The following is a 144,179-nucleotide window of genomic DNA, read 5'->3' as shown; positions in this document are numbered from 1 at the left end:
CCATTATACATGTACTTTTTTTGCATTACAGTTCTTAATACACGTATATACCACAATTTTTCATATCTCTGTTTGCATATAAGGTATGTTGACACCCAATTCAAGTCTTCATACATGTACTTTGTATAATGATGACCATCACTTTTCACCATCCTTGCTAATCCCCTTCCGGTCCCTTTCCCTCCCACCCCTCTTTCCTATCTGGAATTAATCTAATCCTCCCATGCTCTCTCTCCCTACCCCACTATGAGTCATTCCTCTTATATCAGAGAAAATATTTCAGCATTTGTTTTTTGAGATTGGCTGACTTCACTTAGCATTATCTTCTCCAATGCCGTCCATTTACCTGCAAATGCCATGATTTTGTTCTTTTTTAATGCTAAGTAATATTCCATTGTGTATAAGTGCCACATTTTTTTTATCCATTCATCCATTGAAGGACATCTAGTTTGGCTCCACAGTTTAGCTATTGTGAATTGTGCTGCCATAAACATTGATGTGGCTGTGTCCCTATAGTATGCTGTTTTTTAAGTCAATTGGGTATAGTCCCAGAAGAGGAATAGCTGGGTCAAATGGTGGTTCCATTCCCATATTTCCAAGGAATCTCCATACTGCTTTCCAAATTGGCTGCACCAATTTGCAGTCCCACCAGCAATGTATGAGTGTACCATTTTCTCCACATCCTTGCCAACACTTGTTATTTGTCTTCATAATAGCTGCCATTCTGACTGGAGGGAGATGATATGTTTTAGGCATGTAAACTAAACAAAATATTGATCGTTTTTTTTGTTTTTAAAATTTTATAGCTTATATTGAGGTCACGCAATGAGATAGAAGAAAATAAGCCACTTTTTTTTTTTTCATGAGATCATTGGCCTTAAAGTCATCCCAGTTGTTTAAAATGCAGCCCAAAGGGGAATTAACCTCAATAGACAAGGTGTTACTCAGAGAGATCAGTGATGAGAGTGTTTCTCTGGTTTGAAGATGTAGTAAGAGAGAAGAGAGAGGGAGGGAGGGAGGGAGAGAGAGAGAAAAGAGAAGAGAAGAGAAAAGAAGAGAATGAAGAGAGAATGAGAGAGTGAAAACACTGGGTATGAACTTACGTATTCCTAAATAGTGTCTTCACTTCCAGCTCACTGCTTCTGGGTATCCCCAGAGTCCCAGGATCCTTTGAGCTTCCTGAGGTCCCACTTAAGAGAGGAGAAACACATTCGGAAAGCTGAGAGTGCAGTCAATGATGGGAAAAAATATTCTGCTCGCCTTTTATCATCTCAAGTACTCCTGTTTAAAACTAGATCAGAGCATATCCCTGTAGGCTATCCCAAACCTTTGGGGTAGAATTTCTAAACTAAAACCAGAATAATTCCTCAAGGGCATACGTTTTGTAAACAAAAAACAAATGGCACTCAGGCATCTGCCAATAAGGGGCAAGGTGACTAGGAACTGTGTAAAAGGTGGTAGAAAAGAGGCTAGGGGAGCCTTAGAAGGGGAGGGGTTCTTGCTGATCATGTTTGTCCAAATCTCAGAATATCTTTTTACTGGGGGGGCAGAGAGGACAATGAATAAGGAGTGGAGAGAGGAAGCAGCAGTGGGAGAAGGGTAGCAGCTTGCCTGTGTAGAAAGCTCACTTGTATTTAAAAATAAATACAGTAGTTGTGATTATGACAGAAGAAGATGAGCACAAGAATATCAGTGTTAGAAGAGAGGTCTGCCTGCCAGCCCCTTAGTATCTATGGGCACTAATATCTACTTTTAATCATTGCATGTGCTAGTTTTGGAAGCTACATTCAAAGGTTTCAACCCAAGACTGGTTTTCTCCACCAGGCCTTAGATGTAACCTGCAAACGTGGTATTGCTCAAGACACGGGGTGATCAGCTCTTCTTTTTGTCATCCATGATGAACTTGTTAAAGTTTATCTGACCCAGTGAATATGCCGGACAGTCAGGGAATAAGATGTAGGCAGATGCTTAAGGCATCCGGCCCCCCAAAAGACTTCTTTTTTCTTTTTTGCTTTGAGGGACTGAACCCAGGCTTAAGCGCTGAGCCACATCCGCAGACCTTTTTATTTTTTATTTTGACACAGGATCTTCAGGGTCTCACCAAGATGCTGAGGGGCTCACTAAATTGCTGAGGCTGGACTTGAATTTGTAATCCTCCTGCCTCAACTCCCAAGTCACTGGGATTATAGGTGTGTGCCACCATGCCCATCCTCCAAAGACTTCTAAGAAGAGATGGGAAGGATGAACAGGGCAGACTGCTCCATAGAAATTGATTGCTCTGTAGAAAGATTCCAAACATTCCAACCACCAGCAGCTTAAGGCCAAACAATTCAATTTAACTATACTAATTGCACTTTGTTCACATGCTCCAGTTTTTGATTGCTGAAGGACAGGCACCTGGTTTGTGTTGCTCATTTGGCATCATGCATGCTTCACATAAAGTGGAGGATATAGTTGTACTCCGCAAACATCCATAAAGTGAGTGACTCCTAGTTAAAATTTGGAAGCATAGTTTTGTCTCCTTAGCAATCATTTTCAGTAGAAGGTATGTGTCTGACAATACAGAGAAATTCTGATATTCCCAATTTTCAATAAGCTAACAATGTTTATGAAATTACGAGTTAAAAACTTTACCACTATTCCAGTGTGTGACGATCCTAAATTTAACCAACAAACCTAAATTCAATATTGTTCAACTGAATGACCATTTCAAAGGGCATTTCAATGCCCTCTCAGAGCCGAGCGTACCTTTATTTCCTGAGGATTGAGAGATGAGTTAAATACAATCTTGGGAGCTCACAGTCCATTTACAGTGAAATGTTTATGAATTAATTCTAAGTATTCAGTTCCACAGAAAGTGGTACAACAACACACAGAAGGAAATAAAATTAGCAATGGAGTTGAATAAGCTCAGTGAATTTATGAGAAAGGTGGTATTAGAGCTGTATCTTAAAAGATAAGTGTTGAGCCCACAATGCCAAGAAAAGACTACTGACTGCAATTTAAACCAAATTAAAGCAAGCTTATACTGTGTACACAAGAGAGCTGACCATGGACTGCCTCACCTGAAAGCCAGGCCAGAGAACAGCGACAGCTCCCAGAGAAGGAAGGTTTTTATAGCACAAAAAGTTACGAAGTCTTGGGAACTTACAGCAAAAGAGTTTTGGCAGGCATAATATAAGGGCAGATAGCAGGTTAATGATCTACATGGCTTAACATTTCAAGGTAGAGAATAAATTGAGATTCCAACCTCAGAATTTATGAGGAACCGCTGAGGTTTTAGGGAGGGTTGCTATCTGGTCAAGGAGAGCCAGAATTTATGAGGGACCACTAAGGTTTTAGGAAGGGTTGTTATCTGGCCAAGGAGAGCCAGGCATGGGTGAGTTCAGAGCATGGGCAGGAATTCCAAACAAGTTTAAACATCAGAGTGTGGTCAGGCCAATTAGAAATCTTAGTATTTTATAGTAAAACAGAAATGAACTTTTCATGACTTTGTGACAAGATGGATCCCAATCCTAAGAAGAGTAAGGCTGGATTCATCAACAAGCAGAGTGGCTTTGTAGTAGAGTGCTGGTCCAGCACCTATGAGGCACTGGGTTTGATACTCAGCACCACATGAAAATAAATAAATAAAGGTATTGTGTCCATCTACTACGAAAAATATTAAAAAAACACACACACAAGCAGGAGTTCACTATCTGGACAATTTAAAAAAGGTATCTAGTTCCTATAAACAACATATTTAAAGAATAAAACCAAAGAAAGATCAGGTAAAACTTAAAAATAGGCTTTTGGTTTGCTTTGGTTAGCTTTGGCTGTTTGTGGGACAGACTCAGGGTGAGCAAAGACAGTGCACGCATTGATTATGGGGAATGATGTTTCTGTTTTATTCAGTAGGTCAATAGAAAATGACATGCAGTTTGAAAGTTACTTCATTTTTTTTCTGGAGCTGTAGTTTCCTGAATCATTATGGTTTTGAATTATGGAAAAGCATCATTCAAAATAGAATGTAAAAGGGGCTGAGAGTTCAAGTGACAACTGAACTCTTCAACCATGTATATAGGACTTGGATTTGGCTTATAGATCAATTCAAACTACCACACTATTTTGAGGTCTATATTCTTATGTAGGATTAAGCAGGCCAGAATCAGGAATGCTGAGTCAGGATTATAACTGAACTATCAATATCTCATCTTGACAAAATCCATATCTACCCACTTTTATTCTACTTCAGACATTAGCATTCTCTGTGGAGTATGAAAATTTGTTGCACACATATAGAGTGAATTAAATATAAAAAGTAACATGAGGCTACCCATTCAAGATAAATGGTATATAAATCCAGATATGAAATGAAGTATTTCACTGGAAAATGATGAAGTATTATACATTGTTCCTCTCTTGATGTATAAGAAATTGATTAGCTAACTTTCAAATTTATAAGGCAACCAACTAATACTCATTTTGCATAATTTCCAAAAGGATGTTCAAATGCTGACATAATCCTAACTCAAATTGTAATTTTTTGCCTGTATATTTACATGTAAATAATGAGAGTGCAAGAATTATGGGTAAGCAGTAAGAACACTTAAAAGCCATTACTGTCCTATTAATGATTTGCTCATTTTCAATGACATTCCCATTCTATTAACACACTTTATAAGCAATGCGGGCATAAAAAGTCAGAAATTTTCTTAACATGTTATTTTGTAAGATATATATGTTAACTATTGGGTCATGGGATAATCTGTTATTCTCTAAGAGTTCTCCATAGGTAAAATGATGATTCTAGAGTTAGTCCTACAGAACAGGGGCTTGGAAACCTATGGTGGATATGTAGGGAACCAGGGATCTCCTTACTCTTCTCTCTATACCTATTACTAGGTAAGGGAATTTGAATTAATTGATTGAACTACATTATTTCCAAGTTTCTTGTGAAATGAGTTAAAAAAATGAAGTAAACATGGATACATTCGTACCATTAGAGAAGGATTTCAGATATCAAAAAATATGATTCAAGCTCAGGATCTTAGTGCTAAGTGGTAACCCCCTACATTATATAACATAGAGCAAAACTATATAGATAGGAAACTAAGAGTCCTCTGGTGGATCTGCATTCACAGGAAAAAACACAAAGAAACAACTGGAAGCTGCAGGAGCTTAGAATAATGGGAGATTTGGGGGCAATAAACCAAAGGTAACTTGAATAACTTGAACAGTCCCTAACTGTACCACACCACCAACAAAACAAAGTAGGTTGGCATAAATAACAATTATTCTTTAAAGATAAATAAGTAGGTACATAAGCCTTTTAGATTGTTATAGCCAATTGTTCAAGAAGTTTTAAGTAATAACAGTAGTTGCTCAAGTAACTAAGGCATAGTTTGTACCCTCCAATTGTGTGTGCCTCTACCCCCAACTTGCCCTATGTTCTACATAACCACCTGGAATAACTACAGATCAGCTACATAAAACCATAGTAAATACCAGCCCTACCATTTTCCATTTACAATTCAGCAAACTGCATAAAAGCAACAAACACATAACACAGTTAAGAAGTAAAAGAGAAAATCTTATTAAGATTGAATAAGACTTTGCATTTTCGGAATAGAAATAACAAAATCAGTCAAAAATTGCAGAGATTAAAACCACGTGACTAAATGGGAGCTCATATCCCACTTGAATCAAAGTGTGAAATATGATATATCAAGAACTATGTAATGTTTTGAACAACCTACAATAAAAATTAATTTAAAAAAAAAAAACACGTGACTAAAATTTTGAAACAAGAAGAGTTATAAACAAGAAGAAACTGAAAGCATGCTTAGGGAAGCCCTGTGTATTACATCCTCCCTTCTTTACTTTCTTTAGATGTCATTTTCAATATTACCTCACCTTCCAGAACTTTCCTCCATGAACTTTCATTCTACTTTTAATCTTCTCTGTGTTTTCTTCTTGTCACTCTATAACATGTGATAGACCCAACCTGATCTTTTATTAAAATTGGGAGCCATCTTGCCACAAAGCCATGAAAAGATAATTTCGGCTTTACTATAAATTACTGCAATTCTGAACCTGCTTGGAATGCCTGCCTGTGCCTTGAACTCACCCATGCCTGGCTCTCTGACCAGATAGCAGCCCTCTCTGAAGCTTTAGTGACCCCTCATAAGTATTGGCCTTCCCTGGCCAGACAGCGACCCTCTCTGAGGCTCTAATGGTCCTCATAAATTCTGATGTTGGGGCCAGCAAAAAAAAAAAAAAAATGTAAACTACCATTAGTGTGATGCTTGTCAGAGTTCTGTTATCTGTAACCCCCTTTTTTGTGTAACTTTCTGGGCTATAAAGCTGGGCTGTAGGAAAGGTGAGGTTGCTGTCTTGTTCCCACCGTTTTGGGAGGGAGAGGCAGCCCGGCCCGTCGAAATAATAAGCTTGCTTTAATTTGATTTTAATTGGAGTCAGTGATCTTTTCTTGCGTCCTGGTCTAACACATGCAACATATGTTTTAGTGTCTTACTTGCTTTATTGTTTGTCTTCTTCCAAAAAAGGAAGAAATTTTTTGAATTGTTCTTTTTTTATTTTTTACTCCATTATCAGAGTCATCCATCACCACATTGAGACTGCTCAAAAAATTATCTATAGGAGAAAGGGCTGAAAGTTAGTGAGAGCATCTTTGACCACAGAGACATTCTAACTAAAACCATTGCACCAGCAAAGGGGTTACCCCTTCTTTAATAAATGAAACAACTGCATTTTTTGAAGTATGTTTCAAGAAAGACTAGCTTTAAATAGTACTCATCTATCTTACCTCAGTTATTTAGAAATCATATTTCATGTTAAGTTATCTTGAGCCTCTTAAGCAAAATCACATATGCTCCACTGAGTTTCTGTGCATAGAGCCACAAACTTCAAGTCCCACGGTGCCTTTAAAATTGCTTTTAGAATCCTTGCAATGGTAATCTTTATCCTAAATGCACATGAGAATCACTTATGAATAACTGATGAAATTACAAAGGCCCAGGTCTTCCTTACATAAACTAAAAACAAACTTACAAAGTAAGAGCTAACTATTTGTAATTTTTAAGAGTTTCCTTGGAGATCCTGATATGAAATTTATGTTGGAACCCATTGCTTTATCACTTTCTCCCCCTTGCAAAACTGCTAAAGTTTCTTTGTATTATCCATGAGAAATGCTTAATCTCCATTTTCTTGTACAGATATTAGTTTTCTAACATGAGTGCTTTGAGGCAATAGAAAATATGATTGGGTGTACCTTAAGGATGTTATGTTCATAAAACATCTGGTTTATACAGAGAGGCATTTTAAACAATTTCTGACCTTGCTACATAAGTCAGAGTCATTTAATGCACTTTAGTCTGCTTGCTACATAGCAGCAATTAACAATTCTCTTATACCAGGTCAAGTGCTCAGTGGTCTTCAAAAGCTTACAAACAGGCTTAGGGTTTTAGTGGAGCTGACATCTCAGGCTAGGTCCAGATGACCAACAAACAAGAGAAGAGAAATCTCATTTCCATGTATACTAAAGATACATGACTGTGATGTCAGAGGGAGGCAAAGTAATACCACTATTCACCTGGAAGCCATGTAGGGAATGAAGTCCCTCCAGTGAGGAGTCACTCTGTTAGTAGATGAGCTCTATCCCTTTGTGCGACCTTTCTTACAGCCAATGCATTTTATTCCACTGAAGTCTCATGAGGCTGCCATAGGTAATCATGTCTAAAACATTTTTTTTTTTTTAGTATTTCTCCCCCATTTTCTCTTCAGAACCCTTACATGTTCTCTTGAATATAAATGAGTCCTTCATTCATTGTACTTGATGACAAAACATGGCTTTGGGAATGCCTCAGTTCCAGACACACAAACATTATGTTTAATTTATCCCTGGGAGAAAAAAGGGAGAAGGGAGAAAAGTTTGGTAACCTCATTTTAATTTTGATAAGCCACCTGAGTTACCATGATAAATTCTCAGTCAGCCACTCCACCAGTTAAGCTTTGAAAACTGTTTTAATCAGCCTTTGAGCACATCATGAGGGAAGGGCACAGCAGAGGAAAGCTGCTCAGCTTCAGGAAAGGTCTGGAAGCAGAGAGAGGGAGGGAAGAAGGGGCCAAAGATTAGGAATGCCCCCAGAGACAAATTTCCTCCAACAAAGTCCTATTTGCCTACAATTAACACCCAGTCAGTCCATTCAAACTAGGCTGGACTGATTAGGTCACAGCTTTCATACTCTAATCATTTCACCTCTGAATATTTCTGCATTAACATGGGGTTTTTGGGGGAGGTTACTTTATATCCAATCATAACAGGAACTATAACCTGCTACATGTCTAATAATGAATATTGTTATTCAGTCCTATATTGGCTTACACATTTTGTTTCTCAAGGAGGAATATGCCAATGGGGAAATCCATGTATGCTCTCTGAATCGCCCAGGATGCCTGCTACAGTGTAGATTGTTGGCCATGAAATTCAGACGAATTGGAATCTACAGGGGTAGAGGATAAGAATTTTAACCTCTATGGATTCCTGTCATATGAGCTTAATTGAACTAAGGAAGCACACAACAGGGACATCATAGTGTATGTACATAATTAAGTGCATTTGAAAACAATGCCTATTCCATAATCCTTGGCAGAAATGGCTCACTTGGGGACTGACCGTAGTGCAAAATGAAAATGCAGTGCCACTTGCTTGTGAATTATTAAGGATTTTAAAACTGTGATAGAATAGCATTAAAACAAGTACAAAGCCCTCCTAAGTGTGGGGCAATGTGACTGCATGGGTGGCATGGCCACCAAGCTGACTCCCAACGTTGAATGATGTGTCCCACATTTCACTTAGGTCAACTTCAGTTGTCTTCTATGAAAATTGTCTTATGTGTTACTTAATATGTAATACCCACACTATATTTATTGTTGCTTGTTTTATCACTCACTATGAGATACATGCTAAAGCCTTCTGTGAGGATTACTGATTTGCCAATTATAGCATTTAATTCACCAATCCATTATTTATACCCTTAGAGATTATTTTATTAGGTACAAACAACTTCAGAATTACTCTAACTTTCTTATGTATTGACTCTTTCATTATTATGAAATGTCCCTCTTTGTCTCTCATGCATTTTACATTTCACACTGGTTTTAATTTTGGCAATATTTTCATGAGAAGTGTTTTCCATTATTTTGTTTCAACAATTCTACCTCCTTAAAGTGTGTCTTGTTTAGATACATAGATACACACACACACACACACACACACACACACACACACACACACACAGATACATGTGTCAGTCTGACAGTATTTTTTCTTAACTGGAAGTTTTAGTTTATCAACATTAAATGTAACCATTAATATAGTTGGTTTGAAATCTAAGAGTTTACTTGTTTTATATTGATCTTACAATTTCTATAATCCTTTTCCTATTCTCTTGCTTCTGATTAGATCAACGAAGAAGAATTATTTTCATTTCTTTCATCTTTGGGCCTGCCAATTTGCTATATTTTATTGTTACTTAGTGCTTCAGCAACCCCCACTTATTAAGAGCTGTAATTTTTCCTGTCATTTCTCCTTCCCATCTAACATTGTTAACTGGCAGAGGTTTCCTCAGTTCTTCTCTTCCTAAAAGCAAGATTTCATTCGAGAGACACATAGAACAAGCAGGAAGGGTTTATTTAGTGAAAAAGGAGAGCATGGAGGGGACCAGCTCCAAGAGAGGAAAGGGCCTGTTGTCTTCTCCATTGTGGAATTTTATGGCCTGCTTAGAATCCTTCTATCCCATGAATGATCCATTTGGAATGGTTATAGCCATTTCCTGTCATGGTTTAGTATGCCTGTACTAATTTTCCCATGCTATTTTTTTTTTTTTCCAGCATAGAAAGTATCTGTTTGCTCCAGATTGAGCTCTCGGACCACAAGAAGGTGGACCCTGGGCTGTTGAACAGGTAGTTAAATGCCGCACAGGGACTGAGCCTGAATTTCCTTTCCCCACCTCCCTTACCCACTGTAACAACTCTAATATATGAGTATCACAGAAGGCCTTTTTTTCCCTCTCATGATTTGCAAGCAGAGAGGACTTTGTCTTCAGCACACCTGTGTCCTATCAATCTTTACTGGCTCTTTCTTACAAAAGTGTTCTATATGCTCACTCTGCCCTATCTCTCATTGTTTTATTTGGATGAATAATTTGCCATGCCTGATTCATCAGTCATTATTCTTCATGGGAGTGGGGCCTTCCCACCAAACACAAGTCTCCTCTCATCCTCCAGACCTTAATTTGTCCAGGAGACCAACATCATGTAGGGGAAAGCCTGCCCAGTAATCAATAGAATGCTTACTGAGTAAATATGATTCCATGAAATTATATTTAATATGGTTTTTTACATAATCCATTTGGTCCAGCTTTCGAAGGCATAGTGAAAATAGAAGAAAATGAACACAACTTTGAGATTATGAAGTCTGATTATAGTGCTGCTTGATCATACCATCAGGGAGAGCAGCTAACTGGGAACTTAAATTCCCAGGAGGGTAGTGGTGATTCCACATGATGTTATTGTCTCTTGTTAAATTAAGGCCTTGCTTATATGGAAAGAAAAGCGTTTCTCCTGCCAAACCAGATGAGTAGTGCAGTGAATATTTCTTGGGTTGTGTTTTTAGACTGCTCATTATTCCTTCATGGATGGCTCATCTTGGTCATATGACCGCCATACGGTTCTTTATGGACATTAGCCTTTATCTAACTACATATTTCTAAATGTTGAAAAGACAGAGCAACTCTCAGGTTTTTGAGAATTAAGCTACTACAGATGCTACAGGGGAAAATGCACAAATTCCAAATGTTGGAATCCTTATTCTAATTGTCCTTGAGTTTTTTTTCTTCTTCTTCTCTGCATTTGCATTATAATATTTTCTAATGCATTACCCTTTTCTGTTTTTCCTAGTATAGTTCAGGTTAATAACCAATATTACAGAAATATTGGAGGATTCTACTTTATCCTCTCTCATTTTCCAGCTATTAAAAAAACATACAAACACACTCTACCAACCATAGTGTGCGTATGTTTGTGTGTGTGTGTATAGTCATTTTTAGTTTTTTAGATATGAGATGTCTCCCAAATACTCACAAGTGAGAAAAATGCAAGAATTTTCAGAGGTGAAATGATCAGATTGTAAGAGCTTTAACCTAATCAGTGGATTAATCAGTGGATTAATCCACCAATATGGATTAAGTGACTGGAACTATAGGCAGGTAGAGTGTTGCTGGAAGAGGTGGGTCACTGTTAGTATGTCCTTTTGGGTTTATATTTTGTCCCTGGTGAGTGGATCTTTCTCTTTCCTTCCTGATGGCCATATTCTGAACTGTTTTCCTCTACTGGACCCTCTGCCATGATGTTCTGCTTCACCTTTGGGCCTGAGCTATGGAGTTGGCCATCTATGGACTGAATTTCTGAAACACTGAGCCAAAACATAATTGTCTGCCTCCATGTTGTTCTTGTCAGGTCTTTTGGTCACAGAAATGAAAAAGCTGATTTAAAAAAGCATTAACTTAGGAGAAATCGGAAATTTATAAACACTGTCTAGAACTCTAAATCATCTGATTTTATTCTTTCTTTTTTCAAACATAGAAAATTTGAAATTCTCTCTGTGGGTGTATAAATAAATAAAGGGGAGGAAGGCATATATTCAAGAATATTAAGCTTTATATTTTTTAATTCAATGGATTTAGTGAATTTATTGATTTAGCTAAACTAATGATTTCCAACTGATGAACATTTAAGTACACACTTGTCTTTTAGTATGCATCTATCTTTATGTGTATTAAACATATGTGTTTTTGTGTATACTAAATAAGAGTGAATGTGGGACACAAAGGAATATTAAATGAAATCCAGATTCTCTATATTGGCATTTTGCAAGTGTGTGTGTGCATGGAAAAAGGAGCAAACTTTAGGCACTTGGCATCATGAGATACACATCATGAGGTACACATGGCATCATGAGATAGATGCTGGCATTAATTGTTTAAATAATGGGAGTTACTTTTCTAGATCCTGAATTATATATTTACAGATCCTGAAAATAGATGAAGACAAGTAATTAACAGCACTCTGATAGCTTTAATGATAGAAACAGATGTTCACATTTAAGGCATCAAATCTGAGTGGTTATCATTGAACTGCTGCTTGTGAGGGTATTATGGTCCTCTTTTTCATAGGAAAGAATATTGTAATGCAGATTATTGTGATTGTCTGAAAATATCTCCATGGCTGACAATACTCTTTTTTCTTTTTCTACTCTCTTATTTGATAGTTAAATGAAGACTGCATTTAACAAGCACAATTATGTCTTCTCTTGCCTATTATGCTGCATTTAATCACAATTTCTGGAAGAAAGCCTACAGAGGCACCTTCAAGCTGAAGTTTCTCATTTCTACCAAAACCAAAGGAAGATATTCTACACATTGTGATTCTTAATATTTCATTACTAAAAAGTGAGATAAGTGATAATGATAATAAGATTAGGACTGAGTTTTTTTTTTAATAGACTAAGAACTTAATTTGAAAATTCTGACTCAGGCTTAGTTTATTTTCATAGAAAAATAAAATTTTCACTTTATAGTATGGCTTATTTTTATTTTATTTTTTTAATATTTACTTTTTAGTTTTAGATGGACACAATATCTTTTATTTTTTTATGTCACGCTAAGAATCAAACCCAGTGCCTCACGCATGTTAAGTGAATGCGCTACCACTTGAGCCACATCCCCAGCCCTATAGTATGGCTTATTTTTAGAGAATAATAATTCTGCTTTTGTACTGTGGTACTGGGGATCAGACCCAGGGTCTCATACCTACTAGGCAAATGCTTTACCACTGAGCCACATTCTAGCCCAATGATAATTCTGCTATATACAATCTTATTTATTTTCAATTTTTACCTGGAAAGAGTAGTTCTTGCCTAAGTGATTGAAGACTTTCTTTTCATTTCTGAGTTCATATGTCTTATTGAAGTAATAAAGACTTCAAAAATGAGGAAAATCTATTATGTAATACTTTTGTTTTAATCATTGAGTTTAAATATAATATATATGTATATATATATACACATTTATATATGTATATATATTATATATACACATTTAGAAATGCATAAAATAAAGGCATATAATAAATGCACTCAAAATAAAACTTGTTTTTCCACTTGAATTATTCACCAACAACCTATTTGTTAAAATTTCATATTATATCTTTAAAAGCATGATAAAATTTAGTTAGCCACTCTATTCCTCACTGAACATTTAGTTTGTTCCAGATCTTTATTATAAAGCACACTAGGATTTGGTTTTATGTAACATTTCTTTAACCTTGATTAGTTTTTCAGAGGGGACTATTAGCATTGTATTTAGAGGAGTAAATATTATTGACTCTAAAAATTTTCTGAAGTATACTAGCTAATTGTATATGAAGAGAAGGAAGAGAAAAACAGGAGGTGAGCCAAGGATTGGAAGAGTCTCCCAAATGGGAGAGGAAACGGCAATTTACAAGATGGGAATGAAACATTAATATTTAAATTTACATTTCTATTGAACACACTTAATATATTAGTTAGCCATTTGAATTTTCTCTGAATTACTATTCCTCCCCCTTTTATTCTTTGGACTGTTTACTCTTTCCTATTATTGGTTTTACAAAGAATGGTGACACTTGGGACTATTACATGTATGCAAATATTTTTCACAGGTAATAGTTTGCCTTTTTGTTTTACCTTAGCATGTTTATTAGTATAAATATGTATGGATATTTTTAATTTTTGCTTAAACAATTCTATTGCATTTTCTCATGGGTTTTTGTTATTAGATATTCATATTTTTACTGTTTTCATGGAAACGTTTACATATTAACACTGTATTCATTAAAAATTTTATAATTGGGCCAAAAATTCTGTTTTCTCCTTAAACTTAATAAAATCAAAGCCTTCATAATAAAAATGCAAATACTATTACCATACCATGACTTTGGCAATTTTGCAAAATACCACTAATAACATTTCTACATAGAATAAAGGTGAATTTTTAAAATGTCATCATTAAATATGTCCTTTCACAACTTTTAATAGTAAAGATAATTTTGTAAATATCAGGGTTTTTATTTTAATAGTAAAATGCAATTTTGTTTCCTGTTTATTTAGATTTGGAAACAGATGTTAATTTCTTGTGTGAAAAACAAATGCAGCAGATAATAAGTTTTTATTCTGGTTATTGCAATAGGGCGAATGTTCACCAATGAGTAACATGAACAGGGTCCTGGGAATTTACAGAAGCAAATACATAAGGGAATTACTCACCATTCTCGTAAAAGTCATAAGAAAAGATGGAAACAAGTTGTAGTTTGTAATATCCTAGGACTAGCTAGTCCTTTGCAGTGAATTACTACTGGCTCCTAAGCACAGAAGGTTGGGAAGGGCAGTATTTCTTATTTGTTCCTTTTCCAAGCCCATGGATCTCAGGTAAAACCCATCATTGTCACTTAGTATGTGATGTTGTGTGGAACAAAGACACATTTAAATGTGAATTGTTGGATTCTGTGATCATTTGCTATGGTGAAAGAACTGATCCTTAAACTACAAGCAGTGAAATCTGTTATCTCCTGAGTCAGAACATTCACTAAAATTTTCTATCTACAAAGCAATAGCTTAAAGAAAGTGTTTAAAACTGGAGTATCGCTATGTAGAAAACATTTTAAAACTTTCATGAGTCACGGAATTATTTCCCTTGCTGCTGTCCAAGAGATTCCCTAGGGTACTCAAAGCACTTTCTTGAAGCACCCAAGTGAAGAAAAAGTATGTTCAGAAGGCAGGCTCATTAGTAGGCAAATTGTAAAAGGAGACGCTATCACACATTTTTTGTTTGTTTGTTTGTTTCTCATGACAATGAAATTGTGCCTGAAAAATAGAGCCAAGTGACTAATTATGGCTGAAATTGGGCAATTACTCCTCAAATTAGCCAAATGCAGGTGTAATTGTTATTTTAATAATACCAATTTCTCAGTGGTAATTTGCAAGGAGGAGGCAGTACTTGGTAGAGAAACAAGAACTTCAGTCATTTGACATGTAGCAAATATAGTTTGATATAAAAAATGAATTAAATTAAATATATTAACGTATATTTAATTTAAATGATATACACGTATTTAATTTATAATATATAAATTGAACCAATGCACACACACATATATGAGTGTGTGTGTGTATGTGTTGTGTGTGTATATATATATCTATATATAGAGATATATATGGGAAGATTAACCACTAACATTACATTAAATTTTCTATGAAAAAGTCCATGGAAATTGTCAAATAGGGAACTTATTCTAGATTCTGAAATTGGAAAATATTCAGTGTATATGAGAATCTAAATAGATTTTTGAAAGCAAAAATCCAAACATCTTTCTATGCCCACTACACTGATTATTTTACCTAAAATAAAAACATTTCTATAATAACTTGTATCCCATATCAATAAACAACGCTTTCCTTTTTCTTCATAAGACTTAAAAGAATCTGTAACATTTATTTGTTTCTTATTTGCACACCATACTTGATGTATGTTTGAAAGCTGAATAGAGAGATTTGACCAGTTGTTTCCATTGCTATATTTCTATTTACCGTAACCAAGTCTAGAGTATTGGAAATTTGCAACATGTAATTATTGAAGATTAAATATATTAATTAATTAAATGTGACCCGTACTATATATGTTTAATGTCCTGAAGTTGAAAAAGAGAAGTCAGACTTTTGTGTTGAGCAGAACTACAACGTCCAAAGAAGTTGTGTGAATTAAGGTTAAAGAAACTTTCTCAAAGAATAGTCACAGGGGCAGCCAAAAGGCACAATATGAAGCTCCACATTAGCATTAATTTTCAACCCATGGATCCAAAGTGATATACAAATAAAGAACGGGGATCATTTATTTACCTAACAGTAAAAGCAAGACATGGAGAAGGAATGATATAAATAGAAAATTGCTATTATAATAAACAGTAAATAATTAAGTAAGGCAAAGTGACCAATGAATATGATAATATTAGATTAGAAATCTAGTAAAGAGCACTATAATGCTGACATATCATCTGTAGCTGTCCAATGAAAAGGCATGTCAATTGTCACCTTTAGCAAGTCATTAAATTTAGCATTAGTACTTAAGAGGCAGCTAGACATTATATGCTTCTTGATACAATGAAACATGAAAATTTACATAGTGCCCATGATACACAAGATAAGTCAATATCCACCTCTGGGGGAGGAATTCTGCTGCCTGAGAAGTTAGCCAATAGCATTACTAAGTCTGTCATGGTTTACAGATGTTGCACTCATCAAAAAAGGCCTGGCCCATGTAAGAACTGTATGGAACAATACCATTCACTTGAAGCAAAGAAAGAGCAAAGTCAGCTTTCATTGTGAATGTCTGTCTGCCATGTCCAGAAAGTCTTGTCCTGCAGTGCAGCAGCCCAAGTAGGGAGATAGTCTGTATATGCTCCTCTTGAGCTGAAGGTGAAGAACCCTGTTCCCTCATAACTGAGATGATATACAGCAGTAGGTGCCCTATGATGTACATGTTTAAGCAAAAAATGTCTACATCAAATTCCGAACAACAAAGTATTCCAAGCAGTAATAACTAGCATAGATTGGAAAGGCTCTTTACTTGTACAAAGGTCTAAAGACTAAACATGTGAAGAACTTCCAATAGTCAACACCTTCTAGAGCCTCTGGACCACCTCCTCATGAACTGGAAACACAGAGGCTAGAGAAACATTCACCAACTGGAAAAAACAAACAAACAAACAAACAAACAAAACCCCAGAATCTGGGACATTCTACCAGGAAACTGGCTGGGCTTATTATTTCTAACTTTAGTGACTTTATTTATATCCAAATCTCCTATGTCCTCCTAAAATGCTCCAGTTAACTGGCTCTTATTCTTGTTATTACATTAAAAAAAAATGTTTCTTTCCTCTAAATACTATATAAATTAAATCAACTTTAAATAGACATTAAATGTTTTGATTAATGCATACCATATTGTTTTTTTGTAAATAGAAATAATTCTGTTAAACAACAAATTACATTTCCATGGTCCCAGGAAAATACAGAGAGTTCTTGCTAGAGAAAGTGTTTACGTTTATTTATTTTTTGTTATTGTTTTGCTCTTTTTGTTGAAAGTGTTCACACTAGAAGCAAAGCCCATAGAGGACACATTTCTGCTTTGAAGACCCTCTAATATATATCTTTAGATTGGAGGCTAGCAAATTTAAAGGCCTTTAATGACTGCCAACGCTAATTGTAGGAAATATTCTAAACTTAAAGTAACTCATAAGATTACTGTTGATCTGGCCTCTGCCTATTTTGCAGCTTCCACTTTTGCTACTCTCTGCCTTTTGCTTTCAGTTTGGGTGATACAGAACTGCTTTCATTTTATACTCTCCAGCCTTCTCCCATTATACCATCAGTATATGCCCAGCAAGCTAAATATCTGTAAATAAAGTTTGATTGAAAAAATGGTCATGCTTGCTCATTTACATATTGTCTATGGTTGGTTTTGAGTTACTACAACAGAGTGGAGGAGTTGCTGCTGAGATTACATGAACCACAAAGTCTGAAATATTTACTATCTGGCCCTTTGCAGGAAAAATAAAAAATCCCAATTCTTCTTTAAGTTGGAGAGCAAGGGACCTCAGAGACAAGTCAACACATCATATAAGTGATGGCAACTTGTCTATGATTCAGCATCTGTAGCACTTGTTGTCCCAGGTATTTTGTAAATGTTTCACATATATTATTCCATTCAAACTTGGTGTCAACCTTTTGAAATAAATATAATCATTTTTATTTTAGAAATGATGGAACCAAGTTTTAGAAAGATGGAATAACTTGAGGTCTACCCCAGTGTCGAATCAAGCTTTGATTAAAGCCCTTGACATTGACACTTAAGAAAATATTTTTGGCTCTGTTGGCTTTTTAGATATTTGTTTTGAAATAATTGTAGATTCACAGGACTTGGCTAATGAAAGTACAGGGAAGTCCCATGCACTTTGACCCATCAACCCTAGGTAATTTTGAAGCCTAAGACTATACAACTGGGGAAATTCAAGATGGTGATTGAAAGGAAGGCTGCATTCCTAGTTGCTCCCTGGCTCAAGACCAGCAGCGGAAGTACTTCTCCTCAGTGAGGTGGGTGAAAGAGGGGATTTCAGGAAGAGTCAATATTGAACAGAGTGTCTTAGAGACTCAGAAAATTGAGCACATTAAATAAAGACAAAATAGTACGGTGGAGCTGAGCCCCTTATGGCAGTAGCAGCTGTAGTGGAGCTAGTTCACCACAAAGGGAGGAAGGACACAGAGAGTAATGTAGATTTGGTACTGGAAAAACCCAAGACCAGAAAGAGGCCTGAAATTAGCTGATCCAGGGGGTGCACTTTAACTGTTGCTTGAAAAGTGCTCTGTGTTTCCCAATGGGACACGGAGACCAGAGGCAGAGCCATCTTGAGTCACCCATGCTGCAGCTCCTGTAATGGAGCCAATCACAGCGAACCCTGCCACACTGTCCCCGCAAGCACTTGCCATGTGGCCTAGGGTGTACTCAGCAGAACAGGAATGAAACAGGCACAGAGAAAATTGTACCCAGGAGGATTCAAGTCAGAAAAGTGAAGGGGAATCCAGTCTGCTTCTCCTTTGTGTCTGGTGGCTCTGGTGATCAGCTGAAGCAGGTTGGGAATTGGAAAAGGTGAGTGTGAATACTCTCAGGAACTAAGTCTGGGAAGACTGTGTTCCCAGGCAGCACAGCATGTGGAGGACTGGCTTCCCTCCCCCATGAGAAAAATTTTGGGAAGGCTCCAATGATCCGAACCCCTGACAGAGATGAGCAACTGCCAGGCTACAAGGGTGTGTTGCTCTAACCACTCCAGAGTAGGTACCACCAACAAAGCCACAGAGGCCTGGTTAGCCCTAAGCCCCACCCACCAGAACCCCACTCAGAAATCTGCAGCATCCTGACCCTGGGAGGGCACTGATCTGGTCTGTGCTGAGGAAACTCTAACTGAAAGACCATTCCACTGCATCCCACCTCATGCTGGTGAGAAGGGAAGCTGAGAATTATTTAAAATAACTCTAAATGGCAGCTCAGAGTGCATCACAAAAAGAGAAGGAGATTAACAATCCCAGCCCTCAGTGCACAGTTCAAGAAGAAAACAAAAGAAAGACAGTTGGGCATAGACAATGACCATCTATTCTCATTGACTCTTTTGAACACATCAGTGGAGATGATTCCATCTTTTTTCCTTAAGAACCTTTTTCATTTCATTTTTTTAAAAAAAGTTTTGAATGTGTATTTGTGTGTGAGTTTTTGATGTGATTGATGATTGTCTCGTTCAGGGATATATATACATATTCATATTTGTTTTTTAAATGTAGTTATTTTTAAACTGTAGTTATTTTTCTTTGCCTTGTCTTTTGAGGGTTAGGTTTTGGTTAGTAAATTTTATATTTGTTTTGTATTGTTTTCATTTATTTGTTTCTTTTTCTCTCTTCTCTTGCTAACAGACACATTTTATTGTTCTCTCTTTCCCTCTCCCTTTACTTTGTTTCTCCTATTTTTTCTCTTCCTTCGAACCATCACCTGCTTCATCTCTTCTGCATTCTTTCCAGTCACTTTTTGGAATTGTGAAACTCTTTTCTGTCTTCTTAGCACATTTTCTTTTCTCTTAATTAATTGTATTTTTACCATCATTTAGTTTATATAATCCCTGCCCCTACCATTAGTGCTGACAAAATTATTACCTCATTGAATGCCACAGATTACACTTCCTGTTTGCTTTAAAGTCAGATATAGTTCATGATTATTCTTTTCATAGTTGACAATTGTTGACCTTATCATTCCTGTTTATTTTAGTAATTAATATTGTAGATGTCATAGTAGAAACTGGTGTTTATTGTAATGCTATATACTGTTTGCTTCAGTTCGTTTTACCATATTCTCTGAGGTGCTGGGGAATCTACAGAAAGACTACAAGTTCACAGAAAAGAGACTCTTCTGTTGAACTAACTCAGTCAAAAGACAGTGCACCTTACTCCACACACAAATTAATGGTACTCAGCCTTCAGCTATACTTTAATACAAAGAATGGAAGAGACAAAAACACAAACTAATAACCAGGCCCTAATAGAAACAGATTGGGGTGGGCCACCAGATCCCAACTATGAACAACCACTACTAAGCAAAAACTGAGAATTAACACAAAGGCTCTGGATACCACACATGCAAGGGGGTTCTCAATCCAGATAACTCTAGGATACATTGAGAAGTGAAGACTGTGCCCTAAAAAGGACCAGACATAAGAGCAGAAGAGAAATACTTCCCAACAGTTGCATAAAACTCAACACATAAACACAAGAAATATGAAAAAGCAAGGTAATACAACAACTCATAATTTTATAATTCACCAGGAACTAACCCCAAAGATATCAAAATGAATGAAATAGAAGATAAAGCATTTAAAAGAATTATTATAAAAATGATAAATGAATTCCAAGAGAACCCAAAGAAAAAACTAAATTCAGGAAGTCAGTACAGGATATGAATAAAAATTCAATAAGGAAATAGAAATATTGAGGAATAATCAAACAAACAAATCTTGAAAATGAAAGACACAGTAATCAAAATTCAAGTGAAATTCTAATAGAGCAAACCATGCTGAAGACAGAACTTCAGAGCTGGAAGACAAAGTGGCCAGTGTTGAACATTCAGACAAATATGATATGCCAAAACTTAATCAAGGGTATGTAGAATACTTAAATAGACTAATAACTAGCAATGAGATAGGAGCGGTAATAAAAAGCCTTCTAAAAAAGAAAAGCCCAGGACCAGATGATTATCAACTGAATTCTACCAAACTTTTAAAAAAGAACTAATGCCAATACTCCTCAATTATTCCATGAAATAAAAAGGATGTAACACTTCCAAATTCATTCTGTGAAGTCAGTATCACATTCATACCAAAACCAGATCAGAGCACATTAAGGAAAGAAAACTATATACAAATACCCCTAATCACATAGATACAAAATCCTTAATAAAATATTACCAAATAGTGTTCAACAACATATTAAGATGATCACACACTGCAACCAAGTTGGTTTTATTCTTTATTCTTTTCTGCTTCAGTTAGTGTGACAATGAGACTTTTTTATTTGGCCCTGTGTGGGAAAGTGTGTGGTGGGGGATGGGTATCAACAACACCTTTTATTAGTTTATTTGTTTATTTTTGGTACTGGGATCTGAACCCAAGAGCACTCTACTTTTGAACTACATCCTCTTTTTCTAAAAAGTTTTTATTTTGAGACAGGGGACAGGGACTTGCTAAATTGATGAGGCTGGTTCCTAATTTGCAATCCCATTGTCTCAACCTCCAGAGTCACCAGGATTATAGGCATGTGCCACCATACCTGACTTACTGTGCCTTGTTGTAATGGTGAAGTACATTATTGAATATAGAGATAGTCTTGCATTTTTGGAATAAATGATCCAATGTATTTATAGTATATTAATGTTTTTATAGGTTATTATATTCAATTTGCTAAAATTTTGGAGGGGTTTCATTTTTAAGTTAATAAGAAAAACTGGTTTTAATTTTGGTGTTAAGATAATACTGGCCTCATAAAATGAGTTACAAAGTATTCTTTCTTTTTTGTTTAGAAAAGTTGTGTAAAATTAGTACTAATTTCTTTCCTAAAATGTCTAGTAAAATTATCCTTTGAAATTATCTTGACATGGAGATTTTCTTTTTTTAGAGCTTTTAATTAAAAATTCAATTGCTCTAATAGTTATAGGACTATTCAATTTATTACATTTTAGCTGACTTTTGATATCATGGCTTTTTTAAGTTTAATTCTTCTAAGTTATAGTATTTTAAAATGTAATTTTGTATGTAGAATTTCTTCATCACTTTTTAAAAATATATATATATATATATTTTAGTTGTAGATGGACACAATACCTTTACTTTATTTGTTTTATTTTATGTGATGCAGGGGATCTAACCCAGTGCCTCATGCATGCTAGGCAAGCCCTTTACCACTGAACCACAACCCCAAACCCATTTATCACCTTTTTAATGGTTGAAAGAACTGTTTTGACATTCTCTGAGTCATTACTCATATTGTTGAATTGTATCTTACCTATTTTTATTGTTGGCATTTTTAGATTTTATGAGGGGCCTGATACAAGAAGGAAGCTAGTGTGAGTGGTAAAATCACTTGAACCAAGTCTTGTATTAAACTGGATTTTGGTCTTTTGTGAAGAGTGCTTGTGTAATCCTTCTAGTATCCTCTCTAAATGGATATATGCATATACCATCGTGTATGTATTTTGGTTGTTTGCATGAAGTTCTTTTTTCTCTGTAGTTTTCTGTTTGAATTATTTTATATAAACTAATGAATACATGTTAATATTAGAAATGAAATAATGTTTCTTAAAAACAATAGGCACTTTTTATTGCTTTCAATTGGCATATAGTCAGAACTTTTAAAATAAAATGTTCTAAAATAAGGGCTTTAAAAATGTTGACTGCATTTTATTTTTAAAGTTGGCATAGAGTTTTCAATTTTAAAAAGTTGCTGACTAACATTTGGGACCAATTAGCAATCAGGCAGCATGTAATTTGGAAGTGAAATCCTGCTGTGTTAAATTCTGATCCTTTTAATAAGATGCATCTAGATGAGCTTGATTGTACACTACCAAAAAGGTCAGTATTTATTTTGTAAAATAAATATGAAATATGGTTTGAGGAAGCCAAAAGGTCAACCTGACCAAAATTCTGTTTTTCCCATCAAAACTTTAAATCCTCAACATTAGAGTCCTTCTGAAGATGTAAAAAATTTCTACTCAATAAGATGGCTTTAGGTAAAGTGTGAATAAACGATGTTAATTAAATAACAAATCATCTCCATGGCATTCATTGGCATTATCTAACACAAGATTTAAGCTCCATTCATTACTGCCCAGGATAGCATATAAGGTTTGTTCATTACCTCCGAGGATACACTAAGCTCACAATTGATATCTCTTTGGGCATTAAATAGCAAATATTTGCCAAAGTTCTTCTGGGTCTTTAAAATGCTCAAAATCATCAAAAATTATATGTGCTGTTATCCTTTCAAGACTTCTTCAGGAATCTCAATATTGAACTGTTATCTAAATATGTCAAATGATATTGGGAGTCACATATTTCAACTATGTAATAGTTTCCTGGTAGGATAAACTAAATACCTTTGTCACAATTTTTCCTTACCACAGTTAGACTTTTATGTAACACAACAGCCTTAATAATAAAGGGTCATTATTAAATTTTATTTTTTTTTCATAGTAACATATCCCAAATTAACTTTTTCTTTCTTTTTTTGGCAAAGATGGGTGGTATAAGTTTTAGCATATTTGTATATATATGCAACAATCAGTACAATTAGAATAGAATTTTTCCATCACTCAAAACTATATCTTGGGGCTGGGATTGTGGCTCAGCGGTAGAGCGCTCGCCCAGCATGGGCGGGACCTGGGTTTGATCCTCAGCACCACATAAAAATAAAGGCATTGTGTTGTGTCCATCTACACCTAAAAAATAAGCATTAAAAAAACCCCAAAACTATATCTTGGGCTGGGGATGTGGCTCAAGCGGTAATGCGCTCGCCTGGCATGCATGGGGTGCTGGGTTGGATCCTCAGCACCACATAAAAATAAAGATGTGTGTCCACCGAAAACTAAAAAATAAATATTAAAAAACTTCTCTCTGACTCTCTCTCTCTCTAAAAAAAAAAAAAAAAAAAAAAAAAAAGCTATATCTTGTGAGAATCCTTTTATAAAGGATCTTCCTTCCCCAAACTTCTGGTAAACACTCATCTGTATTTTTTTTTTTTTTTAAGTCATAGAAATGGAATCATACTGGGTATAACCTTTTCATACTGGTTTCTTTCACTCAGTAAAATGCATTTGAGAATTTTTTTTTCCGAGTCCCTTAGTATCGCTGTAACAAAATACCTGGGAGTGAATAACTTATCATGATAGAAATTCAATTTTCATTGTTTTGGAGGATGGAAAGTCTAACTTCAAGGCACTGCCAGGATGTGTCTAGAGAGGGCTGTTCTCTGCTTCTGTCATGGCACCTTGTGGCTGCATCCTCCTGAGGAAGAATGCTATGTTTCCACATGGCAGCCAGTAAGAAAGGCAAAAAGGGTGAAAGCTTGTCTCCTCTGACCCTTTTATAAGGCACTTATCCTTTCATGAGGATAAAACCCTGGTGACTTACTCACGTCCCAAAAGGCCACACTTCTGGATAACCCCAAAATTAAATTTCAACATACAAGGGATGTACATGAACACTTTAGCAGGATTCATCCCAGTGGTTGAGTATATCAATTTTTCATTGTGTTTATTGTTGAATAGTGTTCTACTGTATGGCTGTGCCAAGTTCATTTATCCTTTAAACCATTGAAGGACTTTTGGATGATAAACAATTTTTGATAACTATTGAGATATTTATTATTTTCTAAACTTTTCAACTTTGTGGCCAAATTTTTATTTATTGTTTTCTTACTATTGCATTTTAACAGTTCTTTATATCTGAAATATTTATTTAAATATCAAATATTGACATTCATCAGATGTGCATGTGTATATACACATACATACATATGAATAAACTGAAAACAGATTCTTTGTCACACATATGATTTAAAAATATGTTCCCTCAGTCTGCAGCCTAGGTTTTTCATTTTCTTAACATGTGTCTATTGTGAAATGCCAGTGAAATCAAATTTATCACTCCTTATGGATTTTTCGTTTGGTGTCATGTCTGATAGTTCTTGGCTTAATCCTAACTCACAAAGCTTTTATTCTGTTTTCTTGTATGACTTTTGCAGTTTTATGCTTTGCACTTATATTCAGATCCATTTTGAGTTAATATTTCATAAAGAGGGAGATGCATATCTATTTTTTTTTGCTTCTTGCATGCAGATGCCAAGTTTACTATGACATTTCTCAAAAAGAAAGCTGATGTCACCCAATTGTCTTTGAAACTTTATAAAAAAAATTAGCCATTTTTGTGTGAGTTTGTTTTTGTAATTTATATTCTATTCTATTATCTTCTGTTTTCTAGAAATGTAAAAAAAAATCTAAATATTCTGTTTTCTAGAAGATGTTTCATAAAATGTTTCATAATTATTCTATTAATCCATGTGTCTTTCATATCACTAAAATCATGCTATTTTTTTAAAGAGAGAGAGAGAATTTTTTTAATATTTATTTTTTTAGTTTTCAGTGGACACACATCTTTATTTTATTTTTATGAGGCGCTGAGGATCAAACCCAATGCCCTGCGCATGCCAGGTGAGTATGCTACTGCTTCAGCCACATCCCCAGCCCCCGAAAATCATGCTATCTTGATTACTGCAGCCTTATAATAAATGTGAGTTCTTCAACTTTATTCATTTTTTCAAAAATTCTTTGGGTACTTTAGTTATTTTGTTTTTCTATACAAATCATGTTTTCCATGTCTGCAAACAATTCTGCTTCTATTTTGATTGATCTTTGTTGAATATACAGATACACCTGAGGAGAATTAGTGTATATACTATATTATCTTTCAAATGATGAACATAGTGTATCACTTCATTTATTTATCTTTTAAAAAAATCTTAGTAATGCATTCCACTGTTGTTGTGTATTTAAAAAAAGAATAAAATCAATAAAAAAATCTTACAAATATATTATATATCCTATACATGTTTCAGTAGATTTACACCTAAATAATTGTCTTTTTTAGCACTTTTGCAAACTATATTTTTTCTTAGATTCCATTTGTAATTTTTTATTGCTAATATACATAAGCTTGATGAATTTTTATGTGTTCTCTTTGCATTGCTAAACTCGCTTCTTAGTGCAATTATTCTCTTTGCAAATACAGATTTTTTTTGATCCATATGTTAGTTTTTTTTCCTTTCCATAATTGTACTGGTTCCACTTCCCAATACAACACTGAATTGGAGTATGGAGAGTGGCACCCTTGCTTTTGTTCCATGTCTTAGGATCAGAATATTCTATTTTCATCATTAAGTATGATATTAGCTTTAGATTATTTTAGATACTCTTTTCTTCTGGTTAAGCAAGTTGTCCTTTCTTCCTAGTTTGCTAGTAATTTTATTGATTGGGCATTGAATCTACCAATTTTTTTTCTGAGATAATAGACATGATTACAGGGTTTTTTCCTTCTTTATACCATTATTATGGCCAAATGTATTGATTGGTTTTCAAATATAGAATCAGTCTTAGATTCCCAGAATAATCTCTGCTTGGTCTTTTTTGATAGAATTAATTTTTCTTATACAGTTTTTGCTTGATTTTGCTATAAGTAATGCTAGCCTCATAAATGAGTTGGGAAATATTTTATCTTCTGTTTTCTAGAAAATGTTTCATAAATTTTATTATTTCTTATGGGCAAGACAAATTTTACTGGCCCATAAGAAATAATAGTTTTATTAAAACTATTTGAAATAGTTTTACTGAAAATTCAATTTCTTTAAGAGTTGGGGAATGGTTCCGTTTATTTATTCTATCATGTATGAGTCAAGGTAGTTTTGGTTTCCAAGAAATGGTTCTTTTCATTGAAGTTGTTGAAATGTTTCTTAGGATTAACTGGTTTGTTTTCTTATTATACTTCAACATTTGCAAAGTGTATAGTGATGTCCTCTCTTTCAATCCTAACATATATTTAAGAATTTAAAGTCCACTTTCACTGATAGCTATTCTTAGATTATAATATTTCCATAATTTGAAGGAAATAAATATGATTTTTTTTGTATTCTAAAATGAATAGGTCAAGGCGGCATTGCTTTCCAAAATTCTCCTATGATTCCTGGTCCAGTGACTTTGATTATTAAATGTCTTTTAGTTCTATTTGATTCTATAATGAGAGAAAATGCTTTACTAAAATTTTAGTTGGTTTGTTGTCTGGATTTTCTGTAAAAATATTCCTTTAAGAGTTCAGAAATAACTTCACCCTGTAAATATTAAATAGAACTTAGCCAAATGCTGTAAACCACACTTTGGGTGAATATCACCAAAACTAATGTTTTTCTAAAATAGCTCAGCCTAGAAACCCATGCCAATCCAAAACATCATTAATGGCATACATATCATCAATGTAGAAACTAGAAAATGCATTTAAAACATTATAATTTGACAATATTTTTTTATTTTGAATAAACTTTGGAAACAAGGCTTTATTTCAATTTTAATAATTTTCTGTATTTTATAAAAACATCCATTTGAGCCAAAATATGTTTATAAGAACAAAACTGTCTTTCACTATATATGGTATGAGATGACCATTCCTGATAAACTTCCCACAAATCTATCAGTACCTTTCATTTAAAAAACACTACAATGAATATGTTTTCTCTTGTTCATTCTTCTTCTAGGGAACTATTTCCATAGTTAAAATAGAAATGCCATCTCTCAGCATGTATATTTTATTTGATTTTTTTCTTTCTTTCAAAAGTGGACTCCAAATACATCCATTCCTGGCTTACCACTTTTCTGTATCAGATATTGCTCTAGTTTGAGCTTCCTCTGTCCTTTTCGATTATTGATTTTTAGTAACTGGATTTAAGTTCAGTCATTCTTTTAATATTCTTTTAATCATGTCACATTATATCTATGAAACCTTCTTTGTATTATTTCTAGGTCAATGATGTCAATTTCAACCTTTGTAAGTACTAGTGTTGATACTTCAGTCCTATTTAATTTTTTTAATTAAAATCTGAAGTGTGAAAGTTTGATATCTCTAAAAACTTTACCACTTCAACTACTCCATATATAATTTTCTAATAGTCTAATAGCATATTTTCTAATAGTGTGTGATAATTTCCAAATATGAAATACCTTTGTTTTCTTGTGTTGTTTTCTAAAAAGTTGAAACTCATGGACCATGAGAGATTAGACCATGGGAGTAGCCTGACCAAACAAAATAACTTCCAATTTAGAAAAGCTTTATAATGTAATGAAACAAGGAAAATAATCAAATATATTAAGCAAATTGAGGATTTTTTTTTCTTGAAGAGACTACATATGATCAATGGTTCATAGGTGGGTGATTATCTCCATGACTGGGAACACTTGGCAACATTTGGAGAAAGTTTTGTCAAAACTGGTATGATGCTACTGAACTCTAGTTGGAGAAGTTTGGGATGATCATGAAGATCCTATAATGTCCAGGACATCTGCCCCCAGTAAAGATTTATCCAGCCTATAATGTCAATTATGCTAATATCAAGAAATCCTGTTCTATATAAAGGGCATCTGGGTGATTGCTTGACTATATGGACTAATCCCTCTGCCCACTTTCATTAGGTAATAAATCTGAGGCACAAATAATTATTATATTAGGACTAACATTTGGTTCTTTTTCAATATTATATAATATGTAGAAAATGTTAAATAATTTGTTCAAATGTTTAATTTATATCTACCCCATATGATTGGTTAGAAGATTAAATTATTTTATTTACAAAACACTAGAATAATAGCTGGTATGAGGCACCATCTCAAAGTATAAGGCTAAAAAGAGGGGTGGTTTATTGTTCTTCCATGACTTTCTCCTTGTATAGTATATATAAATACTAGTACTTTTACATTCCTTTCTGCAAATGAGGAAGATGCAGAGAGCTTACCTAGACTGACCAAGTTCACAGAGGTTATAAATGATAAAACTGGACAATCTGACTACCAAATCCATGTCTTAAATACTATATTACAATTGTCTCTCCTATGAAAGCTATGAAAGGAAAAAGAGGTCTCACAAATGTGGTACATTTCACTTAAGTTTTCCTCTCTGTATCATCTAATTATACTGTCAACTGCCCTTGGCGGCTCAACATTAATGAGAGATATATTATGCAGAAATTCAACTGATTATAGGAAGGATCTATAATATATCCAAGCTTCACATGGGGTGATGACAAATAGCCAGAATAAACAGAAAATGAGATATCAAAATCTTGTATTTCCTGTAGAGGATTCCCTAAGCAAAATAAGTAAATATTCTGAGATGTGGTTCACCTGCTGAGACTGCTCAGTTACCTGGCTGCTGGATAAGTGACTAAGTAATTGAAATGTACAGAAAACATCCCTGCAATTGAATATCTGAGAAAAGTTTTCTGATGGGTTCCATCTTAAGAGTGAAAATAAATAAAAATAATATATATTCATTGATTTTGGGTAAAAATACTATTCTAGCATAAATCTATATTCAATAAAATGCATAAGGAGATAAATCACTAAAGAGATAGGAAATACAGAGGGTAGATAGTGTGTGTGTGTGTGTGTGTGAGAGAGAGAGAGAGAGAGAGAGAGAGAGAGAGAGAGAATGAATAATCAGTATGAATGTCTCTATTCTTTTAGCTCAATATATATGATCAATCCTTTAGGGTAGGAAGAGGAAAACTAATACAGGATTTATCAATCACAACTTAGAAATAATGAGTTCATGGGATGGATAGCTGATGGAAAAAATGCACTACCACAGCCTTGGCATGTTAAAAAACAGACATGATGATCACATTAAGGTTGTTGACTTAGACCTATTTGACCTATTTTACCTGCAAGCAGCTATCTTGCCAGTTATGTAGTAAAAGTCTACATTCACTTATTTATTCATTTAATGAACACATTTTGAATGATAAGTTTTTGCTATATACTCCTATAGTTCTAGGGAATGTTAAAATAAATAAAACAGATGAAATCTATACCCCTTACTAACTTTCTAGTAGGGGAAAGAGATAATAAATAACTACATAATTTGAGGTCAGTTTGAGATAAATATTGTTTTTCTAAACTAAATGGAAGATGGAATATAAATTGGGGCAAAGTAGCTTGGAAAGCATAATCAGGGAAAGATTTCCTGAAGAAAAGACATCTGAGAAAATATATAAACAAAATAAGAGAGTAAGCAAGAAAAACATCTGGGGAAAGGCAGAAGGAATTATGGATGTAAAAACTTGAAATAAAGGATTTACATTTTTGTAGATGAGAAAGATGAAAGTATGGTTGAAGTGGAACAAATAAGAATATTTATGGAAAATGAGGTTGCAGAGATAGTCAGGGACAAGATCATGTATGGCTTTTTAAAGTAAATAATGACTTCCAATATGATTGTGATAGAAGGCCATATAATGATTTTGCTGAATGAGTGATGTGATGAGATGTATGGTTGTGCACAGGGCAAAAGTTCTTATATATAAGAGTTTCATGTTAAGAGGATAAGAAAGACTACAGGAGAAAGATGTTGAAAATTGTATCTAGGGTGGTGGCAGAGAATGGTGATAATACAATGAATACACGTGGTAAAAACAGAGATGATAGAATGTGGCAGAAAAAAATTAAAGGGAAGCAATGATAGATCAGAAAAGTAAAACAAAAGTAATAATGTGGTGTGTTTAATTAAAACTAAATCAATAACCACACTAAAGATCAATGGCCCAAACACCTAATTTAAAAGGCAAATATCAGCTTGCTATATATGTTATTTATATAATAATATGGAGGCACCATGTAAATGAATGCTAAAAGTATACTATGCCAACAAAAAATAAAAGATTGATGGACTGGCTACATTCATATAAGACAAAGTAAATTTCAGAGCCAAAATATTGCCAGTAAAATATTAGTCATTTTTTAAATAATAAAAAATTCACTTAAGGAGTGGTCATAAAAATCCTAAATCTTGGATAACCTACTCTTTGGTTCCCTGACTGTTGTTTTTCTTCTTATTTAAATAAATCATAATCCTTTCACTGTCACAAAACAAAACAACCTTAAAACTCTATGAATATAAATACAAAGTATACATTAGGAAAACACTAGTAAATGAAAAGGAGAAATAGAAAATTTCAATATTATACAATAAAGTATAAATACTGCCAACATTCTAAATACCTCCTAGACAAAATAAATAAATAAATAAATTAGAACATAGAATACTTTAACAAAAATATCAACCAATATTTGCAAAACACTTTTCATAACAAAAACAGAAAATACATTCTTCTCAAGTGCATGATGAAAAGAGGTAACATAAAGTCTATCAAACATATGCCAATAAACATCAATACAGTTACATCACATAGAAAATATTTTTGAGCACAATAGAATAAATTAAAAAATCATTAAATCACTAAATCATTGTTAATGTCATCAAATCACCATCGTCTTTAATATTTTGTAAATTCAGTGGGAAACTGTATGCTTTTAAAATCTGATGGAATGATAAAATTTGCTATATATTCATCATTAACCCAGTATCTTACTTAATGCACAAACACTGCAGTTACTTATATAATGATCAGAAACAATGCAAAGACATCTACTGTCTGCCACTCTTCAACATTTTACCAATGGTAATAGTCAATGCAATTAGACAAGAAAAATTGGATACATAATAATGATAAACAATGAATAAAGCAAACTATATTACCCTGAAAATCCTAAATAAACCATAAGAAAGTTTAAGTGATAAAAGCAGTGTGTAAGATTGCAGGATATAAAAACACTATCAAAAATAAATGACTACAGATCAATTTCCTGCACGACAGGGTGAAGAGCTCTACTGACTACTCCCTACTAAAACTGATAAAAATTATCTTAAAGTAAACAGAAGCCTCTGAAAATGGCCCTTTGGGCAAATAGCAAAGAAACATCTAATCATGAAGATTTAGAAAATTTGGAAGAAAGTGAGTTTGTGGCATTTGAACCAAGACCTCTCCTTCCCATCCCTATCCTTGTTCAGTAAGACAGAAAATCAACTTCAGATTGGTATGACATAGAACACTGAACACTTTCTACTCATGGGTCTCAATCAGAGGACTTTATTTTATTCTTCCATTTTTAGGTTCTTTTTGGTTTAAGATGACAGTAATCCATCTTGACATAATTATACAAGCATGGAATATATCTTGTTCTAACTCAGACAGAAGTACCTCTCCTTCTCTATCCTTCTCCCAATCTACTGCTCCCATCCCTCTATTGATCTTTCTGCCATTGACCCATTTAAAAAAAATCAATTTCTTATGAATGTACATGATGGTGAGATACACTGTGGTATATTTATATATGTACATAGGTCTTTTTTTTTCTTCTTTTGGCATCAGAAATTGATCCCAGAGGTGCTTAACTGAGGCACATCCACAGCCATTTTTAATGTTTCATTTCAAAACAGTGTCTTGCTAAGTTGTTTAGGCCTTTACTATGTTGCTGAGGCTGGCTTTAAACTTATGATCCTTTAAACTTACCTCAGTCTTTAAAATTGATGGGATTACAGGCATGTGCCACCATGCCTGACCAGAGGATTTCCTTACTTCGATGAGTTGTTCTTAAGCGTTTCTCACCTTGACCCTTTTCTTAGGTTAACTCCTAGGAATGTGTGGTCAATAATTGGTAGGTTACTTTGGCCCAGTCTACTTCCATGTCTACTCTTTCTTGATATTGGCCCACTGAAAATACTGGAACCACAAAGGCCTTCCTACAGTTCCATGCCAAGAGAATCTAGCCAAGAACACCCTACCACTAAGTTATTAGAATGGAGTGCCACTCCAAGAGAAAGGTGCCATTGTCCTCATACCTACTCCCTAGGCGAGAACCCTGGTCAGTGACTTTTCCTCAGGGAGAAAGAAGCAGGCTGTAAGACAGATAGTTCTTTAAGAACTAACTTAAAGAAGAGATTTCATTTGACAGAAAGTGTAGAACATTATAATGCTAAAAAAAAAAACTGGCAAAAAGTTGGAGCTTATGATGTAGAAAATTGGAAGGAAATTCATGGATTTAATGAACACACAACCCTAAGTAAACTAAAGATATACCTCCTTAAGGAACAACATTAGAGACACAGCACTGGGGAAGGAAATACTTTCATTAAAATAATCCAGCCAGTCTCTAAAAACTTAAAGATCACATAACAACAACAAGCCCTGTTTGAGAGGAATATCCAGAGATGCTATGATACAGTGTTTATAATGTTCAAACACCCACAATGAGGCATGCACATTTGAACAAACATGGTCCATGCACCGGAGTAGGCAACAGAAATTGCCTTGAAGAACAGATGTTGGTTTTTAACAGGAAAACATTTCAAAAGAGCTGTTAAATTGTATTTACAGAACAAAAGGAAAGATTGATTAAAGAAGTAAAGTATCACTATAATGTCATGTTGAATGGAGAATACAATAGATAGGAAAAAATGTAATGAATAAAGAAAAATAAATACCAGAGTGACTGAAGAGTAGATGAACTAGAAAATGAAGAATTAGAATTCTTGAATATAGATTAAAACATATTATGCAAACTGAAGATACAGGGAAAAATAAAGAAAATGAAGACAACCTGAGAGGAACATGGGGGATGTAGATACCATCAAACACACCAGCATACACATAATGAGAATACCAGGGGAGTAGAGAGAAAGCACAAAAAATATTGAAAGAAATAACTGAAAATCTCTCAAATTTATTGAGAAATAACAAATTTGTGTACATGGTATATAATATAATTAAATATAGGAATCTTGATAAACTTCAAAGAGACCCATAGACATGCCGAAGTGAAACCAATAAAAATAACAATGAAAATTAAAGATAAGGAGAAAATCTTGAAAACAAGAGAAAAGTCATGTTTCATTTACAAGGAAATCCCAATAAGATTAATATCTAACTTCTCCATAGAAACAGTGCATGCCAAAAGTAACAGTACAGCATATTTAAGTGCTCAAAAAGAAAAGTATAATCAAGAACTCCGTGTCAAACAAAGCTATTGTTCACAATAAAGAGACAATGAAGATTTTCCCAGAATTAAATTGAGAGAATTCTAGTAGGCCTGACTTACTAAAAAAAAAAAAAAAAAAAAAAAAGTGAAGGGATTTTTTAAGGCTGAAAACAAGTGACAACAGAGGATCATTTGAATCCACATGAAAGCAAAAACATTGATAAAGCTAATTAAATTGGAGAGTATACAGGATTCATGCTACATTGGTAAATTTTAGTTCTTAAAAACTAATAAGCAACATCAGAAAGGTAGCTATGTGAAATGATGGGTATGTTCATTTGCTTCACTATAGTAACTTTTTTATTTGCTGTATACCTAACATCTTTCACAATGATATTTATTTTTTAAAATATTCAATCTAATAGGAAGATAAAACAACTATAAACACATATGAACTCAATAACACAAACCCCAAATCCATAGAACATTCTAACAGAAATTAAGGGAGAAATAGACAAGTCATGAGGTTGAGGCTTTGATATGTCAGTTTCAATAATGAGTTAAAAAAAAAAAAACAGAAGAGTTTCAAAGTAGAGGGCTATCTACTATCAATCAGTGCACATTCTCTGTGATGGAACATTTACTAACACATAAAACAAACTTCAATGAATTAAAATATAGCTAGAATGTTGCTGTGGTATTGCTCAGGCACTGGGTTCAGACGGAGAGGGAAGAGGAGAAACGCTAACATCCCTGAGCAAAGGCAGGAATGGGTTGGACCCAAAGCTGACTCTTCAGCCTCAATAAATTATACCCAGGATGGTAGCCCAGGCTTTAAGCAGGGTCCAGCAGGGGTGCGGGGTAACTGGGTAAGATGACAACAAACAGCGGCCACAGAAGTACTATGATATTACTTCTATCAGTTTAGAAGCCCCCAAGGAGACTGACTGCATTCTTACACAGAAACTACCTTGAGGTTTTTTAAGACAAGAAAGGGCTGCAGCACAGAATTTCAATTTTGGGGTAAATTAAAGAAGCTGGTGAAAGAGTAAGAGAGATCAGTGAAATAAAGTTATTTTGAAATAAGAAAAAGTGAACTGAGTTTATTGATTTTTAATCTTCTGTGATCTGTAAATAAAAATGTTGGAGGAAAAAAACGTTTAGCTTTGTATCCTACAGATTAGGAGTACATACAAAAGATGCTGATATTGATACATTGTGTGTTGCACCAAAACATCTTAATTGGAGTGGTTTTATTTTCACCCCATTCTATGATAAATTAAAATTACTGGAAGAAGCCAAAGATTTAAGAGCTATGAAAGAAACATTTCTACCAGTTATTAAACTCTGTTTCAATGGGATAGAGATTAATATTTTATTTACAAGATTATCCCTGCAGACAATTCCAGAAGACATGGACCTGTGAGATGACAGTCTGCTTAAAAATTATAGATATACTATGGATATGGAGTCTTAATGGTTGCAGGTAACTGATGAAATTTAACTCTAGTACCAGATATTGACAGCTTCAGGTTAGTTCTGAGAGCTATCAAACTATGGGCCAAATGCAACAATATATATATATATATATATCCTTGGTGGTATTTTCTGGGCTGTACTAGAAGCAAGAACTTGCCAGCTTCATCTAAATGTACTAGCATCAACTGTTGCACAAAAACATTTTCCTGGTATTTCCTAAAGTGGAATGTCTAAATCCAGTGCTATTCAAAATGCCTGAAGAATGCAATCTTAAATTTGCCTGTATGGGACTCAAGGGTAAACCCCAGTAATAGGTACCATCTTATGTCTATAATTACACCAGCTACTCACAACAAAGCTTCACATGCAATGTGTCCATTTCAACATGGTGGATCACAGTTGAGAATTTTAAAAAATGCCTTTCTGTCACAGATGAAATTGTATATGTTAGAGAGTAGTCCAAACTATTTGAAGCTCCAAATGTCTTTCAAAATTACAAGCATTATACTTTATTTTTAGCAAATGCACCAACAGAAAAAAAATACCTAGAATTGGTGAGCTTGGTTGAATAAAAAAATCTAAATCCTGGTTTGAAGTTTGGAGAAGAATGCATTTATTACACTTGGCTCATGTGAATCCCCAGTCATCTCCAGCACCCACAGAAAATCCTGACAAGGATAAATTTCCCATTATGTGAGTAATTGGGTTAGGGTTTAAAAAAAATAGAAAATTCTAAAAGTCTCACTTTCATCTCACCTATGATATTCAGTCTTTCACAGACACAATTTATAGGTAAACAATAAACAGCATGAAGTTTGAAGTGGACATGAAAACTGCTGAAATACATGCAATAAATTGCAATTTTATGTGTTTTTTATTAGAAAGTATAACTATTTTTAGATTTTGAGCTTGATTTTTTTCCTAAAGGATTTCCATTATCATTAATTATTAAAATGGACACTCTTGTGTAGTGGTATACTATTACACTTCAGAGAAATGACAAGAGTACATCTAGTTTGGCTCCTAAGAGGTAGCAGTAACTCTAAAAAATGAAAGTGAAATGTCAACTCTAGGGTATACATTTGATATTGAAAAAATAATTAGAAAATGCTTGTTTTTAATGGGGTTATGATTAAGAAGTGACATATTGATTTTATTTATAGTATTGTTTTATAGCATGTATTAATCAGTGATTAGCCAGCAAATATATTTCTTTGAGTTTATTGAAGCTCCATATTTTTACCTTCAATATATTGTCTTCAAAACAAATTTTAAAAGCTTGTAAAGGTTCCCCTAATTTCCTATTAACTTGTATGCACAAAATTGAACTTATTTCACAAAAACCAAAATTACAGAATTTTCTTAAGCCATGGTGTGAAACCAATGACCCTATTACTACATGGCACAGAACACTAAAGTTTGGTTCCAACGTTAAAACTTTAGGGTGATTAAAACATAATGCTTGTGGAACATGACATCCATCTTGGATGACCATTTGATCTTTAAATAAAAGGAATTCATACACTCCACAGAACTTCTCTTCCTGTCTATAGTAAATTGATTTTCAGTTTTAAATGTGGGCAAAAAAGCATTGTCTTCAAGATTTTTATTTTTAAATGTTTTACCAAAATTTGTCAGTAAATTTAACATACAGAAATATTTTGAAGAACATGTCTAGCAAGCAATTAACATCTAATCAATCAGTTTTCTACACAGTTATTTATTTTGTTTTATTACATCAAAAAATTATGAATTTCTTATAATTTCTTATAATTATAATTTTTTATAATTGAGTGGCAGAAAATCCATCTTTATGAAGTATGAAGGATGTCAGATGGTCATAAACTTACTATTTCTTAATCTGGACAAAGTAAAGCCAACAAATTTTTATGATGAGCATTGCTAGTCTTCTGTGCCACAGGTCATTTTCAGTTACCCTTCTACCTCCCAGCTACTCACTGCCTCTGTCATTAATATTCACTTCTCCTCAGTCTAAATTCCTGGACCTCCTTTCCATTGTGTATTATCCATACAAATTCATCCACAGTGAAGGAGTGCTCTGCTCTTCTACCTGATTCTCTCCGTACCACCAGTTTGTAGGAGCCCTGAATGGGCACTGATGAGAAGGGAAAGGAGAGAAAATTTTACAAATTCTCCATTGTACTCCATTCTGTCACATGTGTATCATTCATGTTGAACTGTAATTACTTAAACTCTTCCACTATCCATCTAAATTAATTTTCTGAAGAAATTGAACTGTAGTCTTTCCCCTTTAGGCTATGCATTAATTGAGGTTTTCTTTCTACCATGACTTTTTAATGTCTAGTGCACACTATTTCTACTTTCCACATCCTTGCTCTGCACAATCACCTTCTTCCTACCACCTAAGAAAACATGTTCAACTAACCAGTGAAGTGCACAAGGTGTCCATGTGTTTTGTATACCTTCAATATTAAAATTGCCAAGCACAGACCTAATCTTGTCATTTTGTTTACACACTGGGGGAAAATTTTTAGTTTATAAAGCATTTCATGTAAGCATCCAGGTTTTTCCAGGCTGGAAACCTGGACCTTTTCCGTGTAATGGCTCTCTAATTCTGGTTTTTATAACCTGAAATCAAACTGTTGCCATCACATGATGTATGTAGTACATCTCATGATTGGAGTTGGCTTTGATTTTTAGTATATGTAATCATATTTTTCAAGAGCTATTTTGTAAACAGATGATGCAATTCTCCAATAAAAAACACAATAAAATTTTTAGAAAACAGCAAAATTATTTAAAAATATGGAAACAATGCAACATATATTTTGTAGCTACAATGGCATAAAATTAAGATCTCATAGAAGATGAATTGAGACGTTTATAAAAATGTGAAAATTAAACAAAACACTCTTAAATAATCAACAAGTCAAAGAAAAAGTCAGGAACTTTGAATTATTCTTGAGACTAATAAAAATTGAGACATGATATCAAAACTTATGGGATACAGCAAAAGCAGTGTTTAGGGGAAGATTCATCGCTATAAATGCTTAGTTAACAAAGAGATCAATAAATTTACCTTCTATATTAGGTAGTGGATAAAGAAGGGGGAACTAATCCTAAAGGAATCAAAATGAAGGAAATTGATAAAGATTAGACTGGTTGTTAATAAAATAGATAACAGAAAATTAAAAGATTAGTTTAAAAACTCAATCACATTTACAAGTCTTTACCTTCATCACAAGAAAACAAAGTAGAAGATTCAGATTAATAGAATGCTTTTACAATAAAAACACTGAAGAAACTAGGAAAAGAAGATATTTTAATTGTAATTTCCCAGAAAAATAAAAACAATGGAATATTCATATACACACATACAGTGTGTATATAAAATATGCACATATATAAAATCACATTATATATATTCACATAAATATATAATAAATATTTTATATTATATAAAATATAACCATATATATAAATATATTAAGACCACAAAAGGTCATCTTTTCAAAAAAGGTTGTTGTGACAATTAGTTGTTCACATGCAAAAGAATGAAGTTAAATCCCCACCTCATACCATGCCATATGTAATAATTAACTACAATGGATTAAATATAAAATATAAAACTATAAAATCTTAGAAGAGAGCATGAGGTAAATCCTTGGATTTGGCAAAGGATTCTCAGATATAACATGTCATGCATAGAAAACAAAAACAACTGATAAACTCTACTTCAGCAAAATTAAAAATGTACTTCAAAGGACACCATTAAGAGCATGAAAAGACAAATCATAGAATGGGATAAAATATTTGTGAATCATGTTTCTAATAAAATATTTGTTTCTAGAATAGAAAACATTTACAGCTCAATAATAAAAACATGAAATGCCTAGTTTAAAATGGTCAAACTATCCTAATGGAAGTTTTCCAAAAACTATACATATGGTCAAGAGAATTGAAAATATATATGTGCACACAAATTTATACATAAATATTATAGCAGTAAAATTCACAAGTGCCAAAATGTGGAAACCAACCAAATGTCCATCACTGAAAATATGCATAAACAAAATATGGTGCATTCATACAATTAAATATGTGGCCATATCAGGGATGAAATACTGAACATTTTATAACATGAATGAATGAAACTTAAAAACATGTTAAATAAATACTATTCAGCTACAGAAGACCACAAATTATATATGATTTCTTTTTTGGTGGAATATGACTCTGCTATACTACTCCTTGGTATCTATCCAAAAGAATTCAAGTCTACACACTGTAGTGATTCATGTATATTCATGTTTATAGCAGCAACATTCACGATAGCCAAATGTGGAATCAACTTAGGTGTCAGTCAGTGGATTGATGGATACAGAAAATGTGCTATATATACAAAGTGGAGTTTTATTCAGCCATAAGGAAGAATGAATTTATGTCAGTATAGGAAAATGGATGGAACTTAAGAAGATTATGTTAAGTAATAAACGTAACAAAACTCAGAAAGTCAAGGTCCCTGTGTTTTCTCTCATGTGTGGAAACTATAGAGGAAAAAGGAAACGAAAGATTAGGGAGAATCTTATGAAAATCAAAAGGAGGTCAGAAGAGTAGAGGAAAGGGACCAAGAGAAAGGAGGCTGGGAGGAAAAGGAGAATTGAGGAATGATATTGGCCAAATTTGATTATTATACTGTGTCCATGTATGAATATTACAATAAATCTGACCACTATGTAGCATTATAATGCACCAATAAAAATGCATGGACAATGCAGTTGATGAAATGTCAAGGAAGAAGTTCAGAAGGTTCATAATTAAAATGATATCTGAATTAAAGAGTGACCTAAATGAGCAAATACAGGCAAAAATTGATCACTCCAACAAAGAGATAAGTGAGCAAATACAGCCAACCATTGATGACATCAATTAAGAGATAAGGGAACACATACAGGTAGCCAAATATTACTTCAAGAAAGAGATATTCTGAAAAAATCAGAAATCCTTGAAATGAAGGAAATAAACTAATAAAAGGTGAAACTAAGTCAAGTTAAATTAAAAAAAAACTCAATAGAAAGCAACAGATTAGATCACTTGGAAGACAGAACATCAGATAATGAAGACAAAGTATATAATCTAGAAAATAAAGTTTACCACACAGTGAAGATGGTAAGAAACCATGATCAGAACATCCAAGAATTATGAGATAGCATTAAAAGATCAAGAATTATTGGAATAGAGGAAGGCATAGAGTTTCAAACCAAAGGAATGCACAATATTTTCAATGAGATAATATCAGAAAATTTCCCAAATATAAAGAATAGGAAAATCAAATACAAGAGGCTTATAGGACAGCAAATGTACAAAATTATAAATGATCTACACCAAGGCACATTATAATGAAAATGCCTAGCATATCGAATAAAGATAGAATCGTAAGGCTGCAAGAGAGAGGAATCAGATCACATACAGATGGAGACCAATTTGTATCTCAGCAGAGTTTTCAATACAGATCCTCAAAGTCAAGAGATCCTGGAACAACAATCAGGAATCTCATATCCAGCTAAATTAAGCTGGATTAATTTAAATTTGATGATGAAATAAAAACCTTCCACGATAAGCAAAAGTTAAAAAAAAATTACCACTAGAAAACCTGCACTAGAGAACATCCTTGGCAAAATATTCCATGAAGAAAAATGAAAAACAACAGTGAAAATCATCAGAGGGAGGTATTACACTAAAGGATAAATTAATCAAAGGAGAAACCAAGTCACATTAAATACCGAAAGTGAAAAAAAATGGCTGGGAACAAATCATGTTTCAATAATAACCCTGAATGTTAATGGACTAAACTCACCATCAAAACACATAGACTGGCAGATTGGATTAAAAAAGAAGACCGAACAATATGTTGTCTGTAAGAAACTCATCTCATAGGAAAAGACATCCACAGACTGAAGTGAAAGGTTAGAAAAATCATACCACTCACATGGACTGCAGAAGCAAGCAGGGGTTTCCATCCTCACATCAAATAAAGTAGACTTCAAGCTAAAGTTAATCAAAAGGGATAAAGAAGGACACTACATACTGCTAAAGGTAACTATACACCAACAACACATAACAATTATAAATATATATTCCCCAAACAATTGAGCATCTATGTTCATTAAACAAATTCTTCCCAAGTTCAAGAGTCAAATAGGCCACAAAACAATAATTCTGGATGACTTTAACATACCTCTTTCATGACTGGATAGATATTCCAAACAAAAGTTGAACAAAGAAACTATAGAACTCAATAATACAATTAATAACTTAACTGACATATAGAGAATAATTCATCCTTCAATGAACAAATACACTTTCTTCTCAGCAGCACATGGCTCCTTCTCTAAAATAGACCATATATTATGTCACAAAGCAACTCTTAGCAAATATAAAAAAGTACGGATACTAGCCTGCCTTCTATCAGAGCATAATGGAATGAAATTTGAAACCAATGGTAAAGTAAAAAATAAAAGCTACTCCAACACTTGGAGACTAAATAATATGCTACTGAAAGAACAATGGGCTGCAGAAGACATCAAGGAGGAGACTCAAATTTTTAGAGTTGAATGAGAACACAGATACAACATAGCAAAATCTCTGGGACACTATAAAAGCAATTCTAAGAGGAAAGTTCATTATATGGAATTCATTCCTTAAAAGAAGAAAAAGTCAACCAAATAAATGACTTAACATTACATCTCAAAGCCCTAGAAAAAGAACAAATCAACATCAAAAGCAGTACAAGACAGGAAAAAATTAAAATCAAAGCTGAAATCAATGAAATTGCAACAAAAGAAACAATTTAAAAAATTGACAAAACAAAAAGTTGCTTCTTTGAAAAAATAAATAAAATTGAAAGACCATTATCCATGCTAAAAAAAAAAAAGAGGACAGAGAGAACTAAAATTTCTAACATAAGTGATGAAAAAAGAAATATCACAATGGACACTACAGAAATACAGAAGATAATTAGAAATTATTTTGAAAATTTGTATTTCAATAAAATAGAAAATATCAAAGGCATTGACAGATTTCTAGAGTCATATGATTTACCCAAATTGAATCAGGATGATATGTACAATTTAAACAGATCAATTTCACATGATGAAATAGAAGACACCATCAGAAGCTACCAACTAAGAAAAGCCCAGGACAGGATGAATACACAGCTGAGTTCTACAAGAACTTTAAAGAAGAAATAATACCAATATTCTTCAAATTATTTTGTGAAATAGAAAAAGAGGGAGCACTTTCAAACTCATTCCCTGATTCCAAAACTAGACAAAGACACATCAAAGAAAAAAAATTTCAGACCAATATATCTAATGAACATCAATGCAAAAATTCTCCATAAAATTCTGGAAAATCAAATACAAAAGTATATCAAAAAGATAGTGTGCCACAAAAAAGTAGGGTTCATCCCAGGGATGCAAGTATGGTTCAACATACAGAAATCAATAAATGTAATTCATCACATCAATAGACTTAAAGATAAGAACCATATGATCATCTCAATGGATGCATAAAAAATCATTTAACAAAATACAGTACCCCTTCATGTTCAAAACACTATAAAAACTAGGGATAACAGAAACATATCAATATCCTAAAAGCTATCTATGCTAAGCCCCAGGCCAACATCATTCTAAATGGAGAAAAATTGAAAGCATCCTCTGTAAAAACTTGAACAAGACAGGGATGCCCTCTTTCAACATTTCAATTTAACATAGCTCTTGAAACACTAGCCAGAGCAATTAGATGAAAGAAATTATACTGATATGGACAATGGAATATTACTCAGCAATAAAAGAAAATAAAATCATGGCATTTGCAGGTAAATGGATGCCGGTGGAGAAGATAATTCTAAGTGAAGTTTGCCAATCCCCCCCCCCCAAAAAAAAAAAGGAGAATGTTTTCTCTGATATAAGGTGACTGACTCTTAGTTGGGTAGGGAGAGGGAACATGGGAGGAATTGACAAACTCTAGGTAGGGCTTAGGGGTGGGAGGGGAAAGGAGGGGGCATGGGGTTAGCAATGGTGGAGGAATGTGATGGACATCATTATCCAATGTACATGTATAAAGACATGAATTGGTGTGAACATACTTTATATACAACACAGAGGTACAAAAAATTGTGTTCTATATGTGTAATAAGAATTGTGATGTATTTGACTGTCATGTATTTAAAAATAAAAGCATTTAAAAAAAGAAATTATAGTGATATGGATAGGAAAAGAACTCAAATTAGCACAAGTTGCCAACAATATGATTCAACACCTACAAGATCCAAAAAAATTCACCAGAAATTTTCTAGAACTAATAAATAAATTCAGCAAAGTAGCAGGATATGAAATCAGCACCCATAATCAAAGGCATTTCTGTGTATCAGTGACAAATTCTGTGAAAGGGAAATGAGGGAAACTACCCATTTAAATAGCATAAAAAAATAAATACTTGAGAATCAATGAAAGAGGTGAAAGATCTCTACAATGAAAACTACAGAATGCTAAAGAAAGAAATTAAAGAAGACCTTAGGAGATGTAAAGATCTCCCTTGTTATTGGATAGGCAGAATTAATATTGTCAAAATGAGTATACTCCCAAAAGTACTATACAGATTTAATGCAATTCCAATCAAAATCACAATAACATTCTTCATAGAAATAGAAAAAGCAGTCATTAAATTCATTGGGGAAAATAAGAGGACTAGAATAGCTAAAGCAATCCTTAGCAAGAAGAATGAAGCAAGTGGCATCACTATACCAGACCTTAGTCTACACTACAGAGAAATTGTAACAAAAACAGTACGTTATTGGCACCAAAAGAGACTTGTAGACCAATGGCACAGAATAGAGGACACAGAGAACCCACAAAACTACAATTATCTTATATTTGACAAAGGCACCAAAAACATACATTGTAGAAAAGAGAGCCTCTTCAACAAATGGTGCTGGGAAAACTGAAAATCCATATGCAACAAAATGAAATTAAGTCCCTATTTCTCACCATGCACAAAACTCAACTCAACATGGATCAAAGTCCTAGGAATTAAACCAGAGACCTTGTGCATAATAGAAGTAAAAGTAGGCCCAAATCTCCATCATATAGAATTAGGCCCCTGATTCCTTAATAAGTGTAATATAGCACAAGAATGAAAATCAAGAATCAATAAATCAAACTAAAATGCTTCTTCTCAGCAAGAGAAACAATCAGTGAGGTGAATAGAAAGCCTGCATTTTGGGAGCAAATTTTTACTACATGCACATCAGATAGAGCTCTAATCTCAAAGATATATAAAGAACTCAAAAATATTAACACCAGAAAACCAAATAACCCAATCAATAAATGGAACAAGGAACTGAACAGACAATTTTCAGAAGACGATAGTAAATCAATGAACAAATATATGAAAAAATGTTCAACATGTCTAGCAATTAGATAAATGCCAATCAAAACTACTCTAAGATTCCATCTCTCTCAATTCAGAATGACAGTTATTAAGAATACAAACAACAATGTTTTGGCGAGGGTGTAAAGAAAAGGTACTCTCATACATTGTTGGTGGGATTGCAAATTGGAGCAACCAATATGGAAAGCAGTATGGAGATATCTTGGAAAACTGGGACTGGGACCACCATTTGACCCAGCTATCCCACTCCTCAGTCTATACCCAAGGGACTTAAAAATAGCATACTACAGGGACACAGCCACATCAAAGTTTATAGCAGCACAATTCCCAATAGATAACTGTGGAACCAACCTTGATGCTCTTCAGTAGATGAATGTATAAAGAAACTGTGGTATATATACAAAATGGAATACTCTTCAGCATTAAAAGAGAATAAAATCATGGCATTTGCAGGTAAATGGACGGAGTTGGAGAATATGATGCTAAGTGAAGTTAGCCAATCCCACAAAACAAAATGCTGAAAGTTTTCTCTGACTTAAGGATGCTTAATAAAAATGGGGATGGGAGGGATGGGAGAATTAGATTAAATCTAGATAGGGCAAAGGGGAGGGAGGGGAAAGGAGGGGGGCACGAGGGTAGGAAACATGGTGTAATGAGATGGACATCATTACCCTAAGTACATGTATGAAGATAGGAATGGTGTGACTCTACTTTGTATACAACCAGAGATATGAAAAATTGTGCTCTATATGTGTAATATGAATTTTAATGCATTCTGCTGTTATATAAAACAAATTAAAACTAAAAAATTAAAATAAATAGATACAACATACCTAGTTTTACAAATATTAGGAGTAAACATGGATTGTTCACTCTTTAAATTTGATGTGAGGAAAAGTTTTCTGTGATTCAAAGTTCAAAGGCAGTTTTTAAAGAAACAATTTAAAATGCATAAACTTTTTTTAGAATTCAAGATAAAAATCTCCAAGAACTAAGTAAAAGAATTGACATACTTGGATAAAATACTTACGAAGTGCTAATATTCCTAATATTGAAAAACTCTTAAAATTGAGATATTTAATAAAAAATACGATAGAAAATTTTCTCAGAAAAGTATAAAATTACATCTTAAAATCTTAAACATATAGAAAATGTCCACACACTTTTACAGTTTAGAGAAATGCAAAATAAAATACTGATACTGTATCTCATACACCAGATTGACAAATTTCAAAAAATGTTTGTAACATATTCTGCTGTCAAAGCTGTGAGAAACAGAAGCTTTTCATAGAATTCTGGTGGGAATGTAACAACTCTGCATTGGGAAAATTTGGAAATACCCATCAAAACTACACATTTTGCTTTCTTTTGGCTCTCTAATCCTATTTTTAAGTATCCTTTCTGGAGCTGGACCTCCAATAATAAGAAATACATATGCACATTTAATGATTACAGCACTGTTTGTTGTTGTAAAATAATGGAAATTACCTGAATGTTCATGGAAGGATAACTAACTAATAAAATATAGTTATCCCATACACTGAAATAGAATGCAGCTGTAAAAAATGAGGAATATATCTTTAAACTAATATACAGTGATATCCAGCAGTCTTTGGGAGCTAAGGGTGGTTTGCAGCCAAGAGCAAGAAAGAGCTGACCATAGACTGAGTGTTGGACTCACATGTGCAAATAAATGGATTTTTCTAATAACTGGAATGAGTTTGGAAATGGATTATTCTGCTACTAAATCTCCAGGTGAAAATTAGAAGGTAGCCTGAAACTTGCCTATAGCCTTGTGAAACCTTATTCCGACCTCTGGCAACTAACTTTGAGATATAACTTCTGGTTATTGTAAGTTTTGTTTTGTTACTGTGGATTGAAACCAGAAATGCTATACCACTGAGCCACATTCCCAGTACTTTTTATATTTTATTTTGAGATAGGTTCTTACTAAGCTGCTTAGTGCCTCACTAAATTCCTGAGGCTGGCCTCAAACCTTTCTATCCTTCTGCCTCAGCCTTCTGAGTTGCTGGGATTACAGGTGTTATCTGAAAACCACCAATTTGTGCTAATTTGTTACCCAGCAAAAATAAAACTAATTCAATGGTACAGGAAATCCAGTAAATAAATAAAAAAAATAAATGAGTAAGGGAAGAAACAGCTCTTCCTGATAGAATTCCAAACAATAGATGTAAGAAGGATGGTGAAAATAGAAAATAACCATTAGGCAAATGCCACAGTTATAATTATTTCAGGTTAAATTCATAAATGGATGCTAAAATTGGGCAAAACTACCACACAGAATGTTTACATAGTTTCAAACAATTTTTCCATTAGACACTTTTTAGCCATAAAGGAAAAGGTCACAACTTCACAGAGGATGCAACTAAATTAAGTGATCAAAGTTTCTACCAGCAATAATGAGCCAGAGGGCTGTCATGTTCACCTTCATAGATTACACTGAGTAGGGAAAATCATTACTTTTGTTGTAATATTACCAAAATAGATAACTTTAATGTAATTGTAAAAACATTAGCCAATTAGCAATTGAGAGAGAAAACATACAAAATAAACTGCAATTATTAAGTCCTGAAAGCCAAAGACTGAGGAATCATCACAGGTTAGGAGATTTAAATGCAAGGTACTATCAAATCAATTTGTTTATTTTTTATTTATTTTTGGTACCACTGAGCCACATCCCTAGGCTTTTTTATTTTGAGACAGGGTCTCACTAAATTGCTTAGGACCTCCTTAACTTGCTGAGGCTGGCTTTGAACAATCCTCCTGCTGGTGATCCTCTAGCCTCAGCCTCCAGAGTCACTAGGATTATAGAAAATGGCACCACTGCACTCAGCTAAATCAATTTAAGACAAAATAATTACTATGGATATTAGTAGAGTTTGAATGAAATTTGTCATAATAATAACATTCGATCAATATTGTGACAGTTTTCTGGTGTTGCTCATTTTTCGATTGCTATGTCAAACATTAACAATGTTTGAAGGATAATGGAAACTTTTTGTAAATGCAAAATTATTTGAAAATAAAAAGTTAAAGAAAACTAAGACAGTATATGTCATAATCCTAATAACTTCAAGTAGTCAACATTAGTAGATGCACAATAGGAAGATTAAAACCAGGCATGATGGGTATATTCTTGGGAAAAAACAAAGAAGATCATAATCACAAAAGCAGAGCATATTGATATGAAAAAAGAAAAATATTCATAACCATATAAATTAAAATATGGTTGTAACAAGTTTTAAAGTCGTCATAGTAGATAAATATTAGGATGACTTTTGTTGAGGAGGTAATTAATAGAGCCGGAAGTCTGAACTAAGATGTCAAAAATGGAAAGTGATAAAATGAAGAGATTTGAAGGCCAAAGAGAATACTGTCAAATGAAAGTGTGAATTAAGGAAAATATGTATGCAGAACAGAGGGGGAAAGAAACTCTCAAAAATTTAAAGAAACATTCTCCATCAATTGAGGACACATGTTCTGGATTGAAGAGTTCCACTTATATCTGATGTAGATGAGTAAATTGATGTAACATTGAGAAAAGCTGGGTAAAATTTTAGAATTACAAAGTTAAAGAGGATATTCTTAAATACCCCAAAGGAAAAAAAAATACGATGCAGAAAGAAAGTAAAAAATCACATTGGCATTAGACACACCTCTTAGCAGCACGAAAATTAGAAGAAAGTATGGAAGACAATAGAGGAAACATTCTGAATCTGGCATTTTATATAGGTAAGAGCATTGAAGTAAGAGGTCAAAGTAAACACAGTTTTAGAACACTTAAAGACTATTTTTTTGCAGCAAGAATCTCTCTCTGCCTTTGTGAATTAAAAAAAAAAAAGAAAGAAAGCAGAAAAAAACAAACAAAACCTACTTGCAAAATGAAGTGTTCAGAAATACAAATACTGTATATGAGACACAAAATCAGTAATGAGAAAAAAAAATTGGCATTGATTTTAGGTGGCTCAATAATTTTTGACAAAGAAGTTAGAAAGAAAGAGTGATTATTTCATCATGAAACAGTGAGTAAACACACAGCAAAAATTGCAGTGTTAGAAATAAGTTAAAATACATCATTTATCATAATAACATCTAAAGAAACAGACTTAGCAGAACACACAAGAGATTTATAGAAGTAATGATTAATATCCCCATGAGAATAAGAAAAGATATTAATTTTCTGTCAAGAAATGTTCGGGAGAAGGAAAATTAAAACGTGGTAAATTTTTTTGTTTTCCATTCCTGTCTGGGTCTACATATTGAGAAAATATAAACACAAACTATTGTGTGTTAAAATTAAAGAATAAGTTACCAGAATAATAGAAATATTTTGATATATTATGGCAAGTATTTATATTTGTAATATACATATATATATATATATATATATATATATATATATATATTTTACAAAGAAAAAATGATTAAATGATTAGTCTAACAAAGGCAAGATGTTACAATATCAAACAACTAATCCTACCTATTTTCAGGATGGGCTTTTGCATATTTACCTCTGTTGATTTCCTGTTTGTGTGAATATCTTGGCCATCTGTTCTCAGTGGTGGTGGCGGCAGGAATGGGAGAGATCAATCAGGGCTGATCCTATCATGATTGCACCCTATCAAGACTCAAGTTAGCTTTCAAAAGCAACCAATCATGAGGAGCTTTGCCTCCTTCCAGACCTGGGATTTTCTTTTAAGCATCAGGGTGTCAGGCACAGCAAGTAAGGCATGGTGGATACATAAAACTTTTTGACTCATTTTACATTAATTAGCCATGTAATGGTGAAAAGAGGCCATTCTTCATTGAGTTCCTTGAACACGCATTCTCTCTTTATAAACTTGTTACCACACTTCAATGATTTCACTTGTAATTTTTGTTAATTTGGAAATTACACATTATATTTTATCTTACAAGTTTTTGATTGCTTCAAAAACTTTATAATTTCAGTATGAAGAACTCTTTCTTCTGAAGTATTTGGGTATGTGTTTATAATCTGATAACTAATCATCCCTCAATATTTTTGTACACTATTTACAAGTAAGAATGTCCTCCTACATAATCAAGATAAACAAATGATATTAGGAAATTAGCCATTGTACTATCCAAACCTCATACCCCAAATAAGTTTTACACTTGTCCAATAATTTATGTCAATAACTTTTTATAATTATGAATGAATGGTTTAATTTACTTAATATGTCTCTTTTATGCTCTTCCATCTGGAACAATCCCTAAGTCTTCAGTTTCTATACCTTAACACCTGAGAGATTACAGGTTAGGAATTTTTAGAATGGCCCTCAGTTTTCATTCTATTCATGGGTTATCTTCTGATAAAACTCAAGTTCTATCTATTTGGCAAGGATTCCACAGGTGTGATGTGATGTTCTTTTCATTAATGCCTATCTAGTAAAAAAAGATTTAAATCTTCCCAAATACTGGTTGATCCAAATACCTGGATCAACTGATATTTTCCAGAATTCTTCAATATAAAAGTTAAGCTTTTGTACTTTGTAATTAGTTGGATATTATGGGGAAATAATTTAAACTATGATAATATTTTATTTCTTGCAAACATTTGACATATATTTACATATGTGTGTCCTTGTGGATTACTCTTTTAGTTAATAAACCATAATTCATTACTATAATTATTTTGATAGACATACTGACTATGATTTGTCTAGGAGGAGGTTAAATAAAGTGGCTCTTCTGTCCTTTTGAAGTATTTCAATTGCTCATTGAGCACATTCTTACTTTCTAGCATGAAAAGTGTTCCAAGCACATCTTGTGGTTTTCCTTTATGGAATTAGGCATTTCTCCAGAGCCCTGGTTCCTTTAAATGATGAATGATGCTTAGAAGCCAATATCTGAACACTGTATGGTATCACTATTGAAGTGTCACTGTTTCCACGTCCTGTCAAAGTCATTTTCATTTATAGTTATTTCTCTTTCTATGTGTACATTAAAAGTTATGAGTTTCCAGTGATAACTTCAGTTCGACGTCCATTCTTTAGGGCATCATTTAGATATCTATTTTTTCTATTTCTACATTTTCTTTTTCATATTTGTTGCTTGTTTTTACAACAGATGAAGATAGAACTTTTATTTAAATTCTATTCTCTTAAATTCCTAATATGAAACAATTTTCTTTTACCTCTTGTGACCTCTATTCACCATTCTAGGCATGCTTCAATGTGTATGACCTCCTCAACCTTCTGTGCTCTGACACCGCACACCAGGCTATCCCTGCCTGTGAACCCACCCATGGCTTATGCCCCTCAGCTTTGCTCATCACACTAGCTATTCCATGTGTGGAAGCCTCCATATTTTGCTCACTCTCTGACACCAATTTATTTCAAACTTCTCACCAAGGGAAGACTTTGCACTCTGATAAAGATCTTGTACCTTGCTCTATGCCACTGTTCTCTCCCAATCTCTATGCAGTAACCTACTTCAATCTCTTCCACCTAATGTATTTGTCTGGTCCTTTCAAGAGGTAAAATTAAAAAAAAATTCTCATTTCAGCTTTTTAAATTGAAAATATATGGAGCTAATTGTAGATGTGCATGCAGATATAGTAGCAACTACACAGAAATTCTGTGTACCCTCTTTCCAGTTACCCCTGTGGTAACATTTTGCAAAAGTATAATTCAACATCACAAACACAATACTGACACTGATACAATAAACCAATAGGATTCAGTTTCCCAGTTTTAGTTTATTCAATGTGTGCATGTTTGTGTGTGTCTGTGTTCTGTAAATTTTTATCACTTGCAGATTTGATTATTCAATGTCAAGGTGCTCTGTAGTTCCATCACTATAAAGATCTCTTGTGTCATCCTTCCATCACTGCACCCAAATCTGTCCTGACTCCACCCACTTTATTGCCAACACATGGCAATCACTGTTCTTTCTTCATTTCAAAATATTGTATGAGGTCATCATGAAACAAATAAGCCTTTTGGGTTGTGATTTCTTGATTCAGTACAATTTCAATAAAATTTTCCCAACTTATTACACAAATCATTATTTTATTCCTTTTTATTATTGAGTAGGGTTCCATGGTATGAATGCATCACAATTCACTTAACCATTTATCAGCTAACACACATTTTTACACATTAAGAACTTACTGCTATTGCTATTTTTGTGTTAATAAGAATCCTAATAACTTAACGCTATATTTTTAAAACATATATCACATGATTCAATAGTGTATCTTTATGCATTGAATAAGGTTTCAAAGTCTTGCAATGAGAGATACAAATTCAAGTTCAGGAGGAAAACTCAGGGGATTGTCTTCGGCTTTCCTTCTGAAAACCTCATGACCCAAGATGAAAAGCAAACAACAGGCAAATTAAGCTTAGACAAGCTTTTCTAAAACCCAGTTTCATGTCAGCTCAGCCTCGGACTAAATTAAAATGATTAACTTCTATTTTATCTGCCTATCAAAGGGAAGAATGAGCTGTCCCTGCAAGAATACAACAACATTACAGCAGACAATTTCAATTTACAATGTTCAACATTCAGTTTGAAAGGACTCTAACATTGCCAACGACTTCATGATCAAAACAAATGTTAGGGACACAATCGCAGATGATCAAAATTTTGGAGACATCTGATAAGGAGTTTGTATTTGTTATGTATAATGTATTCAAGAAAATTCAGCATAAGTCAATGGATAAAAAGATGAAAAATGTTAACAGAAAACTGGAATCCATAAAAATATGAAAACAGACTTCTAATACAAAAAATACTATAGCTACAATAAAGAAATTAAGAGATAAGTGATTAACTTTCATGGGTCAGTAGAAAACTGGAAGAGGGATCAGCACCAATTTTCATACTAAACTATACATTGGCTGAAATAATCTAGAAAAGAGCATAACTATATGGGATACGTATATGTATCTTCTGAAAAGAGAAGATACATTTTAAGAATTAATAACCAAATAGTTTCTAAAATTGTTAAAAAAGAACAAGCCACATATCCAAAAAATTCTATGAACCAAGCAAGATGACTGCAGAAAATAACCAATTACATTTAAGTGTATATTATACAAATATTTAGTTGATGACAACTAAAAAGAAATAGAAATTTTAATAATATTGATGTTAGGCTTTCAAAAGAAAAAATGGAAGCAAAATGACAAGGGGCTAACATGTTTCATGTGTTTAAATTTCTAAAAAATTTTCTTCTGGCGAAATATCTTATTCACTAAGATATGTTATTGAACTAGATATTTGCACTCAAAAAAATGCTAAATGGAATTTTTCATTAAAAAAAATCCCAAAGAAAACACAAAAATAAAAAATTGAAGATCAAAGCATATGGTAAATATGAATATCAACTGTATAAAAATAATAATTCATTATATGAAACAATAATAATTAAAGTTATAATAATCATTTAATAAGATTGAAATATAAATTTTAATATGTATGACAGCAATGGTAAAGGGGTAAACGAAGCTAATGAATTTCAAAGTCATTTCTTGTAAGAAAATGAAAAAATAATAACAGTAAATTATAATGTCATTGGCGTATTTAAGGAATCCAACAAAAATAGTAAATCTATTAATAAAAAGAGAGATAAGAAAAAAATTGAAAGTTAAACAAATGATATCGATATTTGCTGATGACAATTGTTTAGATAGAAAATATAAAAGACTCTATAGGTCAAACATGGAATTAATAAATGAAATTGGTAATGTTTCACAAGATATGACTATAAAAAATAAATTGATGTTTTTGTCTCATCAATAAAAATAAGATAGAATTTAAAGAAAGCTACTATTATGATAGCATCAAATAATAAATATCAAAGACTAAATGTTATGAAATATCTGCCAATACATCTGTGGTGAAAATATTAATCATTACTGAGAAAAGTAAAGAATACATAAATAAATAGGAAGATAAAATATGTTCATGGAGTGGAAGACTCAATTTTGTAAAATTGTGACATCTCCTAAAACTAATCTACAGTATTAAAAAAAACCCAGTCAATTAACTAGTAGATTTTTTAAAAATGAAATAGATTTATTCTAAAATTTATTTGAAAATATAAAGGATGAAAAATAGCTGGTATATTCGCATGAAGAGCAAAATAGTGACTTAAATAATCAGAAGCCGTGGCCTGATATAAATTAGAGTAATTAGGATAGAATGAATTTAATGTAACTACAGAGTCATTGGCATACCACTGCTCAAGAAGATGCTTACACAAATATATTCACTTGATTTATGGTAAAAATGACACTGATTTGCAGGGAAGATGGGTTGCCCTTTTGGTAATGTATTGGGTCAATTGTATATTGATATAGAAAATAATACTGACCTTATCTCATGCCATACATCAAAATAAATTCCACATGGCATGCAAATCCACATATGAAAGACAAAATAGTAAGTATTCATAAAAGCATAAAAGTAAAGCAAACAAAATAACAGCAACAACAAATACCTTAAAAAATATCTATATAAACTTGGAGGTGATAAAAATTTCTGAATATGTTAATTACCATAATAATTTTACAAAATATTACAATTGTAAAGGAAAATATAATATTAATAAATAAGATTTTACCAAAATTAAGAAATTCGCTTACCCTCTTTAATCATCAGAAAATTAAAATTAAAGCCATTATTAAATAATTTGACACATCTGTTAGGAAGGTCAAGATGAAAAATATTAAAAATATTGATGAGGGTGTGGTGCAGTTTCACTACCAGATAGTTACCAAGAGAAATGCATAGACATATATACCTAAATGCATGTAAGAGAACATCTGGAGCAGTAAAAATTTTAATAGTGACTAAATGGAAGCAAACAACTCAACCATGCATTAACAGAAGATATAAAATATTTTCTTTTTATGTTATAAAATGGATTATTATACAGTTGTAAAAGAGAACGAATTTGTAATATGCATATTCAGGGACAAATATCACTGTTAAACCTTAAGAAAAATCAAAACAAACATAAAACCCCCAATAGAGTACATACAACAAAAAGTCATTCATATAATATTCATACACTGTTATAAATATTTATGAATTTAAAACTTTGAATAGCATTTTTTTTTAGGATATGGGTACCTGAGAGAATAAAATTACAAGTTCTTTTCCAATTCCAGCAAGATTTTTGTTCTATATGTTGTTCTGAAACTTATATCCTTATGATTTTCTCACTTTGCTTTTTCATGTTATACTTGTATAAGAATGAAAATACAGAATAAATACAAAGGGAAAATCAGACATTCAATGGGTTAAACATCTTTACATAAAACAGAAACAATGTTAAATATTCAAATTAAATTTGTTAATTAAGCAAGCCGGTTGCAGTATTCTTGAGACTGTTTATTACCTTATGTTTGAGGAATATCTATAAATCAATTAGAATTGGAGGTCAAAGTAATAACAATAGTCAATAAAAAAATAGAAAAGAGTTATTTCTACTTTAAAAAGTAATTGGAAAACATAGTGGTTAGTAACTTAGGAATAAGAAATGCAGAAGTAGAACACTTTACAACATCACTAACAAACAGTATAAAACCCTAGAGACTCTGAGAGACAAAACATATTTTGAAGTACCAATAGCATTTAAGATGTTATCCTCCAAAGCACATTTGAAAAAAAGGCAATAACTTCATAATTCTATTTATAGTAGAGAAATAAAGATAAATATTGTGTATATATATATGTGTGTTTATATATACACACATATATATGTATTCAGGCACATGGTATATACAAAACAGTGTAGAGGCAAATGTCAGATTCCTGCTTTAGAGAAGTGTAGTTGTTTTATTTGTGTTTGTTGACTAAGGAAATAGGGAGTTTTGAAATTTGAAGTTTCATTAGATATTTTTACAAATCTGTAGAAATATATTATTTAAAATTCAAACGTAAAAATGAATGGACTCACGAGAAAAATGTACATGCCAATTAAATATATGAAAGGATGTATTTAACACTTTCTAATTAAAGATGTAAAGCATTTTCTTAACATCAAATATATCAATTTATTTTTTATAGGAGAAAGAAAAGAAATTTAGGACCCAGTAGCAAACAAAATTAAAGCACACAACACAAATAGAGATGGAGTCCTGAGAAAGAAAAGCAAAGGAATCACACCAGAGACAAATTTATTGAAATTTGTTTCACCTGGATCCTGATCTGCCTAGATCCTCCAGGTGCCCCTGCAAGATCATAGACAACAATTTTCCAAATTAAACTGGATAAAAAAATGAATCAAAAAAACAAGCTTGTTGATATTTTATACAAACTTAGACTCTAAATGACTCTACTCGAAGATTTGCAATCTATGAAAAATCAAATGTTAGCCTATCTATTACCAATGGGCAGTTTCACAATTCCAAACTAACAGAGGAGAAAGAAACCATGAGGATCAGAAAATTCTAACTGAACCCTGCAGATCTACAAGAATTTGTTAATTTAAAAAAGGAGAGTAGGTTTGGTGGGAGGATGAAGGTAGGAAGAGGTAAAATGTCACTGTAAGTAACTGTTGTCAGGAATAGCAGGAACTCACTTTATTAAGATGGTCTCTCATCTCTGTGAGCTGGCTCAGTGACCTTGTCCAGTTTTCACCTCTTGTCTCTATTTTCTTTACTTTTCCCACTTGTTTCAAGGCTATTTTGATAATTAAATATGATTATTCCTGTAAACTTTGAAGCTGTCATATTATCTAATTAGATTATCAATGGTCACCTGAAAAAAGTCCCGTATAATAAAAAATTCTAAAATGTTATATAGTGTGAAAAGCAAAGTTTGTCAATTTGTGCAGTGGCAAATGTAGTTACAGAATATTATGATCTGTGTTTAACTGTTGATTCATCCTGAATTTAGTTACATTTCTTAATACTGTATGCATATCTTATTACTGCCAACTTGCAATATAATGGAGAATGAGGACAGTGTGATTCGAATGTTTTAATGTATATGTCATTTTGTGTAATGGAGGTAGTAATAGAAGAATTTACTCTCATTTTGCATAGCTGAAATTAGTAGGTATTAAGGGTTGGTTATGTGGTGTCTACCATATGTGACAAAGACTGTTGAAAAGAGATGATAGTCATTCAGAAAATAATTTTATATAAGCATTTATAAAATAAAATAGGTCTCATGTATTCTTCCTCCAGGTTCAAATATTATCAATATTCACCAATCTAGTTTCACCTGTATATACAATTGATTTATTCTCCCCCAATCTCTGATTAGAATATATTAAAGCAATTCCCAAATGTAATATAATTTCATAAAAATTTCAATATATACCACTAGAAAATAAATGTTATTTTTTAAACTTAACAAAATACCATCCTTATACCTAAAATAAATGAGAACAAATTTTGAAGTCATTAAATACATGATCAGTTTTCAAATTTACCTTATTATTTCATTTAAGAGATACCTGATTTACTCACATCAGGATACAATCCCAGATAAACAACTTATTCTTTTTAAATTATTTATCTTTGATCTATATCCCAAAAAGTCTAGGGATGCTGGAGGACACTCAGCATTCCTTGATGCTGAAAATAAATGCCCTCTACCCAATGAAGACATCCAACAGTCAGGACAGGGGATAACTTTAAAGGATTTCAGGAACCTATAGACATCAAAAGGCATCCTGATTAGTAGATGATTTTCAGTTAATTATTGTGATAAATCTTATTTTGTTATTCCTGATTCTTATTATTTACCAAGTTTGGAGCTGAGGGGTGGTGGGGGGTGGGTAAGTGTTCTCTTTATTCACAATTGGGTTAAAGATGTCAGAAAGCAACATAGCAACTACATGAAACCCAGGAGTAATAAGAAATAATACTGAATTCAGTAGCCCAGTATAGGGGTGAAAAAGGATTCTGCTAGTCATGTAACATAGAATATCAAGGCAAATACTCGAAATAATGTGAAGAAATGTGTGAGTGTAAAGGCCAGACCCTAAGGACCCAATAAGGGATCTTTTAAAGAAGGACAAAGATGAGAAGTTAGGGGATGGAAAGCTCGGGTCTCTTTACTAAGGAAGCATCACTTATTCTTGATAATTTTGAAGCAGAATATACATAGGCACACCTTAGAAAGATGATAGACTCATTTTTTAGGGATTTGATGAGGGTCACACACCTCATTGGGTAGTGTTTTGCTGTGTCTGTGATGGGGATATGAGTTATTTTTACCAAGCTACATTCATTTACATTTTATAAAATAATGCTTGGGGTATTTTTTAATGTGTGTAAAATCACTAAATATGAGCTATATATTTTAGATTTTCAGACTGTGCTTCCAAATATAATTTTGTCCAGTTCCTCCACAGACTGAACAGTCACATTTGTTCTCCTTTGCCAAAGAAGGAAGTGCAGATACTGCATCCTATACTGGTTGGCCTTGCATGACCTGTGTCCTACTGGCCTCTTGTCCCAGATCCCTCCATCTCCTTGCATTATTCAATATCTCAAGCCAGGAAGAAGCCCTATTTTGTCTCTGAGACTGACTATATAGAACCTTCTCCTGAAATGCTACCTCTCTCCCCAGATCTTGCTATCTAAATCTTGATTATTTTTCCATCTTAGTCTTAAATTTCACCAAGGTGTGTGTGAGTGTGAGTGTGTGTGTGTGTGTGTGTGTGTGTGTGTGTGTGTGTCTGTTCACTGCATAGTTTTAAATGGAAGAGAGAGATTCAGCCATTTTTTAAAAGACTCATTTATCAGATGGTATTGAGCATGTAATATGTACCAGCATTGTCACAAACACCAGAGGTTCACTGTTGAAAACAAAACTTCAAAAATTTCTGTCCTCCAAAGGATTTGAATAGGTATCAACCCAAAGACATACAAATGGCCAGGAAGCATATGAAAATATGCTCTACATTATTATTCATTATAGAAATGCAAATAATATACTACTTCATACTCATTAAGATAGCTATTTTTAAAAAAACTGAAAGTAATAAGTGTTTGCAAGGATGTGAAGAAATTAGAAAACTTTCTCATTGTATGGGAAATAGTAAAACCCTATTGAAAGCACTTTGACATTTCCTTCAATGGTTAAACTGATGATTACCACATAATGTAGCTATTTCACTCCTAGATCTATTCCCAATGGATTGGAAAGCATGGACTTTAACAATATTCATGGGAGCAAAACAACAACCAAGGTGGAAACAACCCAAGTGATAAATGAATGGACAAACCAAAATGTAGCATATCCACACAATGAATACTCTAAATCCTTGAACAAAGGATTGAATTAAATTTTGAGACACATGAATGAACCCTACAAAGAATATTCCAAGTTGAAGAAGTAAGACACGAAAGAACAAATAGTGTATGATTCTGCTTATGCAAGCTACTTAGACTAAGCAAATCCATCAAGACCAAAAGTAGAATCATGTGTGCTTGTGCTTGGTGCAGTTTCTGCTTGGGATGTTGAAAAAAGTTGTGGAACTAGATAGTTGTGGGGGTTGTGCAACATCATGAATGTACTGAATGCCATAGAAGTGTACCCTATAAATTGGATATTTTTGTTTTGTATACTTTTCCATAATAAAACAAAAAAGTAATAAATATGAGGCCTATCAGATTGGAAATGCATATATAATTTTACATGTTCAATCACATTTCAGTTACTTAAAACTCAACACATTTTGTCAACAAAATGAAGACTAGATTAGCAGTTTATATTTTTGTGACACTCTCTTCAGTATGCTGAGAGCTTTTCTGAGATACAGCCAAATTGTCCATCCACCATTTCTATGTTACAAGAATAATACAGGAAGAAGAATGTGTGCTTTCTCCAAGCAGAGGCACATTTATAAAGACTTGAAATTATATTTTATTCACGTAAGTTGCATTGAAATCAGTGAGGTATTATTCATGATTGTTAAAAATTGTAAGTAACCTATTGCCCAGCAAAAGCAGTTATTAAGTAAACCATGGGACATCAACCTGATGGAACATTATGTATCAATAAACAGTGAATATTTTGAAGACTCCATAAAAAATGAAATGAAGATATGAAAAGGTTTTTCGTTAGAGGGGGTTAGAGAAATTTTTTCATTTTATTATTGTGCTATGTTGTTTTAGGAATTAATAATCAAACATTAAGAAACAGAAAATGAAACCAAACTGGCTTAAAAATTATTTGTGAAAAACAAACATGTCCACTAAGTCTGTGAACAGACATAATGAACCAGAACATGTTAATTCTAAGCTGAGTATGAACTGTCTTGGCCTGAGTGAATACCAGGCCTGATTTCATATGTTATGACTAAAATGTATTAATGAAGAAATATTAGCTATTTAGAGAGATAGAAACAATTGAAGGCAAAAGGAGTAAGTAATTTCATCAAATTGAAAATAACTTAAGCCATCTGTTTGTTATTTTTAAGTCCTCATTAACAGTTAAGAAAATGTATGGTTTCCATATGTGGTATTCCCCCAAATCTCACATGTGAGACAATATAAGACTGTTCACATTTGAATGGATTAATGGACTGGTAACTCTAGGCAGGTACAGTGTGGCTGGATGGCATGGGTCACTAGGGGAATGCCTTGGGAATTTGTATTTTATCCTCGATAAGCACAAGTCTGTTTCTGCTTCCTAGTTGCCATGCCCTGAGCCGCTTTCCTCCACCACACCGTTCCACCATGATATATTGCCTCACCTCCTTCCCAGAGCTATGGAGTCAGCCGAACATGGACTGAACCATGACACAAAACATACTTTTCCCCCTCTAAGTTGTTCTCGTCAGGTCTTTCCACCAAGTAATGAACAGCTGACTAAAACAGGAATCTTAACATTATTTTTTTCCTAATTTCAGGTAACCTGGAATTGTAGACATTGAAGTAGATTCTGCCCAAATAATTATTGGAAGCCAGAGTAAAGTTTCATTGTTTCATATATTTGGTGTTTTTTTTTTCCTGTGCTAGGATAGAGGTCATCTTAGAAAATGCAGCATAAAGAGTATTAATGGGATTGGGAAAAGTCCCCAAATAATGTCTGTGAGGGACAAGCAGTAGGCTTGTTCTGAGGTCTTGGCTGCCTTGTTATAGCATTTTTCTTCATTGTAGCTTCTCGCCTGAGTTTCAGGAGAGACAGGAAACAGGAAAAGATGAGCTTCAGGGAAATAGTGTATGGAGTGAGCTGTGGGACTATAAGGAACCAGCCTAGGGGTCTGAACCTACAGAAGGTGCCACCTCTCAGATTCCTATCACAAGAAGAGAATGAGGAAGAAACTGAGTCAGACTCAGGGTCAGGATGGAGAGGGAGGGTAAGGATTGCCATTTGCAAATTCATACCTAGTAAGATAAAGATTATGACTGAGAAGTCAAAGGAACAGCAAGCACGGAGGGCAAGGAGGGACATCCACAAATAGGGGTTGGAGTCTTCCTGTTCCTCACCCTTGTCCTCGATGATCTTATATTTAGACATTTATCCAAACACCTGGGAGCAGAGAATGGGTTAGACTTGAGTATGGCTTCTGGACTCTACCACCTCTTTCTATTCCAGTTACATAGGGTGTCTGTCTATACTTGGACAATTCACCCCAACACATTTCTTCTTGCTTCACATAAAATCTTCATAACTCCCTTTAAAACTCTCGTTGTCACCATGTCATCTCTAACTTTTCTCTATCCCTTTCTTTAGTACTTCCCTGTCTATATAACTCCCTACCTTCTGAGTCCTATAATCCCTCCTATCTTTGAACCCTTTTCTGTGCCCTGTCCTCTACAACTGCTTCGAAGATCTCCTCCAGCAAGTTTTACTTGGCCTCTTCTACTGCAGCACTGCCCTGCCCTCCCCAAACAATTCCTAACTCTGAAGACTCTTAAACTCCCTAAAACCACTATTGACCTCTCAAAATAATTTGTTACTATAACACTGCTATTGTCGCCAAAGTAGCCTTCTCTTTGCCCCACAAATAAGATGCTTACATTATCACTTTTCATCTGTAATGCTTTCATTATAAACATTATTCTTTGAAATTCTCAAAAAACTTTGAAGTTCACAATAGCTCTACTATGCCCTTTTAGAATACTCCCCACCACACACATTTTTTCCTGTGAATCCATCATGGTCTTGTACCTTTTACTCTTCATCCATAAACTCCTAAACTCCCCATCAAGCCCCTCACTTGGCTTCTCTAAGACATTCTTCAACCACCTATAAACTCTGACTCCTCTCCCTTTCTACACATAACTTCTTCCCTATCTCCTTATAAATCTGTGTCCTGACTTCCTCAAACCCTTCTTTCTATTCCAAACCAGCTTGCTGACCCTTTCAACTCCATCCACTTGGAATACTCTCCCTGTTCTCCTAAAAACATTTCCCTCTAAATACTTCTCTGTCCACTTGTTAGTGTCCTCTCTGCCCCTCATGATACCCCATGTGCCCCGACCACTTCCCCTCTACCCGTCTTCCTCCTTCTCCCTGCCCACCTCTAGCATTACCAGTATGATTGACACCTGGATTCCCAGCAATCACCACCAATCAGGAATTGCCATGGAGACCAGACAGGAATCGCCTCTCATCCTGTATTTCTACTCCTACAATGGCTGCTAATTAGTGGGATGGCTTTACTCTTTCAGGTGATTGGTCAGTTTGGGAATCATTGCTTTCACCCTCAAGGACCTGTAAATGGCTTCAGTGCCTTGAATTTCTTGTTAACTGATTCCTCCTGAGTGCCTTGGATGGAAATGACTATTTGGGGCAAGAAGAATGTGGGCCTTGGCATCTTGGATTGCATGAGGTTCGCTTAACCTTGGGAATTTAACTTGAAGTCAATTCTTCAGCAGGGGAGGATTATCCTTGCAGGGATTGGCATCTTTTGAAGTGCTTATTTGCCTGCAAAAGGTGTATCTTTTTTGGTGTATCTGGTATATTTGGTATCTTTTATGGTGTATCTGCTTAAGTCTTTCACTCATTAAAAAAAAAAAAACTATCTTCATTAGAGTTAAGTTTTGAGGATTCTTATATTCTGAATACAAGTTTTTTTGCAAGGAATGTGATTGCAAATACTTTCTCCTGACCTCTAGCTTCTCTTTTTTCTAACAGATCTAATTTCTAGAACAGAACTTTTAAATTTAGATGCATTCTAAACTATTTTTTTCCTTTATGTTTTTAGTGTTATGTCTAGGAATACTGTTTTAATCCAAAAAATATCTTAATGAAATTAATTTCTTAATGAACTAATTCCATTAATTTGATTTGACGTGAAATCTTGCCTCCAGTAAGTTATTTGTTTACATTAAAAACTTAAGAATCTTAGAATAGAATCTCACACAGAATAATTTCAAGAATTGTAGAGAGATCTTCCATTACTGTCCTTGGCCCCATTTTCTTTGTAGTTTCCTAGTGTTTCTCTTTATTTCTCTATAACTCTTCCAGAATAATTGTATTTTATTCTTTCTAATCTATTAGGGTAACCTATATTAATGTTAATATATTTTATAGCTTCTCCCTATATGTAATAACATAGTTTTTAGAAAATACATTATTTTAAATTATGGTTTGTTTGATTGGAGGTGGCCAATGTTCCTATTGAAGAAAGTTAGAAAAGCTGCATAAAACAGGTTTTATTTTATTTATTTTTTATAATCTGTTTGAAGTCATCAGCTTTGAATTGGCAAGGCAGCCTGGACGTTAGATGCCTTATGCTGGAGAGAAGCTCATTAAAATAAGTAAACATCCTATATACCACTGAAAATACTTCAAGATATTTTTCAAGACTTGGTATACTCATGAGAGTAAGGAGCTGGGCAAGAGAGTTAAGGGCAATAGAAATAAGTAGAGAAAGACACTAGAGTTTTGGGCAATTTTATGGCATTATGAGACCAAAATTACATTTTAGGGTCTGCCAAAACAGTCAAGATTTAGGAGGCCAAGATCTGAAAGAGAATGCAATTGCAGAGAAATGAGAGTGATACTCAACATAGGTTTTCAGCTTTAGTCATTTGCAATTAAAGTCCAAAGGATTTAAAGCTAACTAGTCAAACACAAAGGAGCTGAAAATTTTTTTTTCAATAATCTTTATCTTTTAGTGAGATAAAAATTTTAGTTCAGACTCAACCAAAAAGATTGGCTCCAAGAACTGCTCCAGGTTATCAACTCAGAATCCCAGAAAGCCACATATCTATTATCAGTAGGAAAAAACAGAAGTAAACATGTCCTTTCAAAGGCTGAAAAGCCACCATGAGTGAACTAAAATCTGAAGTGGATTGAGATGTAATCCACTGCTCTTCTGCCATTGAGAACATAGGGGTAAGACTTTCTGTGGGAAGACAACACCCATGGCCCTACAATATTTGATATATAATGATTAGCATCCAATAAAATTAACATAAATATTGAGATTTAATGATTACAAAAATCACTCCAATTACATTTCAGCTTAAATCCATGTTCCTTGCAATATGATTTTGATATGGAGGTTGAGTAAATTTCCACACCATTGAACCATGGTAGACTTTGAGATTAATTTGGCTAGGATTGATAAAAATATATTAGATGTGATAGTGCATCAATTCCAAGTTTAGGATTCAAGAATATTTATGCCTCTTTCTATCTTTTTCTCTCTGTGATTCTTCTTAGCACCAAATGAATGTCCTGGGCTACAATATTGAGAATGAGACACCACATGGAAGAGAGTCCATTTGTCTTGGTTAAGGTCAGGCCAGAGAAGTTTTAAGTTTACCATAAATATATGAAAGAATCAAGCCATAATCATCAGATACACCAGCCTCACACCCAGATGACTGCTGGTGGGAGCATGAGCCCATCTGAAATAAGAACAACAAATGAGATGATTGATAGACTCAAGAACAATAGTAGGTATATCAGTTCTGGTGTTGTCTGCCATGTGGCAGGAGCTAATTAAAAACTACTCATTAATAAAGTAAGAGAAAAAACAGACAATAGAACCATACCTTTAAATGATGCAAATATTGGAGATATTAGATATGGGCTTTAAAATACTTGTAATTAATGTATCCATTGACATTCAACTAAAATCTATTGTCAATAGGAAGAAAGGAAAATAATATAATGGGAAAATAACTTTAAGAGGATCAAAGCATTTAAGTTTAAATCTAGAATCCTGTGGTCAATGAAAATGTCCTCCAAAATCAAATTAAAATTTCTCTCAGGAACTAACAAATGTTTTAAAGGGAGAGATTATCAACTGTATAGCTGCAATAGATTTGAATAAAATATTAATGGCAATGTAATTCAGTTACTACAATATTATTAATTGTAGTAATTGCACCTCTCTCTTTAGAGAGAAGTGAAGACCAACAGAAAGTGTGACATGTAGATAAAGTTATGTAAGTTATGTAAGATATGAATATAGAATGTACAAAAATTGAAAATATTATTCTGTGACTAAAAGAGAAGTAACAATACATGTCAAAAATTATATGGGAAAGGGACAAGTAGAGCTAGGGAAATCCAAAATCTAAGAAATACTTGGATACAGATAAAATTAACAATTACCCATAAAATGGGAGCATCAATGTAAACTTGATAAATATAAATAAATAACAGGAATACAATTAGCCCTCTGGCTCCATGATTCTACATCTGTGAACTCAGTCAACCATGAATTAAAAACATAAAGAAAAATGTTTTTATTTCCTCTACTGAATATGTACAGAGCCTTTTTCTTATATTATTTTCTGAACAATAGACTATAACAACTATTTAAATAGCACTTACATTAGGCTAGGTATTACAAGTAATAAAAAGAAGATTTAGAGTAAATGAGCGTTGCATAGGTGATCTGCAAATCCTATACCCACCATTTTATATAATGACTTGAACGTATAAGGATTTTGCAATCTGAGTGAGGGTGGTTGTGGTCCTGGAACCAATCCCTATAGGTACTATGGGATAATTATTTTGAATAATTTCAAAAAAAGAAATATAAAAATTTAGTTTAAATTTGTAAAATTATTTTAAAGACAAGTTACTAAAATTGCTCCTAAGCAAAATAAAAAAATTTGAATTATTGTATTTTTCTTGCTATAATGAAAATCATAATTAGAAGAGTTGCTTCCAGAAACTTGAGCCTCACATGGTTTCAGTGGTAAATATGTATACATTAATTTTCATTTCTTTTTGAATTTTCACTTATGAAATTTATTTCTGAGGACAATGCTCTAAGGTATATTAATCCATTTCAGAAGTAGGAGATTTAAAGAATATGAAAATTAAGATTAGATTCAAATTTATCAAAAACAACAAAAAGCTGCATAAATAAAACCAAGAAAAAGTGAGTGAAGCAGGTGGCATCACTATACCAAACCTTAAATTATACTACAGATAAATAGTAACAAAAACAGCATGGTATTGGTACCAAAAAAGAGTTATAGACCAATGGTACAAAATAGAGGACACAGAGATAAACCCCCCAAAATACACTTATATCATATTAGACAAAGTTGTCAAAAACATATATTGGAGAAAAGATAGCCTCTTCAAAAAATGGTGCTGGGGAAACTGGAAATCCATATGCAACCAAACAAAATTAAATCCCTATCTCTCACCATGCACAAAACTCAACTCAAAGTGGATCAAGGACCTAGGAATTAAACCAGAGACCCTGCATCTAAGAGAAGAAAAAGTAAACCCTAACTTTCATCATGTGGGATTAGGCCCCAACTTCCTTACTAAGACTTCTATAGGGCAAGAATTAACAAGAATCAATTATGGGATGGATTCAAACTAAAATTTTTTTCAGCAAAAGAAGTAATCAGTGATGTGAATAGAGAGCCTACAGAATGGGAGCATATTTTTACCACATGCACACCTGATAGAACACTAATCTCTAGGCTATATAAAGAACCCAAAAATCTTAACACCAAAAAAACAAATAGCCCAATCCATAAATGGGCAAAGAAATTGAACAAACACTATTCTAGAAAGGGCAGAGGTGTGGAAGGGAAAGGGAGGGTGCAGGAGATTAGCAAGGATGGTGGAATGTGATAGACATCATCATCCAAAGTACATGTATAAGACACAAATTGGTGTCAACATACTTTATATACAAACAGAGATATAAAAAATTGTGCTGTGTATATGTAATAAGAATTGTAATGCACTCCGCTATCATTTTTTAAGTCAGTAAAAAAGAAAAAGATAATATACAACTGATCAACAAATATATGAGAAGATGCTCAATATCTCTAGCAATTAGAGAAATGCCAATCTAAATTACTCTAAGATTTCATCTCACTCCAGTCAAAATGGCAGCTATTAAGAATATAAACAACAATAAGTGTTGGCAAGGATGTGCAGAAAAAGCACACTCATATATTGCTAGTGGAGCTGCAAATTAATGCAGCCAACATGGAAAGCAGTATAAAATTCCTTGGAAAACTGGGACTGAAACCACTATTTGACCCAGCCATCTCACTCCTGGTTTTATACTGAAAGGGCTTAAAAACAGCATACTACAGGGACACGGCCACATCAATGTTTATAGCAGCACAATTCACAATAGCTAAACTGTGGAACCAACCTAGATGCCCTTCAGTATGTGAATGCATAAAGAAAATGTGTTATATATACATAGTGGAATATTATTCAGCAATAAGAGAGAATAAAATCATGGCATTTGCAGGTAAATGGATGGAGTTGAAGAATATAATGCTAAGTGAAGTAAGCAATCCCCAAAAACCAAATGTTGAAGTTTTCTCTGATATAAGCATGCTAAGTCATAATGGGAATGGAGCGGGGAGTAGCATGGGAGGAAAAGAGGAAATTTAGATAGGACAAAGGAGAGGGAGAGAAAGGGAGAGGGCTTGAGGATAGGAAAGACGGTGGAATGAGATGGACATCATTACCCTAAGTACATGTATGAAGGCAGGAATGGTGTGACTCTATTTTGTGTACAACCAGAGACATGAAAAATTGTGCCCCATATATGTAATATGAATTGAAGTGCATTCTGCTGTCATTATAAAAAATTAGTATAAATAAAATAAAAATTAAAACAATTTGTTAGATGCAAATAAAATTGTTAATTTAAATGTTTTTAAATAAACTTATTTGATATGCTTTAAAAATAAATTTCAAAAAATTTTGATCATTTTGGAATGAGGAAATTTTCCAATATGTGAGATATCCATGTTGTTTTGTAAGGCAATTGTTTTGTATATAGCCACATACTATCAGAGATAATGTATGTAAGTTATTTCATATAAGCAGGCAATTGATAGTAGAGTTAATTTTTGTCCAATCCACTATATACCAATAATTTTGAAAAGGATAGCAAGTTGGCTATTCATTGAGTACCTATATGTGCCATGCACTAGAGCCTCAAATATTGTATGCTATATTTAACTCTCAAAATAACCATGTGAGGAACATTTTAAAATTCCAATTTGAAGTTGAACTAGTTATAAAACTAAAATACTCATAGAGTGGAATGAAGCTAGGCTTGGCTGAATCCAAATCCTTCGCTCTATTAACCACCATTCAGTTTTCTTCTTTGGGAAATTTGATATGCTTTTTATATAACCCCAACTTGGTGAAACTTTTCCTTCAAACTAAAGCCTAAGTCCCTATGCTCTATTGGGAATGAAAAGGTTAGCTACAGAGGGTTTGCATATTTTATTACACATTACTTCATCACAAAGGGGTAATTTGACAGCACAGCATACTATGCTCAGGAGCATCTTTGCTCACAGAGAGCATCATTCCAAATGAACTTACGGATAATCAGGTGGGGTTTTCATGTTTTGCCTTTGCAAGCTCTCAGACCTACTGCTCTGTCTATATATTAAATTTTAAAGTCTGTCAGAAAGCAGTAAAGACATTCTGAATTCCATCCTTTTTAAATATTTCTTTAGCAATTACACATGAACTGTTAGTGGAATGCTTACCAGCTTGTCATCTCTTTGATAAATGACTCATAGCTTTTTTAGTGGGTTTGGAATGAACAAACTCTATAGATAAAAAAAAAATAACAATAATTCTGTAAGTTAAAAAGAGTAAAAAAATAACAATAATTCTGTAAGTTAAAAAGAGTATAAACATATGCATTAAATTTAAAATTGTACCACAATATGTACAACTATTTGAATGGTTGCCATTTGAAAGACCAAAATGAAAAACTATAACAACAAAAACCAAAACCACCAACCTAGGAATTATAAAATCCTAACAGTTTGCAATAGTCAACAAATGAAATAGAATGCTAACACAAAAAAGTGGTTACAATAGAATAAAAAATACCATTCCCCAAAGTTTCAGTTTCAAAACTTTTTAGAGTAATATATTAATTACAAAGTTACTTCCTATTGTTTGTAAACTTTTCTGGAGTGTAGAAAGTATTTTAAAGCATGCCAATGTATTTTTTAACATTTATTTTTTTAGTTGTAGATAGACACAATACCTTTATTTTATTTTTATGTGGTGTTGAGGATTGAACCCAGTGCTACATGTGTGCTAGGTCAGTGTTCTACCAATTGATCCACAACCTCAGTCCCCTGTGTCAATGTATTTTGTAAAAGTGACTAAACATAGACATGAAACACCAGTAATTATCATCGAAAACTATAAACAATAGAGTTTTATCATTTTCAATAGGTTGTAAGTTAAAATTAGTATAAGATATTTTAAGAAATATGCAAAAATAATAAGTGAGTTCTGTGAGGCTGTAGAATCCAATATCAACACACAAATATCACATTTCTACATACTAACAATGAAATGTAGAAACAAAAATTTAAAGCACATTACCATTAACAATTAGCCAAGCAAAATGAAATAGGTTTAAATTTAAAATCAAGGATAGAATCTATCTGCCAAAAATTACAAAATGTTGTTGAAAGTAACTAAAATAAATGTGAATTAATGGAGTGAACTACAATGTTAATAGATTGAATAACTCAAGATCAACTGTGTCAATTCTGTTGTACAAATTCATCTGTAGTGTATTTTAATTTGTATCAAGATCATAGAATGTTTTTTGTAGACATATATAACCTTATTCTTAAGTTTATTTGGAAATACTGAAGACCAAGTATAGTGTAAACAATATTGATAAAAAGAATACAATAATAATCCATTATATATTAAGGTTCACTATATGTTTTTAGTGGAAAAAACAAAAATCAATGGAAAGGAATAGAAAACCTAAAAAAAAAAAAAGACACAAACATATCCATTTGAGTTTTGACAAAGATGCCACAGAAGTTCACCAAATGATGCTGGCATAAATCAACATCTATGGTAAAAAAAAAAACCTTGAACTTTACTCCACATGCATATATTAACTCAAATGGATCATAAATTTGAATGTAAGATGTAAAACTGCAAGATTTTAGAAATAAACATAAAAGAAAACATTTGGAACCTGAGGCACAATTGATAAGGGAATTTTTAATAAATTAGACTACATCAAAATTAAAAATTTATTCTTTGAGAAAAATGCTGTTAAGAGGATTTAAAAACAAATTACAAACTGGGAGAAGATGTTATCAAATCATATCTAAACAAGAGCTAGTAAACAGAATATATGCTGTGGTCCATTTGGGTTGTTATTCTTAAAAAATGCCATAAACTGGTGGCTTATAAACTGATGGAAATTTTTTTTAGTTGTTGATAGTCCTTTATTTTATTTATTCATTTATGGTTTATTTATATGTGGTGCTTAGAAATGAACCCAGTGCCTCACATATGCCAGGTAAGTGCACTACCACTGAGCCACAGCCACAGCCCCTAAACTGAAGAAATTTACTTATATCAGTTCTATATATGAAAAAGCCCAAGATCAAGGAACTAGCAAATTCATAATCTAATGGGGAAACCCCTTTCAGTTCACAGACAATGTCTTCTTGCCTTGTACCCACATTGTACATGGGGAGGGAAGTTTTCTTAGGCCTCTTTTATAAAAGATCACTGATCCCTTTTATCAAGGCACCATTTCCATGACCTAACAAATTTTCCAAAGCCCCACTTCTTAATACCATTGAACCATGTAATTAAGTTTCAACATATGAATTTGATGGGGGGAACACACTCAGATCATACTGAATACATAAAGAATTCTCAAATCTCAACTGTAAAAAGAATCAATCCCTTTAAAGGGGGGAAAACATGAAGAGATAGTTCACTTAAAAGGATATGTAGATGACAAAGTAAGCCAAAAAAAAAAAAAAAAGGTTTTTTTGTATCACTATTGACCAGGAAAAATATAATTAGTGCCACTGTGATATATCATTATGCATGGGTCAGAATAGCTTAAAAATCTGACAACATTGAATGCTGATAAGATTGTGAAAAAGCTGAATGACTCCAACAATACTATTGGGAGTATAAAATAGTACAGACACTTTAAAAAACTCTTTGGCAGTTTGTTGTAAAACTGAACATGTAATTATCATATGATATAAGGATGTAGCTTTTGGATATTTATCCCAGAGTGAAAATTTATGGTCACATGTAAATCTCAATCAGTTTATAGAGGGCAGCGAAAAGAAGTGGAGTTCAAACAAGGTTACCAGCAGGCATATCTATTGAAAATGGGCCTAGGTGCATCAGCTATAAAAGTATACAGACCATGCTAGTCTCTATTCTTGATCTTATTGTCAGTGTGTTTCACCAAGTGGAATGTGGAAATGGTGGGCAGTGTGAACTTAAGGGACTCTTGCCCTATTTAAATTTCATATGTCACACTGCTTGGCCATGCTCGCATGGTAAAGAGCACAAGTGATGATCAATCTTTCTGAGCCCCTGAGGAGGAAAATAAGAGGTAGTCCTTTTCACATGCTTGTTGAGAAAATGTCCAGCACTAAGTGGATTCTATAAATTTGATATGGTCAAGATATTAAAAGTTTCATTTGCAAATGGATCAGTCAGCCATATTTGGGCAATCATCATCTCTGCCTGTTCTCAGCTCCCCTTAAGTTTTTTTTTAAATATTTCATGATAAAACTTTTTACATTCAAAATGTAGATGGAATTGAGAACTTCATTTTGAGGGTTGGGGAGCCTAGTAAATTATAATGCAATTATTGAGAACCAAAAGTCTTCATCAAATATCTTTATTGTTTAAATTTTCTACAAATAATATATATAAAGGAAACAATTTTATTTATGCACAATAGACAGTAGGCTCGGTGTTATTTGAAAAATAAAAATAAATCAGCTTAAAGGAGCTTTATTTCCAATAATTAAAATCTATACAAAGTCCACATATTCTTCAACAGGTGAATGCTTAAATGAACTGTGGTATAGCCACAACAACGACATAAAAAAAATTCTGACAAAGATGTGGAGCATTAAGAACTCTCAACCACAGATGGTGGGAATGCAAAATGGTCTAAACATTTTGGAAGAAAGATTTTCATCTTCTTATGAAACTAAACATACTCTTAACCATATGATTCTGCAATAACTTCTTGGTATTTACCCATAAGATTTGAAAATTTATTTTCACACTTAAACCTGCACATGAACGTTTATTGCAATTTTACTCAAAATTGCAAAATTTGAAGGAACCAAGATCTCCTATAATAGTAAACTGTGGTATATCCAAATAATGGAATATTATTCTGAAATTATTTTTAAAGAGTGATCAAGTCATGAAAAGACATTGAGGAATTTGAATGCATATTAATAAGTAAAATAAGACAATCTCAAAATGTTAAATATGATATACTACATTCTGGAAAAGATAAAACTATGGAGACAGTACAAGAATCAGTAATGCTAGGGATTGGATATGAGAGGGATGAATCAGAGGATCACAGAGAAGTTTAAGGAAGAAGATCCACTTTGTATGATTTCACAATGGTGGATCTATGTCATACATTTGTCCAAACCCATAGAATGTATACTACCTATAGTGAATTCTAATACAAATATGGTCTTCAAGTGATGATGATGTGTCAATAATAATTGTACAAACAAAAATGCCAGTTAGTATATTTATAAAACAAATATACCACTCTGTGTTTCTTGATTGTAACAAATACACAACCACCATGATGCAGGCTATTGTTAAGGGGGTGGGAGGGAGGTGTTGTACATATATGGAAGCCAGGAGGATTTGAGGGATTTCTGTACCTTCTGCTCACTATTTCTGTGAAGGAAAAACTCCCCTAAAAATACAAAATATATTTTTTAAAGTCACTTTGTTGTTATAGGATCAAATATTGACAAAATTTCAGTTTCAATGAAACATTGCCTTATGAATATTTTCTACAGATTCAGCAAGTTCTCTGGTTTGAAGATGTTATGCTTATTTTAAATTAAGACATCAAATACTTGATGAAGATTATTTGTTAAATACATGACTATTTTGAAAGAAAAAACAGCAATGCTCTTAGCAACTGGGTAATATGTCTCTCTAATACATATTTTTAAGTGTTGTTTTTTTTTTTTTTTTGGTTATAGTCCCATCAGGCGGATTATTTCAAAGAATTTGTATTTTTCAAGACCATACATATAAAAGGAACATTTATATAGTCTGAAGTATTAATTGCCTGATAAGAAGATATGGTTGGTCTTCAGATATCAGATTTTCTTAATGCAATAACAAGGAAAAAAAAGCTCAAAATTTTGTCTAGTGTAGTACTCCAACCAATGCTATTTCTATAATATGTAGTAATTATTTCTCAGCAGCACCTGTCTTCTCAGCCACACATTCTTGCAACCCTAGTTATTATGAGAATTAAGCTGTGTCCGTCATAAATGCTACTGTGGAGAAAGCTGAAAACCATGTAGAGGTGTGCCATTTGCCAAAATGCACACATCTTCTGCATCTTTGTTGAAGGAAGTAAACTGAGTTCTGCAACTCAGTTTTCTTCTTCATTGGTTGAATGAAGACCATCATAAAAAGATTACCCATGTTTACCTTCTTACACCATTCTGATTTCCAGCAGGTATATAGGTAGCAGAATATGGTTTCCCAACCTGGTTTCATCCTTTCCAGTTTTAACTTTCATTTCTCAGCTCAACTGCTGCTCCTTCTAGCTAAATGGTATTTGGTATCACTTCCTTGGAATAGTTACTCATTTCCTACTTAGGAGCACCACTCGGGCTGGGTTAAACATCTGCCAGATGATTCTGTCTCCTAATCTGATCTTATTTATCATGTATCCCAGAAATATCTAAAATATCCAGGTTATTGGATATCATGTGTCCTAAAATTGAATTAAATGAATTTGATTACAATGTACACTGTGGATAAAAATCATTTCCAAATTGATTGTCCAGTGAATTGTAGGATGGTATCTGCTGCAAAAAAGAAACATCAGTGGAGACAGGAGCTCATAATCAAAAGTTTTGATGAGGAGAGTGACAGTGGATTGAGTGAGATGGATGAGATTCCAAAGACTTTTTTGGAAGATATTACACAAACATGATAAATCAAACGTGTCAACTAATTAGAAATAGAAGCTTTTGGAGAAATCCTAATGGTGATAATAATGAAAGCTAACAAATTATGGAGAAAAAAACTAACAGCCCAAATTAAAGGCATGGAGTTCAATCAAAACAGACAAAACTTGTAGGTAATATGATCCTCTAAACACAAAAACTTCCCATGGTGTGTTTCACGTGTATTTGGATTGTGTACTCTGTATTCGGAATAATAAAGTCTGGGTAAAAACTGATGGTTTTACTAAACTGAGGAGAAGGAAGTCAGATGTCAGGAGTGCAATAGAAGCAGGAACTTGAGAGGAGTAGGGGTGAGAGTTGAGTTAAATATTGAAATGGAGGGAGTCACAAAAGGGAAACCCAAAATGTGCATGAAAAGTCTCTTCCCTTGCTGTCTGATCCATAAGCTATGCAAGTGCAAGGTACAGCTCTAAAAATTCAATGGAAAGTCACAGCTGGAAAGCTAAGAAGCACAATGGAGATTTCTAATTCTGCTCAGCATGGGAAAGGAAATGTTGGGAGTTCAAAGCCTACAAAGTTGGAAGAGCTTTATAAACAACTCAAGTTTTTATTGAAAACTCAGCCTCAGCCCTAAGACTACCGGCAATATTAACTATATCAGCTCTACTGAAGCCTGAAAAAAAAAAAAAAAAACTCTCGAAAAAATGAAGAAGATTTTACTTTGGAGAATAGAATATTTCATAATCTCTATAATTTTTATTCATGATTTCACATATCTGACATTCCATAAGAAATGATAAAGCACAATAAAATACACAGGGCTGACTGACTGGAAATCAACAAGAGAAAAAATTCCAAAAGAGATTCAGATATAGAAGTTTACAAAGAAGAATGTTAAAATAACTATTTTAAAAATATCAATGAAAATTTAAAAATAGAAAAAAGAATTTTAGTAGAAAAGTTAAAATTAAAAACATCATTAAAATCAACACTCAAAGAATCAAATGCATGATATCTGAAATTAAGAGCTTATTGAATGCATTTAACAACAGAAGATAAGATTAATAATATTGAATGCAGATTGATAGAAAGTATCCAAACTGAAGCAAACCCCCATCAATGATAATAGGAATCAGAATACTGGATTGTAGAATTTGAGCCACAAACAAATTTATCAGTGCCGAAAATAATTTTTATCTTAACTGAATGTTAGTTACATAGGTTTAGATATATTTAAAAATCTATTGATTCTAAAATAAGTTCATTTATTTACCTTATTTAAATAAGTGATAACTTACTAAAAAATAATAAACGCATCCCTAAGTTGTCTTTTGCTCCTTCTCTGCCCTCATTCCCATCCCTACTCTTGCTACTTGGTGTCACTTCCCACAATTAGCCACCAGCTCCTACATTCTTTTTCTATGCTCCTCTTTATTTGACCAATCAAGGCTGAATATAGCTATGCCTTTTGTATTCTTTTTCTAAACAACTGAAAATTTTTGTCCTTGTACATGAATGTTAGTGAGTCTAGATATGGATTTTAAAGAATGTTGAAGCTATCATGTTTTAAGCACTATCTTCAATGAGATAAATATCTGATGGCATTGGTCTTTATACTCTTCATGAAAATTTGCCCTCTTGTTGCTTATTTTTACACCTTTAAGTGCTGGAATTTTACCATAACATATCTAGAGTTGTCTTTCTGATTGCTCTGTTTTAAGTCTGCCAATACAAGTTTTTCCTTAACACGAGAAATATTCATTACATATTGTTTGTCTAATTATACCTACCATTCAAAAATCTTCTAAGTGATTTTAATTTTCCACATTATGTTTTCTACTAAAATTTTTGTTGGCATGAAAAGAGAGATTTAGAATTTCATAAATATTCTTTTTTCTTACGAGAAAACAGAATATTTCATTGGAAATTTTTTTTTCATGGAAATGTTCATTTCATAGAAACTTTTACAAAATCATGAAAGCTTCCAAAACCTGAACCCTTGTCACTAACATGACCATAAACAGCTCAGGATTGTTCATTCATATTTTCAAAGCTCTCCCTAGACATTTTCATATGATTTCCATTCTAATCACTAAAGGATGTTCTATCATGTTTAGTGCTTCTAAGAAATAACTTTGGTTTTTCAAACTCCCCCAGGGTTTTGTTAGGGTTCACAGTCCATCAAAGACTCTTTTATTTAGGAGTGAATTTATCAATTTTGGCTACAGGGTAAAATGTCTTTTATAATGGCTTTTGTCTTTAGTCATTGTCTATAGTATATTACACAGTATATAATGTAGTGTGAGTATATATATTAATTATATAAATACAGCATATATTATAAATATATATAAAAATAGCACTTTATACTTAATGTATTTAGTATATACATGGCACTTTATATGATAAAGATCAATATGCATATATATGTATAAAATAATTTTATATTGTAACTTAAACAACATCAGGCCCCTTCAATATTTTTATTTATTTTATTCTTCAGAATAACAAACAGAAAATGAAAGACTAGATGGCATTTAAGATGGCATTTTCTTATATTATCTTGTTATTTTGGCATTGCATTTTAAGAACAGCATTATAGAAATAATAAGAACCTTCCTTTCCGGCTTCAATTATTTTATCCAAACTATCCTGATTTTAGTTAGTTTTAGAGATTTTTATTCCAACTTCATTTTGCCTCTACCTTTACCTTAATTGAATGGCTAATTTCTGATTTGCTTCCTTTCCAAATTTTATTTTCCTCTTAGCTCAAAATATACTCATAGGGTTATTAGTTATGTTTACCCATCAACTCATGCTGTGTTATTCAATAGTGGCATCAGCTAGTGATAGGCAAAATCATTTAACTTTAGTTAAAAATTAAGACCAAAGCAAGTATGGGTTAAGCTGTAGTATAAAAGAAATTTAGTTGAACTGATTTAAGCCAAGTTGTATTTTAATGCTCTAAAGCAGCCTCTTACACTTTGCTGCTGATTTGCTCTAATTTGCTAGTGGTCCCTTTGTGTATGAGTGTTTATGTTCTTTTCTCTAGTTAAATGCCTGCAATTCAGAGGTGCTACTTGTATTATAATACCAAGATGATGAAAAATGCATTGCCAGAAGTAGATCAAAGTGGTTAATTGCAAACTAACATAGTCGGTATTTTGCCCCTGTTTGTAAGGAGAGGAAAGCAGGTGGTGTGTGGTTCTCTGCCAGAACATTGCTATATAAATAATCATGCTCTTTGAAAATAATACCTGTAAGTCAGTCATTTCAAGATAATTTCAGTGTTTATAGATGTCTCTTCTGCAGGAGCCTCTAAGTATTTTACACTTGCCAACTGATGTTTAACCCTTTTGCATGTCAGTTTAATTGCATGATTCAGGGTTCTTCAAGAATCTGTTCAGCAGAAGGGTACTAGTCATCACACCAGACTGAAGTCAGAACTGGGTTCTGTGAATGGCCACTGTATCTCACCAGTGCAATGAATGTTGTGAATATGTACAAACCACTGGATGATATTTTGTGACTTAAAATATGTTTATTATTCTGGTTTCATTCCATTTTTTATTTCCCCTTTTCACTTCTCCCCATAGAAGATGGTAGTAGGTTTCCAGAAGGATGTATTGAATACAAAGCTGTCTGCTTATTGGGAACACTGAAACTGAAATCTACATGAATCCCTCAGTTCCGTACCCAATTTACTCTTCGGCTTCTCCCAATAGACCCTTTTCTTTGACTCCAAATTAAGAAGCTCATGGCCAAGAACAGGCTACAATTCAAACTGAACATCCACTTCCCTCTAAAAAGCTCTGAGGACAAATCCCACTGTGTCTCTCATCTCTGGAGCCCTTAGCCTCTGTGAGGAGCTGAAGTCCCCTATGTCAGCCCCATCCTCTGGGATTGTGGGTTGATGTAACTCAAACCCCATTCTGCTTTGCCCACTCCTGTATGACTCAGAACTCTTGCAGAGCTCACAGGAGATGTGTCTGCTTACTAGCAAACCTTCCCTGTATCCTTGAACTCTTCTCTGAACATACCTTTACTCTTGTGTTCTCTCAGAACTGGGATGCTCCCTGCACTCCCTTAATATATGACTGTTTTCTTTCAACTCTCTCGGCCCTGTTTTACTCTCACAAGCCACTGCTACCTCTTGTTATATAGTTAATCTAACTCCCAGACATTCTCTTTCAGACACCCATACTTCTAGTGCTGTTATCTTCCACTCAAATTTCAGCCATGATGTTCAACCCTAGGATTTATCATTACAATCAATATCACACCCCTAGTTTAGAATATCCCAGTCTGATGCCATGATCTTTTCATTTTATTCACTTTCCAGAATCAACATCTTCTACTAGGTCTTCCATGTACCCTATCACGGTTTCACCACCTAAGATGCACATAGTTTGGATTAGATAATCCATTATTTTGATGTTTTCCTTGTTTTCAGCCTTATCCTTTTGCAATCCCTCTTTTCTTATTTATTTTTGAGGAAACCCCAAGCCAGGATAAATCTACATGTGCTCCTCTGTCATCCACATCCTGCGTTGGTGACAGATTCAGGGTCACTCGGCATGAATTGGGCTGGCAATGAAAAGACCAAACAAACACAAAATACCTTTTTTTCTGGGTCAGGGATGGCTCAGTGGCTCTGCCACCTCAGGGGTCAGCTCCCGCTCTGGAGGCAAGAGGAACAAGGAGGGCAAGGGGAACAAGGAGGGCAAGAGGCCTCTTGGGGAGAAGACATTGGATAGAATATTCCACCCAAATAAGGCAAGGGGTAGGATTTTGAAGGGTGGAGTCTTGCTTGATGATGTCTTGTGGTCAGCAGATTGTTTGACATCTTAGCTCATGACATCCATCTCAGGTGCTTTGTGGGATCACAGGCAGAGCAAGAGGAAGGCACACTTGTGTCCCACAGCCTAATCAGCACTCAACGCCAGACCAGTCCCCTCATATGCTCAAATACACATCGCTCACACAAACAGCCCATGGAGCGCTCCCAAAACACCTCTGATTCTTTGTAAAGAAAAATATACAATGATGCTGACCATGTCGCTCAAAATGTGTGACCTGGCTAGATGTGGTGGTACTCATATAGTCCCAGTTACTTGGAAGGCTGAGGCAAGAGGATTACTGGAGCACACAAGTTTGAGACCAGTCTGGCAACATGATGAGAACTCATCACATAAAGAAGAAACAAAAAAAAAAGAAGGAAGGAAGGAAGGAAGGAAGGAAGGAAGGAAGGAAGGAAGGAAGGAAGGAAGGAAGAAAAAAAGGAGGGGGAGAGGGGAGGGAATAGAGAAGGGAAGGAAAGGAGGACAGAAAGGAAAGGGAACAGAAGGAAGGAAGGAAAGAAAAATAAGCAAGTCCTAAAGTTTTAAATAAACTTTGTAGAGTTCAGGCTGGATATTTCGAGGATAAAAAGGGTCTACAGGACAGGGTTGTAGAATGCAGGTGGGTATCAGTGGTAACAACAGGGCAGTTGAGTTAAAATAATCCTACAATACTACACTGAGAAGTAAACATTTGAGCAAAGTCCTGAAGAAGCTCTGGAATGGCCCACAGGGCCCTTCCAGGGGTGGGGGCAGGGGAGTAAAGAACCAGGAAAGAGCCAGCTTAGAGTAAAGGGGTGTACCTGCAAGTTCAAGCTTCCTAAGAAGACGAGTGAAGCCGGAGCTGATTGTAAGACTTAGACAGGAAGAGGGCCAGAATTGCTGAGGACTAAACCTGAAAAGGCAAGGAGGCAATTTATGAGTTTTGAATTTAATCCAAGTGAAAGGAAAAGCTATTGTTAAATTGAAGACTGAAGAATGATATGATCTAAATTGAAATTTTACACTGATGGCTTTGACTATTGTGTTAGAATAAGTCTGTGGTAAATAAGGGAAGAAGTAGCACGATAAATTCTGAGATTACTACAATACTTTCACTGAAAATTTTTAATGAATTAGACCTGGGTGGAAGAGATGGGCCATCGTTTACAACCCACAATGAATATAACCCTTTCTTGTTGTCCAATGCAACCCACTCGATCTAGCAATCACCTTTCTCTTTTCTCACCCTCTTTTTATGCTCATCCGGGTATAATATCCCCTTCTTACATAATTTTACAAACAAAAATAAACCACTTTTCACCAGAAATTGTCCCTATTTCTCTTCTCCTTTTTGTAAAAAAACAACAACAATGAAAAACTCTCCAATAAGAGTATTTGCTGCTGGCCACACCAGTAATCCCAGCAACTCAGGAGACTGAGGCAAGATAAGTGCAAGTTCTAGGCCAGCCTCAGCAATTTAGGGAGACCCTAAGCAACTTGGTGGTGAAACCGCTGTTGACCGGTGACGAGTTCTTGCTTCCCCAATGTTGAAGAATAACACCAAAGAAGCACGCCGAGGCAAGGTCAGAATAGAAATTAGAAGTTTATTAAAGGACAGCAGAAAAGACTTCTCCCGGAGGAAGAAGGGGACCCAAGAGGTGGGAATCCGTGGAAGGGCTGTTCTTTCCCCTTTTTATAGTTCTTTCAGTGATGGAATGTAGGTTGGAGGCCTACAGGTGGGCTTAATTATCACCTTTTGGGATGGGCTATCTCCAAGTCTGTTGGGGCTATTTCCTGGGCTCCATTAACATTTCTTTGAGGTGGACTTTGGCCTAGGGCCTTTTCAGGACTTCATTAACATTCCATGAGTTGTCCTGCGTTTTCCCTGAGTCATTCCCAGCATGGCCTCCATTTTAGATTTCACTCGATATTAGACCTGATTTACCTGACTACACTGACTACCTAACTTTAAATCTGGCTTCAGTGGGACCCTGTTTCAAACTGAAAAATAAAAAGGAATGGGGATGTGGCTCAGTGGTTAAGCACCCTGGGTTCAATACCCATACCCCTCACCCCAAAAAAGTGTTTGCTGTCTCCACTTTCTTTTTGTAGCTCCTGCATCTAATCGTACATAGAAACATGGCCAGCTTTTTTCACAAGTTCGCAAAGGAACCACTTTTTTCACAGTCACAAACCTGGAAACTCCACGGTGCCAGCACCAATGGCATCACTTGTCATGATTGTTCCTGCTCTCCTCCCACCCAATTTTCATCAAAATCTTAAGTACATAATTTTAAAGCTCAATCAGTTCAACAAGCTGTTTAACAGGATTGCAGGTCTTCCTCATCTGCTGGTTCCCAAATGCTACCTTGCCTCTCATACCTCTGCTTTTCAACTCCTAAAATTGTGTTTCTCTTGTTTCTTTTGCTAGTGCTTATCTTTGGCACTTTACATCCATTCTGATATTGTTAAACCCGATGAGAAATATTTCCTGAAAAACAAGCAATGAATATGAAGAGTAAGTCTTTCTCCCATGTCTAATTACGCTAGCACTATTCTCCAGGAGAATTTGAAACACTGGGCTTCCAGGGAATAATTCCCAAGATAATTTCTTGCTATCTTACTGGTCTCTCTCAGCCTCCTTTGCTAAATTTCTCTGCCTTGTCTGTTTCCTTTTCTTTATAGTTTGTAATAGTTACCTTACCATGTCCTAATATCAGCTATATAATAAAAATCAGGAAATTTACATCTCTAACCCTAATAACACTACAGAGCCCAGACTCATATGTTCTAAATCTCCACTAAGATTTTTCCAAGCCTTCTCAATCATAACAGTTTCATAATTTATGTTTTGTTTATGTCTTCATCTTAATCGGATACTCCTCCAAATCACAATCCATCCATCAAGGAGCTTGGGACATAGAACTCAACATCTATCAAATGCCTCAATCTTCACAGTGCCTCACATAGAATCCTTAGGAAATCCTACTAAATTGCAAAGTAGAATCAAATATATGTGATCAACCTGAGCACTTTTTACCACCTCAGTGGGTTCCACAAGAACTTCCAGGGCCCTTTGCTGGGCTCTCTGAAACATTATCTTAATAGGTCTCACTGTTTAATTACTGGCCACCAGTAAAAAAGTGAGAATGATCTTTTAAATACCTAAATCAGATCGTGCCATTGTCTTGCTCAAAACTCTGCAACATTTTCCCATTGTACTTTGACAAAATTCAGTTTTTATTAAAAACTCCAAGAATTTGTTACTCCTCAAATATACCAAGATCTTTCCCAACTCAGGCCTATGCACTTGCTAGAGTGCGTTCCTCTCTATATAGTCATGCTTCAATTACTTATACTTTCAGGACACTCTTCAGCTGTGATCTCTTCACTCCTCCCTAGTCATAACACCTATAATAGACTGAGACATTTTATCACATACTGTATGCGGTAACTTTTAAGAGTGCTTTCTACAACTCAGTATTATATAGTATAATTTATTTATTATGGCCTATCTTCCCTACTATCATATACAGTATTTGAGATTGGTAATATTATCTGATCCATGATAATTGCTATAGTTAGTATAGGAAATATTCCCCAAAGGCCCATGTGGTAAAGACTAGACTATAGCACTATTGGAAAGTGGTGGAAACTTTAAGAGTCAAGACCTTATTGCAGGAAGTTAGGTCATTGGAGTAATGCCTTTGAAAAGGATACTATGACCCTGGCCCCATTTTCTCTCCCTAAATTATACTTTCCAACCATGAGGTAAATGAGTCTCCTCTGCCACATTCTCCTACCATGATGTACTATGCTACCACAGGCTCATAGCAATGGGGTTAAACAACTAGGGACTGAAAGCTCCAAAACTGTGAGCCAAAATAAACCGTTCTTCCTTTTAAGTGTATTATCTCAGGTATTTTGTCACAGTAAAGGAGAACTAACACCCTAAAATATATTGAGCTTTTGTTTCCCCTCATTTGGTAGCACTGGAACTGTGCTTGACATATGAAAGAAATTCAGTCAATATTCACTAGTAAACGAGCACTGAATTACCAAAGTACTAGACAATGTTATTATGTCAGCAGTGGGTTAAAAATGCAGAACTAGATAGATGAATTCTTCTGTCTTGTGATTCTTATGGGTGGTCATTCTCCCTTTGGCTTAAAATGATATTCTTGAGATAAGATATTTTCTTCTTGTTATACTGCCCATAACCTTGCCCATAACTGCCCAAGGACCATAAAAATCTTAAGATGTTTTTAGTTATGCTATCTATAATATGTATGTTTTAGTTTGTTTATTTGTATTTATGAAGGATATTCGGCTTATTGCAAAGTTGGCAATTGTGTTTTAAAATTCACAGTAAGCAACTGCTCTCTCATAAGTCAAACTTGGGAGTTCCATGGAAAATGGTTAATATCCCAATTTACTATTAGGAAACCACAAGAGGGTGTTCAAGTAACTTTTCCAAGGTTATCCAATGAATCATTGCCAGAGTTGGAATTAAATCCCATAACTCATTCTTGTTTAGGAAGCACTTTTATTCCTGGTTCTAAGATGCACTAGGAGAACACTGTGTAACACCATCATTTTTCATGGAAGAGTTTAGGATAGACAAGGCCTAAATCAACTTCATAATAGAGATCTTTATTTCATTTTGTGGTTTCAGTGAAATATGGTAAGGAGCATTAAATGTTACAGATAGGTATAAGCGGAGATTAGCTTATTGATCATTAATCAGCTAGCGAGTTCTCAATTAATATCACATATTGGAAAAAATGATGCCAATTTGGTCAAATTTCCTTTTACCTACTATGAAATTGCACTTAATCAATTGTAAAAATGTAAAAATGAGGTCCATGTATGAATGATTGTCCTGCTTTGCATGCAATCTCATTTATACAGAGATCAAACTATAACAAGAATTTATTTTCATTAAGTCAGAATAATCTTAAAAAAACAAAACTTTCATTTGTTTCTAATCCCAAAGTCAAACAAGATATTTGTAGTAAGGAATAAACATACTTAAGATTGATTTAATGATAATGACTAAACTGTTACTTATGTCGAATTTAGATTTATTAAAATCAGGCAATACTATTTTATTTTCAGACTCTTCATTTAAAAATATTTTACAAGCTGGGATGTGCTCAGTGGCAAAGCATATGCCTTGCATTCGCAAAACCCTAGGTTTGACCTCCAGTTCCAAAAAAGACAAAAAAAAAAAAAAATGAACCCCACCAAAAAGAAAAAAGATAAATAAATAAATAAAAATATTTTACATGTTTTTCCTTTCGTTCTACTACATCATGATAATTATGACTTCCAAGTTGTTTAATTAGCCTCTTACTTATGTCCCTCATATTGTGATCAGTTATAATTTTTAACAATTTAAATTTTAGTATATATTTTTGTTTAAAAGAAAAATCTAGTGGATTATTAATGCATTTCTAATTAAATCCAAACCTCCTCTCAGGGCCTATAATGCCATATGTGATTTGATGCCTTTAATTCTCAACTCCATCTTCTGTATGGTTTTTTGTGTATTATGATCCAAAATTGCTAAATGTCTTTGTTAGTATGAGGACTTCGAGCCTTAAGGCTACTGCGCCAGTCATTCCCTGTATCTGGAATGCTCTTCCTCTGTCTCTGCATTACTCTTTTATGTTTCAGGTGTGATCACTGATGACATGAATGTCATTCTATCTGGCATGCTGCTCTCTGTCCTATGGCCCCTTTTGGTTATAGGTGGGACTATTGATGTTCTTATTATATTTCTATGCTTGATTCTTCATTACTTTCTCCAGAACTTACTATATCATACATCCTATGAGGCAGTACCTTGATGCTTCTTTGTTTATTCTCCAGATCCCAGAAAAATAGTAGATTATAGTAGATGCTCACTAAATATTTGTTTTATTTTTTATTTTTTTAAAAGTTTATTTTTTAGTTTTTAGGTGGACACAATATCTTTATTTTATTTTTATGTGGTGCTGAGGATCGGACCCAGTGCCTCACACATGCCAGGTGAGCGTGCTACCACTTGAGCCACATCCCAAGCCCCTAAAATTTGTTTTAGATGAGTGAAAACTATCTACTCTGAAACTATTCTGCTTAAAAGATTGGAAAGAAAATGGAGTCCAAGTTGATTACCTCTTCAATATTATTAATGCAACAACACTCCTTGATATTCAGTTCATTATGTTTTACCCTAATTTAAAAAAAGATGAGTGTTTACATAAACTACCCTAACTGGGGTCTTTTTTAATTTCACAATTCAGCATGCACAATGGCACTATACATCCAATGACAGAATTTAGTGCCAGTTCTTTTAAAATCTGATTTAAATTACTTTGTAGTTGAACAAGTTAATTTGAAGGACTTAAGGACAGCCTTATCCTCGTACCTGCATTAATGTGTGGTTATTTTTACTATACTAAGATTTTGAGAGTTAGAAATGAGAGAAAATTAGAATAGTCACTTCTCTGATTTTCTTCAAAGTCTAAACATCATTCAGAAAGGAGTGATCAAAAACTCAATGTAACATTGGTAGCAGGAGGGCCTATGATGCTTTAGTCTTATAAAGGACAGACTGCTTTCTCTGAAACACAAGATTTTCTTGTTCATAATAAGGAATGTAAACAATTATCATAAGAAGTAGGAAGGAGACATTTGCTTCTAAGCACTACAGTTTTGCAAAAGCATTGTTTAAAAATCTCTACATATATCCAAAAAGCTAAATCAAATATTTATCTAAAGATGCAATAAAATATTTATGCTCTATTTTATTTTATTTTTGGTGCCAGCAATTGAACCAGGGTCTTGTGCATGGTAAACACATGCTCTGCCACTGAGCAACACCTTGTATCCTTTTTATTTATTTACTTAAAAAAACTAAAAGGATGGCTTGAAATTTTTCTAATTATATATAATATTAAGGGAAATAATGTTGTTAATTCATTTTACTTGAATCAGAGAAGAGACCACATAAATTATTCAAGTTAAAAAGAAACATCTCTGGAGACCCTCTTTCTTAGAAAATCGGAAAATTTATTGAGAGAAGATTTTTCAGTATAAAATTTAATAAGATGGTTAATGCAGCATAAAATATGATATACTTCCTTAAATTGGTATTCATAGAACCAAGCAAACCGGCCCCCCTTCAGGGGCAGTTGCTTACATTTTGTCCATTTTATGTGTGGTCCATGATACAGCATGGGTGCTCAAAGGGACCAGTGGCCAGTAGTATCAACTTAATTCAGAAACTTTCTAGGAACACCTATACTCAGACTATGCATTAAACTTTATGAATCAGAAATTCTAGGACTGGCCACAGCAATCTATATAATAACAAACCCTTAACAGGATGATTCTGATGCACAGTAGAGTCTGAGATCCATAGTCATGCATATACCTATTCAGGACAATTTGCCAAACTATTTCCCAGACTTATTGAATGATAACCTATTCTCTCTTGGGAAGAACATGATTATTGATTATAGTAGACTATACTCACTGCAGAGAAATTTCACATCTTCTTACTGATTCCTGCTTATTGAAATATCTTTTATGACTTCAAATCAGAGTTTCTATTCTAAGCTATTTTTGATCTATCTGTGCTATAAACTTCCCTCCTACATATTCTAAGTTATCTTATATTTGTAATTACACAGAATCAAAATACATTCTGTGGGTAAGTATTATAAAGCCTAGAGCTATATTTTTAAATCTCACTTTTTTCCCTCACCTTCTATATTTCTAAGGTTAAAAATGCTGGAGGATGTGTACAATTAGACATGGTGATTTCCCAGAAAAGACTGCAACATATGCAGATGCCACTATTGCGGTGTAGGATGCTGTATAATGAAACACACCAGCAAAACTCATTGGCTGTCTTGACCAAATGTTTTTTTTTTTTTTTTTTAGTTGAAGGACCAATTGTGAGTTCTTACACTTGTCCTTTCAAATGTAGATAAAAATAAACAATCGTGGACTCACAAGCATAATTGTGATGGCTGTAATATAAATGAAATCTAAAATAGCTTCTTCCAGTTGGAACACTTAAACTCTATTTATTTTAATGTAGCAAGCTTCTAAAAGAGTCGGGGCATATTTAATAACTGATTCCAGGAAGAAAAGAAAACATGCACACAAAAAATTAAACAGAAGTTTGTGTTTGCAATATAGAAAGGGGTTGGCTGTCAGCCAAATTAGTTTATGTGTAAGTCAAATAAAAATGTTAACTTTGTTACAGTCAGGGGACTCTATTTAAAAATTAATGACTTCCAGTAAATATAAAATATGAGAAAGATTAACCTACATTTTAAAATAAGACATTAAACTGTTCACAACAATATCAGCAAAATGAAGAGAAAATGCTCAAAGTGACCATTATCTTTGTCAGCCATTTCAATGAGGAGAAATCTAACTATGTGTCTTGGAATGACTAGGATGCCTTGTATCTATGTAGGTGGAAAAAGGTTGGGTAATAATGCCAAGAAACATAAATTAGCTCACATAACATATTCTATTGTCTTGAGTGGGAGTAAGTACAAGCTTTCTTCTGAGCCTTATTCCTTGCATAAACAGCATGCCTACTCACTCATCTTCCTAATTTCCATTTCAAATTATTTAACTTTCTTATTTTGTTAGATGACTACATGGCAATTATATATTACTATATTTTCACACAACATATAAAGCCAGATCCTACCCATTCCACTCTTTCTAAGCTTAGTGAAATTATTATTGCACAATCAGGCAGAGTGGAATCATGAACAAACTTATCGATAATTCCTCATACTCATATGTGACATTAAACACTTCTTCAAAATTGTTATCCAATGTGTTACCTCTTGTCCTCTCCCATTGCCAATGCTGTTGTCTTGCAATATTCTAAAATTTTTAATATTAGCTAGACCTATGGATTCCAGAATAAAATCTTTATATCCCTACCTTCCTCGTAGCTTCTCATATCCATGTGAAAAAATTCTGCATCCTGGGGGAATGGTATAACCACATAGACTGCAGTCTTTGAGGGGAGAATGCTATTTTAACTTACTTTTACTCTTCTTGCAGGTTAAATCAAGACCAAAAAGCAAGAGCAACAGCTGACATAAAAAAAAAAAAAAAACAAAGATGGCTTTGAGAATAGCAGTTGGGAAGTCTGGAACCAGCAAATGGACCAAGACTATGGCCCTGGGAATGTGAAGGGTCATTTTGTACCTCCACTGACAAACTAGACACTTGATAAACATTGAGGAAAAAATATTTTAATATACTCTTGCCTCCTCCAATAATTCTTCTCTGTAAAACAGACTTCAGGAAAAATGCTCACTGAAAGTTCTGAAACCCAAATCCAACCATGTTTACTTATTTGGTTATTTCTCACCACAAAGGTTTAATATATATATATATATATATATATATATATATATATATATATATATATATATATATATAGAGAGAGAGAGAGAGAGAGAGAGAGAGTCTATAGCTTTCTGTAGACTAATTTCTTACAAATCCTATATTTTCACTATATTTTCCAGAATTTATTACATAGTTTTAAAAAATATTTTTATTGAGTACCTACAAAAATTATGCCATTCTAGATATCTGAGACCCCATATCCATCCTCTGGACCAGAACTTGCTGCTTCCTCTGCTTGAAAGATCTTCCCTCCATCTCTGTTCAAGAGGAGATCAAATTTAGCCTTCTTTGTGAATCCCTTCCAAACTAGTAGAGTTCATGCCATATTTATTTCTTTTACATGTTGGATTTCATATTAAATTGTAGCTATCTTTGTAACACAATTATAACCTTCTCCAAATTCTTAGTGTCTGCTAGGTTTCCTAAAGTAGTAATGATAAAAAAATTTGTTAAAAGAGTAATAATTTCAGACCTAACAGGGTTGTTGTGTATCATCCCACTCCTCCTTCTTTTACTAGGTGAAAATAAAAAGTATCAAGAGGTTAAAAATATTAAGTTCATTTGTTAACAAAATCACAACTAAATGTGGTGTTCTCTGACTCTCAAATCAAAGGCAATTCTTCACTATATATTGCTTTTTGATTTTTTGACCCCTGTATTACTTTAGTAAATAATCTATTTTTTTTCATCTTGCTCCCAACATATCAGTTCATCTAGTGATAAAGTAATGTTTATTTTCTCAATTTCCTAATGCTTTGATTTGTCTCCTAGAAATCACAACACTGTTATAAGACAAAAGTTGAGAAAAGGTTAATGGCTAAAATTAGTTATGCTAAAGTCTTTATAACCCTTGTACCTTAAAAATAAGATAAACTTCAACACTTCTAATTTATTTTCATGTACAATATCCAAAAACTTTTATAATTCTTTCTATAAAAATTGAATCCCATTATTTATTGGGATAATCGAATGGCATAGTTGATTGAAAGGTAGATCTGATGTATTTCAGTGATGTTGAAACTTTTCATAAATTGAAAAGAGTGGCAGTTTATCTATGTCATCTTTCAACAATATTAAGACATTGGCTTCCTGAAGAAGGTATAGACAATGAAGTTGCCATCCTCAGTGTAGAAGAACAAGAGGAATCAATAAATAGTTGGGCCACATGTTTAGAAAGCTGGCCAAAGAAAGTTACTGATTTCTGACTCTATAAAGAATTAAAATAAAGATGTAACCGATTGCCATTTTACCTTTTATTTTAATATTTTATTAATACTCTTCAATTGTACTTATTAATGGAATTCAGACTGACATTTCTACACATGCACACAGTGTGACTAATCAAATCTAAATTCCCATTGTTCCCCATTCCCCTCACACCCTTTCTAATCTCTAAATCATTCATTATTCTGCATGCAGGCTGACTTTTAATTATTTTTCCACACTTTTATTGGTGCATTATAGTTATGCATAATGATGGGACTTGTTACATCTTCATACATAAACACAATATAACAATATAACTTGGCCAAATTCACCCTCCTGCATCCTCCCACCTTTCAGGCTGACTTTTATAGCCCCATATATGTGGGGACACATACCTTAGTTGTCTTTCTGTGTCCAGTTTCTTTCACTTAACATAATATCCTCTAGTTCCATTATTTTTCCAATTGTCCCTACATTAATATTATTTCTCTCCTTTAAGCACCATTTTTAATATTGTGGTTAAATTGAATGTATTCTAGAAATAAGAAAAAGGATTGGAAGAAAATTTCAGGCAGTTCTAGATTAGAGAAAGATTCTTCTTTGTGGGCCTTCATGGGAGTCAGAGGGGTAATGCATTTATTTAATTCCTGTTTTGCACAATGCACCTTGAATCTTATCTCTAACATTACTTTCGCTATGAAAACCTAACAAAAAATAACTTTGTAACCATATTGTACAAATGATAAAACTAATACAAGAGGCCACATATCAGCAGTAACAACCACAGTAAATATTTGTTGGGCATTTATGGTACTATGCAATCACCTGAGCTGTTTGTAAGTATGATCTCATTTTCTCCTTATAAAAGTCATAGGAAGTAGATTTTACTATTATAACATATAGGTTAGACCATATAAAAAGTTCACATAGACACTAAGATAAATGAAGAGAATTAAAGACCACATTCCTGTTTTGACTTCAAAATTATGGCACAACTCTCCTTAGGATAAAAAGTTTCTCTATATGAACAGTGACACCTTGTCAGTCACAGACTTTCTGGGAGCCTTGCCCTCAGTGAGATGGCAAAACACCTGAGAAAGCCCCAAGCTTGTGAAATTCCCCCAAAGTAGAGACATTTGTAATGCCTTAGAAAACAGTTCTCAAAATCTGGGTCCCTGACCAGGGGAACCGGTTAGAAATGCATATTTCAGGCCCCACCAGATCTGCTGAATCAGAAACAAGTGGGTCTCCCCCAGAAATCTTTGTTCTAACAAAAAGTCAAAGCCAATGTTGGCTAAATCGTGGGAAGTACACTGCCCAGTGAACCTTGTAAATCCACCTCAAAGCCACCCAGTCTAGGAGCTAAAACATCTAAAAGTGGTACACTCCCTGATTTCCTTATTTGGAATGCTAAGATTCTATGGTGTGGTGGTCATTCTTTCTAAGGTAAAATAATAATCCTTTCTTTGTCCAGAAAGCTTTTTGGTTTTTTTTTTTTTTAATTTTATTTTATTGGTCATCTTATAGGGAAACAGCAATGGAGACACATTGGATTGAGAGATGAAACCCATCTATGGCATCTTTATAGAGCCAGGGTCATGGATTAAGTACCTCAGCCTGTCTTTTCCAACCCTCTAACATATTTCCAGTGCCTCCAACTGGTCAAACTCAGCCAGAAATTAAAGGGCAAGAGGAGTTATAAAGTTTTCCATTAAAGTCAGTCTCCTAAGGCCCACAGTGAGGCAGTATTAGTAAAAAGTGAATCTTCAGAAGAAAAAAAAACTTGAATAAACCTGACAATATTTCCCAATTTTCCTCTCAGTATCCACTAATTTATTTTATCCAGAATAAAAATTTACCAAACAAGGAAAACATAAGCATGTATCAGTTGTCACCTTATCATGGTGTATTACTCATTTTGTCACATCTCTGCTTGAAATCTAAAATATTAGCCACATCTAGTATTCTTATCATAAGATGCTCAAGATAAAAGGAGGGAAACATTAACAAAGCACAGGCATTGTTGTCTGAACTTCTGAAGATAGTTGTCATATCTGGACTGATGATTGTCCCCTCCTTCTTTAAGGGGATTCTATATTCTCCTTATTTAAATAACTGCTGATTCTTTCACTCTATGGGAATTTTTATGAGAATTTTGTTTCTGGCGGGTTAGAGTCTTTGTTGATCTGTTTTTGTTTTTTGATGTGTGCTGTACTATGGATCAAGACTATTAGACAAAGAGGGCTGGGGTTGTAGCTCAGTGGTAGACTGCTTGGCTCTTATGTGTGAGGCACAGGGTTCAATCTTCAGCACCACATCAAAATAAATAAATAAAGGTTAAAAAAACATGTACAGTGTGCTATAAATTCCTTGGGCTCAATGTTGAAACATCTTGCACCCATTTATTATGCCTGATATTCAGGACTAAATTATCCTAGTCCCTAAGGTAATTTTTCTTTCATGCTCATTGCTCTAGCAACATGAAGAACCCCGAAATACCTAGGGAGCCCTTCCATCTTCCAGTTGTAACCATAACTATTTTTTCCTAATGGAAAGATACTTCTTCCTGGGCATATAGGGACTTCTAAATACATTGATCCCAAGGTTGTATGAGAATTAAAAGTCTCTTTATTGAGTTGTTTAGTGTATTAACCTCCATTTGGTTACTGAAAGTGAATATGTGAAACATACCTACAAATGCTGCTAAATATTTTAGGTATTTTTAAATACCTAAAAAGTGGCTAAAAATGCTGGATGCTGGTTTAAGGTATAGATCTCATTCTTTGGGATAAAATTCCCAACATCATAGATTTACTCCCTCCCCAACTATAGCTATAAGTGAGCTGTATTACTCCAACTACTTCTCAGTAATAGGGCACATGATAATGCTAGAGGATTCCATGTGTATGTGTTGATCCTTGCATGCGAAGTTTGTAAGTATGATCTCATGTAAGTAAATATGTAAGTAAAGTAAATAAATATGTAAGTAAATATATAAGTAAAATACCCTAGTAATGGAAATTCATGATGGAGCACTGGCAAAGGAGCATATGCGTACCAAGAATATATCTGGAATATATCAGGAGGAAGCATCCACTGTCTTTTCCAAGGTAGAAAGATTTGGTATCATCAGACCAGCTTGCTCCCCAGGAAGTCTTCTCATACATGGGAGAGAGGTGTTTGGTGTTGACCTTTGTGTTAATAGGTTACACACTCAGTAGTTTAAGTAATCAAATCAATCTTTATAAGAGGAAATAAATTTTAAAGTCCACACAGAACGACTTCCCTTGCCACCATAAATATTTTCTAATAAAAAAAGTTCTGTACTGGCAGAAGCAGGGGAGCCTTATTAACATCCACAGAGTCTATTGGGAAATCATTCTTCGTGCTGTTTCTACACATAAGGGATTATTTTATCAAGCTAGAGATAGTGTCTCCCTCTGGTGTAGAGAGCAGATTTGTTTCCTGGTCATAATAAAAGCATTATGTTCCCTTGAGTAAGTAATTGGTCAAGTTTACTAGCAGTGCCCTTAAAATATCAGGGGTTTCCTAAACCCATTGTACTCAACCTGTGATTTAAGCAGTGTCCATTCTGCCTGTCTCTGGATGACTCCAGTGGGATCCGGGGGTTCAGGGGAATTCCAACAGTCATGAAGTTCATCCTGCATGCTACCTCATAAATAACAAATGTCAAATTCTATTTTGGCTTTTTTGTCTTCTTGCTGATCAGAGTAGAGAACACGACTATAGCAACTTCAGGAGCATAAGTGATTTGGGTCTGTTTGATCAGGTGACTCTGTTTACCTGATTATTGAACGTCCCACCCATAGGGATGTGTTTTGGTGAGATTTCAAGACATAATATTGTCCTTCTTTTAGTGATGCTTGTTCTCTTTAGGTTGAAGATTACTATGGTACATTTTGTGATAAAATCTATTTTTTCATATTTATGAGTCCCCATAGTAGTAGAGGTCAGGGATCATGCTAGACCACAAGAAAGATAAGAGTTGCCATGATCCCAGTAAATCATGGAGATAGAGTGGCAATGAGTCTTTTGACCATTGGGATATGTAATGGTAAATTTGCCTCAGCTTATTAAGCTGTCAAGATTGATGTTTTTTTCCTCTTTTATAATTTCCTAAAATTTAAGGAAGCACTCACCCATTGTCATTATCATGCAAACAAGGTTAGTACCTGAGAATTAGTGCTTCCTTAAATTTTTCCTTGGGTAACTTATGTGCCTCATTCAAGTTCTGACCTTGAACATGACTACTGGAAAATAAGATAGAGCTGCATGTGTCTCTATCAAATATCTCTTCTTATATCTCAGATACTCAATCTTTCCATTCCTGTTAGTTTGAGGGCTACAGCTCTACAAATGTTGGTATCGAGCTCAAAATTTTCCAAAAGCTTGTTCATCAACTTCTCTGATGAAATCATACACATTTTTAGAAAGACTACAGGAATCCTTGTGCCTACATGCCACAGTTTCTTGATTTCCCAAAGACTTAAAAACCCATGTTCACTTTATCCTAAGACAATATTATAATAATTTTTATATGATGCCACCACAGGGTAAAGATCACTCTTGTGCTACCTATGCCCCTCTAACCCTGCATTAGTTTCCTATGGCTGCACAACAAATACAAGTCGAGTGTCTCAGAATAACAGAAATTTATTGTCTCATAATACTGGAGGCTAGAAGTCTGGAATCAAGGTATCAAGAGAGCTATGTTCTCTCTGAGACTCGTAGAATCCTTTCTTGTTTCTTCCAGTTTCTGCTACTGGCCATCAACCCTTGGCATTCATTGGATTTCAGCTGTATCATTCTGTACTCTAATTTCTACCATTGTCATCACAACTCTTTCTCACTGAACGTCTCTACCTTCAGAAGGCACTTTCCTCTCCTGGTAAGGGCACCAGTCATAATGGATTAGGAGCCATCCTGATGAACTCATCTTAACTCGATTACATCTGCAAATATCCTGTTTCCTAATAAGGTCCCATTCGGAGATGCCAAGAGATAGGATTTCAACATACCTTTTTAAGGACACAATTCAATCAATAACATCTCTCACCAAATAAATTAACTCTTTTCTTCAAATGTGTGATCAATTTGGTAGGAAAGAAAAGAAATCGTTATATTAGGTAATATTCATAAACAAAATATTTACAAAAACGTGACAATATTACAGGAACCACTAGTAAAGCAGACCACTAGCGCAAGGCACAGTGGTACATGCCTGTCATCCTCAACATCAAAAATTGGAGGCCAACCTCAGCAACATAGGTCCTAAGCAACTTAGTAAGACCATGTCTTAAAATAATAAACAAATAAGTAAACCAATAAATAGGGCTGGGATGTGGCTTAGTGGTTAATCACCCCTGGATTCAATTCCTGGTTCAAAAAAAAAAAAATCAAACTTGATAGAGAGCAAGTGTTTGAATTTGTTACCATGTCTAGGATTGTGAGGGCAAGATGGAGTAACTAAAATTCAGACACAGGTAGCTATATAGGAAGACTACCCCAACAGTAGTTTTAGTCTTTGGCAGAGATTCTGACAGCACAAGTCATCCTCTCAGATTGGAGCTCAGGAAGTAAATTCCTGAACCATTTATCTTCCAATCTTCTGACATCATCTTATCAGTGAAACCCAACAGTACCTAGCATAGTGAGCCTGGAGAGAAAAATAGAAAGTTACCTTATAAGATGAAGGAGAAAATACCCAGCATCATTCATACACCTTGGAGTTCCCAAAATAAAAGAAACAAAAAAATGTATCATAGTGCTTTAAACTAAAAAAAAAAAAAAAAATCAGTGGCAATCCCATTATTAGGTCATAGATTGATTAGTGTACAAAATTGTTAAAAGAAATTTTTGTTGATATTGTTGAAAAAGGAGGATGATGTGTACAGCCAATGCTTAAAGACAAATTCATTTGATTCTGCAATTTTATTTGTAGAATTTTTCCTTGTAAATCTCCTTCAACAAAGCATAAACAGTATAAAAGGATGTTTACAGAAGCATTACTCATAATATAAACATCCTGACCACTACCTGAATGTTTTACATCTGTTTAGATGAAAATTAGCCTACCAATTTAATAGAATTTTAAAAAGCTGCACAAAGAACAAATTAAAATATTTATAGTAAACAGTAGGTGTATCATATTTATTAACCCTTTTTCCAATATGAGGTGGTAATAATAAGAACAATGAAAACAAAGGGATAAAATCAAATGATAATTTTATTCCAAATGTCTAACTTCTCTGCTATATGAATACACGATATCCTTTTCAAAGCATGATGACTAACTAGTAAATCCAACATTATTTTACACCTATTTTCCATTTAGGTATAGTGGTACATTTATGAATGTAATAATTTATTCCACTGCTTTTTGGGTTTTCTTATTATTTTATCTACATAAACATACATTTAAAGGATAATGTTTCCACAGATATTTTACCTACTCATTTTCCTAACAGTATATTTTAATGAGGGCTTTTACAGTCCGATTTATTTTTTTGTTTTATTTTTCCCTTTGTGATATTTTTGTCTACTTTATGAACCTCTTGACAATGAAAGGTCTTGAAGAAACTTTCCTTTGTTGCCTTTCATAAATTTCATAGTTTACATCTCATATTTAAGTCCATGACCCATCACACATTAAGTTTTGCATCAGGTATGAGAAAAGAGTCAAAGTTTATCCTATTATTTCAGCATTATTTTTGATGGTTTTTTTCTTCAATTGAATTACTTTAATTCCTTAAGGAATAATAGCTACATTTCTCAGCATCCCTTGCTATTTGGTGTCCTTGATGAATGAAGAATCTAGGAATGGCCCTTCATTCTTATTCCCTCCTCATTATTGGACTGTGGTCAGGAGGGTAATATCCTGGGACCTGAGATGGGAGCCACAAGTGATTATGGCTCTGCTGTCCTCAAGGTGGGTGGAGATTCTTCATGATGACCATGGAACCCACACTCAACCAGCACTGGCTGCTTTCTACAGATTCTATATACTAGAGAAAGACATTTGTGTGTGTGTGTGGAAAAAAATCCAAATCCAAAGAAAGGAGACAAAATGAAATGGAAAATAAATAATATTTTACTTTTTTTCAAATTTTATGACAATTTCCATGCCCTTGAATGTCTTCTCTATCTTTCTATATCCTGACCAGAAACCAAAATCCATTTTAATTTTAAATGAATTTTATTTTCATTTCAATAATTATTTTCCTTTAAGTTTGTTCGGCTGTGTTTTGATACTCTACATTTGTGCTTCCATCTTTCATATATTGAACATTTAATATGAAGTTTTTCTAACTTTATATTATAAATATAATATCTTATTTTCATGTTGAAGGGCAGATCGCTTTCTTTTTTTTTTTTTTTCTCCCGTTGGCAGTTACTAGTGCTGTATTCTTTGCTTAACTGTCATCTTTTATTTCAAAGTTGTATTTGCTTAATCCTAACATGTAGAAATAAATCAGACTTTAATTTAAAAATTTCCTGAGAGGTTACTGAATTTCTTAAACCCAGAACTAGGAAGCACCAATAATCAAATGTCCACACTACTCTTCTTTGAGCTTCACTGGACTTGCCATTGTAGAAACCTCACTTGCAACCATCCAGCCTTCTTTGCACATCTTTATGGTTTCTTTAGTTTTTCCCTATCTTTCAGCCCAGAAGGACAACTTTATATTTTATGCAATATTAAATTACTCTGTGGCTAAAAAGAGTTTTCCAAACTTCTACTTCATTCAATGGACAGAATATATGATTTGAGAAAATAATTTTCAATATAAAATATTCAATGTTTATCCAACCTGTAGTTTAAGCTTTTGGTAGGCTAAAGACATTTCCAACATGTAAAGCCACAGAATTTTTACCTAAAATTTCTTAATGTCATATGCCAGTAAAATAAAAATATTCAACGGAAAACAAAAATATTATATCCAGAACAAGATGCATTCATCTCTGTAGTTAAGAGATGCACTATAACCAGAAATAGTTTCATAATAGGCTCCGAGAACAGGCTGCTCAGATTGATTCAGGCAGACAGAGAATAGATAGGAGTACATATTTTGTGAATCAGAGGAATTAATGGAACATTCAAAATAGACTTTAGGAGAAATTTGAAGTACAGAAAAATATTTATATACATATTTGTGTGTTTGTGTCTGTCTGTGTGTGTGTGTGTGTGTGTGTGTGTGTGTGTGTTTTCTGTCTTTGTAACCTGAGGGAAAAAACATATTAAAAGGAGGAAAGATTTATTTTGATTCCCGGTTTCAGTGCTTGGTTGCTTGGCCTTATTGCCTATGGGTCTATGGTGAAAGTAAACCATATGATAGAAAACATGGCAGAGGAAGATGCTCACCTCATGGTGACTGGGAGAGGCTAAGGTTCCAGTATCACCTTCAAGGGCATGTCCTCAATTACCTGGCTTCCTTCGACTAACCCCCACCTACTAAAGTTACACTACTTTTAGCACCATCCCAGAAGCACGTTAACTGGGGACCATCCTTCCACTCATGAAGTTTTGGGGGCATTTAAGATCCAAATCCCAACTTGGGTGTGAAGATAGGGGGTGGGGGAGTTATTGAGACACCTGTCTATATATTATAAAGGAGGAATATATATTCATATTTGAATCTAAGGATAATCTCCCTTTAGGATACAGAAATCATAACATTCAGGTCCTCAGGGAAGGAATTCCTACAGTACACTTTTTGGCGGTGAAGTAAAAAACATTTTACAAGAGAATAAATTATATTCTATTTATTTCCAGCTTTAGAATCTATAAGAAAAAAACTTAATCATGGTTATGAATGGTAAAATAAATGTCAACTTTCTAATACAAAAAAGAAGAGATATGAAGAAGTTGTAAAAAAGTTTTTTTTAAAAAAGAATAAAGTAATAAATTTCTTTGAATAACACTGTTTCCATGAGTGATGGAAAAAAGGATTCATGTTTATACAAGCTATGAACAGTTGAAGAGTTGATCACTAAGGATAAGGCAATAACTATTACCTATATTGGGAGGATGCAAGATGTCAAGAGAGATCTAAGTATTTAAATTTTATCATCATAATATCCGAATGTTACAAAAATAGCTGAAATGGATAATTGAGTAGATACTATTACAAATTCACCATTTAAAAAGAGAATTTATATTAGTGTTCCATCTCTGTTCAATTTACCATATACTTATTAAAGATATAAAATTACATATAATTGCCAGAAGAAAATATAAGGAAACCTTCTTGATATTTGTCTTATACACAAATTTTTGGTTAGGATATCAAAAGTATGAACAACCAAACTAGATGTAGACAAAAGCAATTTAATCAAAGTAAAACCTGTACATGACAAAGAAAACAACAGAGTGAAAAAGCAAACTAAAAACATGGGAATAAATATTTGCAAATTGTATATCTGATAAGGGGTAAATATACAAAATATATAAAGAACTAATACAGTAAAAGCAGCAATAATGAAACAACAAAATAACCTGAATTAAAAATGGGCAAAGGATCTAAATAGACACTTTCCAAAAGAAACACAAATGAATTGTAGGTACATTAAAAAAATATTCAACCACACTAAACATCAGGGAAAAGCAAATCAAAACCACAATGAGATATTATTTCACACCTGTTAGAAGGACTATTATCAAAAAGACAAGTGATAACTAGTTTTGGCAAGGGTTTCAAAAAAAGGACAATCCTTATTTATGGTGAGAATGTAGATTAAAAACATTCATTATGGAAAACAGTATGAAGATTTCTCAAAAAAAATTGTAGGCAGAACTAACATGTAATACAGCAATCCCACTTATGGATATGTATCTAAAGAAAATGAAATCTGACATCAAAGAAGTATCTGTTCTCCTGTATTCATAAGAGAATTATTAACAACAGCCAAGATATGAAAAAATCCTAAATGTCTGTTGATGTGTAAATAGGGAAAAAGTGGTGTTTATATAAATACAAACAGAATGGAGCATTATTCATATTTATAATGAAGAAATTCAATCATTTGTGATTATGTGGTTGAATCAGACAGAGACAGTTACTACATGATCTCACTTGTACTGTAATCTAAAATAGTAAATCTCATAGAGAGTGAATACAATAGTGGTTACCAAAGGTAGAGGATGAAGGAAATGGGACATGTTGATTCAAGAGTATAAAGTTTGTTATGCAAGATGAATGCACTTTGTTCTAACGTACAGCATACTGAGTACTGCTAATAGTACTGTATTATTATATACTTGAAACTTTCTCTAAGTGCTTCGTTCTTAAGTATTCTCATCACATATACACTCAAGGATCACATAGACACACAAAGGTAATGATGTAAAGTGATGGACATATTAATTACCATATTTGGAGTGATCATTTTACAATATATGTGAAATGAAAATATCAAGTTGCAGATCTTAAGTATCTACAATTCCTCTTTGTCAATTATTCCCAACAAAACTAAAAAAAAACAAAAACAAAAACAAAAAACAAAAAACTTTTACACTTCCAAAAATCACAAGTCTGAATAGCTCAACTGGGTTCTCTGCTCAGGATTGCACAATGCTGGAGAATCCATTCAGTGGAAGAGTTCATTCCCAAATCATTCACATTGTTTGCAGAATTCAGTTCTACATCATTATGAAGTTCAGATTGCCATGCAGGCCATTGGCCAGGGGCATCCTCCATGTCCTAGAAGCCACCTATATTCCTTCTCAAGTACCCATCTCTATGTCCAAATCAGCAGTGGTGCTAGCTGCCACTAACTTTTTTTCTTTAATCTTCCATTTTTCCTTCCCCATTTACATTCTTCTTTGGCTACCAGTCAGAGAGTTCTATAATTTTAAAGCATTCAGAGAAGTAAATTAACCTGTGCTACATAAGGATGACCACGGCATATAACATAATATAATGATAGGAGTGATATGACATTCCAGTACTCAAAGGATAAGGGATGAGAAATCATGGAGTCATTCCTAAAAATTCTGTCTACTACAGCTTTCACTACTAAAACCTCCAAACACAAATGACTGAAGGTGTTTTCTTGGAGTGTTTGAAGCTCATATGGATAAAGTTTATTAGAAGTTTCTTCTTCTTTTAAAAATGGCAAAAGAAAATTCAGTACTAAAACAATAAATTACCCAATTACTTTTTGTAACAATTATATACATTTAGCAAATGTACATTTAAATCTCTATTTTCCATCCCAAACTAAATAAAGCATCAGAACAAAATATATTAGGGAATGATAAAGCAAATATCTCTCATGTAAGATGGCTTCAAAGGACATATTTTACTTGAACAAAACACTAAACTTTTTGTTTAATAACTACCATAAATAAAGTTAAAAATTTTCAAACTGACCAAGAGAAAGCTTGAAACTTACAAAAAATAATTAATATACAGTATATCTTATGATATGAAAAAGTATATTAAAAATGTATATCACTCACTACAAGAATGATCCAAATATATTATTAGATATTTCACAGCAGGAAATAAAAATAGTCTGGAGATTTATAAAAAGGTGTAATCCTATGGTTAACCAACAAAATTAGAATTAAAAATAAATATTTTGTGCATATCGTTAGCAATCTAAAAATACATACAATGTACCACTTTAAGGAAGTCTTAACTACACTCTCTGAGTCTGGATCCCCTAATTGGTAGGTACTCTCATAGAATCTTCACATTGAACTATTATTGAAGTAGCAATTTTATATTTGTGTGAAATAATTGTCCTGCCTTATTCATGGTTTCACTTTGTCAACTGTGGTCAATCATGATCCAAAAGTATTAAACAGAAGATTCTAGAAACAAATAACTTGTAAATTTAAGATTGTGCACCCTTCTGAGAAATGTGTTGAAATCTTGCATTGTTTGATTCTGTCAATCAATATCAACATCCATCAACAGGTGAATAAATAAGCAAAATGTAATATATACATACTATAAAAATTGGGAAATGGAAAATTACCAATAGATTACAGAAATAATTTCAATATACAACAATAAATGCTAAAGTTAGTGGGAAAAACTTTGGGGAGAAAGAGTATTTATGTAGCTTCAAGCTAACTCTCTCCCCAAATATTTGTTAATTATCACTGAAGGTGATATGACCACTAATAGGTGATATGACCACTAATACTTAGATATTCCTCTCCTTAGGAAATGAAGCACTATTTCTCTCTTCTTGAATTTGTGCTGTACTTTGTGTTCAGTTTTTAAGAAATAAAGTTTATGAAAAAAATAGTAAACTTAGGGTGGACAAACTTAGCCCACCTCACCTAAATAATGAAGGTTAATATCATCAGTGCTAAATTAATACCATGTTCTCCTTGAAATGATAAATTTGGGGGGCATTCTCTCCCAAATTTATAACTCAGTTCTAATCACAACAAACCTTAGGGACAGTCTACAGAATGGCTGAATGTTTCTTTAAAAATATCAAGGTCCTTAAACTAAAAAACCTGAAAAACTGTACACCATGGAAAATATACTTAATAAAAATGTATTACACTCTTGGAAATTGCTGAATGAGTAGATTTAAAATATTCTCTCACTAAAAATCATAGTACTATGAAGTAATGGGTATGTTAATTTGATTTATTCATTTCAGATTATATATGTAAATATAATAACACATCACATTTTACACCACAAACATAATTTTTCAAGTCAATTAAAAATAAATTCAAGTATGTGTGTGTGCGTGTGTGTGTATGTGTTTAAATTGGAATGAATGTGAGGCCACTAAGAAGACACTATGACTAAAACTGACTTAGGTTCCCAGTTTGGATGGTAAAACAGGTGAAAAGCCATTATTGGAAAAACTTATGAAAGTCAAATAAAGCTCAGTCCAATAGCATTGACAGAATGTCAATTTCTATTACAATGTATCATTTGTTATGGAAGATGTGAACATTAGGGGAAATTGGGAAGAGTATACAAGAATTCTTCATATTAGCAACTCTTCTGTAAATCCAAAGTTATTTAAAAGCTGAAAGATTATACATGGAAAAATATTGTAAATAAAGGAAAAGTTCGTCCAAAGGAGAAGCACAATTGTTTATGTAAGTAGGAATAATTTTTTCCGTATCTGGGGAAGAAAGATAACAAGGCACATTTACAACCACAAAAGAATCTCAATGGGACTAGAGACCGTTTTGTTAAGTGAAATAAGCCAAACTCAGAAGATCAAGGGTAGTATGTTTTCTCTCACACAAGGAAACCAGAAAGGAAAAAGAGAATGAAAGTGGGGCAGATCTCATGAAAATCAAAGGGAGATGGTAGAGGAAAGGGACCACAGGGTGGGATCAGGGAGGGAGTAGGGGAAGTGCTAGCGAGGGCTATTGGCCAAATTATATTGTTATATTGTTATCTCTATTCATGTGCAAATATATAACAACAAATTCCATTATTTTGTTCAACTATAATACTCCAGTAAAAAACAATGTGGAAAAATTTACAGCTCTCAATACAAACAAACCAAAGTCATGCATGTAGAAAGAAAAGAAATAGAAAAAAAGGATAGATACAGGGAATCCAGCATCAATCTAAAAGAAGGTGTAGGATTTTAAAATAAGGATAAGAGGAAGAAATAAAATTTTAAAATAGCCACTATTAATAAAAATGATACACAAATTTATTTTTAAAGGCTCACTAAATTACCAAAGGTAATAAAAACTGGCCTGCACCTAAGGGGGGGGGGGGAACAACTAAGATACCCAAATCAATATATTTGAAGGGAAAATTAATAGAATAATTAGAACCATATTTTTTCTCAATAAGACTATAACAGAAGACAACAGAGGAATGCTGTATAAATTGTAAGAAAAAAATAAAAACTAATTTTAGAATTATATGCTTCAACTATAAATGTATAATGAAAGTATTTTACATCCCATTCATTCATCCTATGTGAAAAAATAATTAAGAACCTACTCTAAACAAAAATTTTGAACATTGAAGAAAATGAAGACATGGAATTCATGAATAGAAATAATGGGTTTTTTTGGGGGGAGGGGTTTCAACATTTAGAATTACCTTAAAGATAAAGCCCTTGTTTTTATCAAAAAGAATATATTTGCAATAAACGTTGGTTTGTTAATAAGTACCCACTTGGGATGCTGCAAAATATGGGTGGGGGCTGGGGATGTGGCTCAAGCGGTAGCGCGCTCGCCTGGCATGCGTGCGGCCGGGGTTTGATCCTCAGATCCACATACAAAAAACAAAGATGTTGTGTCCACCAAAAACTAGAAAATAAATATTTTTTTTAAAAAAAATTCTTTCTCTCTCTCTCTCTCTCTCTCTCTCCTCTCTCTTTAAAGAAAAAAAAAGATGGGTGGGAACAGGAAAAAAAGCTTGATATTGTTTTTGACAGCATGGAGTCAGAAAATACTGACTGAAGTTGATGTAAAATATTAAAGAATATATATTTAAATGTATTTGAAAGTCATCAAGAACAAAAATAAGTATAATTATAAAATTAACAAAAATTTGGGGGATGGATTGAGGGGAAGTCAAAGGAAAATATTTTTAATTTCTCATTTTTACAAAGAAATGTGTGTGTGTATACACACACACACACACACACACATAAATATATACATATATTTTTTTTCCAAGTAGCTAGATAGTGGAATACAGGTGTCAGTGGAATAATTGGAATACTTCAATTTGCTGGACCAGGAATGCCATTCAGTGGTAGAGCACTTACCTAGCATGTGGGTTCCATCCACAGTACTACAAAATGGATAGATAGACAAATTGTGAATTTGTCAAAAACGAAATTCAAGAGAACAGAGATAAAGACATATCCAGAGAAAAGAATCATTGTCTCTCTTTCCCCCTTCCACCATAATTTAATATGTTTTGCTTTTGCTTGCTTGGTTGGGTTGATTATTTATTTGTTTGAAACTTTTAAAGGAGTCTAATTTAAAAAATATAGTACTGGCTATTTTCAATACAAGCAAAGCAATTTTAGAAGATTTTGGTGTTCTGACCATACAGCAACGTCTTATTCCCAGTTTACCAACCAGCTGAAAGGATCCACTCTGGAGCCCAACCACTTGGGTTTAGATCATCTCTACCATTTAGAAATTGTGTGAACACTAAACAGCAAATGTCTAAGCCTTGAGCATTTCATCTTCAAGACAAGTAAAACATAGTACCAATTGTGTGCAGTTATTTTAGAAACGACATGATAGTTGTGAAGTGCATATAACAGTAGCAGAATAAGTAAGCTCCATGTAAATGCTTGCTTTTATTACTATTATTACTGAGTGTACTAATCAAGAACTAAGGCCTAAGAACAAGAATGAAATTTTAGTATTTAAAGATAAATTAACTTATTGCAGAATCTCATCATCTTTTAGTTAATACAGAGGACAAAACAATTTTCTTATCAAACTGAAAGGCCAAGGAATAATTTCATCGATAATTTTAAACATCTTACATTTTCAATTTCTTTCAAATGTTCAATATGTTAACTGTTGAGAGCCACAGCCAAAAGGGGCCCCAGCAAACTTCCAGCTGCCAGCAAACTTCCAGCTGCCAGCCGATGATTGGCTCACAGCGGCCCCAGCAAACTTCTAGCTGCCAACTGATTGGCTCCTCTGCGGTGATGCTCATTGGGCTGTTTCCCCGCCCTTTAACAGAGCTGCTGATTGAGGGACTTTTTTTGGCTCCGCCCACACGACCCAGCCAATCAGCCTCAAGAGCAGGAGGAGTGGGGGAGGTTGAAAGGCTTGTGGGAAGCCTGTGGTGGCAGTTGGGCTCTGAAGGTTTTCCTGAGGAGCTGTGTGGTGTGGTGTGTGTGTTCTAAAAATAAAGTTCGTTAAAAACAATTTTCTTACATTTTCAATTTCTTTCAAATGTTCAATATGTTCACTGTTCTAACTTCACTGTTTTCTTAACTTTATGAACATTATGAACTAAACACTGAGAAGTTCTTCCCACAGTAAAAGAGGTGAGGAATTTTTAAAATTTATTTCATCAGTAATCCATCAAAATTCAATTTTGTTTAATATCTTTCTAAATTATTCAGTCTGGAAATACTCTTATTACACTAGATAGTGAGATTAAATGATATTTACAATAACCAAATTTCCACAAATCCCAAATTTATAAGCAAACATAAGCTTTAAGAGCTTCTGAAGATGTGTCTGGTATCACTGGTGCTAAATAAACAATATCAGCTGACTGTAAGCATGGGGTTCTCAGAAGCCATTCTGTTTTAGCACTTGCGCATCGCATTGCTGACCAGTTTTCAATCTTGCACCACATTCCTTTAAATAAAGAAGTAAATTAACAGACAGTATATTTAAATATATTCTGTACTCAACAGCAAGAGACAGGTTTCTTGCTTTGAAAGCTCAGTGAGAACAGCTGGTGATAATTAACCTTTAAATCTGTATATACTGTATTCTGTTTCATACTGTACCTGCTGTAGATGGAAGCCTCAAAAACATATAGTTTATTATACCAAGATTTCTAGTATTTAAATAATACTACTCCCAATTGAAAAGAACCAGGATAACAAAAATAGGCAAAATGAAAAAACTACATTAGGACAGTAATTTATTTAAGGAACTGGCTTATAAATTTTTTGGTTGTGTTGTGAGTTACTTTCCAAATATGGAGAGTGAATGCTTTATAGTTAATTGATGGATTATTTTTGCTGCAGAAGCCTGTACATTGTGATTCTCCTATTGATAGTTGAATAAACATCTCCTAGCGTTTCCTCCTAACACCAAGGTCTCTTCCACCGACCAACACAGGCTCTTCTAGGCAGTGTGAGCCAATTGCCTGCACAGCTTGCAGCTCAGTCTGCACCATCTACTGTAACCCGTACTTGCTCTAAACCCCCTTTGAAGTTGATAGTCGTTCTTGTCATCTGATAAGTAAGTTAAAACAATATTCTCAAGGGAATAATATGCTGCCATTAAAACCAAAATGGTCATATCTTGCTTCCTCCTTTTTTCTTAATGAAGAGATGCTTAAGAAATAATAATCAATTCTTTACTTTCAAGCTATGTCTCAACATGTCTTAGGCTACTAAGGCCAGTCAGACCTGAAAACCCCTGAAATTTATAGGTTGTCTTTCACCCTGTGGAGCACATGTGGACATAAAAAATGAAACATTGTTCAATTCAATGGCTACAACCTTGTGCTAGAACTTGAACTCTAGCAAAGACACCATACCTATGACAGTAAGTGCAGTGTTGATGATGCCTAGTTCCGCTGAATGTCTGTGTGAACTTGGACCCTACTACGTGCAATTGTCCTGAAAACATTTAGGTAGGTCACTTTCTCCTTTGCTTGGCCAAGCAAATGTTCTTCAGTCCTGTCAGAAAATATCTGAAGAAATCCTTATCAAAATCACTCACAATGTTGTTACAAGGATCATCTGCATCGGGACCCAGATTCTCCTTAAAAAAAAAAAAAAAAAAATGGGAGTGAAAAGAAGAAAGTGGGGATGGGAATACAAAAGAGTAATAAATTGGACATAACTTTCCTATGTTCACATATGAACACACAACTAGGGTTACTCCACATCATGCACAACCACAGGAATGGGATCCTAATTAGAATAAGTTATACTCCATGTACATATAATGTCAAAATACATTATACTATCATGTACATCTAAAAAGAACAAATAAAACAATTTTTAAAAAGAAATGGATTTTAAGGCCAAAAATTGACTAAGTTTGGAAATTGGGCAAAATAAATCCCAATTTTTATTAATACATTTATAACCGTTCTCTTAACTAATCACTATTGACAGTTCTTACTATATAGCTTAAGTAATATTCTTCTTGGATCCCCATTTCTTAGACTTCTAGGAAACAAAACTATAGCTTTCTGTGGGTCAAACATTGAATAGCACTCTGACATTACTCCAAATTTTCTAAATTATGAATACTTGGCCTCTGATCTCAAACTCTTATCACTTGGATCCTACAGAGCTGAGTTGCTTCACATCTTTACCTTCAGCCCTTGTGTATGGAGTAGCTACCACTGAGCTTCTCCATGATGCCTTTGCTTCCTCACCAGTTCACTCCTTATTACTTTGGTAAATGAAGTATTATCCAGCCCACCCATGAAACACAGCTCGTAAATCATCAGGCCCTATACAAAATATCCAATTATAGTATTGCCATTTTTCTAAGCCATCTTTTTTTCCTTCTTTCACCATCTTCATGGAGTTTCTAGATTTTCTGCCCCATTTAATATAGTTACATCATTTCCAAGCTATCAAGAGTCATTCTAGCAGCACATTCACACAGTCTCCCTAGGTCTTTGACAGATCATTTATTCCTGTGTTCCTGGATATGAATTTCATACCAAGAAATTCATCATTATCCAATTTTAGCCTCCTTAATTCAGCACCCTCAGACTATGTCATGTAAGTATATGTTGGTTTGGACCTGCAATTCCCTTTCTTCCATCAGCCAACAAAGAACTTCCTTCAGGTGACTTTTTATATATATCTCTGGTAACCAGAAGAGGTTAGTGCACTTGTGTTCTTTTCAAAGCACTAACCATTTTAGTTATGGGCTGGAGCTGCAGCTGTCAATGTGGTATACAACCTCTAGAAACTCTTGATTTCTGGTACTCTGGAGTTGCAAGATTTTCAAGTGCTTCAGCCAAGATAACCCAATCCCAAATCTTAGGGTCCCACTTCTTCCCTGTTTGGACTCTAACCTTTGGTGTAAGATAATTTCTAGAACAGATATTCTAGATTTCTCTTAAGATTCACTCCTTTTATAATAAAATCTTGGTTTGATGTTCAGTTTTTTTCTTCCCTCGACCACAGACAAGAGTCTCTTTACAAATTGCCAAATAGAACTCTAAATTTAATACTTTTGCCCTAAAGTTTTAAATGACCCGTATCCCTCATTGTCTTTCTTTAATGTTTTTATACTACTTACCCATAGCCATTCTTTTCTATAGTCCTGACACTTAATAATCCTGTAGTTCTCAAATCACTGAGAATTTGCACCAGTGCAATCCCTTTGACTGATAACTTAGCTTAGTTCACCACCAGAAACATTTTAGTAATTGCCTTGTTCCAGCCCTGCCAGAGTCTACAAAGGTTCTGCCTATTAAGAGTAATAGTATCTGCTGGAAAAAAAAATGCCTTAGGCTGATATATTTGGAAACAGACTTTCAGGTGAAAATTTTTGTGCAGAAGAATTACTGGAGCATGTACTCCAGGAAGACAAATTGAGCACAGAGAGAAATTGAACTGTAATGTAATTGCAACTGAGAGGTAAACTGATCCCTCAGCTCTAGAGTGGGGATATTCCTTCAAAATTGTTACAGATTGTACCAAAGTTTCAGAACTTTGTTTTTAAATGATATGGATCATTGGAAGAGTCTACCCATAAAGAGACTTAAGCTTGAGAGAGGCAGCAACCCTCATAGATAATTTTCTGAGCAGGGAATAGTTGTTGCATGAGCAGAGAATTATTTCCCATTTGGGGAAATGGGCAGCTCAGATGTGAGGTGTGGATGCAGACAGAACACTTCAGCATTTACTATACTAAAAGGGAAATAGTGTGAATAAATGAATGTGGGTGTCTAAAATTTCACATTATATTTAGATACAAATCATGAGTATGACTTTCCTTATGTGATATGGTCAAGAAGCAAGAAGAAAGTTCTGGTCACAGAAGCTTGATGGAATTTCCTGGATGGAGCATACAGCAATGTATTCGGAGAGTGACACCCTGATCTCATCAGGAGAGGGCATGGATGCCTCATTCTATGGGCAACTTCCAGACTTTACCCTATGTGTCTCATCATTTCACTATTCTTGATTTGAATTCTTTATAATAAAGTTGTAATAATAAAAATAGTCCTTTCCTGGGTTCTGTGAGTCATTCTAGAAAATAATCAAAACTGCAAGGAGATATGAGAATCCTTTAGCTTTATGGGCAGTTGATCAGGGAGACAAGTGGTTTTGGGTGCTTGCAGATGGCATCTGAAGTAGGGAAAGACTTGCTGCGGACTGTGTCTTTTAACTTGTGATGTCTATGCTGTTGAGAGGAGCTTAAGTCCTAGCAATTAATTTCAGCAAACCTGATAAGACAGTGTCAGAGGGACCAGAGGTCTTTTCTATCTTCTTGCTGTTGTATCCTCAACAGCTGGATATTTCCTGACACAACACAACAGGAAGTCAACATTTGTCAAATGAATCAATCATGTCGCTCACAGTGAGTTGGTTTCTTTCAACTTTCCTTCCTTCTAGACATCTGGATTATTTCTAGGTGAATTGCTTCCCTTGTTAGATTTCCCCCCCTTTCTTCACCATGTTTTGGATCTTATGCTATTTTCCTTCTTTTCTTGGATTTCAACTTTGTGTTTCTTGGAGTCTATTGTCAACATTTTTCTTTGTTTTTTTTTTTAATTTTGATTGGTTTTGTATCTGTGTAAGATGTGTTAGTTTAAAAAAAACTGTATTAGGAGTTATATGTTCCAAGACTTGAAACACCCTATTAAAAAAACAAAAATCACTTGAGTAATAGTCTGGCATGAAGATGAAAGTAATAGTTCCTTAGAACTTTGATGTCCTCAACCCAATGTTTTATTGAATTTTTGCTGAGGGGTAGTCAATTTTCAAACTGGTTCTCTTTCCTTTATTGGAAACCTGCTTCTGCTTTTTAGAAAAGAATACTTAGCACTCTTTCTTTACTTTGGAATTAAAAATCCATAATGGAATACTCAGCAGAATATTTATTGTCTTGGAGACTTCTGGAGGAAATGAGGACTACCAGAAGAAAGCAGATGACTTCACCACATCCCTTCCTGTGGTTATATGTCTTCTTTCAGGAGTTCTAAACCTCCCAAATAAGAGAATCATTTCTAAAAATCTGGTTTGGTTGGGTGTGGTGGCACATGCCTATAACCCCAGTGGCTTGGTAGGCTAAGACAGAAGGATTGAAAGTTCAAAATCATCTTCAGCAACAGCAAGGTGCTAAGCAACCCAGTAAGACCTCACCTCCAAATACATACAAAATAGGGGCAGGGATGTGGCTCAGTGGTCAAATACCACTGAGTTCAATCTTTGGTACCTCCTGCCCCCCAAAAATCTCATTTGAATTAAGAAGAAATAACACAATTTTAATCACTTTGTGTAGGAGATTAAAGGGCTGAGGAAGGGTTTGGAAAATTGATTTGACCAAGTTGTTCCACATACAGCCTTTTGATTAATTACCTTAGGTGCTTGTTCATGGCCTTTCTTGCTTTGAACACCTGTGAACACATAGTGTGGAACCTCTCTGTGGTGTAAGGAGAACTTCTCTCACATCATCTGCAGCCTTCCCCTGAGTGTTCTCTGGGAGCTGAATTTCTCTGTTCTAGAGAATTTTTCAGAATCATCTTTTACTTTTATTCTGTTCTTTGTAATCATAAGATACCACATTTAATAATGAAGAACCATTCCTCAAGAACTATATAAATATATATACATAGGTGTGCATCTTCTATCTCATTTTTATAGGATTTAAGGAGAGAGTAGAGTGAAAATTTTTCTTATTTTATCTCTTGAATTAGAAGTTCCCCAAATTATATGTGAAGGTATGATGTGAATAACTATTTTCAGTTTTTATATCCATATCGTATATCATGTTTAATGGTTTGTATTTAATAATTTATTTCTGCAATGTAGCAGAGAGAAAAATGTGTTTCCATGTATCAGTCTATGACAGTATAACAAAAATAGAAGTGAGAGAAATTTTTTTATTTAAATTTTGCTTAGAATTTTTATATTTAGGTTTGTTGAATGTCAAATACACAAATGCGTTCTGCTTTTTACTATACATGTATAATTTATAGATAAAATTTTGTGTGGCCTAAAACCAATTTACTCTCACTGCTGTTGAGTCATTTGTATTGTGTAATAACTAGCAACAATTGTGGGAATTCGCAAAATGTTTTACTAATTAATAGACTAGTATAAGATACCCATAAGTAAAATTAGATGTCTGATTTTTAAAAGATGTTTAAATTATAAGACATAGATATGTCTATCCTATTGTATAATTAAAAAGGGACATGAATATGATCTCTTATTCCTAAATCAAGAGGATGTCCTATCTAGCATAGTTAGACTTTAAATATCCACCTTACATTTGTTTTTTTCCCTGAAGAATATTTAGAGGATTCATGTTATATTATGTGAACTTCTATGGCTACCCACAATCTCTGCTTTGTCTTATTTGAAAATTCTTAATCTTTGTTTTTGTATAAAATACTTTATTTTTTTTCCTGACTACTTGCTGAATTACAAATACAGCCACTGTCCTTGAAAAAATGCTGCTGCTATTCACCTATTCAGCAGAGTAGTGCATGCAACTTGGTTTTTAATTGGTTTTTAATTTTCTACAGAATTTAAAGGACAAGTGCATATAATAATCATAATGATATGCTAATGGATACACACAACGTAATCTGTGACATCGACAACATAAAGTGAGGGGTGAATTGTAAATGAATAGGATTTTTGAATGTGACTGAATTTAAGTTGGTATCAATTTAAAATAGATTGTTATAATTTTAGAATATTTTATGTAATCCCCATGGTAACCACATGAAAATATCTATAGAATTACAGAAGCAAATGAGAAGGGAATTTTAAAATGTCACTACAATAAAAGTCAACAAAACACAAAGTATGGCAGTAAGGGAAGAAATGATGGGGGGAAGAAAGCTACAAAACATACAGAAAATAAATGTTTCTTCTGTAAAAAAAAAGAATATGTAAAATTACAATGCTGAAGGCTTTCAAATTAATAATTACTTTAAATGCAAATGAACCAAAGATATGGACTGGGAAAATGGACTGACAAAAAAACAATACTGAGAAAAAAACAAACAGAATGCCAGAAACAAAATAAGCACCCAAGAACAAATCTCAGGTACAATGGTGTGCTGTTTACAAGAGTCTCTCTCTCTCTCTCTCTCTCTCTCTCTCTCTCTCCCTCTCTCTCTCTCTCTTTTATCTGAAGTTATGGTAGTATGAAAGTGAAAGGGTGGAAAAACATATTCCATGCAAATGGGAACCAAAGTAAAACAGGGAGGCTAGAATAAGGAAACCTTAATTCAAAATTTTTTATAAGAAACAAACAGCATTATACACCAATAACTGAGTCAACCTACCAAGAAGAAATAGTAAATATGAACTGTATGTTCCAAATATCAGAGCCCTTACACACATTTAAAAAAAACTAACAAAACTAAGGGAAGAATAGACACATCCAGATTAAAAGTAAGTGATAGAGAATTATATATGATAATAACTATAATTAAAATGAAGTGGGCATAACTCTATTAATTCATTAATTCATTACATTAATGCTTAAACTAGAAAGGAGAAAAAAGAAGTGAAACATATAGAAACAGAATAGATATAAATTCAAATGTATCAGTAATAGTTTCAAGTGAAAAATGAATTAATCCATTCAAAATCTTGAAAGAGTCACACTGAATCAAAAAAATAGCATCCCAACTTGGGCAGGGATGAGATCATATTCATGTCCCTTTTTAATAATACAATAGGATGGACATATCTATGTCTTATAATTTAAACATCTTTTAAAAATCAGACATTGTGAGTACCCATTAGCTGAGGCAGGGGGATGGCAAATTCTAAACCTGCCTCAGAAACTTAGAGAGAACTTGTCTCAAAATTAAGAAACATGGGTTGGGGTGGTTAAGCGCTCCTGGGTTAAATATCCAATACCAAAAATAAAAATAAAAAATAATAATAATGATAAAAAAGCATCCAGCTATTTGATGTTTACAGGAGACACACTTCGTTTCAAAGAAATAATAGGTTGAAATTAAAATACAGAAAATACGTTCAGTGTAACTGTAACCATAAGAGGGATGATATGGATAAACTCATACAAAAATGGACTTTCAAACAAAAAAATATTACTAGATATGAAGAAGCACATTTCTATAATGGCAAAAGGATCAATCCATCAAGAATCTATGATAATTTTAAAGCTATACTCCTACAAACTAAGGGGAGAAATGAACAATTCAACAAATAATAATAGAGACTTTGTACCCCACTTTTAGTAGCAGGTGCAACAATAAGACAAAACATGAAAAAAGTAACACAAGCTTTTCTTTTTTTTATTGGTTGTTCAAAACATTACAAAGCTCTTGACATATCATATTTCATACATTAGATTCAAGTGGATTATGAACTCCCATTTTTACCTGAAATACAGATTGCAGAATCACATCGGTTACACATCCACAATTTTACATAATGCCCTATTAGTAACTGTTGTATTCTGCTACCTTTCCTATCCTCTACTATCCCCGCTCCCTTCCCATCCCATCTTCTATCTCTACCCCATTTACTCTAATTCATTTCTCTCCTTGTTTATTTTCCCATTTCCCTCACAACCTCTTATATGTAATTTTGTATAGCAATGAGGGTCTCCCTCCATTTCCATGAAATTTCCCTTTTCTCTCCCTTTCCCTCCCACCTCATGTCTCTGTTTAATGTTAATCTTTTCTTCCTGCTCTTCCTCCCTACTCTGTTCTTAGTTGCTCTCATTATATCAAAGAAGACATTTGATATTTGTTTTTTAGGGATTGGCTAGCTTCACTAAACATACTCTGCTCTAGTGCCATCCATTCCCCTGCAAATTCCATGATTTTGTCATTTTTTAGTGCTGCGTAATACTCCATGGTGTATAAATGCCACATTTTTTTATCCATTCATCTATTGAAGAGCATCTGGGTTGGTTCCACAGTCTAGCTATTGTGAATTGTGCTGCTATGAACATCGATGTGGCAGTATTCCTGTAGTACGCTCTTTTAAGGTCTTCAGGGAATAGTCCAAGAAGGGCAATAGCTGGGTCAAATGGTGGTTCCGTTCCCAGCTTTCCCAGGAATCTCCATACTGCTTTCCAAATTGGCCATACCAATTTGCAGTCCCACCAGCAATGTACAAGAGTACCCTTTTCCCCACATTCTTGCCACCACTTGTTGTTTGACTTCATAATGGCTGCCAATCTTACTGGAGTGAGATGGTATCTTAGGGTGGTTTTGATTTGCATTTCTCTGACTGCTAGAGATGGTGAGCATTTTTTCATGTACTTGTTGATTGATTGTATGTCCTCCTCTGAGAAGTGCCTGTTCAGGTCCTTGCCCATTTGTTGATTGGGTGATTTGTTATCTTATTGTCTAATTTTTTGAGTTCTTTGTATACTCTGGATATTAGGGCTCTATCTGAAGTGTGAGGAGTAAAAATTTGTTCCCATAACGTAGGCTCCCTATTTACCTCTCTTATTGTTTCTCTTGCTGAGAAAAAACTTTTTAGTTTAAGTAAGTCCCATTTGTTGATTCTTGTTATTAACTCTTGTGCTATGGGTGTCCTATTAAGGAATTTGGAACCAGACCCCACAATATGTAGATCGGAGCCAACTTTTTCTTCTATCAGACACAGAGTCTCTGATTTGATATCAAGCTCCTTGATCCATTTTGAGTTAACTTTTGTGCATGGCGAGACAAAGGGATTCAGTTTCATTTTGTTGCATATGGATTTCCAGTTTTCCCAACACTGTTTGTTGAAGATGCTATCCTTCCTCCATGCATGCTTTTAGCCCCTTTATCAAATATAAGATAGTTGTAACTTTGTGGATTAGTCTCTGTGTCCTCTATTCTGTATCATTGGTCCACCCGCCTGTTTTGGTACCAGTACCATGCTGATTTTGTTACAATTGCTCTGTAGTATAGTTTGAAATCTGGTATCGCTATACCGCCTGATTCACACTTCCTGCTTAGAATTGCTTTTGCTATTCTGGGTCTTTTATTTTTCCATATGAATTTCATGATTGCTTTATCTATTTCTACAAGAAATGCAGTTGGGATTTTGATTGGCATTGCATTAAACCTATAGAGAACTTTTGGTAATATTGCCATTTTGATAATGTTAGTTCTGCCTATCCATGAACAGGGTATATTTTTCCATCTTCTAAGATCTTCTTCTACTTCTCTCTTTAGGGTTCTGTAGTTTTCATTGTATAGATCTTTCACCTCTTTTGTTAGGTTGATTCCCACAAAAAAAAAGTAACACAAGCTTTTCAAACAAAATCAAATACAAATGTCTAAGGTCATATGATTTTTTAAGCATGTCAAAATATTCAAAGAGAAAAAAATAGATATTTTAAGAAATGATGCTGGTGCAATCCACAAAATAATGGAATTGTATTCCAAGTTTGTAAGAGGCACAAAAATTATCAATCAATATGTCAGAGACAAAATGTAAAAACTAAAAGTATTAAATCTTAAAAACATAATAAAGAAGTGTAAATTTTCATGATCTTGAGTTTAAAAAAAAAAAAAAAAAAAAAAACGCTTTCTTGGGGCTGGAGTTGTGGCTCAGTGTTAGAGCACTTGCCTGGCATGTGTGAAGCCCTGGGTTCAATCCTCAGCCCTACATATAAATAAATTAAAAAAATAAAAAGATCCATTTACAACTAAAAAAAATGTTTTTAAAAAAGCTTACTTAAATAAGACTAAAAACTCAAGCATGGTGAAAGAAAATAAATGAATAACTAAAATTGGATTCATATTAACTAAAAAAAATTGGCTTTAAAAAGATGTCTCCAGGAAACTGGAAAAAATGATACGCCCATTAAGAGCAGAATATTTGCAAATTCTTTATCACTTGAAGGATTTTTATACAGAATATATAAAGAGCTCTTGTAATTCAACAATAAAAAGATAAATAACTGACTTATAAAAGCTTATAAATAAACTTTCAAAAGAAAAACTATACAAATGGCCCATAAGCACATGAAAAGATGCTCAACATCATTAGTTATTAGGGAAATGAACTCAAAACCACAATGAGATACCACTTTGTACCTACTAGAATTACTGTAATTAAAAAGAAAGACAATACATTTTTGTGAGGGTGTTGAGATATAGGAATTCCCTATACATTTTTGGTAGAAATTAAAAAGGATGAAGTTGCTTCATAAAATAGTGTAGTGATTCCTCAAAATGTCAAACACAGAGTTATAAATTATATCCATTTATAACTATGTAGCCAAGGGAAATTAAAACATGTGTGTGCGTATGCGCGCACACACACACACACACACACACACACACACCTATAAAATAAAGTGAGGGGTGAACTGTGAATCAATAGGATTTTTGAACAGGTACCCAATGTTCATTGCAGCATTACTCATAGTCCAAAATAGAAATAACTCATAATTCTCGTTAACTTTTGTATGAATAAATAAACTGTGGTATATACATAAGATAAAATGAAGTTACAAAAGAAAAACGTATGGATACATGCTATGACACAAATGATCCTTCAAAATTTTATGCTAAGTAAAATAATCTGGTCCCAAGAGACTATATTTTGTATTCTTTCATTATATGAAATCTATAGAATAGTTAAGAAAAGAAAGAAGATTAATAGTTGTCAATGGGGAGTGAGGGCTAGGGGGTGAAGGTTTCTTTTTAGGTGTGATTTAGATGTTTTCAAATTGATTGTAATGATCCTTGCACAGTGAGCTTATTAGAAACCATTCAGTTTATACTCTGCTATAAAGTATAACTCAATAAAATTTTATCTCAGTGAAGTCATCACAAGAAAAATTTACCTTTTGGTTACTTGTCTTTAAAAGCAAACTGAAACTTTTATACAGTATATCTGACCATTTTGCTCATGAGGGTTTTTTTGTTTTGTTTTGTTTTGTCTCCTAGGCATTGAGGAAGATTTCCAAAAAGCCTGATCATTTACATTGAGATTTTATATTTCACAATAAAAGGTCTATTGTGGTATGATCCTAATTATACAGAAATCCTTTCTTTATGTAAATAAGTGCACATTTCATATGTGCAGCAGGATGCCAAAAATGATGTTTTTTTTCCTATCTGAAAATTTTAGTCAGCTGAAGTCTCATAAACAGGTGACAAGTGGCCATACAAAATGAAAGTACTTGTTTTCTAAAGGAGCTATCAAGATTAAAAGAATAACATTCTGAAACCTTAACCTTGCTATCTGTCTTATTCTTGCATAAAAGAAATTTGGAGTTGCAGGGGAAGCTTTGAAAATAATTCAAAGGCTGAGAGGACACTGTGTCATTCAGACTTGGCAGAAATCTGATCTTTCCTCTGTTCAGTTTAATGCATACATGTATACAACTTCTTAAAAATTTTAAGTGTAGTCATTTTATAGTGTTTTAATCTTATTCTGTTTTATATTTTTGACCTCTCAGACTTACTTGATATAAAGAAGCATAGAATTTTCTCAGATTGATAATGTGAAAATTGCAATTGAAATGGACAGCAGTTAGACAATGCAGAATTCCTGATTCTCTGTGTTAGTGTAAAACATAAATTGTAAGTGAAGAGATTATTTTATTAAGGATTAGATAGGGGAGAGTAGTTGGTAGAGTTGGTAATTCCTAAAGCCCTTTCCATAACTATTATGCTACAGTGTGTTTATTCTTAAAGCACTTATTTCATCAACATTTTATTTATTAGATATTCTTCTTTTATCAGGTTCCATCAATGAGTATTGCATTATCATTGATTCTTCACATATTGTCAGTGTCATGAGATATAAATCAGAATAGTAAACCTTGACACAATCAGTTAGGATTTAGGAATAGTACATTTACAAAAATATTAATTTTAAAAGTATGCATGGGTATAGGAAGACCTCAAGAGCTTCAGTCTTTTTAAATTGAATTTTTTAATAATATCCTATGATCACATTGAATATTTTTATATTAAGAGTATGATTAAAACAATAAAAATGTTCTTTTAGAATATTTAGTTACAATTATTTCTATTTTCCCTTTTTTTAGTTGAAATATCATTTTATTCTAATAATAAAAACCAAGTAAAATAGTTTACATCCCTGTTTTCAGAAGGTGAAGGATCTTATTAAACATGTTTTCATTTTCCCCCTTGTTACTTTGCAACTTCTTTCTTGCTTTCTTTCACAGTCTTTCACAGTACAGCGATGAGAACATGATGGACCCTTACAACCTGGCCATTTGCTTTGGCCCAACATTGATGCCCGTCCCAGAAATACAGGATCAAGTGTCTTGCCAAGATCATGTGAATGAAATCATCAAGACCATCATCATCCATCATGAGACTATTTTCCCAGACACTAAAGAACTGGATGGACCCGTTTATGAGAAATGTATGGCTGGAGATGACTACTGGTAAGTCCAAGAATTTTAGTCTTTCCCCACCAAAAAAAAAAAAAAAAAAATGATGAAAGTATAGATATTGACTGAATTAGGAAAATGAATTGCCTATAAACGACCAATGATTCCATTTTTAAAAAGGAAAAAGAAAGGGAAGAAGCAGTAACATTTGTGATGTCAGTCTACTAAGATCCATGGCAACACTGGCTTTTTACTAGGGAAATTCATAGTCATCTCTCTGTTTTCCCCAAAACTTATATTTTGTTAAATAAACCCACCTTATTATTATGGCTTTTGTATAGAATAAAGGTTTTGATGCTATAGAGAGCTATATTCATTTTTATTATTACATTAAATCTGAAAAAAGATGGCTGATTAAATTAGCAGATTACATTTTGTGGTTTTTTTTTTTTCTTCTTCTCTTCTTTTTTTTTTTTGGTACGAGGGATTGAATGCTGGGGCACTTAACCACTGAGCCACATCCCCAGCCTCATTTTGTATTTTGTTTAGACACAGGCTTTCACTGAGTCACTCAGGGCCTCGCTAAGTTGCTGAGGTTAGCTTTGAACTCATGATCCTCCTGTCTTGGCCTCCCAAACTACTGGGATTATAGGCGTGCATCACCATGGCTGGAATGTTTTTCATTCTTAATCAGATATTTTAGATTCCACATAACATATTTTAAGACTCATTTTAAAGCGGGTTTGTCAATGAAGTAGATTTTTATTTTTATTTTCACTGTAACCTTTACTAATAAATAGTATTCTAACGAATTATAGTAATAAAGATTATCATGAGCAAATTTATTATATTCATGTATTTTAGGAATAAAAATTTTTAATATGGCAGTATGGGCACCCCCTAGTAAAGTATAGAAATGGAGACAGTATAGTCAATTGAATAACCTCAGAAGTAAAAACCCTGAAATGTTTGTGCTGTTTGATACTTGAAATGTGAGTTTTAACAAGTTTCTTAGAAATCATATTCAATAAAACAAGCTTTGATTCCTTGAGCCCCTATTATATGCTGGTTACTTCATGTACATGATCTCTTGTATTTATCATGAATATTCTACCATGTTAATTTAGAGAGGCCAGGGAGCCTGCTTAGTGATTAGTAGCAACCTAGTCCGTTCTGTTGCTATGTCCGAATGCCATAAATTGTCTATTTTCTCTTTTTGATAGATTTTTAAAATGAGATAATTTATACCCATATGGGTTTGAATGGCATTTGATAAAACAATGCCACTCCATTCTCAAAGTCTTCCTGTGCTACACATCACACATTAGATAATGATGTATCATCGAAAAGATTCTGGTAATTGGCAGACAACATAATCGTGAGCTATCTGAAAATGCAGTTTGTTAAAAGCAAAATATTTCCTATTACAAGTCTTGCAAAAATATTTGTGATAGTTAGAAGTAATTTTTCTCGGTTTGTAGAAATTAATACAATGTGGCTTAAGCAAGATATATCAAAGTAGCATAAGTTTTTGCCTACAGCAACCTCATAAATTGAGTTGAAATTAGGCAACATTAAGGCCAAAATAACCATATGAAATTGGAAATAACATAATTTCTATCTGACTTCACTTTGTACATAAACTAGAAGAATCTTAACCAGGTATATCGGGAAATAATGAGTTGATACCTGATAATAATTACATTTATTTGACAATAATTATTTGCATACCTGACAAAATTCGAGAGCCTATCTACAACAAAGAACCTAACCCTAAATTAATAAAGAATGAAATCCTAAATATCTTTATCCTAGTGAAATAAAATTGCTTTCTAAAGTATTGAACAATAAATCCAATTGCAAAGTGAGAAACATTCTGGTACCATAGATGCTTTTATACACACATGCTACTTTTATAATAGAAATGTATTTCGTATAAATTAATGCTAGAAAACAGGTAAGACTTTAGGCCATTAATTAATATGGGTCTTAGTGAAGGGATATTAATACTTAATTGTGTCATTTACATTAATATCTTCAAAATATTTTCATTAATTTAGAAAGTGATTTGGAGTAACAGAAAAATATGTTTCCATGGATTTAAAGGGAATTGAAAACTCCCATCCAAATGAACATATAAGTGAATTTGTGTTCTCCAAAATATATTTGGAGTTCTGCCTTTGTTATATATACTTGTAAAAGCATGATGTGAAAAGGAAAATGAGAAGACAGAACCAGTTGAGATGTTTGAATGAACATTCCTGGACATACATATTTTTTTAAAAAGTATATATAGAAGCTGAAAATTTGGAAATTGATAATATCAAATAATTTAGACTCACATGCCTCTTATAACATCTTTATGTTTCCATAAAGCCTTAAAGCCCTCTGATTGAAAACAGCAACTGAAGATACGACTTCATTCAGTAAAGGAAGTACATGTTAAGTTGTGTTCAACAGTGTGAATCAACAGATGTTCTCATGATAAAGCCATGGGGCAAACTCATAGAAGCTTGAGATATGCCATATCATGTTTCTAATTTGTCTCAATTATTCTCTTTATGTATAATTATATAAACATTTCTACATTTTATCACCATTTATTTGCACATAAATGTGAAAGGTAATTGTCTATTTTTGTCCCATTTTTTCCCCAGTCTCAAGTGCCCCATTTTCTACCAAGTTTTGACCAGGACACAGGGTCTGATAATCTGCAACTACATCTCTAGGCTCACCCGACAGATATTTATCAGTTGCACTCTGCCAGTGTGGTAGATCAGAAAGTAGGAAGAGAGGAAAAGTTTGTTTTGTTTTTTTCTCCTTGTTGCTTGTTTTTTTTTTTTTTTTTGAGATTCATTTTGTTGTTGTTGTTGTAATTGGACAAAATACCTTCATTTTATTTATTTATTTTTATGTGGTGCTGAGGATTGAACCCAGGGCCACACATATGTGAGGCAAGCACTTTGCCACTGAGCCACAAGTCCAGCCCCTCCTTGTTGCTTCTTTGAGATGTCTTTGAAACGGTGTTCCCAGTTTCCCCTGGTTGTTTTTTTGTTTTGTTTTGTTTCCTTCTGTAACCAAAACACTGAAAAAGAACCATTAGACAAGGAAAAGTTTATTTGGGGGCTCCTGATTTCAGGGGTCTCAGTCCACAAAGGGCCAACCCTGACTCCATTTCTCTGGGCTCAAGGTGAGGCAGAACACCATGGTAGAAGGATATGGCAGAGGAAAGCAACTGGAAACATGGCACCAGGAAGCAGAGAGAGAGAGAGAGAGAGAGAGAGAGAGAGAGAGAGAGAGAGAGAGCGCTCCACTCTTCAGGGACTAAGAACATACCCCAAAGGCATGCCCTCAATGAATTGCCTCCTCAGCCACCCTATCAGGGGATTAATAAATTGATGAGGTTAAGGCTCTCATAACCCATCATTTCACCACTAAGTTTTCTTGCATTGTCTCACACATGAGCTTTTGGGGGATACCTCACATCTAAACCATAACTCCTTCCTTTCTGATGCATCTTGAGGGGAGCTGAGCAGGATGGGTCCCTGTTTCCCAGTCCTAGGAGCTGAGCAGAATCCTCAGTTGCCCAGAACCTGATGCCCAGGGTTCTTAAATACCTTCTCCTTTTTTTAACCTGTTTTTTTTTTCCAGTTCTAGGAGTAGTTTCTGAAGTTACTAATCTGTAGGTATCAGTTCTTTTGTTTTTTTCTTCTTTCATTTCTTTCCCTCCACATAGTTTTCTTTTTTTTAAATATCCTTTAATAGCTATTTAACTTTTCTTTTATTAAATTATTAAAGGAATAGGAGCTTTGTTTTCTCTTATTATTTTCTCTAATGGGATCCTTTATGATAAACTAATATAAAACTGAGTAACAAATACAATCTAGCTAAGCAAGGAAAAGGGTGAATTGGGGAGACTCTCTTGGTCATAGTTGATCTTCAGCTTCACTGAGGATGTAAGATAGTCAATTTGATAAAGATGATATACAAAGTGAGTAAGCGCTGGAAGATCTAGGGTTCACCAGCTACAGGACATCTGACGATTGATGCACCATCTCTGCATAAATGACTTAGATGTGTTGGAGTAGTCACTCTCTTCTTAAATTTTTAAAGATTAGATGCTTCATTTGTCTACTATTACAGATTTTCATGCTGTTCTGAGACAATACGGAGAGATTTCAGACACACTTTATCTGCTTTCTTCTAATAATAAGGTCCCACAAAACCATAGAACATTATCCCAAACAGGATATGGGCATTGACACAACCCTTGGATCTTGTTCAGATTTCCCCAATTTGTTATGTGTGTACATGCATAGGTGTTCAGTTCTACAAGATTTTTATCATGTAACTTTATCTAACAAACAACACAGTCATGATGTAGATAATTGCCATTATCTCAGGGACTCTTCATGTGGTCCTTCTCTAACCATATCTGCTGAGAGCCACAGCTGAGTCAGAATGGCCCCTGGCATTTTGCCAATAGTATTGATTGACAGGCGAGGCATTACTATCCGCCTCGGCTGCTACTTTGCAGTTCTCATGCTACTTTGGAGTTCTCCTGGGGATTCCCAGGGATGCGCGGAGAGTTCCCATTGGTTGGGGAAGTGCAGGAAGAGGCATTTCCAGAGGAGATATTTCCGGCTGCTGGTTCCTGGACTTGCCAGTGGCAATCGGGAGGAGTTCCTGGGAACGTGTGTGGAGCATGCTGGTGGAGTTCAGAAATAAAGTTTGTTCCTGCTTTAGTGGCTCGTGATTTGTGCCCAGCCAGACTGCAGCACATATCCCCTTACCTCCAAAGTTTACCTCTTTTTTAACCCCAGAAGAAAAAAAAAAAATCCCATGAGATTTATCCAAGTGATTGCATGCATCAATATAGTTCATTCATTTATTTGCCAGTAGTCTTCCACAGAGAGGATGTATCACAATTTGATCATTTACCTCTTGAGGGTATCTTGGGTTGCTTTTGGGGTTTGGTTTTCAAAGATAAAGCTACAGCAAATATGTAGGTTTTTATATGAACAGATATTTCCTATTATATGGGATAAATGCCCAAGGGTATGATTGCTGAGTATATGGTGATCATATTTTTAAAACAAACTGCCAGACCACACTCTAATAAGAAAGGCTAAAATAAACAATAGTGGGAAAACGCTGGATGTTGGAGGAGATGTAAAGACACTGATCACTCAAACTTTGCTGATGGAAATGTAAAACAAGACAGTCCACTCAGGAAAGCAGTTGAGCAGAATAACTTTAAAAAAAAAAAAAAAAAAAAAAAAAAAAAACTTCACTTTAAAAAACTACTTGAAGCTAACTTTCTCTGGAGGCCGACTGCAGCCTGTCTTATATTATGAGCCTTACAGTCCTGTCGTTCTTTCTCCTCCCCACTTCCAACTGAATGAGAGGTGACCTGCGGGCCAACCTCTAACACATGTTTCCAACAATGCTGACATGATAGAGAGGAAATTGCTTGCAATGTGGATATACATTAACAAAGCAGTTTTCCACAGATGTCTTTGAGAAATCTTTATAAATTACTGTAGCCATTGTAAATACACAACAGAAGAAAATGCTAAACCTTGTAAAACATGGGCTATTCATTATAAACTGCTTTTGTGGCATAATGTTAGTGTGTACTTGAAAATGTTTTTTAGCCACAAAAGGAAAATGCCTTGCATCTGATGAAACAGAGGAGGTTATTAATGGAGAATGAAGAATACAGAAAGCAGCTGCTTAAGGAAAAGCTCGGCAAAATGCTTTAAACTAATTTTATCTGCGTCCTTTAACATGAATACTGTAGTAAAAATGGTGTTTGCTGAATGTAAATTTCCCAATAAATATGCTGAAAAATATAACCATTAAAAGGATAAAAATAATCAAAAGCTTATCATATATAATTAAATCTATGAATTCATGTTAGGAACTCTGCTACCACAATTTTTATTATAGTTGGCATACACTTCTTTCAGTTTAGATTTTAACAAATAGGAAAAAGGTATGAAAAATCAGTCACCTGTTATAATGAATAGGGGTAGAGATAGACATCACAATTCAGAAATATGAAGTATTTTGGAGTTTTGTCACGTGCTTTTCAAATAACATTATAGCATGGGGTGCTTAATAGTTTCCAAAATCAATATATAAAACAATATTTTGAATGGCTACACAAAATTCCATTGAAGGAATATACTCTAAATTAAATAAGCCCTCAGGAGATTCACAGTCTGGTTTTATTTAAAGTGCATTAGCATTAGATAAACATTTCAGTGGCCATGTATACATCTTTGGGCATTTATCTAAATATTAGTGGGGAAAAACGCCTTGCATAAGTAAAATGGCAGTACCATGTGTTCAGTAATTACAATTTTATATATATTGACGAATTTCTTAACAGAAAAGCATCACAGTTTGCATTCCAATTGGCAGCATATATTCCTACTAGTTGATTCTCATCCAAGCCATTGTTGAGTATGATCATTATTTATTAATCTAAGAGAGAGAACTGTAAGTTTAGTTCTCATTTCTTTCCTAGTATTGAATTTTAAAAGTTTTTCACATGTTAATTGATCAGTTTTTTATTTCTCCTTTTATAAAATTTGTTTATCATTTGTTTGAAGTGTTTTTATTAATGAGTTAATATTTACTAATTAATTTATGCAGGTTTCCATCTTCTAGTACCTATGTTTTGGAAATACTTACCCAGTTTGTCCTTTTTTTCATGATTAGTTCAAGTCTACAAATTAATTTTCCCATAGCAAAAGTATACTTTAACTTTTCAGTTTTGCCCTAAGTGTTATACTAATGAGATTATTAAAAAAAAAAAAAGAAAGAAAAGAAATAACCAGTTTTTCTCTTACAACTCTTATGTTTTGTATTTAAAACTTTTCATTTTCCTTTACTTTAGGGAATGCTATGAAGATGTTTACAGTCTTCATTATTCATTTTCATTAATTTAGACCATATTTATAGCTATGGGTGACTTTTCATAAGTTGTTTTGAATATTGTTTTGACTTGAACTATATTTAAGTTAGGAAGTTTAATGGAGATATGATTTTTCACAATGTAAATTTCTACATTCAGAATTATTTCTTCCTAATTCTCAAGTCTAAAAACCACTAAAAGGTGTTTTTTTTAGTATTTCAGCTGCCATATGTAATTATATTATTGTTGTGTGACTACTTTAAAATTTAATCATAATTATTTTAAATCAAGTATTATATATGGAATATATAAATATATTATTTTGCATTTTTGTTTTATCACATTTCAATTGTAAAAATAGAGAGCAAAGCATTTTTTTTTACAAATTTGATAGAGGTTTTGAGCAGAATTATCTCTAAAGATAAAGATAATTCATTGGCTCCCTATATCAATGTTTTTAAAAATCATCTTAAAATGGTGCATGCAAAACAGAAACTCAGGAGGTTAAGGCTAGAGGATTTAAAGATAAAGGATAGCCTTCTCAATTTAATAAGACCTTCAGCAATTTAGCAAGACCCTTTCTCAAAGTAAAATAAAATTTAAAAAGCTGGGGGTATGCTCTACATTCAATCTCCAGTACTGAAAAAAAAAATATCTTACTACCTAAAATGATTGATATCTTATTGGTGCATGCTAAACAAAACTAAAAATTTTTTAATTATACGGGTTTCATTTTGTATCATTAACATCATATTTATTAATTGTGTGAACTGGGACAAATATTTTAATCTTTATGTCATAGATTTAGAATAATATTTGATATCTAAATTAAGTATAAGAATTGGAGTATAAATGTCAAAAATAAAAATTTGAGTCTAATATTTAACTCCTAGAATATAACAAATTCTATGTTTTATTGTACTTATACAGGATTTCAATCAATAATTTAACACTAAATTTACTGAGCATCTGTTTTGTGCAAGTCATTGGTAAAGCAAGTTAACCCATTATAAATTTAAGTTTAAATATTAAAGATGACAAGGTTAGGGAGGAGACCAAAAAGTAATAAATCTGCTGATTAACTCAATATGATTGTCCAATATAATTGTTCATGTATTGAAATGCACTGAGAAATATGAAGGGAATAATGGTAATATATTAGGTGTGCAAGAGGCCGTAGCTAGAGTAGTGAAGGCCTCCTTTCATGGGGCTCAACTTTTCACTAAGATGTAAAAGAGAAATGGTCTGAAAAGACTAAGTAATCACAGTCCAAGCAAAATGGTAATAATTTCATTAAAAGGCAATTCTTTAAAAATGGAAAGGAGGGCGGCTAGAGATATAGCTCAGTTGGTACAGTGCTTGCCTCACAGGCACAAGGCCCTGAGTTCAATTCCCAGCACCACCATCAAAAAAAAAAAAAAAAAAAAAAAAGAAAGAAAGAAAGAAAGAAAAAAACATGACTGAAAATGTGTACAAATACATAATACAGAAAAAAATCCTATTGAAAATTAATTACAACTAATAACTGAGATACTCATAGTAAATGCAGAGGACAATGACAATTTGAAATCAGTAAGAAATCACAGAAAAGATGTGGAAAGCAAGACAACCAAATTTTAGAAGAATTTTAAAGTTAAAAAATGTAAAAGAATATGATGCATTACATTTATTGGTTTCTGTATGTTGAACCAACCCTGCCTCTCTGGGATGAATCCTATTTGATTGTGGTACACTATCTTTTTAATATGTCTTTGTATGAGATTTGCCAGAATTTTACTGAGAATTTTTGCATCTATGTTCATCAGGGATATTGGTCTGAAGTTTTCTATTCTTGATAGGTCTTTGTCTAGCTTTGGTATCAGGGTGATATTAGCCTCATAGAATGAGTTGGGAAGAGCTCCCTTCTTTTCTATTTCAGGGAATACTTTGAGGAGTATTGGTGTTAATTCTTCTTTGAAAATCTTGCACAACTTGACTGAGAATTCATCTGGTCCTGGGCTTTTCTTGGTTGGTAGGTTTTTGACAGCATTTTCTATTTTATTCCTTGAAATTGATCTATTTAAATCATGTATAACCTCTTTATTTAGTTTGGGTAGGTCACATGTTTTTAGAAATTTGTTGATGTCTTAAAATTTTCTATTTTATTAGAGTATATTTTTTTAAATAATGTCTAATTGTCTTCTGTATTTCAGAAATTGTGATATTTCCTTCTTTATCTTGTATTTTAGTAATTTGAGTTTTCTCTACATTAGTATAGCCAGTGGTTTATCTATTTTATTTATTTTTTCAAAGAACCAACTTTTTGTTTTGTCAATTCTTTTGTTTCAATTTCAGTCCAATTTTAATTATTTCCTGTCTTCTACTGTTTTTGGTGTTGACTTGTTCTTCTTTTTCTAGGGCTTTGAGATGTAGTGTGAAGTCATTTATTTGTTGAATTTTTATTTTTTTAATTTTGATATGTTGATCAGTGTTCTCATTTACCTCTAAAAATATTTTTATTTCATCATTGATATTTTTCTACTATCTATTCATTATTCAACTGTGCAGTATTTAGTCTCTATTTGTTACAGTAGCTTCTATTTTTTATTGTATCACTGATTTCTAATTCCATTCCATTGTGGTCTGATAGAATGCAGGGTATTATCTCTGCTTTTTTGTATCTAACTAAGAGTTGCTTTGTGGCATAAGATACATCATATTAATAGACTTAAAAATAAGAATCATATGATCATTTCAAAAATGCAGAAAATGCATTTGACAAAATACAGCACACCTTCATGTTCAAAACACTAAAAAAAACTAGGGATAGTAGAAATATACCTCAACATTGTAAAAGCTATATATGCTAAACCCAATGTCAGCATCATTTTAAATGGAGAGAAATTAAAAGCATTCCCATTAAAAACTGGAACAAGACAAAGATATTCTATTTCACCACTTCTATTCAACATCATCCTTAAAACTCTATCCAGAGCAATTAGAAGAAAGAAATTAAGGGATACAAATAGGTAAAGAAAAACTCAAACTATCACTATTTGCTGATGACATGATTCTATATCTAGAAGATCCAAAAAATTCCACCAGAAAACTTATAGAACTAATAAATTAATTCAGCAAAGTAGCAAGATATAAAATCAACACCCATAAATCAAATGCATTCCTATATATCAGTGAAGAATCCACTGAAGGAGAAATTAGGAAAACTACTCCATTCACAATAGCCTCAAAACAAACAAACAAACAAACAATCTGAGAATAAATCTAACAAAAAAGGTGAAAGACCGATACAATGAAACCTACAGAGCACTAAAGGCAGAAATTGAAGAAAATCTCAGAAGATGGAAAGATGTCCCATGTTCCTGGATAGGTAGAATTAATATTGTCAAAATGGCCATACTACCAAGAGTGTTATAAGATTTAATGCAATTTCTATTAAAATCCCAATGGCATTCTTCATAGAATTAGAAAAAGCAATCATAAAAATTACTTGGAAAAAATAAGGGACCCAGAAGAGCTAAAGCAATCCTTAGCAAGAAAAGTGAAGCAGGAGGCATCACAATACCAGACCTTAAACTAAGCTACAGAGCTATAGTAATAAAAATAGCATGGTATTGGCACCAAAATAGACTTGTAGACCAATGATACAGAATAGAAGATCCAGAGACAAACACACATAAATATGGTTACATCATACTAGACAAAGTTGCCAAAAACATTCACTGGAGAAAAGACAGTCTATTCAATAAACGGTGCTGGCAAAACTGGAAATCCATATGTAACTAAATGAAATTAAGCCTTTATTTCTCACCCTGCACAAAACTCAACTCAAAGTGGATCAAAGACTTAGGCACTAGAACAGAGACTCTGCACCTAATAGAAAAAAAAAAAAATAGGACCAAATCTTCACTACATTGGCCTAGGATCTGACTTCCTTAACAAGACTCCTAAAGCTCAAGAAGTAAAATCAAAAATTAATAAATGGGATGAATCAAATTAAAAAGCTTTTTCTCAGCAAAGGAAACAATTAATAATGTGAGGAGAGAGCCTATAGATTGTAAGAAAATCTTTACCATATCCACTTCTGATAAAACATTAATCTCTAGAATATATAAAGAACTAAAAATGCTTAACACCAAAAATCAAATAACCCAATCAATAAATGGGCTAAGGAACTGAACAAACACTTCACAGAAGAAGAAAAATAATTGATCAATAAATATATGAAAAAGTGCTCAACATCTCTAGTAATTAGAGAAATACAAGTCAAAACCACACTAAGATTTCATCTTACTCGTGTCAGAATGACAATCATCAAGAATACAGGCAACAATAAATGTTAGTGAGAATGTGGTGAAAAAGGTACACTCATACATTGCTGGTGGGACTGAAAATTGGTACAAATGCTATGGAAAGCAGTATGGAGATTCCTCAGAAAATTGGAAATAGAACCACCATTTCACCCAGCTATTCCACTCCTTGGTTTATACCCAAGGGACTTAAAATCAGCATACTTTAGTGATGCAGTCACATCAATGTTTATAGCAGCTCAATTCTCAATAGCTAGACTATGGAAGCAACTTAAATGTCCTTCAATAGATGAATGGATAAAGAAATGTAGTATATATTTGATGGAATATTACTCAATTTTAAAGAAAAGTAAAATTATGAAATTTGCCAGTAAATGGTTGTAGTTGGAGAATATCATGCTAAGTAAAATAAGCCAATTCTGCAAAACCAAAGGTCAAATGTTTTCTCTAATATGTGGATGCTAATTCACAATAAGGTGGGGTGAGGGGACAGACTAAAAAGAGGATGCTGAATTCTGATAGCAGCAGCTCTACTTGTTACTAGCAATGTATCTTTTGACTTAAATATGTGGATGCTAATTAACAATAAGGTGAAGTCGGGGGTACAAGTAGTAGGGCAGATAAGTGTTAGATTAGGTAGAGGACATTGATGGGAGGAAAGTGGAGGGGATGTAGGGATAGGAAAGATAGTAGAATGAAACAGACGTTATTATTGTATGTGTATGTGTGACTACATGACCAATATGATTCTTCAAAATGTGCACTCAGAAAAATGAGAAATTATATCATATATATGTATATATATATTATATCAAAGTGCATAAATGCATTCTACTATCATGTATAATTAATTAAAACAAATTTAAAAATTTTGAAAATGTAGAAGAAAAAATTAAAGAAAATCTATAATAGAGGAGAATATTGTTTTAAAAAATAAGGTTTGCTACATAAATACAAAGTTTCATAAAAGAGCCATTGGAACCACAATAAGCAACTATATGCCAATAATTGGATAAAATAGATTAAATGGATAAATCCTTAGAAACACACAGCTTACCAAGATTGATGGAGAAGAAAATAGAAAATCTGAACGGAATAATTGTGAGCAAGAAAATTGAATCAGTAATCAAAAAATCCTACAACAAAGAAAAATTCAGGATGATGGTTTCAGTGGAAAATTCTCTAAACAAAGAAGAATTAAAGCAATTAAAGCCAATCCTTCTCAAACTCCATGTACACACATACATGTACATAGGTTTACACTTATATACGAAAGGAATATTATTTAAAATTAAATCCCCTTCATAGATCAAGTTGGATGGAGTATATTATGCTAAGTGAATAAGCTAGCCCAGGCAGACAAATACTGTGTGATCTCATTCACATATATAATCTAAAAATAGTGAAATATATATGTTCAGATATTAGAAGAGTAGTTACCAGAGGGGGTGGGGAAAATGGGAAGAGAGTGGTCAGGAGTACAAACTTACAATAATAATTTCTGGAGATTTAATGTACAGTATGATCACTATAGTTTAATAATAACATATTTTATCTTGAAATCTGCTGAGAGTAGGTCTAAATGGTTCTCATGTCACACTTATATGAATGGTAACCATGGGAGATGATGCAAATGTTAGCTTAATTGCAATAATTATTTTACACTATGCATGCATAGCAAAGTGTTATATTCTATAGCTTAAATATGTGTAATTCCTATTTGTCAATCAACCTCATAAGTTGGAAAAAAACAAAACGCCAAAATAATCACACTTCTTATTAAATTATTTTGTGGCATGGAGCCAATATTGTGAAGAGGAAAGAAATGTGAGGAACAAAGCTGTAAAGTTCAGTTTCAAATCCTTTTTTCCAAACTAACCACAGGCAGCTGTAGCAGAGGCTCAAGGACACACAATAGCCAGGAATGGGAAACTTTCCTTTTCTGACTTCGCTCATGTGCTACAAAGCCATTTCATGGATAGAATGGGGAGTTTATAACTAATCTACAATTCATAATATCTCATGATCCAGGATAGCTGACCTCAAGGATGATTTTTCCTGAGCCTGGAGTTTGAGGTTCACAACAAGAGGGAAACTTCCTAGTACTTGATACAGGTTGCCTGGTGAGTCACAGAGAAAGAATCAGTTTTCGCTGTGTCTGAAATTACCTGTGTGTTTACTCATCACAATGTACAGAAGTCCTTTAATCCTGGCACAGACCTCCTCAAAAACAAAATTTAGAGTTTCTGTCTGTCCTTTAACAGTGGTGACTGAGGACCAGAAGCATTTAAGTGACCTTAGTTGTTCTGTTTTACAGAAACAACATATGATATTTTAAAGTAAAATAATCCAGCAAATCATCTATCCGACTTGTGAAGATTCTTTACAATATTGAGAAAAAATTAAGAGATTGACTTAGAAGATGAGAAAAGTTGAAATTTTATGTCACACAAGCTTTAGAATCCCCAAAATTCCTGCATTAAAAGATCTCACACACCAGGGTCTCTGAAAAGAAAAAGATAAACAGTGAGAGATCAAGACAAAGAAAAAGGGGTAAACATTGCACCTGTGTAGATGGCCAGTGGCTCCAGGAACAAAATGTGCTGTCACATCAACTGATACGCTAAAGTAGAAGGGTCACCAGGCTAAAAAAATGGGATGCCGAATTTCTGATAGGAGCAGCTCTACTTCTTACTAGCAATGTATCTTTTGACTTAAATTTCAGAGCACTCAGTTTCCCTATTGCTTAAATAAGAGAATTGATGGTATATTTTCAAATTGGGAAAATTAAAGTGTTTAGGTCATAGGCTCAAAATTAACTTTTTTCTCAATCCAAGTCTCTTCTATAAAAGCTAATTAAATTTTCTCTTTCTTTTATATTCCTTAGCAATTAAATTTACATAACCAATCAATTAGCAACTTCTTATTAGAACTAAGGGCATTCAGCTCAGATAGGGAAAAGGTGGTCATTCCAAAAGAATACCAAAGTAACCAAAAACAAAAACAAAGCAATTATATAGAAACTATTCCAGGACCAGAATAATGTAAGCCATGCTTGCAGTTGTTAAGGCCATGAACTTGGAATCTTCTGGCTTCCTTGTCTCTCCTCATTCACATGCAAAAGCCAGCATATCTTGTTGGCTTTGTCTTTGCAGTTTATTGAGGCTCCAAGCTCTGCTAACCCTCTTCACATTTTCACTTTGGTCCAAGCCTCATCATCTCTTGCCTGGTTTATTTTTATTGTCTCCCTCCTTCTACTTTTACTTTCCAAGAGCCTAATATCACCACAGTAGTTGGAGCCTTCCTTCTAAAATGAAATGAGTTACTCATCTGGTCCAAATACCCTAACAATTTTCAATCTTAGAATAAAGCTAAAATCCGTATATTGATTTACCATCCCTTATTATTTAACCCTATTCTCCTATTTCCCTGAACTCCTCTCCTACTTCTCCTCTTTCATAGACTCAGTTTTGATTACACTGGACACTGGCTCATGACCATTTACGGTATCCTTTAATGTCTAAAAGTCTGTAGTTGATGTTTTCCCAGCTTGGATGACTCCTCTAGAAATCATTTTGATTTGCTTCTCACCTGTTTTAAGTCTCACTGTGTTAGGACATCCTCTACAGGCATTTAAGTGATGGTAGTGTCCAGGAAGTGGTAGAAGATACTTTTATAAACACATCAGAAGTGGTAGAAGATACTTTTATAAACACATTACAGCATTGTCAATATCTTTCCTCATTTTTCATCATGGCATATATTGCCATCTTTAAACTATTTTCATAATGTATTTTGACTGTCATTCCTGTCTTTGGATGAAAGGACAATGACCTTCTGTTGCTTTTATGTTCACTACTTAAACAGGGCCTAGCATAGGGTAGGTATTTAATAATGCCTCATGAATAAACCCTATGAACTCTTCCACTCTTCAATCATGATGTATCTTTAGGTGTCTCCCTCCCATAAAGTCATATGCCCCTACTCACCATTTAAGAGTCTTCAAGGATGGGGCTGGGGATGTGGCTCAAGCGGTAGTGCACTCACCTGGCATGCGTGCGGCCCGGGTTCGATCCTCAGCACCACATACAAACAAAGATGTTGTGTCTGCCGAAAACTAAAAAATGAATATTAAAAATTGAAAATTCTCTCTCTCTCTCTCTCTCTAAAAAAAAAAAAAGATCCCAATTAAAAAAAAATAAGAGTCTTCAAGGAAAAGTCACTGTCATACCGATACCACAGTTTTTAGGAATGCTTTGCTGGGTGTAACAGAACTCTTGAGTTCATATTGATTAAGCATTTATTATCATATACCTCACCAGCCGACTAAATCTGATAAGCTCTTTATCCTGTTTTACATGATTTATGTCCAGCTCTACGCTTTTTACCTAACCCTCCACTAATTTACTCCTTCCTCAACTCTTCTGTCTACACTTTCTCTTTCATAATTAGCCTAGCCACTGACTGGTCCTTCTGTCACCTGTTTGCTTGCACTGAAGACATCATATCCCTCCAGCCTACTCAGATGTGTCTTTCACATTTTTCTCATGCCCTATGAAGCAAGATTGATTCACTTTTTCTTTCCTTGCCCCCTGACATACCATTACAAGACTATTCCTCTTACATCTCACATAGCAAGTCATACCATTTTATTTGTTATATTAAATAAGTACTATATTTATTTCCTTCATGATTTCTATTTTAAAAGCTTTTTTTCTTATTTTCTTTACCACAGTATTTCTCCCTAGATGCATATGACATATTATAGAATTTAATAACTAATTGCTTAATGAAATAATGTCCTTCCTTAAAAAAAAAACACCCCTGTATTGCTGTGAAGTTAATTCTGTTCAATATACTACCCTTTATCCCCCTTTTTGCTGTAGTAGGTTAACTTTGTGTCTTGGATCCCTGTTAATACTTTCTCTTCAACTCCTGCTATAGCGGAATAAGGTCAACCCTACTCTGGAAAACCCAACATATTGCCAAAACTCCCTGTCTTTCTTATTCAGGTTTCATTTTCTCATTTCAGACTTCTTCATTCCCACTAAACTTCTAAATCACTGCATCCTGTCACTCAATCATGCAAACACTTGCTAGAATTAGATCTGTTGAAACATTCCTACCTCTAAAATTCTAGATTTCGACTATACTCTCTAATTCCTTTTTAAGTTCACCAAACCCATATCTTCTTCCACTTCATTGATATCCTTACTTCATTGACCTCTTTGCATTCTCACTGATAACCATATTGTCTTTGAATTGTTTTTGTTGCTGTTGTTGTTTTTTCCTCTCTCTCTCTGCAAATTTGATTCCTTGGTCAATTGTTTCAACACTTGCCTTACAAATCAGTAAATTCCTTTATTTTATTGTCTTTTCCTGAACATAGACTCAAGGGAGACCATCAACTCAATGGTCAGAATCCCCATCTGGGCCTCATCATACCTTCTAGAAAACCATTTTGTTTTCAAATTAATTACCTCACCTTGACCTTCAATCACTGTTACCAAGATTTACTTTTAGCTAATGTTTATTTACTGTTTCATTTAAGAGTTCAATCACCACATGCTTCACAAAGCTATTACTCATGCCCAACAATGGATTAATTTCCCCTTTCATATAGCACCTTCTATTGTACTATGTATAATTTATCACTTTGTGATTATGTGTTCAGAATTAAATCCCCAAAAAGAATCACTATATTTATTTATTTTACAGTTGTACTGTGAAGTTTGTTTATACTTTGTTGAGAGCTTCAGACAAAGTAGTTTTCTTGACTATCTTTGAAGCATAGAGGATTTGTGTTTTCAAACTACTTGTTTTCTGTGAATTTTTCAGCCTTATTAAATATCAACTATCAAATTTATTAAGACAGGATTATTATACCCACATCTATGATGACTATGAAAAGGGGAAGATGCATGCAAAGATTTATCCCAGCATACAATGTGGTCAATACTTACTATCTTTTTATTTATCTGTTTAGTGCAGAGAATCAAACCCATGAACTCATGCATGTTAGGAAAGCATTCTACCACTGAGCTACATCTCCAACCCTCCTGCTTTGTTTTTCAGCTGTAATGCACTGTCTGCCTTGACCTAAGTATCCACTGTGATTTACAAGGTTGTCTCTTTCTGCTTTCAGGCAGAGATCATAAATTGAAGGAACTGAAGACTGACTGCCCCCTGGATCATCCAAAGGAACATATTGCCTTATAGTTCATGATATAACCAAGTGGTTGAGCCAAATTTTAACTCCATATATATGCTTGAGAAACAGGCAGTATTCTTCACTCTTCTTTTATCTTACCAACAATTATTTTAGAGAAAGAAGAAAATTGACAAATCTGATGTAACCATTTCTGTGAAACAAAGAGTTCAGTTTTGTTTTCTTGTGTTCCATTTAGGCAGTCTTATTTTATCACAAATTTCACTACAAAAGCACAACAGGGAGAGAGGTAAGATAAGTGATAGAGTATCAATGAAAGATACAGAAGTCAGATTGAAAAGTTCCATTAAACATTGATTAGCAATTATAGAATAATATGGCGAATGAAACAATGGAAAATAATACTTAAAGAAATAATAGTTGAAAATCCATAAGGATACACATAAAGTCATGCCTTTTGAGTGTAAGAACTTTTAAAAAACCAAGAAAAATTTTGAAAACATAGGATAATATATCTACACTTAACTATGTTTCCTGAAAACTGTAAAATATTAAGAAAAGCAAATACTAAAAATCACCAGGATATAAAGTACATTGATGACAATAACTATAATTAATAACAGCACACTTCTCATCAATGACAACAGAAGAAACAATATAATATGGTAATATCTACACAGTGCAGATGGGAAGTTACTGTCAGTATTAATTTGTATACACAGCTGCTTGACCAGTAAAGAGAGAAAGCAAAATGAAACATTTGAATATATGTAAATAAAGTTCTTTTAGCATTGTTTAGACTATTTAGGGAACATCAAAAATAATTTAAAAGTGGGGCTGGGGTTGTGGCTTGCATGTGTGAGGCACTGGGTTTGGTCCTCAGGACCACATAAAATAAATAAAGTTATTGCATTTATCTACAACTAAAAAATGCATAAAAAATTAAAAGAGAATGAGTTAATAAAGTGGAAAATACAGAAAACTTTAATTGTGAAAAATTTTTATTTTATATTGACAACAAGGAACTACAAATTAGAGAAAATTATCTACACTTAAATTGTGCAAAGAAAAAAAGGATAAAAATTAGAGGATAGAAATTAGAAAAAGGATAGAAATTAGAAAATTCAAAGCACATGTCTCTTTGATAAATGGTATTAGAAAAATTGGACATCAATCCGGAAAAGGGGAAATTGAATCCATATCATAATGTGTTAGTTAGCTTTTCATTCATTGCTTATAACCAAAATACCTGACAAGAACAATTTAGGGGAGAAAAGTTTATTTGGGGTTTGTGGTTTCAAAGGTTTCAGTCCATGGTTGCTCAACAACATTGCTCTGGGTCCCAAGATGAGGCAGAGCATCATGGCAGAGGGGTGTGGCGGGGGAAAGCTGTTTATTTCATGGCATCCAGAAAGCAGAGAGGGGGAGGGAGGAGCCAGGGGAATAAGATATAATCCCCAAGGGTACAGCCCCAGTGACTAACTTCCACCACCCCACCTGCTTACAGTTACCATCTAGTACTTTCAAATGGTTAATCCAGCAAATGGATCAATACAATGATTTGTTTGTGGTTCTCATAATCTAATCACTTTGCCTGTGAACATTCCTGAACAGGAGATTTTGGGGTGACCTCATATCCAAACTATAACATAATCGTACACTAAAACTCAAAAAATGAATTAAAGAAGGTGAACATATATTCTGAAACTGTAAGGTCGTTAGAAGAAAATTATAACCTCCTCAATGTTTATCTTGGCAATGGTTTTTGCATGTGACAACAAAAACACAAGCAACAAAAGCGAACATATGCAAGTGGAATGACATCAAACTAAAATCCTTCTGTATAGCAAAGAAAACAATAAAATGAAAAGTCAACCTACATAACGGAAGAAATACTTACAAATCATTTATTTTATAAGGGGATAATATCTAAAATATAGAAGGTACGCATACAATGGATTAGAAGAACAAATAACCCAGTTAAAAAACAGATAAGCATCTCTCCAAAAATACTTACAAATAGCCAATATGTGAACAAAAATGTGTTCAACATCACTAATTGCCAGAGAAATACAAATGAAAATCACAATAAGGTATCACCTCACACCTGTTAGGATGATTATAAGAAAGAAAGAGAGAGAGAGAAAGAGAGAGAGAGAGGGAGGGAGAGAGAGAGAGAGAGAGAGAGAGAGAGAGAGAGAGAGAGAGAAAGAGAGAGAGAAAGAAAGAGAGAAAGAGAGAGAGAGAAAGAGAGGAAGAGGGAGAGGAAGAGGGAGAGAAAGAGGGAGAGAAAGAAGGAGAGAAAGAAGGAGAGAAAGAAGGAGAAAAAGAAGGAGAGAAAGAAAGAAAGAAAAAAAGAAAGAAAGAAAGAAAGAAAGAAAGAAAGAAAGAAAGAAAGAAAGAAAGACAGAAAGAAAGGAGGAAACAGAGAGAGGAAGGGAGGAAGGGAGGAAGGAAGGGAGGGAGGGAGGGAAAATGTTAGTGTTGTATTCTATTTTCTGTTGATATAATAGCCGATACCAGGTGCTTTATGATATAATAGAAGTTCAGTGATTTATAATTATAGCAACTAGGAAGTCCAAGAGTATTGTATCAATAGATTTTGGGGGTCTTCTTGCTGAACCATAGCATAGAAAAGAACACTACAATGAAGAGGCAGAGAATAAACAAGCCAGAAAGATCTCTTGTGTATAACAAAGCCACTCGTATAAACCATCGATCCAATATCAATGAATGGATTAATCCATTTTTATGAGAACAGAGACCTCATGATCCAGTCATTTCCTAAAGTTTCCACCTCCCAAATACTATTAATGCATGACTTTGGAAATTAAGTTTCAACAAGAAAAAATTGCCAGACGCACTCAAACTACTGCAGATAACAATGTCGGTGAGGATATAGATGTAGAGATAAAGGAGCGGTTCTCCATTGTTGACAGGAGTATAAATTGGCCCGCTATTGTGGAAAACAGTATGGGAGCTCCTACATGATGAAACATAGAACTACCACATAATCCAGTAATCCTGTTTCTGGATACATACAAGAACTAATTAGAATCAAGATCTTGAAGAGATATTTGCTCTTCCTTGTCACTGAGTCATTATTGATGATAGTCAAAATCAGAAACTGCATAAATGTGCATTGATAGATGAGCTAATAAAAAATTATGCTATAAACTGGGTATGGTGGTGTACACTTGTAATTTCAGCAGCTCAGGAGGCTTGAGGCTGGAGGATTTCAAGTTCAAAGCCAGCCTCAGCAACTTAGACCCTGAGCAACTTAGCAAGACTCTATCTCAAAATAAAATACAAAAAGGGCTGAGGATGTGGTTCAGTGGTTAAGCACCCCGGGGTTCAATCCGTGGTACCAAAAAAAAAAAAAAAGTGAGTTATAAACATGTAATGGAATATTCTTTAAAACAAGGAAAAGAAATCCCACTATTTGGGACAACATGAGTGGATTTAACACTTTATGTTAAGTGAAATGAGCCTGAGGCACATCAAGTAAAATATTATTTGTGCTCATTCATAAGTACCATATAAAAAAATCAAACTCATAGAAGCAGAGAATATTAAGGTGATTGCTAGGGACTGAGAGGAAGAGCAAAAGAGGAAGAGATGTGTAATGGGTACAGGGCTTCAGTTATGCTAGATAATTATGCTAGATAATTATGTATTATGACCTAATACAGCCCAGTGCCTAAAGCTAACAGTAATATTATATACTTAAAATTGGTAAGAGGCTAGACTTTATGTTGGATTTTCTCAGATGTAAATACACACAAGCATAAAATATAAAACAATAATAATTTTAAAAGGCAGGAGAAACATTAGGAAGTAATTTTGGCTTGGATAGTGGTGGTGGTTTTACAATTGTATACCTACTTCAAACTCATTGAGATGCATACATTAAATAAGTACATCTTTTTAAATGTCAAGCATACATCAATTAAGTGTTTTTGGAAAAGAAAGTATCATTTCAAAATAATTATTCATTGCATTCTCTACTAAGTGTGATTTCATGTGTACCTTATGTACACAGAAGTGCCCACTTAACCATGGAAGATACGTTTCAAGACTTCCAGTTCAAAACTGCAGATAGTAACAGATTTTATTGTTTTTTTCCTATGCATAAATTTTTATGAAAAAGTTTAACCTATAAATTGGATACAGTAGGAGATTAAAAATTATAATTAATAAAATAGAACAATTATAGCAATTTACTGTGGTAAAATTATGTCATATTATAAAAAGCTTACACATCATTAATTTCTATAATATCCATTTAACATTTCAGACTTTGATTGAAGCAAGTAACTGAAAGGATAGAAAGCCAAACAGAGGATAAGAGGGTATTTAGAAGCAAGTTAACATTTTCTAATTCATGGATTAATAAAATAATTGTGTAAAGGAATAATATAGCAAATATAATAATATGACAAAGATAGAAGGCAGAATATAAAAATAAGAGCAAAGTCAATAAAATAGAAGATAAAGAATGGAAAGATGAGCAGAGCCCAAAGAACTTAGTTTCAGAGGTCCGTCTTTTTCCCTCTTTCCCTTCGACAAATCAATATCCTGCAAAACTTAGGAAGAAAAATGAGAAAGATCACACAATTTAAATTCATTCAAGGGACACAACTACAGACAAACGTAAAAAGTCTTAAGATGGCATGAGAATAATAAAACAAATCCAACACATTTTGAAGATACATATTATTAAAATGAACTCAATAAAGATGGAAAATTCCAAATGAACAAAAAGATGACATAAAATTTCTATCAGATTTATCCCTGGAGAAAGACCACTAGATGGCTTTGTATACAAGTTTGAGCAAATCTTTAAGCAAATAAATTCTGTGCATGCAAGCTCTTTCAGAGAATAAATGAAGGAGCATTCTAACTGAAACATTTATAAGGATAATATAAACTGGAAACCTATTATGAAAAGATAGAACTTGAAAAATATTGATTCATCCCATCTACAAAATATCTATAACAATAAATTAAATTCAGCAAAATAAAAATGTATATAAGAGGAAAGATATTTCAATGTTAATATTTTACATACTAAGCCCTAAACTAATAGACAAAAGCTTGATAATTTTGATACCATTAATATAATGTATAACTATGAATAGTTAACTGTATAACTATGTATGAATGTATCATGTGTTTAAATTACTTCATATATGTAAATTTTAATGTATTATATATTATGGGGTAATTTCATATATGTTATTAATATATAAGATTCAAAACCCTGTGGAAAATATTATATCCACACAATCATAAAAAATTTCATCCTTGACTAGTAGGAAGATATTTCTTATATACTTATTGGTCATTTCGGGGCTTTCTCTTTAGATTGACTTCTTGATATGTTCTGTATCACTGCCTTTCTTGTAAGGAGAGGCTGGGAAGTCAGTCAATATTTTCAAGATTCCCGTGTGATTCCCCTCTTGTCTTGCAGGAGCTGGTGATTTGGATGCATTCTTACTGAACTCTGAAGTGAAACACACCATGTTGAGGACAGAAGCATAATTTTGCTGGATTGTGGTAACATGCTGATATTTTGAGGTCAGACAGTAAAGATTTCTAATTTTCTCCACAAATTTCATGCATTCTGATTTTTTGCATCCCACGTGTTATCACGTCATTTGTCTGTTTATTGATTTAAATATCAAGTCTCCAATATTTATCCATCTCTGCATTTCCTCATGGCTTCTGTCTCTGACATCTGAGTCCCAGAATATATAGATCCGCATCCATTATATAATTGTTTTAAATGTTCTATTGCTATTTTTGCTGTATTAATGGCTACCATATTCAAATTTCTTAATATTTTAGTACTAAAGTTCACTGTATGATAAGCCACTGCAAAACTCTATGGCATACAGGAATAAGCATTTATTCTCACGCACACAGATATGCAGGTCAGCTCTGGTGACTTTGATTCAGACTGTATATCTGTGAATCAGCTTGGGCAGCTGTGCTTCCTCTGTGTTCATTCTAGAGCTCTGTAAAGAGGAGCAACAGAAAAACCAATTGCCAGCTGGGTACTATCTCATGTGTTTGTTCAGTTTTGTAGCAAAACTCTTTGTAATAATGATGTGTAGACAGGCATTTGAAAACCAAGAAGAAATGAAAAGCACTGTTAAAGGACACGAAATAAATCCCACATAAAGCTATCTCTAGCCCATGTTTATTTCAGTACTCACAATAGTCAAGAGATGGAAACAATCGACATGCCTGTAAATAGATGAATGGATAAATAAATTGTGGCATATAAGTATAAATGCAGACAATGGGATGTTATTCAGTCTTTAAAGAAAAAGGAAACAACCTGCTATTTGCAACCTCGGTAAACCTGGAGGACATTATGCTAAGTGAAATATTCTAGATAGTGAAAAGTACATACTGTATAATCTCATACACTGTGAAATCTAAAAACAACAAAAACAAAAGAAAAACCCTGAATATATAGTAATAGAAAGTGGAATCAGGAAGTGAAATGGTGGTTACCAGGTGTGGTGATGTAGAATAAAGGGAGAGGCATAGATTCAAGAGTACAGACATACACTTTCTCAGATGAATAAATCTAGATATTTAATGTATGAGATTAGGATTATAGTTAATAATATTGCATTTTACACTGGAAATTTAAGAAAGTAGATTTTAAGTACTCTTTGATATTGAACTGGATGTATTTTAAAGTGGGACTTATGATGGGGATTGACCTGAAACAGTATCAGTGATATCTCTCTGGATGGCTGTCTACAGTGAGGAGAGAGTCTTGAATGGATGGAGAGCTGCTACGCTAGGTAGGTTTGGCACTCTGGGTAATTGGTTTACACCTTATCTTCCACACGCAGATATAGCACATGGTTCATTTTTAATTGTTCTCATATTATTCATTTTTAAAAATGGATGGTTAATTCTAAAATTGTTTATCACAACAGAGCAAATGATGCCTGTTTCCAGTATTGTGTGACATAAAAATGAGGTTGTTTGACTTAAGTTCTCAGATAAATGTCAATGAAATTAAAAGCTTGAATAAAAAAGTAAAATTTCTGTGAAAATATAAACATCATAATTAATAAAAAAAGACAGAATATTTAACAACTTGAAATATTTTATAAATTATAAGCAAAATAGAAAACATACACATTGGGAAATAAGAACTAAAACCTGCCCTGTGTTGATGGTATAATATAATTTCAATAATAAATAACAATAACAACTTATAAGACAAATAAACGAGCTCATTAATGTCCTATGATATAAGATCAATATACAAAAATCAATTCCAGTTTGATTAATTGTATATTTCTTTTTTAGTTTTTCATACCAACTAACATGGAAATTAAAATCAACATCTTAACATATAACAATTCAGTCCAAATTAATATCCATTTAATTTTAATAGTGTATTCAATAGTGTGTATAGCTCTGTCATCTCTCCACTTCTTTGTGCCCCAAAACATAGTCATACAACATAGATGAAGAGACCTGTTTGCCCAGGCATTTACATAAATCTCTAGTGAGTCATTAGTTGACCACGAAGTTAACTAAGCAGACTACAGAAGCTAAAATGACAAAGAACTCAAACTTTACAGAATTAGTTTAGGATGGTCACTACATAACAAAGTTCAATAACAAGACAGCAACTAACACCAAATCACATGGAAAAGGGAGAATCTAATCTCCAAGGTGCCAATTACTTATTATTTAAAATGTCTGATATTTTGTTTCTTTTTATAATTTCCATCTTTTTACTGATGTTCTGTATTTGGTGAGACAGCTTTTCTTACTTTTCTGAGGTTCTTTAGTCAAGAGTCTCTATAATTACTTAAAATTATTTCACATAACTGATGTCAATACTTGTTTAATAATCCCAGTATCTAAACTAGCTCAAGGAAAGTT

The 144,179-nt window shown here is 33.6% G+C and overlaps 1 pseudogene; it reads left to right on the top strand.

Annotated features, from left to right (window-relative positions):
* The first annotated feature begins 31,782 nt into the window (after window positions 1-31,782).
* On the top strand, window positions 31,783-123,580 carry LOC143381054 (poly(A) polymerase type 3-like; annotated as a pseudogene).
* Window positions 123,581-144,179: the final 20,599 nt, after the last annotated feature.

The sequence above is a fragment of the Callospermophilus lateralis genome, chromosome 15, assembly GCF_048772815.1.
Source record: "Callospermophilus lateralis isolate mCalLat2 chromosome 15, mCalLat2.hap1, whole genome shotgun sequence".
NCBI lineage: Eukaryota > Metazoa > Chordata > Mammalia > Rodentia > Sciuridae > Callospermophilus > Callospermophilus lateralis.
This window is presented reverse-complemented; position numbering and strand designations above follow the sequence as displayed.